General features: G+C 44.7%; 3 protein-coding genes and 1 non-coding gene across 4 annotated transcripts; 1 reads left to right on the top strand and 3 right to left on the bottom strand.

Annotated features, from left to right (window-relative positions):
* Positions 1–7034: 7034 nt before the first annotated feature.
* LOC119405130 (neprilysin-1) lies at positions 7035–56035 on the bottom strand. The gene is made up of 22 exons (XM_037671924.2): positions 55916–56035; positions 43442–43558; positions 38505–38543; positions 38197–38238; positions 37064–37225; positions 34175–34258; positions 31087–31295; positions 29607–29801; positions 28257–28343; positions 26227–26357; positions 25110–25335; positions 23552–23650; positions 20781–20858; positions 20128–20240; positions 19459–19517; positions 18105–18156; positions 17210–17277; positions 15494–15624; positions 13319–13384; positions 12377–12481; positions 10319–10395; positions 7035–7207 (listed from the first exon to the last, which is right to left on the bottom strand). Exons 2-22 carry the CDS (start codon positions 43515–43517, stop codon positions 7102–7104), a joined length of 2205 nt encoding a protein of 734 aa, XP_037527852.1. The 5' UTR covers positions 43518–43558; positions 55916–56035; the 3' UTR covers positions 7035–7101.
* Positions 56036–62477: 6442 nt separating this feature from the next.
* Positions 62478–62549, bottom strand: Trnat-ggu (transfer RNA threonine (anticodon GGU)). The gene has a single exon. It is a non-coding gene; the product is annotated as a tRNA-Thr (tRNA).
* A 7567-nt stretch (positions 62550–70116) lies between these two features.
* On the bottom strand, positions 70117–95999 carry LOC119405127 (cytochrome P450 3A19). The gene is made up of 11 exons (XM_037671923.2): positions 95902–95999; positions 89444–89569; positions 88345–88588; positions 87244–87371; positions 86217–86310; positions 81897–81969; positions 79621–79729; positions 79071–79159; positions 74354–74494; positions 70992–71157; positions 70117–70442 (listed from the first exon to the last, which is right to left on the bottom strand). The coding sequence occupies exons 4-10, from the start codon at positions 87301–87303 to the stop codon at positions 71004–71006; spliced, it is 720 nt and encodes a 239-aa protein (XP_037527851.1). The 5' UTR covers positions 87304–87371; positions 88345–88588; positions 89444–89569; positions 95902–95999; the 3' UTR covers positions 70117–70442; positions 70992–71003.
* A 7549-nt stretch (positions 96000–103548) lies between these two features.
* On the top strand, positions 103549–126399 carry LOC125756106 (solute carrier family 2, facilitated glucose transporter member 8-like). Its single transcript, XM_037672338.2, has 6 exons — positions 103549–103751; positions 105119–105377; positions 110518–110739; positions 117209–117436; positions 121205–121403; positions 126065–126399. The coding sequence occupies exons 1-6, from the start codon at positions 103549–103551 to the stop codon at positions 126397–126399; spliced, it is 1446 nt and encodes a 481-aa protein (XP_037528266.2).
* The last annotated feature ends 3641 nt before the right edge of the window (positions 126400–130040 follow it).

Raw genomic sequence — 130040 nt, 5'->3', positions numbered from 1 at the left:
TAGATAGATGAATAGATAGATAGAAACTGTCAAACGGTCTTTGGTTCGCTAAGAAATGCTTTTTATTTTGTACATGGAAAGACAGGGAAGTTGGCCACTTTTTGAACCAGCTGGCTATTCTAAAATAGGTTATAAAGTTTTATATCTATCCGCCCCCATCTTGGCGCTCTCATGGTCGTCTGCTTGACTTGGAATATACCAAAATAGGTATAGATGACATAAGCATATGATTAGCGATTAACATGATTCACAAGTCTTGACATGAATAACGTGGCATGCCTTTTGCGTACCTCGTGAAAGCGTTTCCCCGAGTCACGTGTGGCGCGTACAGGCATACCACGGCCCGTGCTATGCGGGTATGCGCCAACTGTGATCCACATTCTACGTCAACCCAGAATGGCGATAATAGATGCTGAAAATTTTTATAAGATTCTTTGCGGAGGCTGAGCAGGTACTGCACATGCCACAGATTAGTGAAGCATGACCTGTAATAGACAAGGTTATTTTACTCTCGCGCCGAAGCTAAGGAAGCACACATGTGTCACCTATCAGCGCTGCTGGCGCAGGTTCTGCGGGTTTGCGGATGGCAAGCGAACACTGTCGGTAAGCATGCAATAAAGACAGACCGGACGCGATCTTGTTCACCTCTCCCACCTGACCCGCAGCCTGGTTAAGGAGCGCTTCCCGCTACAAACAATGAAAATTTTGGTACATATGAATAACGAAATTAATCGGTGTGATGCTCCTGTTTCACGCAATTATTTTTTTACTGACAACATATTTAAGAGCGTAGAGATTTATCTTTCCTTTATGCTAAATATGCTGCAGGCTTTTGTGATAAATCGAGCATTTTTTCTGGGAATGTCGGTTTTAACTTGAAAATGAAATGCTGAAGTGCTAAAGAAACAGGACTAAACAAATAATTCGGTGTCCCTTTTAGGCCTTTGTCTTTGGCACTTTCATTCTTGTGGTTAATTTGAAGCACGTTCAGCTTTTTGTGCGGTTAGTCTGCATTCATAAAACTAAGGCTCTTATTCTTACTTCTCGCAATATATGCTGATTCATCTTCCTGATTTGTTTCTCTTGTTGTCGCCATGTTGCTGCGCCCTGATAGTTTCGCATTGACCCGGCCTTTTCTGTTACATCCGGCCGTATGTCATGAGCATATCACAGACAAGGTCCATAGAGTAACTCGCCAACTTGTCCTTATGACGATGTTGCTTCTGTTGGACAATTCGGTGCTAAAGGCCACTAGATTTGTCAACAATCAATCATTCATGGCCTTATATTCTTAAGATTATTCGATTGGGATTTTGCTTTTTTTCGCGATGTTCATTGCGGACTAACTATAGGCGTCCGCTGATGAGGTTTTGTTCATGAGTACCGAACATTGCACGGAGTCCAAGCAAATAAGAGCGGAATTTTTTTAATATCACCTGTTGCAGTGGTCTCAAACATGCTGCACGCAGCTTCACAAGAAATAAACTTTTATAAGTTTGCTAAATAGTATCTGCATTATTTTCTAGCCTATTGCTATTAATAACCATTTTTTCGGGTAAGCTACAGAGACGCGACTGGTCTCCAGCATTTTTTTTTTCGTGAGGCACCCGATGCAGTCATTGTGAATTGAAACATCGCCGTAGAACAGAAATACTTTATTACAAAATGTTATTCATTCTGGAGATCATTATCGGTATGTTTCTCGAAATTTGACGTCAAATCCCCTAAAATATTCCTTGTTGGGCTAAATGTCGTGACTTCGGCCCGCTAGCTGAGTTGAGGTGAGGTGAGACCCCTGACCTCTTGAACAACATCCTACCACAAAAAACTAGCATTCTAATTACAACCTGCCTATCATCATTCTGAAATACACTTATGCATAATTAATTTCCATTTTGCATGATAAAAAAGCTATCATCTTGAGTATACCGTGCAAAACATCCCGCTCGGCGGGACAACTATTACTGTGTTGCCCAGTTTTCGCATTTGTGTACGTGGAATAGAAAAAAAAGTAGTTTATTTTAATTTTTCAGTTATTCGTATCAATTGCAACAGTTAAATATAACGGTTTCATTATAGTGTGCGAACAACAGGTATCATAGAAAGTTACATATGGCGCCTGGTAGTGCATTTACATATTTGGGTTCATTTGCATGGGAACCGGTATCAGATGTTCTAGCCATCAAAAAAGCATGTGAAATATTGTTTATTACTAAAAACTTGCCTGCCACTAATCGGCAGACATGTTTTTCAGAAATGCACAATACGGTTGAATGCCTATACATTTGAAAATAAGTTATTATCCAGCAAGATGTGTGAAGAAGCTGCAAAAGGAACCCTCGCGTTTTTAACAAGAAGAAAACTTCGAAGATAAGCAAAATAATTATTCGTGGGTCCGTATTCACAAGAGCACCCTGCGATGAAATTTTTCGTAAGGAAACTTTAGCCCATCCCGCAGTTGGGTATTTGTTAGCTAACAATTGCAAAATGCTTGTAAAAAAAAAGGTTCACAGCATGTGAGATATTCATAGCCATAAAGGTTCAAAGCCATAAATATGTTGGAATTCGCAAACATGTCTGCAAGAATGATATCGAAGATTAAAACATTATTTGCAAAATCAATGTGATAGTTTACTTACAGCAACTGGCTGAGGGATTCACCTTTCCACGCTCAATTTGATCGTCTTCCGCAGCAGATATATATAGTTTTTTATGAAAGCTCCGGGGTTGATTGATGTTAATTTTATTATTCATCTTTGTATTTTTCAGCTTTTATTTCTTCGTCGTTGAGGGGCGTACGACACGCAAGAGCGCTAAAGGTGTCCTTTTACTGGAGTAGAAACAGCATGTCATAATGCCTGGAAATTGTTGACAGATGCGTGTTTCTCGCACTATCACCAAGCATCGTCATATTTTGTCCCGACAGAAAAGTAGCTCGGCACTAAAGCATGAATCGCTGACTTCGAGCTGATTACTCACGTTCTGTAAATCATTAAAGCATGTCGTATTGTTTGTAAATAAATTGCCGTAAGCTGGTGAACCACATCGTCCCATATGGCAGCTTCGTGCAGTCATGCTGTGAATTTCTTAACCTGATCCTTAAGCGTTGTGCAAAAACGTGTCATAAATGGACGAAGCTATTTGATTCGAGTGGAAAGTGTATACGGAAACGATGGAATGTCTCTACGGATCCAGCGATCGAAGTAGGGCGGTTTACAAGGCCTTCCTAAGGCCGGTTTCTTGGAGATGGTGAAGATGGCCTATATGCAGACCTACACAAGTTCAGAGTAGGCGTGTCTTTCTTTCATTGTGGATTGTGGCCTCGCAAAACACTCCCGACGTACATCAGAAGCCAAAGAGCGGTCGCAAAAGCGGCCATAGCGTAACCATGACAATGAAGCCTTGATATCATAAACTCTTCTGGACGGATTAATCCACCAGGAAGGTTTCACTCATACAGAGGATCAATGGGTCGTGTAGCATGCCGGATCTTATTTTTCCGGTGTCTGCTTCGACAAAACACCTGGGAAAGCTACTCGAGGCGAAATAAACACTTGGTAGGAAACGCTTGCGCAGTCTCCGTGCAAGCATTGAAAGTGGGTTAGTTAGTATTGGTGCATAGCTTGTGATAGCGCCAGGAAACGAGACACGAGATGATGGCGGTGGTGCTTATGGTGATGATGTTGCCGCAGGCGGGGTTAGCCTGACAAACCTGGCCGGCAATCGCTCCGGCTGAGCGACCCTTTCCATGCAGTATGTCTCCCCATGCATGACATAAACCTGCTCAGTTGAAAAGAGGGCATTTCTCGTGTACTTCGTTCCTTTCTCGTTTTGTTGGTATAGAGTCAGAAGCTATTGGCGCGGACACAACGACAGACAACGGAGAGCATTCACTACCGACGCGGGGCCATGGACAGTTAGAGCGCTATTCGTAAATAGTGTCTGCACATGTTGGGCCCCCTACCCATGGTACATAACGCCCTAAGGGTCGCCCCGTGCTAAAACAGAAAGACATTTACAGGGTGTTTTTAGGCAATAGGTTTTTATTACATTGCTATCAGAGTAAAGCAACTGTCGTCTTTGCATATAAACTCTGCGTCGAGGTAGAAATGCATTGCGGCTCCTAAAGTAAAATTAAAATGAATAATTACCGAAAGCACGCTAACACCATTTAATTACCATCTTTATGACGGTTGTTTATATGAAAGCGTTGCACACCATCACGATATCTAGTGCGTTCATTCTCTACAAATCCAGGAAATTGTACGTAATTCGAGTTGTTCATCATCAATTCAAAGCCCGATATCAAAACCAAGCGCGCCTCAAAGCAGTCCGCTTTGTTACGTCATACAGGAGCTCTGTCACAGAAAGGTGACGATATTTCAATGAAGGAGCGTCGTGGTAGAGTCTGGTCAGGAAAAAAACGGTATTCTCGCTCGCAGCGCAAAAGAAAGAGAAAAGCATGAAAGATCACATGCGAACCGCTGGTGAAAGTGAGATTTTTGCCCGCTTTCCACGACAACATACTGCTACGACGCGCCTTTATTCAAAGTTCGTCACTTGTTTTCCACTTTGCCTGCTGATCTTTCCATCACACCTTTCCGCCTTTCCTGCGAGCCCTCCACGCTCGGTTTCAATGTCGGGGCTTTGAATTGATTAGCATCTGGAGTTTCATGCGAGTTGTTGGACTTATAAAAAAGATGTGTACGGCACATTTTGTGAAGTCCTACAACATTTCGATATAAAGAACTTCCCTCAAGATGAAAGTTCGAATTCAGAGTTACTTTAGCCGTGGCACGATATTTCCGCCCCAGCGTATGGTGTAGGCCCTGTATATTGTCACGGGGCGTCTTCGTCACCGGAATCCATAGAAGACGAGAATGCGGCAGACAAGCGTTAATGTTAATGAGGCGAACGTGTGCCTCGCATAAGAAACACAAAGAAACTAGCCGAACCAGAGCGGCGTGTACCTGCACGGCTGCTGCCGAACACCAGAACAACCTACAGCTTATGTGCTGCCAGTATTTGAGCGCTGTAAAGAAACGCAAGACATGCGCATACGTGTCATCAGATATTGCCCTGCCTGATACGATGGACCCACAGGAAGTTTGAAGCTTATCTCAGTCGGCTCTAACCAATGTAACTGACGTAACAGCTGTAGCTCGACGGTTGCAGCTGTGAAGTCCGGCACGACACGTGGCAATATGCACAGTTGAAGTTACTATGGGCGTAATTGCCGCGCTGTTTACAAAAACCTCTAATGTCAATATCTGTCATTAAGTATGGCGGATCTTGCAAGACGTCAATACGAGTGCAGCACAGAAGCGTGTTAGAATGCAGAACTTCGTTTCATTCTTTTACCGTAAATGCTGATATTTTAAACGAGCCCCAGGAAACGTGAGCGACCATTATAATTTACAGGTATTAGTAATAGGAATGGTGTGTACGTGCTAGTTTCGGAGCTTCTCAGTTGCTACCTTCAATTTCTTCTGTGTTACCTTCCAAGCTTCTGAGTATTCTTCACAGTAAAACAAACGAATGCGCGGCAAAATCAGGGCATTTTTCATGGCCCCTTTCTGGACTTGGCTGGCTAGCAACAAGTCACAGCGAACATATCGGTCTATAAGTAATTTGTGACTGAGTAAAGTAGGTATTCGCACCATCAATATGCTAAACTATTTCTTTAAAGAGCTTGCGCCAGCTATGGACAGCTTCCATGCCTGTTGCTAGAGTCTGTATATTCTTTTTCGTTTGAAGACAACATTCTCCTCAAAGGAATGTTCTTTGATGCAAAATCACTAGCGGCGTTTTAATGTAATTTTTTAAGGACGAAAGCCTTAGATGCCTCATCAAACGAGAAAAGTGACCGTAGGCAGAGCCGGCATCGGCAGCGTCAACACGAGTGATGCAAAAAATAATCATAATGTGATGACGTCACCCAATGACGACGTCCCAGGTCGCCAGAATGTATGACCCCATCATGACCTCATCGTGACGACACTATGACGTCACATCACCCGACTTCACATGATTACGCCATCACATTACATCGCCACCTGCGCAATGGTGCGCCGATCACGGAGGCACTGAAAAACCACGTGAAGTGCTGAAAGCTTCCAATTCCTCCGATCCCGACAGCAGTGCAAAACCACGTTGGGTGCGGAATGCATACGGGCGGGATCAATAAAATCGACTGTGAAATAAAAGAAGATGGATTTCGCCTTTCAGAGGCAAATGCACAACGAGCTGGGTAACTTTTTTTTATTTAATATATTTGAGAAGAAGGGCCCTGCTTCGCGGTTCAGCATTGCCATTGCCTGCATGCGAATTGACGTCTGCAGTCATGATTCAACGGGAAGCAATGATTGCCTCTCTTAAGGCGAATTTATTATTGTGCAGCATAACGAGGCGCTATCGTAATCACTGATATTTCTTTTTTTTTTCTCAGAAAGAACATCGGCTTCTCAAGTACACCAATGTCTCAGTAGTTGTTACCCGTGATTTATTCTTAGACGCGCACGTAGGTGTTTTGATCATTGTGTTTTCTGAGACCCTCATGTGGGTGTTTTGATCACTATGTTATTTTCATTTGAAAAGATTTTGCCACTCTTCCCTGTATTCCAAAGTTCATAGCGCAGCTAGAGTGGGGGCGCTGGCAATTCGGGCGACTGCGAGGCGGACGACAACAAACAGCACGCTCGGGCCGGGCGCGCTCGGGGAACAGTGGGCAGTCGCGGCCAGGCCTTCGGACAGTAAAGACTTGTTGCTTGGTGTCTCCGCGTCGTCTCTGAGGGGCTCCGGGAGGCTGTCGGCCCTGAGCCGCCACAATAGTTATTTTCAACGTAGCTAGTAAAAATGTCATGCGGCGAGAGGCATGCAGGGAATGTAGTTTCCCTCGAGAAATTCATCCTGAAGATTAATTTTTTTCTTTGTGCGTTATTGCACATGCACACGTATCGTTCCTGCCTTCATTTCCAGCATCTCCGTGTGTTTAGATGAAATGTCACGAGCACTGAAATGTCTCCTATTTGGAAGCGTACAAATTTATTAACCCAATTTGCAGGCTGGTCTTTCCTCTGAAGACGTTCTCATCATTTTGTGTCACCATAACGTGCAGCGGTCCTCCTTCTGGCGATACATTTTGGATTTCTTTGAGCATTTAAATACTGCTGAGAATGCTTCCATGTTTCCCATTGGGACGTTGATCCTGAAAGAGAGAAAAGCTTCACACAATGCAACTGATCGCAAAAAACAATCCCATTGTAACGTTCACTATCCCACTCTGATAATTCCATGCATTTAATTTTGTAAGATTTTTGCAGAAATGCACGGCAAATATACGAAAAAGTATATACGAAATATACGGATTCTGAAAAGAAACATATGCACTCATTGTAATGACATACGTAACGTTCTAATAGGGAAAAGTTATTCAGTATCATGGTGGACATTATTGTTTTTCTTCACAAAAGTATACAGCATTCCTCACAAAGGTATACAGCATACGTTCTAGCGTAAAGGTTTAACGCCTCTTGGATACAACAAGTAGTCAGGGCCCGCCTTTTACAAGCCCCTTTTTTCGTTTTGTTCGGCTGCATTTCTCGCACCAGCCCAATCACAATGGCAATACTGCTCGTGTTTGGGAGCTAAGGCCACTATAGAATAACGAATTATTTGAATGTATATTTGAATATAACGTCATGAAGCACAGTGGCTTCATAACGCGTGCCCAGTTTCCTTGGTACTGAGCATATTCCTGCATACAGAAGACTCGTTACTCGAGGTCGAAAACGGTGCCCTTGTTATAGGAGTTTGCAAGTATGTTATAATGTCATACGGACATAACAAAAATTGAAGAACTAAGCATAATTTTACACATCAGTCTAAAATGAACTACTTTTTAAAACGATGGCCCCATCATACAGCATTAGCGTTTCTTCTGTCATGAGCACCGCATTCACATCAAAGCGAACGCGTCACCTTCTACGCATTTAGTTCTAAAAATTATACCCGCTCTAATGTTCGCCGTAGCACTCTGAATCTTCAGACTCAAAATTAAATGTTCTTAGTGCAAGCGCCATATGCCATCATTCGTTCAGTGAAATCTATCTCATTTATTCTATTTTTGCTGCGTGCCATGCAGGGCCTTGTTAAACGGTATGTGACAATTAGACCCGTCCGAGCGCTATTTATCAAGATTTGTGTGTAGTTTCTTACGTCTAAACACTGACATGACATATTGACGTGCACAATATAACAGTGAGAGTCGTACTTTTCCGCCTGCGTTCGTCATTCCGATATTTTCTGAAGTCAAGTAATTGCGTATGGGGCTTGAGCAGGCTTAGTGATACCGCAATCTTTATGTGTCAGCGCTTCGCAAGTGACGATACGTCCATCCAGCACGATAACTTTGCCATCACCTTAACTATCTACTTCTGAGTGTCTCATCACGATATTTTTTTATTTGAGCAGCAGAACGACATGCTTTAATTGATTAACAAGTTCAGGCAGTTGTTGGTAACAAATTAACATATAATAATATTATCTCGGGCTTCACGCGTCAAAACCGCGATGTGGTTCTATGCACGCCTTAGTGAAGGGCTCCGGAAATTTCGTCCACCTTGGATTCTTTAACGTGCATCTAAATCTAAGAACACGGGTCTCAAGCATTTCGTCTCCATCGAAATGCGACCGCCGCGGCAGGGTTCGAACCCGTGACTTTCGGGTCAGGAGCCAAGCACCGCAACTACTGTACCGTCGCGGCGGCCAAATATGTAAACATGTGGCCTGTCTATCAGAACATCAAAATCAATGTAAATACATTTGTTCCTCAAATCAGGACTTTTCGTTCTTAACGTCTGCAAGTACCTATGAGTTACTTCCAAGAAATGGTCACATAATTGTCGGTAGCATGCGCAAAGCTATTTACTTAGCATTCATTAATAGTTATAACCCTTTATGTACCCATTATTTTATAGCTGCCTGAGCTGTTAATATATGATGTATAGAGATGTCACAACTGCTTATGTCATCGAGTTGTTTGGCTGTGATCTGGTGCCACAACAAAAATGCGTTTTTTGAAACGCATCACCCCTGTACAGCCGTCCGTAGTACAATTTTTCCTAACGGTACGTCCATGAATATTTTTCTAGCTTCATTCATAGGTCTGCTGGCCCTACTGGCAAAATATATGAACGCCTCAACAAATAGAATTCATTATTTATTTTCGCATAATACAGACCAGTTGCAGGGCTATGAAAAGAGTGGGCACAAATACAAAAACAGCGAAGTTGCCAAAAATGATAAATTCAATGAGCGTAATCAAAAATCATATAAACATCATATAAAATACAGCAATAGTAATTCAAATATATGATAGACGATATAGTTTATATCTGATAGAACATTCAAAACCTCGTCTCTAGATAATGAGCGAATATGACCTGGTATACTGCTTCTGCTTCACACTTGTGTGGTCTGGGGGAAAAAACTATCTTTGGAAAAGTCCGTCCGCGAGTGAAACACAGAAACTTTAAGTGCATGACTGTTTCCGGTGGACGTTAATTAACAGGACATGTCACAGTTGTCATGTGAGGAATATCGCGATGAATTCAAGAGAGAGTGATGACGTTCCGGAGACTCAGTGTTGCGTCACTTTGAAGGTCAAGTCATACGAAAGTGAGTTGGTGGAATGATGCTGAGAAATTACAATGAAGTCGATGAAGCGAATGGCCTTTATTCTGAATTGATTCAATTCGTTTGATGTCGCCGTTTGACAAGCATCAAAGGGAGGTCCCTAAACTATCGCAAATATTTCTTGCTCTAATCACAATCCAGTCTTCTTCGCAGGTTGGTATATGCGAAATGATGTCAAGATCAGTCAAGTGCCTTATTCTTGCCATCGCTCATCCATGCAGCTGCCACGAGATCACTCAGGCGCATGATCTCATGCAGTTGCAGCGATCAGCCATGTTGTTTAATTTTTCGATTAGTTATATCATTACACCTACGCTTATAAAGTGACACGTCAATGAATCTTGTTCCGTCATGTCGTCGGGATAGTAATGAGAATACCGGTACGATACTGAGATGCGAACTTTGGGGTCACAATAAATACGACATGCATGCTAATCATAGTTCCTTGCTAATGTCCTTATCCGTGAGACATTTTTTGTTATTTTGAGAAAAACTATGCTCCAGTAATAATTCAATAACAAAGGTATCCACACACCGTTAATTCAATATAACGTTTGTTATGAAAGCATCGAAGTCTAATAGAAAAAGGGCATCACATAACTGCCCTTTGAGAACAACCCACCTGTAGCGGTTTGGAGTGTGCGGGTCGTATTGTATTAGTTCCCGCAGATATCCTTCGCGAGCCTTGTTGCACCACACCTGCAGGGAAGGCCAAAATCTCACACTTTAAGTATAGCATTCATTTGCACTTAGGTCAACCTTAATTCTGAGTCCGCCCCTGAAATCGGGGAGCTTCTCAGAAAACCGCCTTTTCATTCAACATAGCCAAAACAAGAAGACGTTAGATTGCAGAAAGTGCACACCCGAATGAAAAATGTATTTTCATGATTCACGCATGATCAGATCGGCCAGAATTTTATTCAATTCCGGAGCGATCCAATAGACTATTTCCATGTCTTAAACCACGGCTCTGAAACACGCGGCTCGCGGACCTTTCGCTAGCGGTCTGGCACGCACATGGCTGCCTTCGTCCCATATTTTTTTTTTTCAGCTTCTTAATGTGTACGCTCATGAGCTACACAGACGTGGGTGATCGTAAGTATGTTTTTTTCGCGAGGCACCTCATGCGCTCACCACGTGTTGAAATATAACTGTGGAACAAAAAAAACTGTGAATTCAGAATCGTCTCTTGTCCTTGTCTTTCTAGTCTTCGTGGTCCGTCTTCATTTGCGCTGAAGTTCTGTTTCTAAATGCTATGTACCAACTAGGCCCAACAAAAGTTTTACTTCAGAATCGTCGTCTGCATGTCAGTCATTCTCGAGATTGGTATCGATAGCTCTTCCGATTCCTGACCTCAAATACCATTCACGAATTACAAATATATGAGATATGAGAATTTTCTTCTTTCAAATGGCACCGTTAGCTGACATTGTTTTCAAGCCCCTCCCCTCCCCCCAACTCCACCCCCCACCTCCTACTACAATTTTCTTCACTGTCTTAGTAGGAGTTCAATTTGGTCACTGCGTTCCAATAGTTGAGGTGATTTTGAGACCCCTTACTTAAGCGAATAGAAAACGGCGAATAATGCGGAAGCAGGCAGAACTTTATTTATGTGACTCCCTAGTGAGTTGACGGCCATCTATGCCTGCATGATTTTCATTCTAATTGGCATGTAGGCGTCTTCGTTGTGTCATAATAAAGCGTGAAACATCTTCGTCTGCGTCGTGGCGTTCGGCTGTCAGTGGCAGAGAGCTGTTGTCATAAATGAAGCTGGCTCAAGAAGTTTTGTATTGTTATTTGAAGAACAAAAATCCGAAAATGTGCACAACCTTTAAAACAACAATTAATAATCTGAATCTCGACATCATATACGCCAGGGGTCAAACACGCGGCCCGCAGACGTTTCGCCAGCGGCCCGCGGCTTCACAAGGAATAAATTTTTTGTAACATTTCGAAAAGGTACTCGCATTATTTGCTTGCCTATTGAGATGAATAACGTTTTGTTCGAGTAAGCTACACATACGTGACTGGTGTCAAGCTTTTTTTTTTCGTGAGGCCTCTCATGGGGTCACCATATGTTGAAACGTAACAGTGGCAAAAAATCCCATAATTTATAATTGGCGTACAGATTTAAGTCATTCTGGAGATCAGAAGCCGTATATTTCTCGAATTCTGACGCCAAATTCCCTTCAGAATTTATCCATATATGACATATGGGAAATGCACTCTTTGAAATGGCGGCGTGAGGTGACGTGTTGTTCAAAACTGCGTGCCCTACCCCCCCCCCCCCCTCTTCCGCTTCAACCTTCTTCACTGTTTCGGCCCTTGTGGGACTAAATTTCGCGAGTGCGGCCCGCTAGCTGAGGTGACTTTGAGACCCCTCATATACGCGGTTAACATGTCGGGATATAGCCGAGCTAACATGTCCGGATATAGCCCAGCAGCTTCTAAGAGCTTAGATTTTTTTAACGCCCTTTTTCAATCGAACAGCATTTATCAGTTATTTAATACTGCCCCATCTACTAGAATAACTCGGTAAGATTGTTTATGCTTCAGTTATTGTTTTAGGCAAATCTATCAAGGAACCTATGTTTGGGTAAATGGGTATCGAATTATTTAAGTGGAACACGCGGAGAATCGTCAGTTGCCCTTGAGATAATTCGGTGATCCGTTCACGTACCATAGCGTTGGATATGAAGAACAACTGCTTCCCAGACACGTTTTCCAAGCCCTCTAGACGGGTATCCTCACGCTGCTGTCTCTCGAACAGCAGTTTATTGAATGCCTGTAAGGAATAGAACGGCATATTAGTGGCACAGGCAACGAGAGACACTCTCGTTTCTTTCCATGCACTTCCGGTTCAGCACTTATTTTCGGTTTTCAAAATATTCAGGAAAAAGGCTAAAAATAAAGCTGGTATGGTTCTGAATCAAGTTAAGAGTTACATTGTGTACACATGATATCGGAGCATAAATTTACTTTAGATGAGGGCCAAATAAATGTCAGGATAATTCAAGAAAATAATTGAATGAGTTCGTTGAAAGAGCGGACGGTTTTTATGTGAGCAGATGCGATCGTTGCGGCACCTCGCGAAGCAGATCTCAACCACGTGATTCTTTCTACTTGGCCTCCGAGATTCGCTTCTTCAGTGCGACGAAGCACAAAGTTAACTGAAGGAATATACCAGGGCATACGGATGCCGAGGTGCAAGTGCAACGACCAGATACCCAAGTCAAAGATTATGGTCGCCTCCAATTTTTTTTTGGGGGGGACAACAAAAATGCTTGCTTCATCGTGTCACTAAGACTTCTGACGCAATAAGCAGAATGGCACGGCACATTTTACCTTGAATCTAAGCGGCAGAGCGGTCAAGCATTGCTGCAGTTGGTTTCTATCTTTTGCTGCATTAGCCATTACCAAACATTTTGGTATACGTATTGTAGAACGCAGAAAATGATCAAAAGTTTCACTGCAGGCATTCTACCACTGGAAGCTAGGGTTCACAACCTAGTGCATCCTGCATCTTCTTTGCTTCCGTTTTCTCAAAAGCTAGTAGCTGAGTTAGTTTAGCCCTAAGCCTAAAAAGGAGAGTGACAAATAAAAACAAATTCACGAGACTCACCTTGAAGGCAGTCCTGATACCGCCATTGTCCGCTATATTCTCTCCTACAGTATTGTTCCCATTTAGCTGCATTTCGGAAAAGAAACAACGCATAATTGTCCGAGATGTCGCCGAACGTTATTAATTGCGGCAATTGTCATTCCAGGTTCCATAGTGCTGACTTTAATCACTGCCAATATTTAGCCTTGTGTGTTTGGTGTATAACATATACAAGCTTGAAGTGTATCCCGGACAGGGAAAAAAAAGAAACCAAGTAACGCAATAGCTGTTACCACCCGTGGTTTATTGAAATGGTAACAGTATGTAGAGATACAAAAAGAAAAGAAGCTTCGAGATATGCAGACAAAACGGATAATATAGTCGTCAATGTAATGAAAAAAAACTTTTACATGGTGCTATAGTTTTCCCCTTATTCGATAAAGACAAACACCGATACTTGGAAAACCTCCAGAGGAGTTGTCCAGGTATGCGTAAGTATCGGATCGCCGTTCCCATCCGACCATGTGGGCGATGACGTACATGGAGCCTTGTGTGGCACGACCGCACGTGGGTGCAGCGCCGGGCGATTGCGTGGCGTGTGCATCACGGGTCGTGCTACGTCACGTATACGATTTCGGGGTTTAAGTATTCTATGCATATAAAGCTTTTGTAATTGATAACCTTTAAGTACCCCTCTGGTAAATGTGATTCCTCGATGGTGCCTAAATACCCGTCTGGTAACTGATCCCTTGATCAAACCGCATCTGCCTCTTTTTAGGAATAGATTGAACACGATCGGACATACATCGAACATGAACAGACCCGATCCGAGCCCCATTGACCGTTACCGGAAGCATCCGACATTTATCGGTCCTTACCGAACTTGCTGCAGCTGTTATCGGACCTAATCAGCCTTACGGAACTCGATCCGACCACAGCAATTTTTCCAGTCATAATGACTGATGTTTTAATAGCGACTATTTAAGTAAATAGCTAATAATCGTAATTGTTATTGACCTTAATCATCTCTGAAATTCCATTTCGTTTCTTGTTATCTTCGTTACTGGCGAATTAGCGATTAATAATAATCACAAATTCCTCTTGATTAATATTTTATGAACCTTACCGAAATCGATGCGTCCTCATCATTATATCAGATTAGGTTAGTTACTGACAAATCACTGAATAATTAAGTGAGTATCTTGCTTATCTTTTTCCATTCTTCAAATTTATGTCGTAATTATTACTGACTAATTTGTGAATAACCTTCGAACTACTTATTGTGATTAATAGTTAGTTGCTTCAATTACGTTTTCTAGTTATCTTCATGACATCCTTACCACAAATGCCCATTTATTACCCTTATACAGAAGCGTAATATTACAGTCACGGTTTCGATCAGAATAGTAGTCAAGCAATGCTTACGCATTAAGCACTTATTCTCCTTCTTCATAATGCAAGACTGCTGCTTTTATAGTCTCTCGTGTGTACGTGCGTCGACAAATAACGGTGCGATTGCCGTAGTACCGTAATATCCCGCCTTTAAGTGCCTTTTTAAGCTTACTGTGGATTACCAAATCACTCAAGTTCACGCCTTGCAAAGCTATAGAATAGAATATATTTTTTAAAAATATTGTAGATAATAGCCTTCGACACAATTGTTGCCGGGATTTACAGTTTATTCGAAAATAAATATTTCACTCACAATGCCTGTCGCAAAAGGCAGCTTGCCATAGTTTATTTTTTGCGACAACCTCCTCCAACCCTTTGTCTACGGCTTTGGACAAAAGCTCACACGTATTTTTTTTTTATTATTGTTGAACCGAAATTAATCAGTAGACAATACTTTGGTGTAATGTGAGGCTATAGATGTATGCAGCTACTTTCCCACGCCTCTCGTGCCCTAATATAACAATAAATAAGGGGGTTTTACATTCCAAAATCACAATATGATTATGAGGGCGGCTGTAGTCGACCCCTCCGGAAATTTTGACTATTCGATGTTCTTTAACGTGCACCTAAATCTAAGTAAACAGGCCTCCAGCATTTCGCCTCCATCGAAGGTGGCTGCCACAGCTGAGATTTGATCCCGCGACCTTCGGGTCAGCAGTTGTGCACCATAACCACAGTGGTGGGTCCTCTCGTGCCTTAACCAGCAGTGCTAATCTGTTAGCCATAATCAGGAATTAACCTTACCGTCATGTTGAGACGCTTGACAGTGATGCTTCCATATTGATGCTTGAAGCACAGCGCCCTTTTGTCAAACTTTTTTCGAGTTTCGTTCGTCCACCACTGTTCCAACCTTCCGTTTGCATCAAACTGGCTTCCTTCAAACGAGAAAGGTCAGGGTGTTTGAGAAAGAGATTGGAATTCGGATTATACCTATAAACATTGCGAGGGATTACCCCTATAAATCTAATTCGATCTTTTTTTCCTGTGTTCGCGCGCTTCCCGCCGTAATGAACCAATAAAATCGCCCGCGCTTCTACTATTGTTGTGGGAGTCTTAACTTCACGTGCGATGAAAAATATGGGCAACAATCGAAGTGGTTTTTCATACCACTATCGCACCAAAAAAATACGTACCACTTCCTAGTTGAAAAAATATACATAACTTCACAGCTTATTCTGCTTTTACAGTAGCAGTTTATTATCTGCCATGAATTTGGTTGTTTTGTGGCAGGATATTTTTTAACCTCCTTGTTTTGTGGGGTAAAGAGAATAGCGTGCGATCAGGGCGCTGACGAGATTTTCTCCATTTAAAGAACATATTGTGCCCATATATGATTGCTGAGTATGCAGAGAACGGCCAGCTAACTATACCTAACTTAATGCTTTGAAAACAAACTTTGGAACCGTTCTAAGTTCAACGTCGTGCAAAGAGTGCGTCACACACGACGCGTTTGTTATGCTAACTTTCATGGGGCGTACAGTGTTCTCATTTGTTATTTTCCTTGAGCTTGGTCGATACCGGCCGTCGCGCATGACCTCACTCATAACGATGCTACCCGAAACACGTTGAGCTTGAGTTGCTGAATTGGCCAATAGGAAAACAGCTACTGTCTCATCTCGCTGTCATATACGAAAGTGAATTTTCTCACTCTGCGATGTGCTTCGTCATCGTCATCATCAGCAGCAGCGGCGTATCTTTACGTTCACTCAATGATAAAGTTCTCTAGCAATAATCTTCACGTTAATTTGTTAATGAGCACTAACAGACAATAATGCCAAGGAAAGTATAGGGGATGTTACTAGTAGTAAATATAAGGTAAATGTGAAGAAAGAAAAGTAGACGAAAAGATAGCTTGCCGCGGGCAGGGTCCCTGCCCGCGGCAAGCTATCTTTTAGTCCGCTTTCCTTTCTTCACATTTACCTTACATTTACTACTAATAACATCCCACATACTTTCCTTGGCATTATTGTCTGTTAATGCTCATTAATATTGTGTATCACAAAGAAAAACGAGCCCTTAAAATTAACACTTCTTTCCTTCTCATTAATTTGTGTTGCACACGCGTATTCGATCCTGTGAATTGTTCTCATTTGATCACCTCACCTATTTTTCTTTCGCCCTCGGCTATGCTTCCCGTGTAATGGCACCTATTCCGTCTCTTTAACTCGCCACCGATATTTTCCTGGGAATTACGTGGCCTGAACAGCTGTTTCCTTTTCTCTGAATGCCTATGAGAATATCGGCTCACTATGCTTTCTCTCGGAATGTTTCGTCTCTCATCCTATCCATTAATGCTACACCTATAATTTTTCGTCAAGCGACGTTGCATATTTCTTACCTTTCCAAGCCACTTCGCGCTTTTCCAGTGGTTTGCGTACAAGTTAACAAAAAGCTCATGTTATCTCCTTAAAGCAAGGAAAACATCTTGTAGCATTGCATTTTTCTAGTCATAGCACTCACCTGTGTCATCGAAGCCGTGAGTCATTTCGTGTCCGACCACTGTACCGATAGCCCCGAAATTGATAGACCTGTGTGAAAATGGGCTTGTGATGTCACTCTCAATATGTATCCACTATCATCATTATTCAACATTTGCTTGTCGCTGTTTATACTGACAAGTACTGCGCGACAAAATACTGCACTCACTTGACAAATACTGCGCGACAAATATTGCGCGGAGTATTTCTCAATTGAATAAACGCAGCTATTTGTTCATTTTATGACTGCGTCGTAATAAATTTGTGTGCTGTTATAGAAGCCGCTATCAGAGACGGCAAATCTGCGACGCGAAGTCCCCTATGCGTTCTTTGGGGTATGGAAATATGCAACGCTGCTCTGCAAACGTATTCTGCACAAACTCTGAAAGCGCTCCTAAGGTAACCAATCTGTGACTTAAAGGGAAAGCATACTGAGCGTACTTTACCATATTCATGTCTTTATGTAGTTAAATTTCTCACAGGAATGCTTTCCTATTACTTTCGCAAAATTAAGTGAAAATCATCGCAGTAGTTCTTCATATTACGAAGTCTCGGAAACTTATTTCCATTGCTGCTTCTACTCTTCATAAATAATGCTCCTCAAAACGTGAATGTTCTTTCCGCTCAAAGGGAGAAATTGAGACGGAAATTATTGAAAGATTTCTTTTATCGATCTAAATCCGGCTCTTACAATATCCCATCACAATTAAATCTCATCTACAGATAATCTACTTCTTAATGTCCCAAATCTTTCACATTTATCTTTGATGCGTTACAAAATTCTCTCTTCCCAATGGTGCTCAGGTCACGGCAATAGCTGGCACCAAATGTGACGTATGACTTTCTTCTAGCAAACTGGTTATATTTTGATATCTTACCGTGGAAGTCCGTACTGGTAGAATACACCTTGAAGTATTCCTGACGGGTACACTAGAGAAAAGGTGTTGTAAAGTTCATGAGCCGCAAGCTAAATTAGCGAAACATCATAAAAGATAACGTACTTGATCTGTGATTTGCGTCAAACACATGAAGCAAAGTTTTCATATTTTACAAAATACAACCATTTTTTTAGTGTACTTGTATTAAAGTTTTAACCTCGTTGTTACTAGTCTAGCACCACGGCAAATTATAAGGCAGTACTTATTTTACTTATCTTTCATTTCATAAATTTGGCATTTAAGATTCAGGCATTGCATAAAAGTACAATTTAGCATGTGTAGCAACTGCACCTAAACAGGGGCTACACATGTACCCGGTAACCCGGTATCTAAGATTCGTGATATGAACTAGACAACTGATCTGAAATCGTCAAACCACTGACTACGGGGTAACCTGTCTGCAACCCTTGTTATGTGAACAACGACGTTTATGCGGTTGTCTGCGATGTTTTATTCTTATTGGTTAGATCGGGTTACACAGCTTGAAGAAAGTGAGCAGCCGAGATATGCTTATTCAATTTTATATTCTTTTTAATTTCAAATGTAATATGCATCAGGCCGTTTTTTATGACCACGAGCATGTTATCGGAATGTTGAGCAACCGCGCTCAGTTCTTTAAAATATGAATCAAACCGCTACGCTACCAAAAACGTTTGACTTACATGATCGCGTATGAAATGTCGCACTAATCTCTCTAAATATGTTTCGCACTTCGTGTCCCGCGCATGTTGAGAGAAACCGGCCTTTCTTGTTGTGTAAACTCTGCGTTAACTGTCGTTCCTCTGCGCAATCCTCAATTGCTTGCTTCTGTAGCATGGTTTGCCATTTAACAAAGTAAGTCTCTCTCAAGGAGCGCGTGTTGGGACGGTACATGGTAAGACATTATTTAGAGAACTTAAACAGCGCTCAGAACGAGACACCAGAGCAGCAGTGGTCAGGAAAAACGCAGACTAACAGCCGATTTATTAAAATCACACAAGCTTCTCCTGCACCAACGCGCGGAACAGACATGACCGCGTGGCGACAGCACACTCTCCCTCCAACGCCCCTATCATACCCAAGAAAGTCAAGCTCTTCCTTGAAGAGCGACACAGATGGTTCGCTGACGCACCTATCTCGCCCATGTCTTGCTATCCATTACGTTCGTCCTGCCTTCTCCGACTATGGTGTCTCGTTCCGAGCACTGTGTAAGTTCTCAAAATAAAATATATCTCAGTGTATACTCCAAATGATTCCTATGTTTCAAAAAAATCAACCTCGTTCAGGAAACACAGTTGCAGTAGGGTAGACTTACCCATTTCATTCGTGGCCGGATCGTAGAAAGCGTTTACAACCGCTGCTCCAACAATCCACCTACGTTCGAAAGCAATTTAAATCAGTAACTGTGCACATGACAACGCCTTTACCACTGCGAACATTGCGCATAGGGTAATGTAACCTAACATATCGTATAACTCCACAAGAAAGCATTTTGGAGCGTGAAGAGCGCTGTGAGTGTCATGTACGCTTTGCAATCACTGTAGTGGTCAAATTCCGTACCTCTAGGCAAAAGCCCTGCGATTAAATACGTCTAAGAGCTTGTAATTAATTAAGTCAAAGCACTGGAAAGGAAATATAGAATTCAGAAGCACAGGCCCAAAATCTTATTTTTGTTTACGTGCAGAGACTACTCGCAGAAAAATTATTTATCAAATGTGCAAATAGGGCAGCTAGTTTCACTGTCGCAATCTATAATCATCTAATTTAGCTTGTGCTTACTTGTTTGTAAATAAATTACAAATGACATTTATAGGGGTCATCAGCTTTTTTTGAAAACGCTGCAATATTTGGTATGAGAGACGTTACAGGAACCAGAAAAATGCCATGCTTTGCAGCATGAACCTTCTGGTTGCTAATTTCGGTTATTTAGGATCTTGCATTTCTTAAACCCAATTTCTATAGCAGTATTATCATTTCAACCTACTCTAAATCCTTGTTGTAAGGCTCGCGCAATTTTTCTAGCTTTTTTCTTCCGTTGTTGGCTGCTATAAAGTGCCAGATTTTCAAGAATGCCTGGGTTGGATCCAGCTGGGGAACCTGCAAAATACGAAAATAATTCAGTCACCGCACAGCGGGCTTCCCTTAGAGTTACATTAGGTGACCAGTAACTGCCCCTTTTTGAGTCATTGCTATGTGGTTGCTAAGACCTATGAATAGCTTAGAGGAATAAAGCTGCTGCGCAATATAAGTTGATTAAATATTTTCGCTGTCCTACGAACTGAAACGTGATGCCGTTTCACGCTACCAGACGCTCATTTTCTCAGTCATTGATATGTTACGTGTATCGTAATGTTAATAGTGAACAGAATAATTGTGAACATCAACCTTTAATAAAACCTGCATGTGTACATTCCACCTCACGGCTTAGATGGGTTGGGTTGTTTGTGTTTATTTCTCTCTTTGTTTATGATGTTTATGCGTTTGGCGTATTGTGAGGAAATGGATAGTTAGAGCTTCTCAGATTTCTATTGGAATTCCTGGATCGGTACAATGTACCTTACGTTCTCATATGTCTGTTTTTATTAAGCAACAGTATCAGAATAGTCAAGTACGGGATTATGTACTTCAGTTACTTACGTAATGATACAGCTCTTCGAGGAACGTCATATTCAGGCCCCATTTCGGGTACGCAATTTTAGACTCCATTTGATTCAACTGAAAGCAAAATAGAACGCACGTTTTTAGACACAGATAATTGCTACTTGCGAATTAAGATTGCGCGACGGTTGTAGGTTCGGTCGCCTGCGGCAGCGAGTTGTTATTTTGTTCCTTTTAATTATATCTTCCTCAATCTCAAAATTAGTACGCTTCAAATAAAAAATACGAAGAACCGTATACTTGCCATGGCCTGATTTATATTTATAAATTGGCTCCTCGTTTCATTCGCCCACTTTCATGCATAATTATGGTATGTGGCTCAGAAACATGCCTCGTTCTTGTGTTTCCTTCAAGTGTGTCGTTTATCAAACTTTTTTTTTCTTGAAGTCGCCGTATAGCTTCATGTTTGCTTTCTTTCCGTCTCTTTTGTCTCATCCCTCTTTTTACAATAATATAGATTTCTGTGAGCAATTCATCTACTAGTCACTTAAAAGCCCATTAAGTCGTGCGGAATGTTTGTGTGTTTTTTGTAACCGTTAAGAGCACACCAAGAATTCCTTCAAATACGACTCACGTTTAGTCGCTTGATCAGCTTAGGACAAATGATCTTGTGCAGTTGCTTGAAGTAAATATGACAACACACTCGACGTTTGCTAATATGAGATTTTCTGGCTCGCTAATAGGTTCTTCTTAAAAATCTCTGACGCCAGACTCTACAGTGAAATCGCAAACATCCACACACTTGTGAAACAAGCTGGAGAGTCATCTTTCGCTTGGTGCTTACAAAAGCGCAATACAAAAGACTGCTAGGACAAGGGTCGTAACAAACGTCCGCAAAACCAAACGTCATTAAAGGACAAAGCCGCCCGTCAAGACGGTGGTTTTTGAGGCCGGATGGTATGTTGCCTACGTATAAGCTTACTTATTGTATAAATAATTGGATGAGATGTTGACGACAACATTTTCGTACAAGTCGACATAGTAGCCACGTGTTCGTAAAAAGCATTGGTACTGACTTAAACACAATGATGAATACATGACGACATCACATCACATGAGGAGCGATGAAATGATGGAGCTGGACTTTGAGTTGTCATGTCGCATCCCAGTATTTAATGCGCATTTTCTGGCAACACCATCTGAACGCGTTGGTACGTTTTCAAATGCCAACTGGACTCTGCCGAAGAGAGGCCACAATGCTACATCGGTTATGCATGGCTAATAGTGGCTTTCGCAAAGTCATGTTCTTTTCATATAGGAATGGGCACCAGCTGTGGCACCAGCTGCAGCCCACCGTGCGTCGAAAAATCTCGGAGGCGATGTACTGGGTTTCAAGCGCTAGCCTACAACCATCATAGTCGGACGTCGTCTCCTTGCGCCTGCAGTTACTTTTTAAGAAAACAGACGCGGCTGCTTAATGGAGATAAGTAGTTACTGGCACATTACTCGAATGTGCTGGCGTGTTACTATACTAGTAATATTCGTATATGCATTGTTCTATCTTGTGCACGTTTTCTTGGTGCTGTTCTTGTGCTCATCAATTTTTTTTCTTGTACAAGATATATTAATGAACAGATTGCTAACATACTCGTGTTTTGTAACCAATTTAGAGGAAGTGAACTTTCGTTGCAGGTGACTTTTAAACCGGAGACTTGCGCTCAAAAACAACAATTAGACGTGCATTGCTAAAGCTATGATGATTTATTTATGAGTGTTGAATATAACCAAACTTACGCTCAAAGCCACCTACGCAGCAGTTCCGTCCGGGCCGAAGTAAACAACTTTGAAAATTAGCGCGCTCAAGTTCCGTAATGGTTTCTCGCTAGCCGGAAAGTTTTACTTACTAAGAAAAGGAACTTGGGTGACCTTACACTTGAAACCATTTGTCTGCGAGTGGGATTCGCTTGAATTTATGTTGTATTCGACAGGATCCCAAGAATAGTTCTCGACTTCCTTGTCGCGATCAAATGATTATGGCGACCGGCTGCAGCGACGAGTTGTTTCGATGAGTTGTGTCTCAGAAGCTAAGCCACCGCGATGATGGAGGTGAAAATGCCAGTGACCCGTGTACTTGGGTTTAGGTGCATGTTAAAGATCCCCGTGTGGTCGAAATTTTTGGAGCCCCCCACTACGGCATGCCATTTAATCATATTGTGTTTTTTGGCACACAAAACCCCTGATATTATTAGGTTCAGTAGCAATCGGTGCCATCCGTATGGCTTACTTTCTCGCTTTTGCACGGTATCTTTCATTTTACCACTTCTCATTAGTCGTCACTCAGACCTCATTTAGAGCCTAATCCCACCCTTAATATTTTTCCGGTATAACGCATAATGGAACATGGAGAATGTGGAATACGTTAATGGCAATATAACCTGCCTGATGCGTGTATAAACATTCGAACTGCTCGCGAATTGTCATGTTCCTGATAAAAGGTTCACTATGCCATTCCAATAATTCCAAATGCCTCCTGTATATTTCTTAAAGAGAACATATGGATACCGCATATAGTCCTATATGCTTCCATGATAGTTGCACGAGAGATGCATACCGAAGACTTCAGTATTGGTACTGCTGTACTGCTGTAAGATGTACTGCGTCAGAAGACGTTCTATTTGTACAGTTATTGAAATTGCAAGGTGGCAGTGAAACATTTCGACAAATACACTGCGCAGGAAGATGAAACGATATCCCGTGAGAAGTAAATAACGCTCATAATAAAAAATTTCCGGGGGAATACAGAAACTCACCTTCAGCAAAGCTTTTTCTTTTGTCTCGTTATCCATCCATTGGTTCTGCTCAAGTGACGATTTGAAAATATCCTTCAGTCTGGAGACCAGATCTTCAACCTGATAGGGAAAGTATTGATGAGTAGAGAACCCACACCATGATTACACAAACAAATGGGACATCAGTCCGGATGAAAATTAAAGTATTCAAATAAATACGCAGCGGCGGTTTAACAATCGTAGCGTCCGCCTGTAGAGCTAACGTTTTCACAAAGAGTCTTGCCGAAATGGAAGCACCACGATGGTGCTTCCGTGTAATTAACAGAACGTTGGAATGAAATATTTTTTTTATCTTTAGAACACTTGACGCTACCATTTCTTTCGTTTGTCTCGATCAAATTCTCAGCGTCCTTCATTTTCTTTTTTTTATCTTGCCAATATGCGCATGTTTAGGACACTTGCTTGAGCAAAAGCTTTGGCGAAGGCAATTATTTACTCATCATGTAATGCGCGTAAAGGACGCCGAAATTTTTCGATCCAGGTAACGTTGATTCACGGCAGCACCTTAAGTACCTTCCCTATTTTCCATGCGTCTGGGGGCCTTAATTCTTGAATGGCGGCTCTTAATTGCTGTTTCCTATTGCCCTGCAAGCTTTCTACACCGCCAACATCTCTTCCATGTGTAAATAGTTCAGCAGTAAAGTAAAGTGGCTGCTCGGTATCAGTTTAAAGTGATGTGTTGTGGTACGATTAAGCTAAATAAGTTCCAACCGTGTTTCTTTTCACTAGGTGTTTTCCTCGGTTTCTTCTTGCAATTTACATCTATTCACAATATATAGGAAACTGTAGTTATTTCCACGACCTGACTCTCTACTGAACTCGCATATAATTTATGAGTTTAAGGTGACCGCTGCTGTGATTAGGTATCACTCTTACCATTATTTACTTCATGTTGAACAATCTTTACATACACACAACATACTTCCAATACACGTTATCTATTTTTTTTCGGAGACGTGCGAATGCGCCTTTTCCTCTGACAGTAGGGTGGACTCAATGGTATGCATCTTTCAAAGACCATTGACCATCATTATTTTGTCACAAGTAATCTAAGACCGGTGACGTAACGCTCAACTTCGTGCCCTCTTGGCAAGATTGACAATGATAATTCAATATCAAGTATCAAAACTGCACGTAATTTTTTGTTTCTGCCAGCTGATACGCGTTATGTCTTACACTATCAGCGATATTATGATAAAGCCTACTCCATTGTTTTGCAGTGTGTAACATGCAGCAAATGGTGGTTCTCTTTGATTTTTGAGGCACTTCTGCATTGTGTAATGCTACAAATGCGTAGCTGCGCTTCCAAAGATGCGCCAGTGGTGATGACCGCTTGTTATGAAATGGGTGATGGAATCTTCTGTGTCTCCGTATCTCTGAGGTTTTCCTCGACCTTCTCATCTTTCAGATTATTTTAACCTTCCTCATCGGTAGGTTGCCAGCAGGGCTCTGCTTAGATAACATCCATGCCTTTCTCATATGATTTATTTCTCTCTCTCTCTCGAGACTGACTCCTCACCTCACTCTTTGCTTCAGGACTGAACTTCTCTTTCACGTATAAATAACCAGTAACCTCCATCATTGCACTGTTGATCAGATTGGTGCATTCTTTCCACCTGGGAGGCATCTCCTGAATTCCCGATGTGGCTTTCTTCACACCGAATAGGGCATCCCGAATATCCCGGGAAGCGTGGGGAGCCCACAGGAACATGATACGAAGGCCTATGTAGTTGAATAGCAGTGCCCTGAAAAATTACAGTCGTGTCAGTGTTGCTAGCAGTTATAGCAGGCTCAAAATTCGTAACATAATATGTGTTTCGAATGCGTATTTATTTCTTTATACTGCATAAACACATCTTCAATCGTCCCATTGACTTAAGTCGGTCAAGCTCCCAGTTATAAGATATATCAAGTCTCTAATAGCCGCTTTCGCGTAGGTATGCTTGCACAATGATTTGGGCCATTCAAATTCATTTCCTCAAGGTAGCAGAAGAATATCGTTAGGTAACAATCATCTTTTTAGTAGCAGAGGTCGCTTTAGTTTAATAAGTATGTACTCTCAACATTGAACGATGCTAGTAACTGTTATAATATTCACAATACAAATGTTTGTTAAGATGCCTCCGTAGATAGAGCTTTGGAAATGTGAACCAGCCCTCAATTTCGGCCGCACAACAGTCCTGAAGTCTAGAATAAAATTCAAGAAAAACCCTTCCTGGCTACATTGACCATATAAGTTGGTGCACAACTTTTCAATGCAACAAATCGTCGTAGAGTACGTATTATTTTGTTATAAAGTCATAGTAAGGATCATTCGCACTCGAAAATGAAATGTCGCCAACTACGATGATTTCTTCGTTAGTTAATGAGCAGAACGTGAACGTTTACTCCCCACGACCTTTAATATTCCGCATTTATAATAGCAAAGGTCACTTTTGTAGCACTAATCTACGCAGATAACTCATGCATATATTTTTAAAAGAAGCGTTTGCACGTGTTGACTATTATAGTTTAAAAGTTTGATCTTAATGAATGTTGTTCCCCTTTGACAGAAGAACTTAATTTTAATTTCTGATGCTAGGAATTTTCAGATCCACAATGAGAATGCACATCACAGATTTCTGTCGTATTCTTACGGCTTCGTACTCTCCAGAAAGTCGACCAGCTTTTTGTAGTAGTCCATGGAGTACAGTTCGACTGTCTCGTCTTCAGTGAGCAATATATCAGCCTTGGAAAACTCCCAGTTGAGGAGATCTAAAAGGGGAAACTGATGAAAAATAATGTACCACAGACTGCATGCCAAAAGATTTTTGTTTTCTTTTCCTCCGTAGCAGATCTTCTTCGATGACCGGTACACGAAACACCAAAAGCTTAAAATTCCTGCTTCGTTTTATGGAAAGGTGAGGTTCACCTTTCTTTGGCTATTCAAAATACTGTGGAACTATTTAATGGACAAATTAACTTTAATTTCTCGAGACACATTGAAAATAGTACTGTCGGACCGATTCCTTAAAAATGTTGTTCGATACAAAATAAAGACTCGCGAAGAATTGATCATATGTTTGATAACTTACGTTCTACGTTTATTCGCTTCCTGAGAAGACGTCTATAAGCACGGGATACTTCCACGAAGTTTTATTTTGTTAAGGACTTGTAAATATTGGTTCTACAGTTGTGTAAATGAAACGCTAGATACTTTTAGCTCTGAGGTCTATTTCGCAACTTAAAGATTTCTACGAATTCGCAGAAGAAAGACGTAGAAGACCACATTGTTGATTTAGTGGATGTGGCATTAACCTTATGCGTCATTGAAGAACAAGCAAGCATACAATTATCCAGGATGACTAACGCGCGTGCTGATGAAGTAATGGCATGCGTCAGCAATTTTCTTCGTTGCTACACACGAGTACCTACAATTTGTAACTTCAGCATGATGCCAAAAAAATAATGTATATTCGCTGTGGTCAGTCTTTATACTTAATTACTGCGTATGGCTTGATAATCATTTCAAGACAACACGTCTCATTTCTTTCTTTACGTTAAATCTAGATAAACAGCACTGTGCTACATAAACCATACGTCCATTCTATCACGTTAGGAAGTTGCTAGCTTCAATTTGCTGTTAATTTATTAAAGTTTATGCTATTGTTGAAGAAGGGACACCGTGATAAATTCATCTTTTGGAGTTAATGTTCAACGAAGCTCAAGATTTCTAATTAAAATGAACATCATTTAGGGCTCTACAGAAGCATCCTAATGAAAATGTTGCATTGTGTGTTTTCAGTAACGAACATTCTTTTTTTTTATTTGCGACATAGACTAGCCCTTAAGGCGTAATATTTGTTGCGTATATTTGTGTTAAATGTGCGCCGTTAGGCCGGTGTTGTGTGTGAAGTGAAGAAGTGTCTTATGGAATGTGTTGTCATGTATCCGTCGGTCATAACTGTTTGTGTCACTGTAGCGAAGACCAGCTTGCAGGAGATGCCGGGTTCAAACAACCTCTTTTTAATCTGATTCAGTGCATCGCCTATTTTATTTTCCTTTAAAATTTTGATGTCATAGAGAACATTTTTCTATCTGATACCTAGCGCTCACTTTTTGAAGCGTCTTTTTATGTGAAAAGTTCCATTCGTCTTAAAGTCCTGTGTATGCGTAGGTTAGGAACATCGTCTGTTAGCATTCATTTGCCAGTTCCACCAGAAGCAAGGAGATTTTCCATTTTATGAGCTCCACGACCGACCATACACGATTCATGATTACAACTTCCGCCTACTTGTTTACGAACTGAGGGCTTCACCAGATGATTTTTTTTAATGAAACTGGCCAAGTATACCTTTTGCATTGTCACCGAGTGAATAATCAGCCGCAACCGTCAAAACTTAAAGTAAAAAAAAAATTAATATTTAATAATTCTTCATTCTCCCTATTAATGACATTTCTTATAACAACATCTCTGCTCACATTTTCCTCTAAATAGTAATAAAGCAATAGTAACTCTTCGTAATTTATTAATTGCAGTGAACGACTACGCGACGTGTCGTATTAGGCTTCGCCGCCACTATCCACGGAACATGCATAAAATATATCAATGCGAGGATATAATGCTATGCGGTTTAGTTTTAGCCCTTCAGGTCAAATCTCTCAACAGAAAAAAAAAAGCACTTACAGTCGAGAAGTTATGTTGGAGCGCAGTTATTGTAGTCCTGTGATACAGGGACAGGAAATCTCTTCTTTTCTCAGGTGGGTCTGTTAGCTGCAAGTAGAATTAATGCATTGAAAGACTTTGTAATGAGAGGGTACTACACGTAGCGAATTGTTCTGATACCACAAACGCATTATCAATGCTAACTGCAGATAACTGTTAGTGTCTGAAACTATTTTCTATATATTACCCTGAAAAAATTGCATAATACATATTGGTGATCTATTCAGCGTTGTTCTCCTTAAAATTTGAGAGGTGTCTTAGGAAAACATTAACGGATGTTCGATCTGCTTCATAGAGCATAACAGAAACACCCATCCCTTCCCCCTGTGCAGGGTAGCATACCGGTTATGCCAAACTGGTTAACATCCCTGTCTTTCCTCTCTCTCGTTTTCCTTCCTTCCTATTTTCATGGAGTACGCCTTCGGATTTCTGCTGTAGAATTGATGCTCAATATACTTACTGATCTGCCTTTCCAACGCAGTGTTTTGAACTAATGTAAATGTATCAAAATAAAAATATTGTAGCGTTTAAATATAAAACAATGTGACTAGCATAACATAACGGCGCCTTTTACACTACAGGACATTTTCGCGTTATAAAATGACGCAATGATGCCATTTTTAAGCATGGTGTTCTTTAAGCTAGAATTGAGCGCGCAAAAAGCAAGCCGCAAATAGCATCCCTGCCGACGTGCTTTGAAAAGTTTGTTATATGAAAGTGCACCACTTAAATTCTGGTCGTGAGATTTTCATGAAAATCTACAGAATTGATCATATAGAATCAAGTGTACATTTTTTTTTCTTCCGGTTTTCATGCAGTGAAGCAAGGTATCGGTACGGGCTAGTTGGTATTCCATATTAAACTTGCGTACAGCGCAGGAAAACACGAAGGGACACAGAACCAATAAAGACTGGAAGTCCGGATACTATCTCGTGTACATCGGTATTTATGCACTTTTTTTTCGAAATATAGAGCTGGTTGGAAGTCAGCGCTCGTCTTTGTCGGTTCTTTGTCCCTTCGTCTTTTCCTGCACTGTACGCAAATTTTTCATGTAGTAGCTCTTTGAGCATCTGGACGTTTTATGAGCAGCATGACTATTGTGTAAAGTGAAGCCATAATTTATATATTTATGTTACACAAAAATATTGTAGCTCATTTTGTTATGTACAAGGGTTTACGGTGCGGTATGCATTTGGACTTCAGGTGCTCTGTGTCCTCATGAACCCTTCTTGAAAAGGAATTAACTTCCATGAAACATTCTACCGTTTACCAATGCTGAACCAAAATGAAAGCAAAAGCATGCTCTCTTACGTTCGCGAGTTTTCCTTCGAAAGCGATCAGTTCGTCCGCAATTTTCGATTTTTCCGATGTACTAATGCTAAATGTCATGAATGCCAGGGTGGCTTCTACGAGACGCTTGTAAGCTTTCATGATTCGTTTGTTCTCCGTCTTGTTTGGATGGATGAGCTGATTTCGCCCCACCACTGGAAAAGTCATCTGGTCAATCTGAAAGAAACAAACAGTAACGTTTAATTAGTGTTACATCACTCGCAATGAGCACCCTCTTCTACTTATCCTCTCTAAAAGAGCAATCGTATCCGATATTGGCAATTTATTTGCTGTGTGCCCAGGGCATCCAGTTTACGACACAGAATGCCCGTTATGAGTGTGGCATAGTATTTTAGACAGGTAAATATTGAGCATTTGTGTAATGGTAAGGAAACCTAACCGGTACGAAACACAGAATTATCTATTGCGAATAAGATGCGCCCAAAGAGGTGTAAACTTATTTAGATTGCACTTTAACAAAAAATATCGCGACCCTTAAAGTTTACAGTGTCTGCAAACAGTAATCATCATATGTACTGCCTCATTTTCTTTTGATTGGCAAGTAATAGACAAAGAGGACCGGTAAACATTTGAGGTACGTTCTTTGACTATGCTATAGGCCGAAAAGTGGATCCCAGCGCTTCAAGACCACAAACGGAATTCGAATTATCAGCGCGGGGCTGGCATTGTTGAGGAAAAAGTAGCCGCCATATTAGGCTGTAACCTGTGAGTTTTGAGTGCTTAACAACTAAACGAACGGTACACGAAGTACGATCACACAGGGGCACCGACTCTGCTCGTCTGGACGCGACACATTCCGCAACTCTGGATCTTGCTTCACAAAGTGTTCGCCAGATGGCGCTACGAATGAAGAAAAACGGTGGAGGAGAGACGTCGTCCTCGAGCAGAGCTTTGCCGCGTTTCCCCTTCTGTTTGCCAGATGTCATCTGCACCGCGCACGCCGCTGCCCGTCGCCGCCAGCGAGCTCCGCCAGTAAGCCCATGCCTTCATGAGAGTATTTCTAGAATAATTTCCATCCGCCTTGAAAAATGGTGCTACGTGTTTTTACTAGTCGGCTGGGAGCGCAACGGGAGGAGGAAGCATGTGTGAAAGCGTGAAGAGGAGCGGAGGGAGAGAGCAAAGGAATCAACTAGACGCCCGCGTTGCACAGCTTGTCCCGAGCAAATGCGTTGAGCTGCGGCGGAGTGGGCGCTCCTCTCTTACTTTCCTCCATGGAACAGTGCTACGGTAGATGCATATGCACGAAAACGGTTGGGTTGGTGCATTCGACGTTTCAGGATCTTATTAATTTACGTCACGGTATACAAAAATAAGAAAACATTCGTTTAACAGCCCATAGTGGCGGGGCTCATGTGTCTTATGTAAAATCGTCGGTAGCTAAGTTTTGAGTTGCATCGGTTCTGCTACTTCGAAGACTTCGTATCCCAAAGGAAAGATTTACCTGAATCACATAATTCGTCAGGTTCTTGCTGTCTCGGCCAATGTCGTAACGCAGGATTGGACCGAATCCGGTCCTGAGCAAGAGATCCGAGCAGTTGGTCAGATTCTTTATGTCACTTATACTCGTCTTCGTTATGGGCCAGTCGCCGAGTGCAGAAGCGTTCATGATGTCGTACACAACGTCGATCCGGTCGCAGACTTTAGTGACAGCTGTAATGTAAATTGAAATATTACGCCTTCCTCAATATCATGAGAGTGCTTGTTTTGTTAGCAATTGAGCAAGTTCTTTTTCGTAGTGGTACGCCAATATTTGAAAACCTTGAATATTAAATCGGATAATACCTTATTTCATGTGCACTTGAAATCGAAAAACCTGTTCTGTTCTGTACTAAATGGTTTTATGTGAAGAGGTCGATAGGTCGAGGTTTATATTACCTCGGCTACCCAATTTCTATAAGTTTGGCAGCGCGCAAAAAAGTAACATGGCTGATCCAAAACAAAAAATGAACAACTAAAAATAAGCTTATATTACAGCAAGACGGCAGGTTGGGCCAGTTGGTTAGGATTCATCTTGAACTTCGTTACAGCGCAACACTAGACACGGACAAACACGGATTAGGAACTTCCTTTCGTGCGTGTCTATAGTGTTACGCTGTAAAGAAGTTCAAGATGAATCTTATAAATAACTGAAACAAATAAAGAAAATAACATTCCTAAATGCGAATATTTTCGAATAGCCTAAAAATGCTTAACACTGTAGATAGTGCCCAAAAAACATGAAATCGATGCGAAAGTGCAATACGTTTCACCACCATGGGCATAATATAGGCTCAACACATGAGAGGTAATTAGACTGCGTCTTCCTGGACGCCAGACTTTATCGACGAGATCGTAACTGTGCGCGATCTGAAGACTACCGTATAGGCGAATAATCTGCTTATTAGGCCTGATGCCCCATTCGCGGTTTTAACGCGAGAGAGCTCGTTTTGCTGAAATTACGGCGTCGGTGTTGTTGGTTTGAAAAATGAGCGTTGTCCGTGAACGAAAATTCGACATAGAGACAAATATAAAATAAAAAAAAACTTCGGTTCGAGTGGCAATCGAACCCAGGACTTCCTCGCGGCAAGCAGCCGTACCACCAAAGAGCCACACGCGGGCTTAGAACTGTCACGGAAAAAAAAAACGCTATACGAATGTCATGTAGTGCGCGGGGTCTCCCTAACTCATGTAATATTGCCTGGCAGAAGCGTAGAATCGCATCAGACGTGAAAACATGAGAATTGAGCAACGAATGGTTGCTTTAAAGAACAACCAATTACAAAGCGCACAGGCCTAATTAAGCATCATTATGAGCAACGGCAACAACATAGTGTGCAGGAGTGCAGGTGTGTTACGGACGCGTAGTGGGTGCGACTCCAATTCCCAATTCGATAAAGGAAGCATTATGGCATAGTGGGCACTTCGCAACTGTACTTGGAGTAGGCATTCTAGGATAGTTTGAAGCGGTCCATGTTACGTGCACAGACGTTCCTTTCCTTGCGCCATGGTTTAAGGTGCCCACCGAGAAGCGAATCGAGGCTAGCGATTGAGAAGGCGATGCGAACGGAGCACGATTACGCTGTCGCGTCCGACACTTGAAGACGAAGCTCAAGGGTCCTCTAAGCTTTTACCTCTCCGCCCACTTTTCATATTATGATAACCTCTACTAATCTCCCTAAAAGACATTCTGATTTCTTTTTTTTTTTACCGAACACGTGTGTTTTGAAGAAACAGTAGACGGAAGCTTTCGTTTCTTTTATTCCTTTCTGTTCATCTCTTTATATGCGCTTTTGTTTTTACCCACAAAACCCGACACAGATAACTACGCTATGCTCTGATTAGTGCGTTGTGATGGCGCGGTGACCTAGCGAGGGAAATTGCGCTAGAAAATCAAACTTAACATTGCGAGATACGCGATTTTTCGGAGATGCTCTTTCCGCGAAAGAATTGGTACACTCGCTTGGAAAATTATTGAGAGCACGGGAACGCCTGCCTAATTGTATCGTTGCGCCTTCTGGCGGCTTTCGCGAACTACACGAGTGCTTTCGCGTTTCGCTCCCGTCGAAATGCAGCCGCTGCGTGCGTGGTCGGGAATCCACGCCTTCGAACTAAGCAAAGCGACGCCTCTAAACACCTTCGCTACCCCGACTAGCGAGCGCGGCGATTACTAACGTTTCCACGATTTTGGTACCGTCGTTGACGATAAATGGATGCGACAGCCGCAGCCCGCGCCGCTGCGAAGCAAGGGCAGGCGATGGTCAGGCAGTTGATAAGCCGAAATAGTGAGCACAGTTGCCCGGGCAAGCGCGAAGTGTGAGCTGCGCTGTCGAGCAGCTACAGATTGTGGTCGACGCCTTACTGCCTATGCCGCGCTTACAAATAAGGTAAGCAAAGCCTAATTTTTTTAGCAGCAGAGAAACATCTGCTTTTGGTGGGTCGCCAGTCGAACCTTTTTTTCCTTAGCGCAGATGTATTGGTGAAAGCTGAGTACTTAGGACGTGTCACACGCGCACGAAATATTCGCGCGTAAGAAGCCGTCCTGCGCGGCAGCCACACGGCATTGATGATCTATATTTAGAGTTTCCTTCCGAACAGGTTACGGAAAGCGGGGTGCTAGCTTTCAAAGACCAGGGAAAATAAACTGTTGCATATTGGTATATGATGTAGAGACTTACTGAATTGCACTTTTTCTCAAATAAGTGTGTGTTCATAATAGCGTGCACTCCCGCCGTCGTAGCTCAGTAGTAAGGTATGGCGCTGCTAAGCCCGAGGTCGTGGGTTCGATTTCCTCTCACGGCGGCCGCATTTATATCAGGGCGAAATGCGACAACGCTGGAGAAGATGGCTTTCGCCCTTGAGGTCGTCTTAGGCAAATGCATTAAGGATGGTGTGACTTTTTTACGAGCTGACGTGCGTTCTCCCGCTGCGCTGATCACGTTTAAATGTAGCACAAGCTGCATTGCCCCCTGTGAATATTTAAAAAACGCGCCATAACATGGGTCAAACCTTGAGCGGTGTAAAGAACATGGAAGTATGGTAAGTGGACTTACACTTGCAGGCGTGGTAGGCGACGGCAGCCTTGTCCGTGACATTTTGGTGTTTGCCTTTGACAATGGGTATACCTTCAAGTATACCTGCGAGTATGACAAAAAGTATGATATGTCAGCAAGCACTCTACATGAATGAATCGTGTCTGACACGCTTGAGCGAAGACAGCTTTTGCTAACTTGCAATGTTTGACAATGTTTGACAACAGAGAACTGTTCGCTATTTTAGAGCCGACAACATCAGCCAGTGGTATGTTTCGCATACATTTCAATGAATCTATTTTACGACGGACAGGGAGCCGTGTTTAAATTAATGAAGACAGAGGGAAGAGCGGTAAGAAGTATATATTGTACCTGAGGCATCGGAAGCGTACTGCCTTTCGCTCTGCCGCTTCAAGTTCTTATGTGCATCGTGTGGATTCTAGACAAGTGCGGCACATTCTAGTATGCACTACATGTGTAATGTTGGAAATCTCCCATTAGAGGCACATGCGCCATTGCATGCTTCATTTAGCCTATATTGCCACCTTTCCATGTCATTTTTGTGTAGTGTAAATAAGTGTTGCACATATGGCGACGTCCTTGTGAGCTCGACCAGAAACAATGGCCCCCGTGTTTTAGGAGTAGAGCTCTTAAAGTTTTTCTTTGACTCGGGTAGTGCGAACAGGAATTATTATCATGAATCGGTACGCGCTCGCTTCTTGCTCTTCAACATCTGTTTCGCTCCCGCAGCACTAGCGCTGAATTGTCCGGCATGCATTGCAATAACTACGATGGGCGAGTGCTAAAAATCTCTTAATATCACAATATCACATAACAACTAGTCAAGGGGCCAAAATCACTTAACATCGCTTAACTAGTCAACGGACGAAATTCACGTAACAACTAGTCGCGTGACCAAAATCCCATAACATCACGTAACATCTGGTCACGAGAGAAAAATCACGTGACATCATGTAACAATAGTCACGGGACTAAAATCACGAAAGTTCCCATGACATCTAGTCGCGTGGCTAAAAATCACGTACAACTAGTCACCCGACTAAAATCACGTATCATCACGTAATAGCTAGTCAGGTGACGTGCTGCTGCTAAAACCATGTAACAGTGAGTCACGTGACATGTTACTGCCAAAAACCACGTAAGAGCTAAACACGTGACTGAAGTCACGTAACATCTAGTAACATCACTAAAATCACGTAACATCACGTAACGACTAATCACGTGACTGAGATCCCGTAACGTCAAGTAACAAGTAGTCACGTGACATGCTCCCGCCAAGAAAGACGTAACATCTCACCACTTCATTGAAATCACATCACGTAACAGCTAGTCGCATGATATGTTCTCCCCATAATCCACGTAGCACCTAGTCACGTGACTGAAATCATGTACCTCACGTAACAGCTGGTCACGTGACTAAAATTACATAACGAGTCACGTGACTAAAATCACGTCATATCAATTAACTACTCACGTGACATGTTCCCGCGGAAACTACGTAAAACCTAGTCACGTGAAATGCTCCCGCCAAAACCACGTGACACGTGCGTGGTGTGGCGAACCTACTGAAACCGGAGAGAAAGAGAGAGAAAGGTTTTAATGAAATGCTGGAGATGTTTGCCTGGCTATTCGCCTGACATGGTACTCCAGGTGCTGGGTGATATGATAAAAAATAGTGAAGTCTAGCCATAGTGCTACTAGCAAAAACTTAGCATCTCAAGCAAAAGCTTGGCAATACAAGCAAAACTTAGCTAGGTTGAACACTAGCTCCGCTGTTGGTTTCTGCCGTGCGCCACTCGTGCAAGCTGCGCACTTTTTTTTTCTCAGCGTCTGTTAAAGTTTACGATTACTAGTTTACTAGCCCGACTCACAACGTTGACGTTGATTTTGGACCGTCCATACTAGATGCCGTAATACGTTGTACCGCAGAGAGAGAGCGAGAGTGAAAGAGATAGAAACTGTATTCGTCGACGATCAACAAGGTCCTATCGTCTTCCATGCGTTCGTGGACATGACTTCTAAAGCAAAAAACTGCTCAGTGGTATTGAAAACTCGCGCCTATGTCAGCCAATGTCCTTTGCCTACACTCAGAGAGTGACCAGCAGAGGTCTAATTTGACGGCCAGTGTGCAAAAAAAAATGACTGTGAGCAGCTCGCGCAGCGCGTGGCTGTTTAGTCCTAACTACTTGAAGTTTTGTAATTAATATTTTTTTTCATACAAACTTGATGTGAACAAAAGCTATGCACTTGGTCTTTAGGAATCATTTAAGAATATTCAAAGCATTGAAAGCCAGAGTTTGCATTTATCGGGAAAGTTTTTGTCATTTTTGTAACTAGTGTCCCCGTTTGTAGACACCAGTTTCTACCCTTAAAAAAGGAAACTTTTGTTCCAATATATTTTTTTTACACTTTTGGAGCACTTTTTCTAGCGCTTTTTTTTTTGCAGTGAATAGCCTAACCTTCAGTTCTAAGCATCTTACTATGCCAGACGGGATAATGAAAGCAACTCGGTGATGTAGCGCTGTAAGATCCTTTCTTTTCCACATGCGTCGCTCTGTCAATTTGCCACGCCCTAAAAAGTATCAGCACAGCCTGCCCATCGATGGAATGGCGTCGTTTTGCAATTCTAGCTTGAGAGGCAGTGCTTGATTGCCACAAAACCATCGACCGTTGCAGTTCCCACACTTTAACAATGTGTCAGCACAACGGAAACGTAGCCAGAAATGTTTCCCGGTGGAGGGCGGGGGGAATTAACCGTCCTTTTTTATATTCGTGCGTGCGTTTGTACGTGTGCGTGTATATATACACATGCAAAATCAAATAATTTCGGGGGGGTTTCAACCCCCCAACACCCCCCCTTCCTGGCTACGCCCCTGCAGCACACCTCACCTTTCAACGTCTTTAGCAACTCGTCGTTGAGTGAGTTAAAGCTGCCGTAGGAGGACTTCGTCTTTGGTATCTTGGTCTTATTTAACCATCCGCCGCAGGCGAAAGAGTAAAAATCTTGGCACGGGTCGACTGTGGTGTCCAGAGAGTCCAAAATCATTTTTGCTGAAAAAAATCAAAGACGACGCAGCATTTGCGATTGTACGCTTTCTCTTAGGCTCAAGATGTGTAAGTACTGTATCACAGCTTTTGTTTGATGTATAGTGCTTCGACTTTTCATATATGACGGTGACAGAGAACATTCCCGTGTGCATTCCACAATCAGAGGCGGCGCCAAGGGGTCCCTCCCTCTTTCCCACGAAGAGAAAACATAGCCAAACGCGAGGCGTAAGTTCTCCGCCTCCCTGCCCCCCGACCCTTTATTTAAAAAAAACGGTACCACTTCTCTCCACAATCTCTAACTTTGTCAATACTGACTAAACAGTTTAAATAATTGTACCCGCGCTCTGCAGCTGTGCGCCTTTAAAGATTTAGGGGAATGTGTTGGAAGTGCAATTTCAACTGGCAGGATTATTTTGCACCGACGGAGTTATACTGCACAATACTCTGTACTTCCTGCTGCGTCGTATGAGCGTCTAGAAAATTTCATGAAGCAGACGAGCAATGGTCTCTGCAGAACGCCACACATTGGGTCTGAAACCTTCTACCAGAGCTTTTCTTGAGTTTATGTTACCATACTGTAAGAAAGCAACAAAGACTTAGCTTATATTGCATGCTAGAGGGGACTTTGGCTGCTCAGGTCTTTGTATTGTTTATTTTTGGATATTTTTAATCCTTAAGTAACCTAACAATCTTTTTGAATATTTTTGGATATTTTTAATCCTTAAGTAACCTAACAATCTTTCAATTAATGAGAACCATGAAGTAAGACTTTTTACAGTTATAAAGGCGCATAGATGCATGCCGCGGTGACGCCTAAATTATAATATTATCTCTTCTGAAAAGTACCATATTTCATTTTTCTAGATTCAATGGGACGAATTTCTTCCGAAAACAAATGCCATGGGTGACAATGACCACTTATAGTGTACTACATGAAAATTATATCGCGCAAATAAAAAGAAGGCAACTTTTACCTCGTTTCCGGCAAACCTCAGTGCGACAGATGTTATATCTTCCTGAAAAAAAATCAGAGCTATTTCACAAAGTTGTAGAGTACTAGTCGAGATCAATTTTTTTTTTACTTTAAAAGATATAAGTGCGCGCAGCTATTTTCTCTGCTGGATTATTGATTCAATATTTCGTTTAGTCTCGTCTCGCACTTTATATATCTCGAACTATCAAAACTCGAAACATCACAGACCACGCTATTGAGCAAAACGACTGACGACCAGAAGAAATTTGAGACCATCGTCACCTGGTTAGAAGCGCTTATGAAACTTACCATCGCCCCCTTCCCAAACCGGAGTATGTTGCTTGAAGTCTATAAAAAAAGAAACAAAGAAATTATATTATAAAAGAACCTTGCACATGAGTCAATTGTATCACGGAGCGAGAAGACAAGCTACAGCTCGACAGCTTCAAAAACAGTTTGGCCAAAGTCACGAAGTGGTCTACACCGATGCCGCCAAATTAAGCCAGGGCTGCGTCGTGGTAGCAGTTCAACCACTGCCACATACCGTTAAAACTGTCGCAGCGTCGGTGAACACGGCCTGTACCGCAACGGCGGAAGCAGCTGCTATTGCGCTAGCCATTAGAACTTAAGAGGCGGAGAAGGTCTCCGTGCTTGTCCTGCCTGATTCGCAGGAGGCTTGTACAATGTTTTTACGTGGAGGGCTACCGAATGTCGCCTTGAAAATTCTCGGCGACAAGCTGACACGGGACCATGCCATAATCTGGTGCCCAGGCCACGAGGGTATCTCGGGTAATGAGCTGGCGCGCACGTTAGCTCGTGAATTGACCAACCGAGCGAAGAAAGACGGCGATAAACGATACGAACCTCACACTGCTCGCGATATACTGGAGCATCAACGTGAGACAAGACAGCGGTATGCCCCACCGCACAAATCACTTAAAGTAGACGATGTTCGCAACCTTAGACGAATTCAGGTTAACACCTATCCACATTTGGAAAGGTTCCATCGTATAAGCCCCACTGTATATCCAAGCCAATTTCTGTGGTGCGAGTCGAGACCGACGCTGCAGCATGTCACACGGGAATGCCGGAACAAACCTATGGAGGCGCAGTGGCCTCTGATACGATGCTGGGGGAGCCTTGGGAGGCTGTCCGCGCCCGAACTGACCTGAAGCCCCAAAGGGGTCTCCTGGATCAAGCCGGGCGAGCAGCGGCGCCCACTGGTGTCCTGGAATGGGGAACCCACCCTTGAAATTTCCTCCTCCTATTTTTTTCTTTCTTCTTCTCATTATTAACGTTGTATCCTCCTATACCACCTATTTATTCGTACCGTTGGAAACATCGATGTTTTTGAAGGTACAACTTCTATTTTATTAAAATAAAAAACAAATGGAGTTCTTGTCGCCATTGAATGGCGACGGCTGCCCCTTTCCACTTTGTTGTTAAGATAGAAAAATAATATGAAGCAATATTAATATATGTATACATATATACAGTCCTACATTTGGTAAGTTCAAAAGTTCTCGTTTGAACAGAGCACACGTGCAATCGTACTGCACACTTTCAATGTAGTCCGCTCAATATTCATCACAAATATTAGTGTCTCGAAAGAAACGTTGAAGCATCACTTAGTAATTAATCCGAGATGGCCATGGTCCGAGTATATGTGACGTTCCCTCCGAGTCCAGCGAGTGGAGTTCCTGTCCAAGTCGCGGACTATATATAAAACTCACCACGTTTTTGCCTTTTAGGCGTTTCTCAAAATGGCTTCACCGCAATCAATGTAGCTTACGCCCTTGAGACATCAATGAGACTTTTTCCTGCTCGCTTAACTAGCAAATAACATTTCTTAAGAAAGGAAGGATGGAGCATAAAAGACAGCATACAAAGGACAAACGTGTCGTCGTCTTTGTCATTGGTGTGCTGTGTTTCTTGCGCAATCATTCCTTTATGAAACAATGCACCAACTAGCCCCTAAACACGTGCGACTAGAAGATCTCTTAAGGGGCACATCAAGGTCTTCGATACACAAGGCTTATTTTTTTTCCTAATCTCGACAATGAACGTTACCTCGATCATGTAGTCGAATTGACAAACGCGAACGTAAGTCATTGATCCGTTTCTGCAAAAAAAACACAGGGACAGTATATTGTTGCTAGTCATGTTATTGGCGTTTTACTGCGACTGTGCTCAGAATAATAGTTGGGGTTTGTGGGGGTCCGCCGTCTACTCCAAGGAATGGGCGCTCAGCGGGATTAACCAAAAACCATTTATTAGTAGAAACAACACTTTAAAGAAAACGTTACGGCGGCAAGGGCAAATATGGAACAAACTCACAGACAGTTTCTACGCACAACTTCCGTGCCGGTCCCGCTAACCTTCGCCCCGGCGGACCGCACGCCGCGCACACCAGCACACTCCACGAAAGTTCACCGAGCACTCCCCCTTGGCCGCTCGCTGCGTTCGGTTATGAATCTTTTGGGTATCGAGGGACATGCGCAGTGGGCTCCGTTGTCGCTTGGTGTCATCGCCGGTGTGGGCGAGGGTTATCAGTGATCCCCACACATTCCCCCCCTGAACAAAAAAAGTTCGCTGCAGGTCATCGGCAGCTACAAGCTTTGCTTTGGCGGCGGCCTCCTGGTCTCCCTTGAGGTCGGCCGCAGTCTGCGCGGCTGCCACCCCAATCGCTCCCAACGTTGCTTCGAACTTGCGCAGGGTGCCACCGGGCTCGTGCTCCGTGCGCTCGACCGATATCGTCTTTCCGTGTAGTTCGGTGGGGTGCCGGTTCTGGATGCACTTGTTCGTCTCCTCGGTGGTGCTCACCATGATGAAGCCGCAACGCTGCGCGCCAGGCGTCTTGCTCGCAGTGACGGCCTTTGCGAACACCCCCTCGCCGTGCTCGCTGAAGAGTGCCTCGAGGTTGCCCGTCCGAGTGGTTACGGCCACACCCTCGTTTTCTGCAGTCGCCTTAGCTGTCGTCTTTGTGGCCGTGCAGACTGCCTGCTTACTTCTCGTAACGGCCCTCTTGGTGGCATCCTCCCTGGCCTCCGTCGTCGTCGCTGCTTCAGGCCTTGTTGAGGAAGGTGTCTCGGCGCCGGCAGCCTCAGCAGCTTTCGGCGTCTCCGTAGGCCCACTCACTCTCGCCGCAATGGCCTGGTCCTCTTCCGCCGCGCCCGTGTTGGAGTCGTCGTTGTCGTTGGAATGCGCGACCAAGGCCGCCTCACCTTCGTTGGTGGCGTCTGTGTCGTCCTCGCCTGCATCCATTGCCGGGGCCTGGTCCACTCGTAGCTCCCCAACTGGAGCCTTCGAGTTGGCATTACCGCCGTCCGCGGTCTCGTCCTCTTGCGCCGGTGTGTAGTCTCGCCCAGCCGGGGCCGTCAGCCATTCGAAGTTCATCGTTGGGACCGCCACGCCCTTCGCCGCGCAATAGGCTGCCGATTCGGCGTGTCCCCGCGCCGCGCAGTACACTGCGGAGGCTACGTCGAGGCGCTCCATTGTCTCCAGCAGCATTTGAAGTGCGGCCTCCATTATTGCTGGCAGTAGACGGGGCCGATTTCACGTTGGGCGCCAGTTGTAGGGTCCGCCGTCTACTCCAAGGAATGGGCGCTCAGCGGGATTAACCAAAAACCATTTATTAGTAGAAACAACACTTTAAAGAAAACGTTACGGCGGCAAGGGCAAATATGGAACAAACTCACAGACAGTTTCTACGCACAACTTCCGTGCCGGTCCCGCTAACCTTCGCCCCGGCGGACCGCACGCCGCGCACATCAGCACACTCCACGAAAGTTCACCGAGCACTCCCCCTTGGCCGCTCGCTGCGTTCGGTTATGAATCTTTTGGGTATTGAGGGACATGCGCAGTGGGCTCCGTTGTCGCTTGGTGTCATCGCCGGTGTGGGCGAGGGTTATCAGTGATCCCCACAGGTTTAACGTCCCAAAACCACCATATGATTATGAGAGACGCCGTAGTGGAACCACTCTTTAGGTATGTTCCTGCGTGTGATTGTATGTGTGCGTGTATATGCGCACGTGCAATATTTAAATATTTTGGGTTTCAACCCCCAACCCCTCTACACCCTCCCCCCCCGGCTGCGCCAATGAAGCATTTCTATGTACCGACGACCGCTTCACACAATTTATTTTAACCTTCGAGTTGAATTCGGTTTTGTAAAGGCAGGCGTTACATTCAGCTTACAGGCGCGTTCTCAGCTTGTAGGCACGTTGTGACCATGACGGTGCTGTCGCGGAAAATAAGCAGCCTTTTATTTGCCGTGACATCGCACAGCTGGCGCATGCTATCACAACCGGGTTTTAGAATTATGTTCCAGCTTCATAAACAGTTTTTGTGTGTGTGTGTGAATTTCTTCATAAATCCTCTTCTTTTTTTATGAATGCTTTTCAAAAACAATATCTCATTTCCTGTTGTCTGCTTTCAACACTGACTTAGCGGAAGCGGAATTTAATGTGCACTTTTTCCCACCTGTGTATAGCAGGAGACAGAGAAAGAGAAAAAAAAACTCTTTAATAAAGAACAAAGAATTCTGCCGGCGTCTATAAAGGCACCTACGTGCTACTCTGCATAGGGGAGGGGGACTGGGGACAGAAAGGCCCTAGGAGGAGTAGGGCAGGAAGAGAAAAGCGAAAAGAAAAGAAAATGCCGTGATCGCGGTATGTGTACGCATGACAACGTAATGGTGGCGATAAAAGTCACTTTAGAGTTTACCAGGTAAGTTAAGGTCCTAGAGGAACTTGAAGAGGAATTTTAAAATTCGTCCTTGCTGAGACGGACAAGACATAGGCCCGAGTATTTTCTTGAGATCTTGCGGTGTTTGGGAATTCGAGCATATTCTACATTAGAGACAGGTTCTTCTCTGTATGTCTGGCGATCTAACAAAATGTGTTCCATTGTTCCTAGTGCACCACAGTTGTCACAGTATGGGTCAGTGGTCAAACGAAGGCGGCACATGTAGCCATTGGTGAATGCTGCCTTGAGGCGAAGTCTATCACAGTGTGTCAAGGTGACAAGGAACGTGATGCGGAAGTCTGGATTTTAAGTCAGGGTCTATGGAACGGAGAAAAGAGATCTTGGTGCGCAAGATTCCATAATAGTCGAATAATATTCCATAAATAGGAGGTTATGCTTCAAGCTCCGTTGAGTCGCCGTAACAATCTATTTCACCATAAATCAGCGATACTTCAGCACTCATCTGTTATTGTGTAAACAGAGAACTTGCGAGAACTCACCTTCATATTGTTCGATTCCCCACGAAGTCGTTAATCTCATCCATACTAATGCGCTGACCAGAATTAGAAGGTTCATACTTTAGATGTCACTCCAACGCCTCTTGAGCAGCAAGGACTCTGTCAGGTAAAATATTTCTATGAAGCCTCAAACATGCACTGCATTGTGTATTTCACTACGGATACGTACGCATGCAGCGTCGAAAAGTTAAATTCAGAGTTTATTGAAAGCGTGCATAAAGACTCGGCTGTCAGGAGAAGAGACAAAAGAAAGCCTGGCATAGATTTTACGCGGTTTGTATGCCTCCTCTAAAAATAAAATTCACATTGGCAACTTGAACGATAGCAGCATTTATACAACGAATACATAGCGCAATGAAAGTACTTGTTAACTGAAAAGGAAAAAAATGCGATGAAAAAGAAAGCACGAAGCAAGAGCAACATTTCGAAAAAGATGCACAGTTAGTGTACCTTGTAATAAAAAAAATTAAATTGTAGTTTTCGCTTGGGTAACATGGCAAATCTGGGGCAGATAATTTGTCACCGTATTGTGTTCGTGAGGCAGGAATGTTCAAGATTACTTGGTTGCGTCTATTGTACCTTGTATTCGCCATGCAACCGAATACCCGTTACACCTCTATCTGTATCTCTATCTATATCTAAGTAGCGTTATCCGTGGTCTTTTTTTGTGATTATATTATTTTACATTTTATGACAAACTGCCTTTCCTTTCTGGTAACAATGTAAGAGATTTATACATGCACTGTGGCTAAGCCAAGCCAATTAGTTTAATGCTATAGTTTTAAGAGATAATGTCAACAATATTCTTTCCTGTGTGCCCAAAAAATATCGTTTTTTTGCAATACATGTTTCATCCGACATGGCTTTTCATTATTTTCCCCAAACTTGTACAGGTATACTGAGTTGGGCTCATCAGGTCTTATCTTCACCCTTTTCAACCCATGTCCATTTGCCGAAACGTCTGTTTGCCAACGCACTGTTGCCGCAACTAACCGCGGAGTCCACGGCCGATAGCCTCAATATCACGGTGTGGCGGTAGGTGGCGCAACAATGCAGTTTTCCGCCACTCCGCCACGCGCTGCAGATCCCACAAACTTTTGCTGCCGACAATACATACGTGTATAACATAGAGGAGGAAAAGAAGAAAGAAGAAATAGGCGGAAGGGAGGTTAGCCATTGCTCAGACCGTATGGCTACCCTGTGCTGGAGAAAGGGGTAAGGGGAATAATTCAACAAGGTTGCAAGTTGGGCAAGTTCTGTTGCCTGTCCTGTGTCACGCGTGCGCGCTCAGCACCATTATGGAGGGGGATAAAATATTATAGGAAAGATATGTCACAAAAAAAAGAAAGAAGAGCAACAAAAACTACACACATGAAGGAAGTACGCGGATGACATGATTCCCGCACAATAGCGACAGTCAAAACCGGCTCATTGTCACAACGGTGACAAGTGCGGGTGGGACACACATGTTTGGACCAGAAGCACACATAAACACAAATAAAGGGCACGTAATTAAAAGCGATAGCAGTTGGTTGAACAGCTGCAGCCGGCGCCCACCTGTTACACATTATGTGTTGCTATGTGTGTTTTGTTTTTCAAACAAATGCTGAAGTGCATTGAGTGCTGTTAAATGTGCTACTTTTGAGGGACCAAAGCTACTGCGATTCGGCTTGTGTAAAGGTCGCTGGCTTTCTTTATTTCCTTCTTTGGGCTAAAAATACCTTGTATGACTCACTGCCAGCTCGGCCAACAGCAAGTGATAGTGATGTAAAAGGTCGGCGGGTTTTTTATTTCTTCAGCAATTGTCTATGGGTAGCGCGTCGCCGTGACCGGTTCGCCGATGTAATTCGCGCAGTGGCGCGTCGTTGTATTACGTCAATGCGATGCCGTTTCATTATATGCCTCAACAATGTATTTTAAAAAAGGCAGGAGTGAGGGGAAAATGGAAACTTGTGGTAAAAAATACTTAAACAGGGGGTGTGCTGGCGTCGACGTTTCGACAAGCGGACTTGTCTCCTTCAAGGCTCCAACTGCTTTGCAGCCTTGCAGCAGTAGTAGCCTTGAAGAAGACAAGTCCGCCTGTCGAAACGTCGACTCCAGCACACCCTCTGTTTACGAATATCTTTTTACAATGTATTGCGTCATCGAGGTCATTTCTCACTCGACCTTTCTGCCTTTTAATATAATCTATCTATCTATCTATCTATCTATCTATCTATCTATCTATCTATCTATCTATCTATCTATCTATCTATCTATCTATCTATCTATCTATCTATCTATCTATCTATCTATCTATCTATCTATCTATCTATCTATCTATCTATCTATCTATCTATCTATCTATCTATCTATCTATCTATCTATCTATACACCACTCCAGTAGTTTTGACATCTGAACGAATGACGACGATGTAGTTACGCTTTATTAGCTCTGACAGAACCGCGAACAGGACAAGAATGCATTCTAATAGGAAAAAGAGCCATTTGACTCTTTTTATGAGTGGTTACTCGCCGCATATATGACTGTGTGGCCATATCTTGGAAAGAGGCGACTAAAGACAGCGTCGCCATCTCTGCGCTGCTACAGAAAACATGAGCGAACCTTGCCAACAAATCTTGCTAAGCCTTCTGCAGCGCAAATCCACTTTTCATCTCAAAACGGAGCTATTTTATCGGCGGTACACGATTGGCGAAGCCTCATTACTCAAATTTAAATCAAATACGAACATTATTAGGGAATGAATAAGTTTAGTAATGCAGGACGACAGCTACAAAGATTCGAAGTGGACGGCTCTCGCTTCAACAGGCACCGCCATCTTGCCCTACGTACGGGATCTCTTGCGTGCGTTAGCGTTGAACGCTATATTCCAGAAATAGCGTTCGTACGTAAGAGCTCGGGCTACGTTTACGTTCTGCTCATGCGCAGTTAGGAGCACGCAACGCTAACGCTAACGCTAAATCCTTGCGTTTGCTGTTTTCCGCTATACTAAAACTCGCTACTGTCCTTAAGGAGACACGTGAACTATTTGGAGATCATCATGTTACTCCCTTCAGAGAGTCATGGAACCTAAAAAAGGCATAAAGTGTCTCCTTAAAGAGGGTCACATAGGCGGCAAGTCCAGACTCAACGAAAGAATTAACACACACTCCCCCTCTCTCTTTCTTAGATACGAAGCATCTTATGGCGGAGTTCAATCCGGTGGTTATGTGCTGCGTGACCACCCTTACTGCACATGCGCAACCCCTCTCCACACACCTCCTCTCCACTTCTACTCTCCCTCTCCACTTCTACTCTCCCTCTCCACTCCCCCTCTGAAACGCGGGCTCGACATGCCGAAACGCTGCTTTGCATGGCCTCATGGTCCTCTTTAGCGGGAGATGGTGTAATTTTTTTTCTGTTTTGAGCGAGAACGGTGTGCGTGACGTCACATTGTCGTCTTGCTCGCGGCTGTAGCTGAGCACAATATGGTTATGCACTGCGAAAACAGTGCGATGCCTTCGACGCCATGGGAGTACTCAGTACAGTAATCAGAACTTCGTTTATCTAAAAACCGTATCCCGCAGTAGTTAACTTTATCCTTCTAGACATTATCATTCGCGTCGATAGGGATCCACGCACCTAACCTATCGTTTTCCTCGTGACTCAATAATTACGGTTCCACATGCTTAAGAAAAGGTCACGGCCACTTTATATTATGTCATTGCCAAAAATACCTTCGCTTCCTGGCGCCAACTGTGCTGTAACATCCCAAGCAGGGACACTGTATCGGCCACTGCTGCTTTCGTGGGAACAATGTAAAATACTTCGCTGGACATTTTAGCGCCATTGTTACGCCTGCCCTGTAGGTGTACTTGAACAGCTGCATCCTGCGGAAACTAGCCGACTGTTATGCCAGTACGAGTTCAGCAATGCACAGATCGAGGTCGCAGAATTTTTCGTACGCGAGTTGAAAACTGAAATCATTTTACACCTTTCCACCGCAGAACCAATTAAACAATGCAAACGTGTCAGCCACTTCTTGTAATCGATTGTATACCAGTAGTAGGTGCACTTCTATGCGACAGCGGTTTTTAGACTGGTACAGGCAAGCTCGCTTCTAAACAGGATTCGATGCGTAGCACCGCGTTGCCGAAAAGCGACAGAAATGCAATGAATTATTGCCGACACCTGCCTCGCAGTCCCAACTTGGGTTTTACACATAGGGCGCCAGTATTTTTTCATCGTCATCATCATCAGCTCGCTCTTACGTCCCCTGCAGGACGAATGGTCGTCCCATTGATGTTCAGTTTACTTGTGCCTTACGCGAACTCAGTACATTCTATGCCTGCAATTTAAAGTGCGCAGCACTTCAAGGAGCCGGGCTGTTGTAGGCTGTGATCGTATGCTGTCGTCGTAGCTTGGGGTAACGCAGGCAAAGCATTGCCATCTGAGCGTGCGCTCGCGCCAAAGAGAAGTCTTCTTCATCTTGTTCTTCGAGCGCCTTGATGATGGTTTTTGAATAAAGGTATCTTCGCCGGTAGAGTGGAAAAGAGCAAAGGTTTAATGACGTCATTTACATTGATTTTTCGAAGGCATTTGATCGCGTGGCTCATTGTCGTCTCATGTAGTTTGCAAGGGTGGACGCTTGGGCAAGTTAGTGTGGATTCATTTCAAAAAAAGAAAAAAAGAGGGTGACATTATTTTTAGGTCTGGCGGTTGCATGCCGCCAATTTCCCACAGGGCGGGTGCCCTCCCAAACGACTTTGAACTTCGTTCTTCCGAGCAACAGGCCGGAACTGCGCTTTTCCCTATTTTACCGGTAGATACCCGGCGGCAGCAATTCTCTGCCTCCCACAGCAGAGGCGGATGCTGAACTATTTCACCAAGGCTGTGGTGGGTTAAGGTGCGCCCAGGAGTCTTTGCAGAACCTTATGGGGCCACCTTTCGAGATGAGTACCCATTAACAACCGAGCGCCAGGTAGGTGTACTCGTCTACCCCTTTAGAAAAACCGGTGGGTTCCCGGTCGGCACTGGAAATCGAACCCGGTACATCCCGCATTGGAAGCGGATGCTCAACCATGTAGCCACCGCTGCAGTGGCTACATGGTTGAGCAAAGAGTTTCAACTTTTTCAAATGAGTCGTCTCATGGCTAAGCTCGGTTCTCTAAATCTTGACCCGCTTACTTTATCATGGATCAAAAGTTTTCTAACAGCACGATCACAGTTCACATTCATCGGCGGTAATCTTTCTACCCTCACACACGTAATATCCGGTGTTCCTCAGGGATCAGTTCTTGGCCCGCTTCTCTTTCCTATCTTCATCAACGACTTGCCATCCGGAATAACGTCATCTATTCGCCTCTTTGCGGATCATTGCCTTGTCTACCGTCGAATCTCGAACAGTAATGACCAATCCTTACTACAACACGATTTAAACCTAATCGAATCATGGTGTTCGCGCTGGCTCATGGAACCTAATGTTTCAAAGTGCAAATGCATGGTTGTTTCACGCAAAAAAACTAACCTTGTATATCAATATACTCTTAATTCTACAGCTCTGACACATACTTCCTCTTACCGATACCTAGGCGTCCTCATTACCAGTAAGCTGTCGTGGTCGGAGCATATCTCAAATATTGTAACTGACACATCCAGGACCTTAGGCTATTTTGAAAAGAACCCTACATCTGTCCCCTCCAGAAATTAGGAAAATGGCATACGAAACTTTTGTTAGAAGAAAACTGGAATATGCTTCCGCTATATCGAGCCCCTACCAAGAATACTTAATCACCTCTCTTGAGGCGGTCCAAAATCGTGCTGCCCGATTTATTTCATCAAACTATAATTCACACACCAGCGTAACCCACATTAAATCATCTCTTGAACTTTTAACAGTAAGACGCAAAATTTTCCGACTCGCCCTGTTCCATAATCTATATCACAACTTTTCCCATCTGCATGGTACACTGTTACTTCCACCTGCTCGAACTTATCGCCGCCTGTTAAACTCTAACAGCGTCCAACGCCTTCACGGTTCGACCCTTACATTTAATAAATCATTTCTTCCCGCAGCCATCGAGGATTGGAATTGTCTTCCGGAATCTATTGCCATTGAAAAAAAATCAGAAAAATTCAAGGAATCCTTAAGTACGCTCTTTGTTAAATGACTTTAATTATGCATTTTTTGTATTCATGTAATTTTTTTTCACTATTTCGCCGTTGTATACTACAGATATTGTACTTAATATGTTTTGTGCCCACTAAGGCTTGTATCATGAAGTCCACTTGTTTTGACTTCTCTTCGTCTGTTGTGTTTTTGTTAATTCCAATTTTAGCTCCTTACCATCATTGCGTTGTACGCCTCTTTTTCAGTGAACACTGGCCAGGAAATAAGTTCTCTTGCGTGCCTTGTACTTTCTGTAGCGCTGTTGGTTTTTTTTTTTCCTAGGCATTTGCTGAACTATGCCTCATTTCAACCTTGTAACACCCCACCCTATGTAATGCCCTGTTTATGGTCCTTAAGGGTTAACAAATGATGATGATGATGATTATGCTGATGATGATGATGATAAAAAAACATGGATGATCCCTCCGTCATAGGAATCGGTATAACACGAAAGTGAAACGTGTCTTCACAGAAGTAGTGCTTATTGTGTAGTGATATATGAGAGCTTGTACAATGTTTATTCGTGTTTGGCAGCTCTAGCACCGTTTGACGTGGATGCACCCATGTTGACAGCATGTCTCTATCGCGACGACTAACGCCCATGATCATTATTAAACCGTTATGGTAGCTGACGGTGTGAACATATATTTGGACACAGCGAATCGTGAATCCCGCGTAAGGATGATATCAGCAAGCTCATAATCAACACTGGTACCCGGTATGCGCTTCTTCAAAGCGTATTCAATTAAGGAGAGAAACGGCACGGTGTGCGCTTTCTAGTAATGGGTAGCCGACGCTTGTGCTCATGCATACATAACACACACTGCGCTTCAGCAACACGGCCGGGAGGTAGAGGTTCGTAGCCTGAGCCGCAAACGCGTGCGTCCCGCTGGCCTCTGTCTCGCAGGCGCGGCACTCGCTCCACCAAGGCACGACATTCGCCCGTCGAAATCGCGTCCTTTCTGCAACGCATATTGCAGCAGTTTTGTTAGTCGGTGCTCTCGCAATTGAAGCAGTCGGCCGCGGAGAAATCCCGTTGGTGCACGTGGAAACTGCACTACTCCGATGAGCCGACGCACGCTAACACGAAGCCAAAGGCAAAGAACGTAACTGCGTCAAGGGCGCCTCGGCAACGCCAGCGCGGCCAGTCTACCCCTCTGGTATCGAGACGCTTTAACCATGACCTCCGATATCACGTGCAATCTCGGAGTAAGCGCTAGTAAGTGTCGATCTTCAAGCATTACTTCTGTTCACATCTCACAGACGGCAGCACCGCCCCGCTCCGCCCGCCGCGAAAGAGAGTGTGTGAAAGATATAAGGCGCGTTCGCGCCGTGTCTAGCATCTCCCGAGTTAGGTTACTCTTTATTACTTACTTTTGCACCTCATACAATAATATTACAGTGCATAAACAGTACATACAGAGGTAATTACCGGAATGGTTACATAGTGACTAGAATTCCTTTAGACGGATAAGTGGCTCAAGATGTTCGAGCCACTCTGGAATTGGGTCTTTAGTTTTACACTCTTCAATAAACTTCGTGATCATTTGGCGGAAATATTCACGAATGGGCAGTGTATTGATATCAGCATGGCGAACTGCCATGTACTTTTTCCAAATACTGTGAAGGCCGAGCAACATAACAGTATCATAAGGTGCTCCATCGTCTTCTTCATTAACTGGTAAAAACCTGATCCCGTAGGCATCAATCGGTAAATCTTTTTTTATAGTTCTCTGCAGGATGTCCCAGAAGAACACCCCTTCCCAACAATCCAGAAAGACATGTTCGATGGTTACTCGGTAGGGTGTCGGGCGCTTGCCGTCGCGGCCGCAACGTCGTGGGTTCGATTCCCAGCGGGGTATCTTTTTCTTGGTTTTTTTATTTCTCACCTGTTGGCGTCCATTTTATCAACGTCATATCCGTGACGGATGTACTTGGTGGACCCCGGCATAAAACACTTTCGTGTTAAAACGCATCCATGCTAGGCAAACGTTCGTTCTGGCACACCATGCGCAAGCTCTCCTCTCGTGCCCACACTTCGTTCTCTTCTTTCTACCGATACACATTGAACCAATATAACTCAGGCAAAACCACATAAAGCATAGCCAACTAGCAGTAGCATATTGAGCGCTCGCTCGCGCCTTCTCCCTCTTGTTCTTGGAGCGCCTTGATGATGATATAAACGCAGGCAAAACTACATATAGCATGCCTAGAGTGTACTAGTACACTGTAGCATAGCCAACTGTAGCATATTGAGCGCGCACTCGCGCCAATCAGGTCTCCTTCCTCTTCTTCTTCGAACGCAGGCAAAACCAAGTATAAAAATTGAAAAAAGGGAAGCAAGCGAGAAATAGAAAGAGAGAAAAAGAACTGAAAAAGTAGGGAGAAAAATAGAAATAAAGAGGACAAAAAAACACAGAAAAAACTGGAAAAGATAACAAGAAGGAAAGAGAGGAGGAAAGAAAGAGAAATGGGAAGAGAAACAAAGAAGGCAACCCAGCCCCGCACTTCCTTCAGGCTTGGCACCCCTAGGGAGAAGCTGTCTTAATATTTCTTTTTAATTTTATAACTTAAAGGGGCCCTGCAACACTTTTCGAGCATGCTCAAAAAGCGCTGCCGATCGGTAGTCGAGGCTCCCGAGAACACGCGAGCCAAATATTATAGCGATGCGCACGGCCTGGAATTTACAATAAATTCTCAAAGTCAGCTGAAAATCGCTCCCTCTTCTCTCGACAAATGATGTATTAGTCCGCAAAATATGACGCGATTGTCGGCAGTTCCACCATTGGCTGATGTTATAATCACGATAACACCCTCATTATTACTCTCGTTGTTAATTTTGAGTTCAATAAGTAGATAATATGTATGTTTATATTCTGTTATCGCGTTAAAAACACCGAACAAACATTAATATTAGCACTTCCGGTCTCACCGACAGCTCGTCTGCTCGTAGTTGCGTGGTTCCGTTTTCTTCGCCATGCGCAGTGCCGAAAACGTGAATATTTCTGTGCTTTTGACCATCGCCGGTTGCCGTTGAGAGTGGCAGCCGTTCGAGTGTTGCCTCGTCAGCTGGGAACTGCATCGTCGGCACGTTCTCACGACCGATCGAGGCAGCCGTGCAGCATGTCTCCGATAACAATGCTGGCGTCCGGTAATGGCGGCGCTTCGGGGTCGTCTGCCAGTGCCGTCTTACGAGGCGGTGTATCGGAGTATGCGCCGAAACCGATCTCAGTTGTCATCCGTTCCAAACGAGCGCGCAGGTTTGCTTCCATGGTTGGCAAAGCGATGAAAACACTACGGCGTTCGAGGTGCACACCCAACATTACCAAACCGACGCGCAGTTTTCAAGCACGCGCGATACACAGTACTATCGGCTCCGCTCGACGAGAACGACGCAAGCCGACCGGAAGTGGCGGCACAGACCACGTGGTTGCGCCCAGACGTCAGAGAGAAAAAAATGAAGAAAAAATTTCCGCTGGCGCTCTTGGGCGGAGCCTCGCTCGTCTGCGCTCCCTCCCTCGACTCGCTGCCTAGCTCTCCGCGCGCTAGCGGCGTTGAGTTGAGGGAGAAAGCTGTGGAACGTGATCTCTATAATTTGGTAACACCACTTAGACTTAACGGATTCGAAAAATTTTTGCGGCATATGACTCGTGAAGAGTCATACGTCAATAATGAGACTATTCCAATATAACTAAGAAAGGTGTTGCAGGGCCCCTTTAAACTAATACTCTGGGCCCTCGCTTAGCTTTACTCAAATTGCGATTTATTTTTTAGGAGGCAGCTTTTAACATATCTATGCTTTCTTCCGCGAAGAAAAGTCAGGTTTCTTTTTGCGCGCCCTTTTTTCAGCTGTAACACTCGCTAATCAGCGCAGCTGCAAAGTTACGGGTAGAAGCATAAATTGGACATCTAGTTCCATTAATTGTTTTGTTATTCTTGTGAAAATTCTGTGGTAGCATATACTAAGAATTGTTTTGTCATATGTGCTTAATTAATAATCAACCTCCATTATTGAAAGCAACGATGGGACGTAATTTTAGTAGTGAGAAATGCGGCGTGGGACACATGGACTCGACAGTTATGGTTGTAAGTTGCGAAATTTCAAACGTTCATGTAAATCGCAGAACGCTTGTATACTGTATGAGAGCCCTAAATAAACGTCACACATGTATAAATAGATTGCAGTTTTCATAGGTTGTGCTACGTCAAGTGCCATGGAACTTTACTACGTCATCTTTAATTGAATAATTAGCACGACCGTCCAGACATTTTTTTCTACATATGCTTCATTTCATAATTCTATTTCACTTGTGCTCTTGGGAGTTGGGTAGAACCTAAATCACCTTTTTTCTCGTAATACGACTTATATTTTGCTTCTATTTTTTTACATTTATATTTCGCTTCTCGGGGAAAGTCGCCGGCGCCATACTAGATGGTTTACTTCAATGCACAGTTGTCATTTTAGCATTTTAATTTTCGCACATATCCTGCAGGAGTAGTGAGGATAAAGACTTTAGAATTTAAAGTCCCTAAAAGCAACACTATTTCAGCAAAAAATTTGTTCCTCGAAGAGAAAAGAGATCTGTGTATTTGGTCACTTGACAAAGCGCCTCTGCATTTTGCATGGTACATAATGAGGGATTATGCATGCCTGCAAGAGGTATCTCAATGCAATTCTTGACCGCTATGTAACTATGCATTAACATACAGTGCGCAAATGCCATTATTCTGCGATGTGTTCAAGTGTACAAGTTGTAAAAATCTAGTCATTAATTTATTTAGTAATTGCATACCTGCTTCTCCTCGTGTGTGTATTACAGCAGGGGGGTCATAACATGAAGGAAGAAACAAGTGATCACATAACGCGTTCATTTGTGAGCTCCCTACTCATTTGTTCGTCGTGGAGTGATCTGCTAGTACATATTTAGAGTAACTTCGTCCCAGAGATTATTTACAGAAGAATAAAAGCACGTTCCAGTTTAATCTTATGTTTATAATCTCTATTTTCAGAATGGCTAAGCGGAATCTTCGTTTGATTATTTCATGTTGTAGGGAGGCGTGCTCTGCATATCAATAATATATTACACAATATTCGGTTGGTGTTGATATGCTGAAATGCAATGAAAACGTGGCAAAGATTTGGGGCACAATTTCAGACCAGGCACCACCTTAAAAATTGTTCTTACGGGCAGCGTTTATAATATCACTTAAATATTTGGTGCTTCTCTTACTGGCCCACCCATACACATCGGTAAAGAAGTAAGAGAACGTTCAAGGATTGTTGAGCCCAGTTCAGCTCGCCCGTAATGCGAACACGCCCGGTAATTTTTACCAAGCACAAAATGACAGTAAAGTGTACACACTGAAAACTGAAAAACGCCTACAGTTTAGTGCACTCTGCAAGATATATTCGTCTTTCAGCCTTAGGACTTCGTTCATTTCGTCGCGTTGAATAGGCTCAGAAAGATATCAAAAAATATTTTGTCCATCAGTCTGAGATATTTCGAGTAATGCTACCGTGTTCGGCCTATGTGGTTGACCCCATCCCGCAAATACATTTCTAGGCTTTCTTGCGTTTTTTTTTTCACTCCTGTACAGACATGGAAATGTTTCCCTCTCCGACTGGTATCAAGAAAAAAAATGAAAACCTTGGTACCTGGAGAAATATGCTCGAAACGTAGAGATAACTTACATTACCTTGTGGCTGCAAATAAGATTTCGAACATCCATATCGCTCCACTAACGCACACACCCAGACACGACGAGAGACTGCCGCCATAAACACACCTAAACAGTCGCGAACGTTCAGGAAATAGATTTTCTATCTGAAGTACGAAAAAATGAGACGGCTTTCCTGTGAAAATCTTCGAAGCAATTTTCCAAGTGGCGGACATTTTGCTGAATTTCGCATCTACGCTACTCTAGATGGCATTTATGTTTCCATGCTAGTTTGATATGGGCACTTTGATTGTGTATCTTTGTTAATTTTGTTTAATAAATCCCGGGAAATATACCATAAATATATATTCGCCTTTTTCCTCTCATATGTGCAGTATACAGCCTTCTTGAGCGGACTCTGAATCCTCAAGACACGACAAAAGATGGCTCCGATTTCATTCCGAATGTCTGTAAGAGCCAGTGCAAATACTGAGAAATAGACGTTTTTTCACGATTGGTAACTAGACATGTCAATAGGCATGTCAAAGCGAGAAGTCGAGACTTGTAGCCCATAAAGCACTCATTTTCGCACTCAAGTCCATTGAAACATAGCGGGAGAAACATATAGAAACGTATTGAAAGCACTCACGCCTTGGCGTCCCTTAACTGCTTGCGGTGAAATATAGCGGTCCGCTACGTAAAAGGGGAGCCTTTGAGACTGCGAGCTTCTCGCCTACTTTGGTCCGACATCGTGCCTCTTAGGTCTATTGTTACTCGTCTCAACAGAAGGCGCCGACTGGGCAAAGAAAGCACAACGATTCCTTTCAGCAAAATCGAACGCCTTTCAAGAGGCCACAATGAGAGTCTTGGAGTCATGCTAAGCCGGTCGTTCAATATGTATAGACTCGGTAAAGTTATGACTGCTTTTAAAACAGCGCTCCGCGGAAAATTTTGAGTTAGTGTACTTTATGTGCTGAGGGAACTCGCATTAGAGGAATATTGTCACATGTTCGTGACCGTGAAGGAGTAAGCGGGAAGAAGGAAGGAGGAAACTCTTTATTGGGCGAATTTGTGCCCAGGAAATGAAAAGTGAAAGTACAAGCAATACAAGCTGTACACTGATACCAGTAGTCAAAGTCGTCGGCTGTCGGTAATCTGCCCAAGAGTAAGGGGCGTTGCCATATACACGTGACAGCCAACATTCCAGCGTTATCGATGGTGTTCTCGTTAGTTCCAGAATGAACTCCAGTGTTCGCGTTGTGAGCGTAATTCAATCAGAAGAGTCCAAAATAATCGGGAACTTTCCCAGGCATTCTGGCTCAGCCTGCACAAGGCAGTAGTTGCACGTGTAACTGGTCGGTTACTTTTCAAAAAAGGGAAAAGAAGCGAGCGTGGCTCTATGTTCGTGTGATATTTTAGCGCATACAAGAATGTTCCCTAGATTTCGCCACTGTATTCTAGGTCACTGTTGCGCGGAAGTTATATTTTTTTCCTTTTTTTTCGCAGGGTCCGGAACAGCCTAAATTTTAGAAATATTGTAGAATGATCTCGTCATGCAGCATAATCTGCTGAAGATACAGACCTATAATATGCCGTGACTGTTCTTTGAAGTATGTAGTTAACTGTTGCAATCAACATTGCTAGCGCCAGCGAGAGAGCCAAGAAGACCACGAAGAGAATGTTAAATAAACCGACGCAGCACCATTGACTGCATGCAAATTTAACATTATTTATTCTGAAATTATTGTTGTAGCGTGTTGTCCATAAGCTCTGCTTTATTGCGGTCATACCTCTTAACTGTTTAATAAATTATTTTTGAAGAGACGTAGAAATTAACAACTATATTCACTAGCTATATTCCTCTTTTAAATCTCATGACAACGAGGTGGTTGCAACTCGGTAAGATATTGAATAAAGACGAGCATAAACGAAAAAGCAGAACACGGAGAACTTTAGTGTGTACATGTTTCAATTGTTGGCAGAAATTACGGACGCGTTAGGCCACTTGGCACAGTGGGCACATTGATGTACTTCTGTAGAGCAGTAACAATACTTAAAAGAAAGAAAGAACGTCACAGGATAGAAAAAAAAATCACGAACGTACGTAATGCTATATACCATGCCATTGCATGACGGCAAGCGGAATATGCAATGAAGACAAATTCTAAAGAAAGATTGCTTACGCAAAAAACACAGATGTGATAAGTATAAAAATTAAGTCATTGTGCATAGAGAATTTCAGATAAAAGTTTCTTTTTTTTTCTTTTTTTGAAGTGTTGCAGGCGCGTCTCATTTTGTTATGTGTACTTTTAAGCTTGGTTTCAATTATTGATTTGTTAACGCTAGCTTTGCAGCTCTAGTGCTGTCCGACCTTTCATTCTTCATACCTTTCATTCTTTTTTATTTCTTTATTTTTGCCTCCGTTTCTTTTTCCTGTATGCCGCATACGAGCACCCCATAATCAGCTGGTTGGCGTTATGAGCCACCCGCATAATTTCGAAAATGCAGTCCGAACGACCTACCAAGTCTAATAATAGCAAACTTACTCGGTCAATTGTTCCACATCTCTTTTTCCATAATATGTACATTCCCTGCGACATCATTGCTGTCAAACAAATTTTTTTGCTTTCTTGCGTCGAGTGCGTCTATGACAGTGTTGTTTCTATCGTTTAACCCAATAGTGTACGACCACGTAATAATATTATTAGCCCTACACAGAATGACCGTTTTCTTGTTTTAAAACTTCAGTCCTTATTTTATCTCACGTGCTAGTGTACCTCAATTTGATATAAAGACATGGAAATGCAGCGATAAGGAGGCCGTTTTATCTCTATATTCATAAGCTATGCGTTAAAGTGAATACGTCGACGGAGGATGTTTTTAGACCTTTCTCACGAAGTACGTAGCGTAATCAGTGGCAGAAAAGGTGCCTGTGAAAACATGTCCTTGTATTTGCTAAATAAATGAAAATATTTCCTTGCTTATCTAAGTAATGACAGTAAGCAACGCGTTCTGGTGTTGTCCCTGTAGGAATATATCAAATAATTTTGACAGTATTACCTGAAACGCCTTGTGTAGCATAGACAAAAATTGCAGGACATTCGCATAGTGAAGTTGCACATCTTTTACCAAACCAGGAGCTTGGTTCGCTTGGAGGCAGCTCATTCAGCGTGAGAAGCTTATGACATAATGAAACCGCCTTAACAGTTATCTCGGAGCGCTTATATAACATTGAAAATAAAATTTCACCCTCAGCATCTGCAAACCGTTGGGCAATGGCGAATAGAAGTTGCGCAACGAGCGATCCTCGCTGTTCGATTTATTATGTGTACTTTGTGTGAATGGAGGTTGTATAGACAATTTTACGGATGGGTTTTGGTGCCGCCATATCGGACTGTTGTCGCGTTGTATTTTTAACAGCTAAACGAACAGCGCTATGGTTGACGCATACGCATGAAAACGGTTGCATAGGGCGTATCGAGGTTTCGTGACCTTGTTAATGTCTCATCACGACAAACGAAATAAGAAAACGTTTGTTTAACCACCCAAGATGGCGGCGTCCATATGTCGAAAGTAATCTCGTCGCTAGAGGAGTAGTACGAATCGTGAAAAAGACGATGTTTGTGCGCTCACGTTCATCAAGGTCATGTTTGGTATATAATGATGGCCACTTTTAGATGCGAAGTATCTTAAGGCCGAGCTCAATCCGGTGGTGTGCAGGCGTGACCACCCTTACTGCGCATGCACATACCCTCTCCACACACCTCCTCTCCACTCACCCTCTTCACTTTCCCTCTCCCATTCCGCTCTCCACTTTCCCTCTCCCCTCTCCCTCTCCACTTTCCCTCTCCACTTTGCCACTCCCCTCCCCCTCTCCCCTTCCCCTTTCCACTCTTCCTCTGAAACGCGGGCTAGACATGCCGAAATTCTCTCCTGCGCAACGCCGCGATGAGCTCGAGCGCATGCGCGTCCCCTCCCCTTCTCTCTCCTCTCCTACGCTGCCCCCCTCTCGCCCGCCTGTCGACCGCGTTCCCCGCTCGCCCTGTGAGAATTAACGGCCAGGCTAGATGGAAGATACGACGCGCGTAGCGTCCCCCTTCGCGTTCCACGACGCGAGGTCGGCAGCATGCCCAACGAACGCCAACGGAACGCGATCGTGCAAGTGCTCCGGCTTCGCATCGCCTCTTGGTCCCCTTTAGCGGGAGATGGTGTAATTTTGCCTCTCCGCCTTAGAAATGCAACAGATGTGTCAGATTCGTTCCCACTGCCGATGAAAGCGTCAATAACCGCCGATAACTAAATAACGACAACATTAAGGCACCGCTTTTGACAACCTTATCCTAAGAAATCGTGTTCTCTTAAAGGGCCCCTCACCGGGCCACATAGTAAATTTTAGTTAGACGCTGGAAGTTGTTGTGTGCCGAATGAAGAGCAGCATGCCGCAAGAATTTTTCAAATCGGTTCATTACGAGCTGAGAAAAACAATAATTTGTAGCGGCGCGAAACCATGATGCGAGGAGGAAAATTTCAAACCCTTGCCACTCACCCAGTGTAGCCTTAGCAAGCCCTTCCCTTCCCTGCCCTCTTCACTTGACACATACGCATGAACACGTCATGCGCATGCATGGTCACGTGCGCATGACGTGCCCGAGCCAGCCCGAGCACGCGAGCGGCGTTGCACGGCCGCTACTTTTGTTTTTATGTAGCGGCCGTGGGCGTTTTGTCGGCGTTCTCTGTGGTGTACTGCCTCTTTCTGCGCGACGGGGCATGAAAGTTGAGACATTTGTACGGGAACGAGTGTGGCGGTATCATGAGCCAGTGCCGCATCAACGTTTACTTGGACGCGGTAGAATAAATGAGCATAATGAGTGCTCGAACGCACCAGAACATTACTTTCGTTTCCAGGGCTGGCGTCTGCTCGATGCGCTAACCGCGGGGACACGAACGCATGGGAAAGGGAGGCACATTAGCCCCGCATCTCGCTGCAATGCACGAAAAAAAAATGAAAAAGACGCACACATTCCCTTTGTGTGTCTAATTATTTCTCTCGAGTTTTATTAATCTATTCAAGCAACAAATTACACAAACTACATGTCGTGTCAAATAATTATCGCAGTGTCATGTGCTACTGTTGGCTACGTCAGAGCACAGTCATCTACGTAGAGGAGCAACATCACAGCACTACCATCTACGTAGGGCCATTTTCTCATGTACGTCATCCCCTCATTCTCTAAAGCGCGCGCCCGTGAGAGGAAGGGCAAGCAGCGTTCACCTTGAAATTTGACCCATTTCCGCGGCGCGTAGCGTTGCAAATTTTGGCAGACGTGTTCGTGAACGCCCAGTGTATGCATTGCGCTCGTTAGCTCAAAATTGTCAAACCTGGTGAGGGGCCCTTTAAATAAAATCTCTTTAAGGCGACATTTGGCGGGGATATACCTTGATTTCTATGCCCATGCTTTGGACGAATGCTAAGCAAACCATTTATACCCTTATATTAGCTCGTACCTGTTCGACGCGCCTCAACCACAGGCTTTGTGCAACGAGGGAGAAAATAAGAAACCAGCTTCATTGCACTATACCTGCTTTTATTTGGTGATGGGTGTGACGGTGATGAGGGTGTTGATAAAGGCTGGGCAACGTTTTTGCAGCGAAGCTGTTCACCTGTAGCCCATTGGTTCCCATTGGTTCCCAGCGCGTATCTTGCACGGCTCGTGTCGCGAGAGAGAGAATTTATTTACAGAAAGGCAGAGAGGTCGGCCTGAGCTATAGTTTGCTCTGGCCTGCTACTCTACACTGGGGAGGGGGGAAAGGGGAGCGAAAGAGTGATGAATGACGATGGTAAGGTAGGGAGATGAGAATATAGTTCATGACGCTGGGGCAAATGTAAAGACGTGCATCTAGTCCAGTGGCTTGTAAGAAGGCTACGACTGCTTCTATGACCACACTTGTGCTGCTGATGTCAGGCCAAGGACCTAACACAACCTCATCGGTTAAAGGCCTACTATGATATTGCCCAATCGATGAGATCAGTTTTTGTCGTTCTCGTGCGTACGCTGGACAGGCGCAAAATATATGTTCAAGTCGTATGTAGACAAAAGTATGTAAGCAAAAAAATATACATATAAACCATAAAATGAAGATGGCGCGCCTGTCTCGGCGTTGTGTGGTGGCGTTGCTGTAGTATCACGTAGAGCACTGCGAGAAACTAGAAAGGAGAGGCGCTGAGACGACGCAGCGTCTTTACGCCGGAGAAAAAGAAACGAAAAAGAGCTAAATGAGCGGAGAGGCGTTGACAGCAACAACGCGAATACAGACAACGAATGCGGCACCGTGCAAACGCGGAAAATGCACCGAAAGTCCATGAGCCAGAGGAAGAACGTCACCGTCTTCAGCCGCTTCACTGCAGGCCAGAGAAACAAGCGGAGAGGCCTCTACAGCAGAAATGCGAATATGGGTCCGCAAGTAATCCGCCACCATATGAGTGTTGCGGCTCAACGAAAAATCTTTTATTTGATGCAGAGTGTGTATTTAGATTGCGGCTGCGCTCTGCACACACACACACACACAAATATTCTTCGTTCGGAGTGCACTTGTTGGCAAACTGCTGTGGTTTTACGTGCCGAAACCACGCTTTGATTACGAGACATGCCGTAGTGGAGGGCTCCGAAAATTTTGACTACGTGAGGTTCTTTAACGCGCGCACAAATCTAAGCACGCGGGCCGCCAGCATTTCGCCTCAATCGAAGTGCGAGTGCTGTGGCTGGGGTTGAATCCGCGTCGTTCGGGCCAACAACCGAGCACCGTAACGACTGTGCCGTCGTGCAGGCTTGGTATACTAACGGCGACACCGTAATGTGGGAGCAAAATTATCGTATGTAATCGATGACGCCACCCGATTCGAACTGTTCTGAGGCACTGGCGGCAGTGTGGAGGGGTGAAACATTTTTTGCCTTGTGTCTTTTACAAGTCATATTGAATGATTACTCAAAGTATTGCTTAACTGATTACCTTAGTTTGTCTTTAATGTAGCAAACACCTTTGTTTTCAGAATTTACTCCGGAATGACCTCGCAGACGTAGTTTCTGCAAGTGCAACTATTGAGGATATTAATGAGAACTAACAGACAATAACGCCAAGGAAAGTATAGGGGGTGTTATCTGTAGTATTTAGAATATAAATGTGAAGAAAGTAAAGTGGACGAAAAGACAACTTGCCGCCGACAGGGACCGAGCCTGCGACCTTCGAATAACCCGTCCGATGCTCTACCACTGAGCTACGGCGGCGGTCATCCTCCCGTCCACTTTATGGGGTATATATGTGCATTTAAACCTTGGAGTGTTAGTCAGCGCCAATCGCAGCCATGGCGGCGAGTGTGGAACACTCTTTTTCTGCCTTTCTGGCGTCACGTAGCACGGTCCCTGCCGGCGGCAAGTTGTCTTTTCGTACACTTTACTTTCTTCACATTTGTATTCTAAATACTACAGATAACACCCCCTATACTTTCCTTGGCGTTATTGTCTGTTAGTTCTCATTAATATTGTGTCTAACAAAGAAAACGAGCCCTTAAGAGTCATCTTCTTTCCTTCATTTATTGAGGATATTCTGGTTTATTTAGTTAAACCTATGTCGCTCTGCACCTGCTTAGCGCAGAAATATTTGTGAATGTCACAGTTGCACCTGTGCGAACGCGATTCCGTTTGATAGACCCGCCACGGTTGTCTATAGTGGTTATGGCGCTCGAATGCTAACCCGCAGGTCGTGAGATCGAATTCTGACCACGGCGGCCGCATTTTCGATGAAGGCGAAAATGCTTGAGGCCCGTGTGCATCGATTTAGGTGCACGTTAAAAGGACCCCAGGTGGTCGAAATTTCCGGAGCCCTCCACTACGGCGTCCCCCATAATCATACGTCCCCCATAATCTGGGGCGCAAAACCCCAACAAATATTATTAAGTTTGATATTAACAGCCTCTTTCTGCGTTCGCAAATTCCGATTGGTTTCCCGCTTGTTGCAAATTGAGTGGTCGTAGAGGTGTTATTACACGTTTACCCATGCTTTGCAAGAGTGGCGTAATTGAGGCATCCCTAAGTGAGCAAGGCATAAAAGAGTGAATCACTCCTTCGCATACAGATACCACAGACGAGCAGTGTATGATGTGTAGTAATGTCTATGAATGAAATGTATACTTTGCATACTCTATTGCCCTGTGCGCATTCTTCTACAAGGTAAACCTTCCGTGCGAGTAGCTCGTTCTTTTGTTTTTGTTTTTCTCCACTTCCTGTTGGTTGAAACATGGAGATCTCCAGTTCAACGGTATCGATCATTTGCAACATTTTATTTTTATGGCTCTTGTGTAACTGTTAGTGCGATGTGTTTGAGCAAACTGCTTAAGTGTATTAGCTGTCGCCGCGAACAGTACAATGCAAATAATATTAAAAATGTGCAGTTCGAAGCCAGCATGGTCGCAGGTTCCATTGTCATTTCTAAATAGCGCTACGTATGCACGAATAGGCGCAGCTGTTCCGATTGTGTTCGCAACAAACTGCGGGCGGCCCACGCCCAATGCTGATAATAGCGCGCTTTTTGTGCCTTCACGCAGCACATGTGATGTGTGCCCAATAGGTTAAATGGAAACGAACAATAGTTTCGAAAGCGCATATTATACTTTTATTTTTCTCATTGTTCAGAACTGACTGCACCACATGCAGCCCGTAACATTTTCGTTGACAAAACTTCTTTTTTTGCTTTTAGCCATTTCTCTCGGCTAACGAAACAAAAACAGCTGATTCAACGTTCTCTCTTGGAATATACATCCACAGAAGCTTCGTTTCGTTGCGTGCAGCAGTCGTTCTTGGTCAGTGGGGTCGTTCTTTTAAAAGCGATGCTGTGCTAGCTCTGTGTAAATTGTGTGGCCGTGCCCGAAAGCTATCATCATCATGAACAGGTTTGCGCCGCAGAATTTAGGCAAATCCCACTACTCACCGCTACGGCGTGGCCTGTAATAACTCTGAGAAGGAGTACCGAGAGAAAGAAAAAAAGAAAGAAAGAAAGAAAGAAAGAAAGAAAGAAAGAAAGAAAGAAAGAAAAGAAAGATATCAAGAAAGAGAAAGAGTAAAATTCTTGCCGCTAAAAAAATTCTTTACGAGACGGGATTCGAACCCGCGTACCCTCGATCCAAAGGCGGGCGCCCTAACAACTCGGCTATCCAGGCACGCTAGCAGAGCATAGCATAGCCTTGTATACTATAACGTAGTAAGAGGGTGGGAAAGGGAATTGAGCATAATGAGGAGATATGTGATGGTGAGGAGTAGGGAAAGGAGGAGGGGAGAGAGTAAAGCGTAGCGCAGAGAGAAGTATGGAGAAAGAAATGCAGAAAGAAAAAGAAAGGGAGACAGAGAGAACGCCAAGGAAAGAGAGAGAAATAGGTCGAAAGAGAGAAAGTTACATACAAAGAAAGCAAGCATCGCGTCGTCTAGCGACCAGATACCGCACCACCTGGCCCAGCCGCGCATGCGCAGTAGCTAAGCCACGCCCACCGACGGAGACATCGCGCGCAACCTCCACCCTACAGTGTATAGCCTGGCTGCGTACTCCCGAGGAGAAAGCCGCGCATCTCGAAGCTAGACGTGTCGGTCGACGAGGAGTACGAGCGCGGACGGGCCTGCGCTTCGCTGTGCCAAGCTTCGCACGACTTAGTGCAAACTGCCCTCATTTTTTGCTCCTCTTCCTGTGACTGAATGGTTTCGTTTAGGTTCCACATTGGCGAGCACTGGGATGAAACTTTCGAAGCAACACCCGCCGCGGTGGTCAAATGGTTATATAGTGAACGACTGCTGACCCGAAGGTCGCTGCATTGAATCTCGGCCACGGTGGCCGCATGTCCATAGAGGCGAAATGCTGGAGCCCATGTACCGAGATTTAGGTGCACGTTTAGAACCCCCGGTGGTTGAAACTTTAATAGCCCTCCAATACTGGGACCGCCTTAATTATATCGTGGTTTTAGGGCCTACAACCCCAACAATTATTATTATTATTATTATTATTATTATTATTATTATTATTATTATTATTATTATTATTATTATTATTATTATTATTATTATTATTATTATTATTATTATTACCATTCGAAACCTTATAGGAGTTCGAAGATGCAAGATAGCTCTGCAACACTTTCTTTATGTAGCTATAGAATGGCTTCACTAAACGAACTTATTTCCTAACTAATCGACCACCGCAGCAATTTTTGGAACCCGTCCAGTACGAGCGGAGCGCGCTGTAATTGCTTTCTCTCATCTCTCGTCCTGACGAAAGCGCTGGATGCTAAGCAGGGAGGGATGGCACGGAGGAAGAGGGTACGTCACGCGCGTCTCGTGACCTTGCGAAGTTAACGAGCACAAAACACGAGACGAAACACGCATGTACAAACAGGACCAGTGCTGGTCCTGTTTGTGCATGACTTTCGTCTCGTCTTTCGGGCTCGTTAACTTCGCAAATGTCGCACCAACTTGCCCAAACAAAAGCACTCTCGTGACCTTGAGAACTTTTTTTTTTCTTTGAACGCGTGGCGTACTTTCAATGCGCGGGCAAGTGACGGCCTCCCGCGGCGGCCGCAGAAACTACCGAGCACGCCATGTTCAAACCAGCCAATGGCGTCGAACTTGTGTCAGTCACGCAGTGATTTCGAGTCAATAACACCATTTGTCGAGAGAAAAAGAAGTGATTTTTAGCTGACTTTGAGAATTTATTGTAAATCCCAGGCCGCGTGCTGCGCTATAATGTTTGGCTCGCGTGTTCTCGGGAGTCTCGACTACCGATCGGTGGCGTTTTCTGACCACGCTGAAAAGGTGTTGCAGGGCCCCTTTAAGGTTGTCTGCTGTGATGGCCTATTGGTTAGAGCATCGGGCCACTGTGTCCGTGGGTACAGGTTTACGAGGTTCGACTCATCTGCCGGTGATCGATCAAGGTCACAGCCACCGCGGCAACAATAGCAGCCACGGTTAGGGTTCAAAGTAGCTAGGATCCGCAGGAAAGCTTCGCCTTAATAAGAACAACGCAACGTCTGAATTGCGCCTTCCAGCAGGGACCTTTTATTCTTGTTCTGTGCGTTCTTCTACTCGAGCGTAGTAATCTGTGTTCATGCTTCTTTTTGGTTTTTTCTTATTCTTAACTTCAGTGTATTGTACTAAACCAAACGTTCCAGCTACCTCTTTTATAAAAGTTTAGAGGAATCTACGAGCCAAAACCACAATATGATTATGAGTAACGCCAGACCACCTGAGCTTCTTTAACAACTTAGGCCACCTTCCTTACCTTTCTGTGCCCCCTTACCCCTTCCCCAGTGCAGGGTAGTAAACCGGAAAAATTTCTTCTGGTTAACCTCCATGCATTTCACTTAATCTTTCTCTCTCCCTCTCTCTACGCCACCCTTGGCTCTTTAAAGGGTTCACGAAGCACCCCTTGGGCTTGTTGAAAAAACACATCCTGCGGAAAGCTGACACAGCTATGAACTGCTCTGCAAAAATATTACAGTCGTGCGCGCCGCGTAAAGGCCACAAGCGGAGCGCGAAGTTGCCGTTTCCTCAGGCGCCCTCTTTTCAAACAGAGGCCGGTTCTCACTCTCGTCGGTGGGCGGGGCGCCTGCACGTTGACATCGCGGAGGCATAGCATGCTTATTGGCCGATAGCCGGATGAGATGCGCTTCTTGCCACGGGGTGCCGCCACTTGCCCGCGCCGCACTCCTCAGTCTGCTAAATTTACACGGTAGCCGCACTCGCGCACGCGAATCACAGCGGGAGAGCGATCGCGTTTCATGACGCGCGCTGACGTAACTTCTTACCCCCGTGCCATCCCTCCCTGTCTAGCTTCCAGTGCGCTCATCGGCACGAGAAAAGAGTGAAAGCGCTGAGAGCGTTCGCCAAACCCCCGTAACTCAGCTCATTCTTGACGGATTCGAGAAGTTTTTGCGGCAATCGATTCGGGAGGCAGTAAACTCCGATACTGAGGTCATTAGATCATTTCTTGGAAAAGTGGTTCATGACCCCTTTAATGTGTGCCTATGTCTGTGCGCACGGGTTTTCTTTTCTTTTCGCCACCAACTAAATGCGGCCGCTATGGCAGAGAATTGAACCCACGCCCGACACCTTACGTGCTAAGATACCTCAGCGAGTCTCTCTCTTTCGTCGTCACTAGGCTAACGGAAAAATCCAAATCTGTCCCAAATATCAAATATGAGTTACAGTGAGGGAATAAGCGACAGCGTGTGGGAGCACCCGGCTCATCATCCATCGTGGGATACCCTGCATGGTTGGCAACACTGGCCAAAGTTACCTCTTCATGGGCAAACTTGTTTACTGCATACTCACAAAAGTGACATAGGGTCGATCCCCATCGTCGAGCGCATGTAGACCGGGACATGGGTTTTCTGAAATTAAATATTGGTTCTCTCTCTCTCTTATCCGGCCGTCACGGCTGCACTTGCTCCCCGCACCATAGGGTTTCCTGTAGTACTTACTAGAGTGAACTCTGGCGCCGCGATCGTTCAGCCATCGTCAGATTGATGGGTGGTACACGGATTTGCCTAATCTTCGTGCTTGCGGCTTCAAACGCACTTCTGGCTTTGTTTATTGTTGCGTTTTGGCTTTTGTTTACGCTAAAGGAATCGATGTGAACTGCGTGAGCCGATTTGAATTGTTGAGCCTAAAGTGGTCAAGGTGGTGAAGTGGAACTGGTGAACGTTTGCTGAACTTCGTCTTGCGACGAAGCGGTTGCAGGCCACACGAAACCAAAGGGAGCCGAAAGAACGAAGCTTATACAAATCCATGTACTACCCATAATTCCCATGATGGCAGAAGCGCCATGCATTGCAGCTCCCATAGACACTAGCGCCAGGTTTCCCTCGAGTGTATTATTACGAAACTCTAGGCTGCGCACAGCAGAGCATATTGGTGGTTCACGCGCCATGTGGTGTATGTAACCCGCTGCATGTGCACAGCCTGGGTCAATCTAGCCCAGCCAGCAAATGGATTCATGTGCACTGCCCTCTCTCTGCCTTTATATTCGAGTTCGCGTCGGCTCAAAACTTCTGAGAAGCGTTAAAGGGACACTAAAGGCAAATAACAATTTGTGTCAAAGTGAAAGCTCAGTGTATGACAACGTCTAAAACAGCAGTATTATCAACAGCAGTACCCTACTTACCGAGTAATTAAACTAAATATATGACATGATGAGCGCCACGAGTGGGACATTTTCGAAGTGATCCCGATGACGTATGAGAGTCTGCCTACAATAAATCACTCGTAATCAAACTAGCAGCAATAAAGAAAAGAACGTTCCTTGCATCAAAAGACGCAATAAAATGCTGTTTGTTCATTTCCGTTTGATTCACGGAAAAAAAAAAACCTCTGTGGCGTTGCCATGGGGAACGGCGCGCGTGGTTGAAAGTTTCCGTTTTCGCCGAACTGCGCTGCGCCCGGCGCCCTGCTTCGCTCACGCGGTCGCGTCTCAGTGGTAGTTTCGGGATCGCGTCCACATCCATTGCGGCGATGGCCGCAAGCTTCGATGGCTTCGATGGCCGTTGTTGCTGCTGTGGGTCCCGCTACTTTCGCTCTGCTGCTACTAGTGTCGGCGGCCGCGCAGTAAAGGCGGGCAACGTTGGACACGGCAGCAGTGACGTATGAAAGCCTGATTTCAGGCGGGTGATTTGAAGTGCGCTAACACGACGCGGACCACTAAAACGTGATTTTATTTCAAAATAAGCACTTCCTTGGCATAAAAGTAGCGCTACTATGTTTCTGGACCGCTATTTCAACAATCAACGTCGACTTAATATTTGCCTTTAGTGTCCCTTTAAAGCGAGAGACGGCGCAAAGCGTGTTTGTTAACTTTAAACTCTCTGCTCAGTTGGCCACACCACCGTTGTGAGAACGAACATTCACGCTGTTTCGGCAAGATGTGTTTATGCAGTGCTTGTGCATTTATATAAGTAAACTAACATTTACTTCAATGTACACGGTACAGAAAACTCGAATTATTTGTCTAATTATTTTCTATCTTTATCGATGCTCATCTTTTTGGCCGAAACTACCTCTTTGACTCTTGGTTGCCTCATGTCGCAAGCCTACTGCCGCGTCCTCGATTCTCGAAACCTGCGTACTTTGGCCATGCAACTTTTTCAAACCCTGTATGCATAAAAGTGTCACAGAATTACCTAGTGTTGTCCTGCATATATTTATGTTTACGGTATGCAACGTTTCGGGAGCAAGTAACTTCTTTGTTCTCGTGAACCACAGCGTCACCACTGTGGCTTCAAGCGGAGATGAGTTGTACAGACGAGCAGGTGAAGCGCATGAATATTGGTCGCAATTATAAATTCTCGAAATATCTCTCAAAATTGTGTAAGGCAATTCGAGAAAGAGAGTAGCCCGTTAGCTCGTTAAATTAAACGTAAATTATGGCTTGTGTTCACTATGGCACTTGTTGTTATTGCTTAGAACCTTTTGTTTTTAGCCAACCTAGGTGTAATGCATTTCACTTGCAGACGAGAAAATTGAGGAATGGAAGTCCGAACCTGTTTGTCCCAACCAGATGTCAAGTTCTTTCTTTGCATTTTGAATGAATAAAACTGGATTCAAGATTTACCATTATCATGTTTTGGTTGCTGAACTTCGTTGAGACAAACGCATGTGTGACAGCTAGTCTCACAAAATATTGTCTCGAAGAAAAAAAAAGGACACCACACACAAACTTTGAGTTAAGATAAAACCAAACCTGCGGCAAATAACCACAGATATAAAACTTCCTGCTTTATTTATCCGTGACAGAAGCACAAGCGTGAGCAGGTAGCTTGGCGCGTAACCTCCAAATGTAGTCAGCCTAGAGTGCATCGTTTGTTTTTAATTCTTGAAGCGCGTCAGCTACCTCAAATTTACAGGTGCGTGGAGGAAGCTTTTGATTTCGCTCCGCCCTTTCGCAGCTAGGATCACTGTACAAACGCTTCATTCTGTTGCGCTTAGCCAGCAGCGCATGCAAGTTATCCTCGTTATAATGTCCAGATTCGCAGAACGAAAGATGGCGTGTGATGGGCCGTCTCAGTGCGACCACAGTTTCTCCGTGCGCAGCCATATTCCTTTGTCGGGCACCAGGAGGATAAAACTCGCTCGGAAGCTTCCCGTTGTCTGTAAAAAGTGTTGCATTACTCATTTAGTGCTCAGAATTTCGCAGTTTATCATAATCTTACTATTATCAGCTTTGTTAACCCCAAAATGGGCTGGCACATAACACTTGGCGTAGGCAGGGAATTGTGGATTTTGCTTGAAATCTTAGGGGAGCAGTATTAACTTTATTTGAAGCCATCGGTGGAGGCACACTAGCCCCTTCTCCCTCCCTAAACGGCAGCCAGCAAACCATCTTGTTGAAAACGCTTCATTGTTGTTGCTCAGATTTCACAGAATTGCCTCATCATATCTCTGATTGTTTATTATAACACTTGATGCGGTTACCTTCCTGGATTATAGGTTAAAATAAAAAAGAACTAATTTCCTTAATGGGAGAACCAGCCGCCGCGAAAGCGGTGTTATCATAAACATATGTCACTGCCTGCACAAAAGGCAGTGTTTCTGGGAGAGTAGCTGAACAGTCAATTGAGCTGAACATAACTTCAAGCAAGGATATATGACTGCATTATGAGCTTATAGAAAATGCCAATGATTGGCGAAAGATATTACCTTCGGTTCACTTTAACTTGGCAGGAACTTGTGCGAGGAGACAAGCGTGGCCAGGGTCACCCTCATTAAGAGCTCCGAGTACCGTGATGCGACGCAGTTTCTGGGGCCGGCGCCGAAAGGCAAGTACGCCATTGGGTTTATCTTGGGCCTGTTTTCACTACTGAACCTGCGTTGAGAAATGACGTACGCCAAAAACTTGTATTAGTATGTTTACATCGTTAAATGAAATGTTAATGTGCTCTTAACGACAGTGCCATTTGACATTACGTTTGCGACTGGCCACGGTGGTCTGGTGGTGATGGTGCTCGTCTGGTGACCCGAAGGTCACGGGAACAAATCCCGACTGCGGCGGCCGCATTTCGATGGAGGCTAAATGCTAGAAGCCAGTGTGCTTAGACTGAAGTGCACGTTGACGAACCCCAGGTGGCCGAAATTTCCACAGCCCTCGACTACGGCGTCTCCCGTAATCATGTCGTGGTTTCGGGATGTAAAACCCGTAAAACTGTTATTATTACATTTGCGTGGCAACGGCGATTCCACTCATTACGTTTACGAAAATTTAGCAATGACTTCAGGATATCTTAAAGCAAAACGAAACAAGAAAAAGTCAGCAAAAGTGATACATACGGACAACATTGTCCAAATGAAATTTAAAAATCAAAGAAGCACTTCACGACTTTCCGTAAGTTGAAGGTGGCATCATCCTAGGCTACTGTTCACGCGTAATTGGTAATTTATACACATCGAAAGAAAAACGTCAGGTATTATCGGAGACAGAGATGATGATGAAATAAACTTTTCGTTTGCCGGAACAGTGTAAAAATAATAAACAGCAGCTGCGCAATCTTCGTCATGCATAACTCTAACATTTTTTAACACGAAAGTGTTTTATGCCGGGGTCCACCAAGTACATCCGTCACGGATATGACGTTGATAAAATGGATGCCAACGGGTGAGAAAGAAAAAAAACCAAGAAAAAGATACCCCGCTGGGAATCGAACCCACGACGTTGCGGCCGCGACGGCAAGCGCCCGACGCCCTACCGTAAGAGTAAGCTAACTCGGGAGATGCTAGACACGGCGCGAACGCGCCTTATATCTTTCACGCATTCTCTTTCGCGGCGGGCGGAGCGGGGCGGTGCCGCCATCTGTGAGGCGTGAAAAGAAGTAATGTTTCACGATCGACACTTACTAGCGCTTCCTCCGAGATTGCACGCGATATCGGAGGTAATGGTTAAAGCGTCTCGATACCAGAGAGGTGGACTGGCCGCGCTGGCGTCGCCGAGGCAGCCTTGACGCAGTTACGTTCTTTGCCTTTGGCTTCGTGTTAGCGTGCGTCGGCTCATCGGAGTAGTGCAGCTTCCACGTGCACCAACGGGATTTCTCCGCGGCCGACTGCTTCAATTGCGAGAGCACCGACTAACAAAAATGCTGCAATATGCGTTGCAGAAAGGACGCGATTTCGACGGGCGAATGTCGTGCCTCGGTGGAGCGAGAGCAGCGCCTGCGAGACAGAGGCCAGAGGGACGCACGCGTTTGCGGCTCAGGCTACGAACCTGTACCTCCCGTGTTGCTGAAGCGCAGTGTGTGTTATGTATGCATGAGCAAGGCGTCGGTTACCCATTACTAGAAAGCGCGCACCGTGCGTTTCTCTCATTAATTGACAACGCTTTGAAGAAGTGCATACCGGGTACCAATGTTGATTATGAGCTTGTTGATATCATCCTTACGCGGGATTCACGATTCGCTGTGTCCAAATATGTGTTCACCCCGTCAGCTACCACAACGGTTTAATCATGATCATGGGCGTTAGTAGTCGCGATAGAGACATGCTGTCAACATGGGTGCATCCACGTCAAACGGTGCTATAGCTGCCAAACACGAATAGACATTGTACAAGCTCTCATACATCACTGCACAATAAGCACTACTTCTGTGGAGACACGTTTCACTTTCGTGTTATACAGATTCCTATGACGGAGGGATCAGCCATGTTTTTTTACAATAGCTAGCAAAGGTTGGTGAGATAATTAGGTAGACATCAATGCATTCTCATCAGTTTCAAATGCCATCAGTTTCGAAAACAGAACACAATCACAGCATATAACGAGGACTTACTTATCTTACTGGATACGTTTCTTTCGGCGAGAAAAATAGGTTACCATCGAAAACGAGCGAATAGGGTTCCTGAATATCACTTGTAATCGGTATTACATAAAATACTGCATGTAAGTGCTTATCCACTTCTTTGCAGTTCGGCAAATAAGGCACAGTTATATGCTATCCCTCTTCACACGCCAAGAAACATTATAGCGTTCCGTTCGCAGTGTTGCTACAAAGCCCCGATAGTGCAATATTGGACAAACGTAAGTGATTCACATATATGTATTTTTCACGGCATTCGAGGAGGATTCGTTCCGATATACCGCAGCTTAGGTGACCGCACTGTTCACTTTAGGTTTCCTATACTTCATATTGGATTATACTTATGGATTTTTTTTTTGAATCTTGCAATACACGCTCGTGGGTTACGAGACGCTATAACCTGACAGCACGAGTGCACTGTATGCATTGTATGTATATACGGCACGTATTTATAGATAGATTTCCCATGACGTAGTGGGTTGAAATTCTCACCGTGCTAGTGTCCAAAGATGGCTGCCATGGTGAAGTCAGGACAATATATCACTGATCAAGCGTAGCCTCGCGTTGGTCGGTGGCAGTGTTTCAGCAGGCTATTGCTGTTATCTCTGTGATCTCGGCGCAAGACCCACCTTTCGTGCTGTCAGACTTCTAGCACACGCCGCTTTTTGACCTTAGATCCAGTATCTTAAAATGGCGGCCACGATGACGTCGATGGAAACTATCCGTGAATTTGTTCTGTGGGCTTTTCACAATGCTAGTAGCATACTTCAACGGTAAATTACAATAGTCACGACGTTCTATGAACACTTTATCGACGATGTCATTTTTACTGAGCTTTCTGTTGTTGCTTGGCATTATTAGCGCTGATATCATTACAGAAGCACCATCACTTCGTTCAAGTGAAGGGCTGTGTGATAATGGAGGAAATGACTATTAAAGCCAACTTCTACACTCTTAAAAAAGTTAGTAAAATGGTAATAACTGCATTCAAATACGTTGTAATGCAACGGTAATTGAATTTCTGAATTTCTTAGACCGTTACTAACCTTTTCCTAACCATTTACGACCTACATCACCTAACTGTTAAAAGCTGCAGCCGTTACTAACTTTTTGGTCCCTGTTTATTACCTACGTTAGTACGCAATAATTATCGTAAGTGTACTCGCGATAGTGCTACGAGAGATTCGGGTGGTCGCTGAGCGTCACGCGCCTCCGTACCTGTCGGGATCCAACTTTTCCGGCTCGTTCCAGAACCTCGGGTCGTAATGCATCCTCAGCACGGGCACTCCGATGACCGTGTCTTTAGGAAACACCGTGCCCTTGTATTCATATTCTTCGTCGCACGCCCTTTGCACGAACCTGCGATAAGGTATCGGAAGGTAAAAAGATGCAGATGTAGATCCTAAACTTCTGGCTCACACACGCCCTTGGGAATTGGCGAAGAATCTGGTAACTTAGGTAACACATTTATAAAATAAAGAAAAGAGAATAATTTGTCCTATTCTTTAATAAGAAGATTCACTATGGAATTTTCGTGACATCAAGTCTTTCTGTTTTTCTTCGTTAAGTGCGTTGTAAACTGTTTGCCCGCTTTCGCTGTCAAAAGTAGGCCGTAGAATTAAAACACGAACAAATAAGGCCTACCAGACGAAATTATTTGCTGTTGTACACTTCTAAGTTACGCATACACGCAGGATACATTAGAAATCCAGGAATCAATTTATTTTGTTTTGTTTTAATTCTGCCAATTGCGACCTCATTCTTTTCTAGTTTTCTGAAAAGAAACCAAGTTCAAGTGCCCGAATCTCGTTTATTAGTGTTTTAAATAATAAGCTAGTGAATGGTCATATCAGTGCCTTCTGATTAATGCCACATCAAGCTCTATTATGTGATCAGGGCTGCTCAAGACAACTCATGTGGGTGAAAAATTAGCTTTGTCTAAAAACTTTTATAAAGCCAGATATCATGTGCTGTTGTATAGATTTATCCGTGCTCGGGCACGGAGATTCAGAGTCCCACAAAGGACAAACGGTTAAGTGCTGCTAGTACACTATGATTATGGTTACGATTATGCTAACATCAGCTGCGCGTGATGTGGCGTTTCGGAGCAGATAATCATCTCGTTGCAGCTGCTCTATTATACCAACAGAGTCGCGCGGCAAAGATGTGAAAGAGCTCTGACGCTGCTAGACTTAGGTGAAATGAAATATATGATGGGAAGTGACATAGTGGTTGGAAAAAAAAAACCTGTTCCATTAGTTTACCTGTGTACGTGCGGGAAATGGGTAGCGTCATTCTCATTGCTCATTTCACGAATGATATATAGAGCATATTCGTAGATAACGAACTGAGAATGAAGTGAGGTTAACCACGAAAGAGTATGACGCCATCCTTATGATTTACGGCTTTGTGCAGTAAGCAGAGCTTCGCCGTGTCGGTTTAAAGGAGGAAATGTGGAAATTTGTGTGTAACGCTTGATCCTTTGTACTCGTTTGACAAGCTCGTTTTCTGTTTTGTTTATATTGCGATAGCAATTATATGGACAGTCTTCGGCTGGATTTTGGCCGTCGATGCCGTCGGCCGCCGTCATGCCACCGTTATTGTATAAGTATGTATATATCAAGGGCTGGGGCAGAAAGAATCTCAGAAAAGTATTCCGGAATACAGATATCGAAATACATGAACTGGAGGCCCTAAATACAGACTAGAGATACATTTGCCTTTAACGTAACGGGATATTCGGAGATACTTTTGCAATAAGACGAAAAATAGTACTTCCGGAATACAGTTTACAGCGATACAAGGATACGGGAAACTGGTCTTTTTTTGTATTTCATGATGCTCATACTACGCAAGGACACCTATTAGTGCAGCATAATGTTGTAATTAAAGTTACAGCGCATCGAAACGTTCAGTTTATTTATTTATTTATTACAGTACATTGAGCGCCATTAAAACATTGCAGGGGAGGGGGAACGGACAAAGTACATAATTAGTAATAATGACATATTTACAAGTATCATATGCAATAAAAATACACTATTTCACAGCAACAGTAACAAGGATTGGGCACCGAAATCGACATACTTGGCGAACAAACTAAGCTATGCTATAAATAGCACACTTTAAGCAAATCACTCCAATCACTAATGAACACCAGTGAATTGAGAAAAGGCACACATTTATTTTGAAAATCTGCATTGCTGAGAAGGTTTTTGTGTAGGCTTCTCAAATAGGCTGTCTTCTGACAGCGTCGGTTCACCCTCAGCACAAGGCTCACGAAAGAAAAAAGTCTGTCTACCTCTGAAGGCGAGCAAAAATTCGTGTTATAGTGAATAAATACCCCCTTCATAGCCGGATTGCCCTGCAGCGTGGCGATATCTCTTCTCGGGTTATCTAGATACCGAAACACTTCCGCCTTCACTTGGGTGGTTCTGACTGTTCAGAATCCGAAGTCGGTCCCCATCTTCGGAATCCTCAGCCGTCTGTCCCTGTCGGCTTCAATGAAGCTGTCAGCACCACCGACGCTACCAGCACCCATTTCAGAAAGCCGCAACAGGCGAAGTCGGCTCCGGCGGTGGGGGAGCCTGCTACCACAAAAGACCGTTTCACGCGTGTGATCAATTAGGAACGCACCCTGACATTGGAGAGGTGGCTGAAAGCGTGTCAAAGATAGCCATCTTCTAGTCACTTCCGCCGCGACAACGGGAACTGCCTTTGGAAGTGCCGCCGCTTTGAGAACTGAACGCACGCGAAGCATTGCAAAGCCTGTTCCAAGGCGGTATCTGCGCGGAGGGTCGCGATGTAATGGCTTGCCACCCGAAAAAAATTAGGCGTGCTGCAGTGACCTTGAGAGACAGCGACTTTCGTCGGCAGAGGCCGACAACACTGCCCCCGCGATTCTGCCGTCTGCGGCGTCGCGCGCTTTACCACATTACAACCACATGAACCATTCTGTGCTTGAGGGGAAACCATCGCCGCCCTATCTGTCGGCGACCGGCAGCGCGCCTTTACTTGTCTTGGCACAAAAAAGAAACAAAAACGTCATTCCCCCATTGGAAACACGCCTCAACTCATTTCCGACACAAAAAAGCAATGTAACGAGATACCCGTGCCCTGCATAGTATCGCGATACAGGCGATACATCGTAAATGTATTTCACTACCGAGATACAAATACATTTTCCAAATGTATCTCGATACAGAAATACAGATACTGAAGAGTATCTCTGAAATACTATCGCGATACTCTTGTATCGCGATACTGCCCAGCCCTGGTATATATATATAGAAGCCCCAAAGAAAAATAATTCAGAAAAATACTTCCGAAGCGCGGAATCGAACCAGGGACCTCTTGCTCCGCAGCGAGTGGCGCTATCCACTACGCCATAAAACGCAGATCCTCCACGTATCTAACGGCGAGCGTTATATACATACCCTTTACCGCTGGACAGACTCAGAGACGGCAGACGATCATAAGCGTTTCTTCATTACCAGCGAGATGGCGCTAGCAGCGCGACGGGCGTGACGGGCGCATTTAAAAGTCGTCGTCGAGCTCGCTCGCTTCTTATATTTGCGCAGCGAGAACCTTGCCCTTCCGTTGTCTGCTCGCGCGGTTTTCTCGCGGTGAGGGGAAGAGGAATGTTTCACGCTTTCACCGTGATGTCCGCGCTCATGTTACCGAGCGTACGAAAGTCACTCGAGCTGAAGGGACGCCGCTAAACGAACAAACAGAAGATGAGCGCGAACTATCAAGTGTCACAGCTCGACACTTGAAGCACGCTAGTTTCCTTCGCTGCTTCGGTCGCCTTTGCAACAGGAACGCTGTTCAAACTGAGAGTATCCATTGGCGAGCCTCACTTCGTATAGCATTAATTTCTTGCTATCGCATTCATTGCTTCGCCCTTGCGGCGAAACTGTGACTTTTTTCAAGTGCGTGTGCGTGTGTGTGTGTGTGCGTGCGTGTGGGGCAGGATGGGAATAATATATGCTGCAACATACCGGCGACGTTCTGTGTTAGAACCACCACCGTACACTGCAGCAAGCCTGAGAGCACTTAAAAATTCCAGCGCACCGACTACACACCCACGCAAGTGTTGCGTGTCACATCATTCTGCTGCTTCTCCTTGACCGCCCCTTTGCTCTGACTAGGCGAGCTTCCTGTCTGAGATAAACCAGCTTGTAGCGCCAAAGGCCAAGTTCTGTTGGGCTTAATGTCAGCGCATGAAAAACTTTTCAATATATCCGCAGACGAATTAAAGCTTTTCGAACACAATGGGCGCATGCCGCACATTTCGTATAATAATCAACCCACGCAAGCCATAACCCAAGGCAATGGCTTTGAGATCCGAGAATGTTGATTTGTGACTATACTGAGAATTATAATAAAACCCCCGTTATAAAACTCACTAGAACCGACGCTGATCGCCACGTAAAGACCACGAATAATGCCCCTGACATTCTTTTATCTTTTTGGCTGTAGGAAGGAAGGAACACAAAAAGGGAGAAGGCAGAGGAGGCTAACCAGACTGCAGTCCGGTTGGCTACCCTACGCCGGGGGAAAGGGAAGGGGAGTGGAAAGATGGGAGAGACAAAGAGAGAGAGGGGGAGCGAGAAAAAAAAGGAAAAGATCAATAAATGAGCTGACACGTATGAGGCGGTGGCACTGTACAACAGTAGATTACTGAACAAGGATGCGCTCTTACTCGCGAGAACTGTACCACGCCATCATTCAAGACCGGAGGAAAGCATAGCTCATGTCCCATAGGGAATGTTTGTTATACGGCGAACAACAGTGCATGTTTTCCTGTGGGTTATATTCCGGCATCCTGGTGTTGCCGCGATTGACACTGGCCGGAAATTCAATTTTTCGTTTTCACTACGACTTGAATTTATCTTACGTCAAAGTGCTCAAAAATGTCAGCCGCCATACTTACCCGTGAAGGGATGGATACATCCGGAGCGTTTCAGAAATCACCTGGCCCAGGTATTCCATGCCGCAGACATTTTCATACGTTATTTCGCCCTGTTAAGTAGACGCGTGGTGCTTCAGTTTATCGTTCAGAAAATGCAAGAGGCAAAGAAATTTCACTCCATTAACTTTTTTTTTCATTTAGGTACCACTAAAGCAAGCCGTATAAGCTTTATTATTCTAGAAGAAAGCAGAAAATCAATAATACGTGATTTTTATTTCATTAGAAAGTTACTAAGAAACTTATCCGCAGTGCGTGGGTCACATTTTATCTTCCAGGTTGTATACTATTGGTACTGAAACATTGCATTTGGTAGTATTGAAACATCTATGCATCTGCGCATTGCTGAATTTATTTGCTCGTCAAACATCGATGAACGCCCACTATTATTATTTCTAGCATGGCGAAAATGTCATTTGCAGCCACGGTGACAAGTAACAATAGCAGCTGCTATTACGGCTAGAAATTTAACCAAACCAGACAATACTATGCAAACTAGTTTATCAGTACTTACATCTTTCGCTATTGCTTTCTGAACTTCTTCCCTCAGTTTATCTTGTACGTCTTGGTGCATCGCCAGGAGATACGTCGCAAACGTAAGTGGTGTGGCAACAGCATCAATCCTGTGAGTAAGGAAAAAAACGGGCGCGGTTTTGACATCATAAAATCGCTTTCGGCGGTGTTAGCATCGATCGTTTCATATCTTTCTTGAACTCTATGAATATTGAGTAGCTGTTTATATAAATAACAAAGCACTGCAGGTAGAATTATGTTCATGGAGTCGCGACGGGTCTCTGGGTAGCAAACTATTAGTTTGTTTGAGGTTTGTTTTCCTGTAAACGGCCTGTCTTCAAAGAAGCCAGAAATAAGTTTGAGCTCGAAATTTTGTGATAACGGCAAGTCAAAATTCTTTTAGCCATGTTACACTTTATTCCATGCAGTTTCTTTAAAGATGTCTGGAGAAGAAAAAGGAAATACCACAACATACCGCCGCGTTGTAAAAAATATACTCTTTCCTCATATATGTCTGCATTTCTTATTGTATAATAGGAACCACTCGAATACATCACCGATCAGTGTTGCCACTACACTAACCAGTTCTCACTTTCGTTGGTACGCGTATGTGAATCAAGATGCCACTAACACTTTTTAAAATAATATTTGGAACAAGATAAAAGTATGAAAATGACAACACATTCCACAAGACACTTCTTCACTTCATACACAACACCGGCCTAACGGCGCACATTTAACACAAATATGCAAAACAAATATTATGCCTTAAGGGCAAGTCTATGTCGCAAATAAAAAAAAAAAAGATTGAGTGACGTCCACGATTTTCTGCGTTTACACAAAATTTGTAGGCAGCGTTATTTTAACCATTCATGTAAAGTTCGAAAGATTTACGGGTCGCTTGTTCGAAATGTGCAATGTATCGTATGCATCTTTACGACATACGCAGGCAATCGTCCTTGCCTGAAGCGCGTTGCACAAACTCGGTTCGGAGGCAGACTCGTTACGTATATTATTCGACACATTAGTATTCCGTTTTTTGTAGCATTGTTTTAGTAACCGATCAATGTGGTGTAACTGGAAGCTTTAGGTAAGTTTTATCGGTCACTCTTTGTTATGTTTTCTTTGTAACGTGCCATTGTAGATCTATACCAGACGACAATGTCATGAATAAACTGGCGAATCGTACGGACACACAATGAGCATTGAGCGTCGGTGCACTTGAACCGATGACCATTGTGGAGGGGTGTGACTAGACACTCGATAATGTGTTCCGTGGAAGTGCATGAAGAAATAAGAGCGAAAGAAAAAACGTTAGAATGTAGCAGAACATGATCGATCACGCATTCAAGGAAGTGTGAGGCACTTGTATAAGAAGTGGTGAACTAAGAACAAGCTCTACACGTCGCATAAATAAGCGAATAAGTAAGAACACAAAACTATTGCATGGGGGGAAACAGTAAATAATCCAAAATAAATTTCAGCGACTGCATAACATACGACGTTTGCGGTTATTGGTGTTTCTAGATCTCTGGAGGTCGCACTTACAAGACACTTCGGTGCAATTGCTCTAACCGAAGCCTTTATAGCTCAGAGATATTGGCGTCATACGCAAAAAAAAAACGGCACCCGCGAGCACAAAGGAATGCACCCGTCAAAGGTGCGCCGGTCCACCTCCGTATTTATGTGCGCCGTTTTGCTATAATTGATGCTCGACCGATCGAGGGCTTGCCAGCGATCAGTCGTTTCTAGTACGGTAACCTGATCTTTTATCGAGATCACTCGTCATTTCACGTTTCCACATTTCATTGTTGTCTGGATATGAACGCGTGACCGTCGTTGTTGCCTGTAGCAACTGCAGTGTTGCGCTGCTAAGTACGCACATGAAGGAACAATTCTCGGCATGGAGGAAGGAAACAGTTAGGAGGGAGCATTGCGCAATTCAGAAGAAAGAAGAAAGAAAGAAAGAAAGAAAGAAAGAAAGAAAGAAAGAAAGAAAGAAAGAAAGAAAGAAAGAAAGAAAGAAAGAAAGAAAGAAAGAAAGAAAGAAAGAAAGAAAGAAAGAAAGAAAGAAAGAAAGAAAGAAAGAAAGAAAAAATAGTAGTAGTCTAGGCACACCCACGCACAACTTCGCTTGCCCCTACTTTCCCGCGAGCGCTACGGTTCCTGAATTTTTTGCTTGCTGTAAAAGCTTGTGACATAGGCATTCACTACAGTTTCAATTAACGCAGTAATTTAGCCGAACAGATGTTACTAAGTAGAGCAGAGTGTACTTACGCAGCAATTATGAATAACGTGCCGTTAGCCAGTGTTCGTGTCCGACACGTGAGATGTGGCTTCTTTCGTCCGCCTGAAAAATAAAGGAATAGAGAAAGTTAGAACGCTGCTTATTTAATCTTATGTTTACGCTTCATTCACACACTTCTTACGCGTGTCACTATGGCGCGTGAAATAATGCGTGCCTAATTGTCTTCGTTATATAGGAATTAATCGCCGTATTACTCATGCACATTTTCGGCGTCCTCGGCCGAGGTGGTATTAGGATGTATGACGGCAATAAAATCACAAGCCGACTTCACACACATGAGAAACAGCGTAATTTAGTAATAGAGATGACTGGTCAAAGTTGTTATCATGGAAAAGAGAGGACACATGGAGCAATGTCGTTGCTTCCTACGACCGAATACATGTTTCATGTGTGAAGAGCGTTGCAGCATACCATGTACTGCCGTGAGCAAAAGTATACGGACCACGGGAGCGCGTGCCGAAGTTGCGCCCTGCGCCATCTAGTGGCCAACCGTCTGCAGTCGAGAGCATAGGTCTGGCCGCGCAATCGCCAGAGCAATGCTCTCGACAACAGACAGCTCGCCACTAGATGGCGCAAACCGCAAGCTTCGGCACGCGTTCCCGTGGTCCGTTGCTCACGGCACTACATATACCATCACCTCAGCCAATAACAGTAGCCGATGTCGATGCTAGTGAGGTATGAAAAATGTGCGCTGATCCCGAAGGCAATAAATGTCTACCATATATAGCGTCGAAAAGTGCCAGCTGTCCCGCGAGGACAATGCAAGAAATTACCTTATAAAGCACGCGTTCGAAGTTTACAAATAGCCAGTATAACACGAGTAAAAACGTGCTTTCGATCTTAGCCTAAAGGGTTCTTAAAAAACAGTTGACGTAAAGAACGAACGCGTCATTCGCTCCTGGCGTTTTCCGTCTTTCGTGACGCCGGCAGTCTGTTTACGTGACGTCATTAGGAATAAGCTTTCGATTGTTCTATGTACGAGGATTGCTCCATGCAGTCGCACGCCCGTTCTGCTTAGTCTCGCATGACTATCGTGCGCGACCAATTGATTTCACTTCGTTTTGTGCGTTTTTTTCGAATGCGAAAGCGGAAATAGCGCATAGCCGAAAGCACAAAATTTTGATAGGCTCAACGCTTTGTGCTGACATTGTCCACATGTTTTGTGAAGAAAAAATCACGCCATCTCCCACTAAAGGGGACCTTGAGGCGATGCGAAGCAGCGTTTCGGCATGTCGAGCCCGCGTTTTAGAGGGGGAGGTGAAAGAGTAAGTGGAGAGGGGGAAGAGGAGAGGGGAAGGGGAGATGGGAAAGGGGAGAGGGGAGGGGAGAAGGGGAAAGGGAGTGGAGAGGGGAGTGGAAGATGAGGTGTGTGGAGAGGGTTTGCGCATGCGCAGTAAGGGTGGTAACGCCGCACACCACCGGTTTGAACTCTGCCATAAGATGCTTCGCCTCTAATAAGTGGCGAGGAGGAGACAGCGCCTCTAGGAAGGACAGTGAAGGCGTGAAAGAAGCCGCTGTTTCGTCTTTGAACACGGAGTGGTTTGGGGGCCTTTTAATGGTTAGAGCAATCGGCTGCTGTAGCGGAACACAAACGTTCAGTCCCAGCATCCATGAATCCGCATTTCTTAGTGGCATTATAAGTAGACGTCACTCACTTTGCAGGCATCTATGATAAAACTCCATATGTGTTCCGCGTGCCAGTGTGCATGAAATTGATAGTTTGTGCAGGACACAATGGCGAGAATTATTCGATAAACTCGAACGTCAGTATTGCCCGTGAAGCATGCCGTCCGCGCAGTCATCAGCACATTGCTATCACATAGTTAGACCGTTAACAATGCTTAGCTCTGTCTTAAATTTCACTGCCATTGATACTTGCGGTCATTACAGTGTTCATCCTATCCATATAACAGTATTTATCCTCGTTGAATCACCGCCTACCTTGATTGAACCTTATGTATCCCTTTTCTATATGCGAGGATTTGTACAATTTATGTTATATGGGTGCATCTTAAATCGACGGAAAAGTCAATATTGTTTAAATAATGTTCATTGAGAGAAGCGACGCAGTAAACACTAATCATTGTAGTCTTTGGGAAATGCTAATGAGAAACAATTACAGCTGCAACGATATGTCAGGTGATTTCACCGCCTTTCGCTCAATGGTCAACGTAGCTCACTGTGTGTTCACATTATACTTTCAACGTAAAAGATGCGAACAAAAAGAAAACTAAATCACCAAATGAATATTTAGCTAAGACTCGTGGAGCGAACTACTGTTGCCGAGCACGTGCGAAAAGCGGCGCTATGAACAACCTTGACTTAGGAAGCTCTGAACAATATATGAGACACTGGAACACTATAGACAATGGGAACAATTTTTCATTCCTTGAATGTGGATATATTTGGTAATAGCTTAGGCCAGCATGGACTCGGACACTCTGAGCTACGGGGCCTGCTCTGATATTTCATTTTTTGATACCGCCAGGTTGCGCAAAGAGTAAGCTCCGTTTTCGCCTGCTACTTCGCGCTGTCCAAAGTATTATTTATGATTACTTGGTGTTTCTTCAAGATGTTTTAAAACACTTACATTTTTACCTAAAATTACATACAACGGAGCCACTCCATTGGCGGGCGCACGCGGGGGGGGGGGGGGGGGAGGCGCTCCGGTGAAACTTGGCTTTCTCTAATCAAGAATGCTGTACACGCCTGTGAGCTATTCTGCAATTGTCTTCTAATGATACCAAAGTACATTCTCTTTGTTCCTCTCCATGTGCGCATGTGAGGTTAACTTCGGTTTAACTCTAAGTTCTACTTTGATAAGCTAACTTCGTGGAAGACTTGCCGGTGGACTAACTGGTCACTCGCTCAATAAAAACAGTTCGTCATTTCTCGCAATGACGGGATCAAGTGCTGCTTTTGAAAGTATCGAAAATGCCGACTCCATTGCTGTCTGACGTTGCTAGGCCTGTGGTTCTTCGGCACCTTGCCTTCTCAGGCACTTGTAGAACCGGCGGCGAATTGGTAGCATAATCATACAGGTGGGATTTCCTTTTCTTCTTTTTCGTTACATCAACTGGTACCATGGTTCACTAAACGGCGCAGGGCACGGTGCTGGCTGCGTGCTTCCAAACCGTCCTCATAATAATGGACATATTTAGTTGAGCGTCCGCAACAACGTACGGACGCAGCCTGCCATAGGAAATGGCTGGCAGGCTGCGTCCGTACGTTGTTGCGGACGCCCAACTAAATCTGTCTAATATTCGTGGCACCAATCACCTGCAGGTTGTCACAGACTGTATGCACGGCTGAAATGAACACCGTTGTGATACTTGCTTATTCAAAGTTTCCTTGAGCGGACGCGTCATTGCTGCACATCAACAAGGTTCTTCTCCGGCAAGCAAGTCGACAAACCGTCACAGCCCCGTTCTGTCCAGCTGCTGGATTTGATCCTTGGAACAGGACTTTGACTATGATAGTCACAGCCTGTGCAGTGGAGTTCTGCAGCCTTAAAAGTACTTCATCAGCTTCAAGCAAAATTATAGCAGTCAGGTCGCAGCTCTCCGGAACCGCGATGCCAGCCACCGGCAGAAGAAGTCCACAGTCGCGATTGGAACGACATCTGTGAAGGTGTCTGCCGTTCTACAGTGGCTTCCTTTGGTCCAACTCCAGGATGCGAGACGTCAATGCTGGGGACAGATATTGGGGCTCTGTAAACGACATGTAATGGCTCCGTTCAGTTCGTTCATGAAATTTCATAAAGGTGTCGCTCACAGAGGGGTATACGATCGCTTCTCTACAGCTGCTTCCGCAGGCGAAGTGTGCTTGCCACTTGAAGGCCTTGAGAAATTATTCAATCAAAACAGCCGCGTAGACGCCGCCTTATACGCACTGGACTTTAATAAACAATCTCTTTGTCATTACACGCAGACTTGAGAAAGGCTAAGTCGTACGTGGCGTAATAATTTACCGTATTCGCACTTAACAAGGACGCAAACTTCGTAAGGACCCCTAGTATGCCTTCATCACACTTGCTCTGGGGCCTCCAAGTGCATCAAGCACTACCGATGGTCTGTTACAGTCTTTTGCTCATATTTGTCTTGGAAACCTCAAGTATACGGAATAGCGTAGTTTAGATATATATTGAACGCACATTTCCGTGTATTATTTGAGCATGCCTGTCTGTACAACTTTACTACAGATAGGCTGGCGCGTTCGGCCTATAGACGGCACGTTTAAATCATATCAGCACTATGATGGTGTCACAAAGATTAGTGATCAGCTCTTACAGTTATCGTTGTTCTCCACTGGTTGAAAATTTATCCTTGGGCTATCTTCGGATTCAGCGTTTAGGAGCGTCTGCAGAAGATCTGCCTTGTTTACCTGCGTTCGAAAAAGAGACCACCACTGAGTATCCACACCTCCACGTTCAGACGCTTCTCTATCAAGAAATTAGCGTTCTGGTGTTCATTCTTTATTTGGTTAAACATAACCAACTGTCCATACTCGTGATACCTTATTTGAACTACATTTTATTTTCCACGGCATGCCTGTCCCCTAACTCTGGCGGTGGCAATGTAGGTTTACTCAACAGAACTTAACGGTTTAGTTTGCTACACGCTGGGTAAACGAGCCCATTCCGCAGCGTGTGCCGTTATTATGTAATTCGTGATGCTTTACAGCAAAGAATAGAGTTGGTGCAATCAACAATTCTAGGAAGAAGCTGGAACAAATCAGCCCGTGAACTTTGGGAGGCGTATCATATAAGAAAAGGGTACTAAATGTATTAGCGACACATCTATCTGCTTGTATAGAAACGAGATTAGGTTTTTTGATGCCACATGCCTGTAGCCTCGTAAGTGGTGACGCCTTGTTACGCGCTCGTCACGTCTGCGCACCAGTGTGCTATTTATTCCATTGCAACCCTTGCAACAAACAAGTTGTTAGTAGCGCCTGTCCTGTCTCCCACATGTGTCTGTCTTTTTTAACGCTAAACTACGATGTTAAGTACTCACCAACTCGCCCAACAGCAAGTTCCTATTGCGATAAACTGTCACATAACTTACATCAGCACTGTTAGGCTGGGCATGTACATACCACGATCATAATATCTTCTTCACCTTTCCTACCCTTCTCCTACTTTCTGTCCTCATTCACCTCCCCTATACAGAGGAGCATGTCGGCGCCTTTATATAAGCCGGCAGAATTCTCTGTTTTTCATTAAAAAGCTTTCTCTCTTCCTCTAACGACGAACTAGCAGGAGCTAGCCCACCTTGTTATTCTACTTATACTTGCGAGTGTGAAGTGAATACTTACGCCATTCATTTGCCTCCTCTTTTCGAAAAGTGGCCCAAAGTAGGCAAGTACAGCGTCCATGGGAACACCTCCAGATAGGCCCTACTTCAGCAGCGGCTTGAAGAGAAATAGTAACTCTGAAATAGAATCTGCAGCAACAAAAAGAACAATCAGCTACTTGCACTCGCCCACGAAAAACATACGCTAGCTTGGCAAGCGCGGTGGCACATATCCTAAGGTATGTGCCATATATTTACGCGGCAGTTCCCGGAGGAATAGTTAGTTTCCCCCTGCCGACCATTTCACGGCACCAAGATATAGACGTTTACTTCTGCGGGCGAGTCTTTATTAGGAAATACTGTATAAATATGGAAAAACAAGAGCACCATATGCCTTTGCCGTGATTTTCTTTTTGCTTGTTTATTTTCTCGCATAGACTTCTTTTATCCGTAAGAACCTTCTCATTTGTTTTTGCTTAGTTTTTGTGTAACCCCGTCATTATTAGGAAGCGGCCAACGGTCGATGAAAATGAGCACTCAGATTTCGTGTTAAATACCACAGCGATTCTTTATATCGAAATCCGCTGATTATCATCCCTCTTTTTACCCACGTGTCGGAGTTAGATGTCATCCTTCGTGTAAACGTTCTCTTGAACGCATCTCCACTCAATACTCGACCGAGCAATGTTATAGGCAATGCTGCAGTTCCGCACAAATGAATAATCTGTTTCATTCACACTGTGCAGCATTTCTTTAGAACGCTAATGTCTTCTTCGGCGAGAGGATGTCACTGTGGTGAGCACGCGGAAATGGTCGAAGAACCTTGAATCTAGGATCGTTCGAGAGCCACGCAAGTTAACGGTGTCATGGTGTCACACGGTCCCTTTGGATCGCGATCAGGGCTTATCCGGATTTGTATTTCTTGATCGCTATCAACAATGATCGCTGCTACACGGTTCAAACTAATCCGGATCGAATTTAGGGCGTGTATAATTGTTATTCAATAGCAGCAACTGATCCGGATCGATCCTAGTCCGGATCGGCCTTGATCGGGACTGAAGGTGCCCGTGCTCTACTTGCATATATATTTGTGCTAAAAAATATAAGAATATTCGGTCCTTACTTATGAGCACCATTTTGCTTTCTTCAAACATTCCTGTGCACTGCCTGCACTTGTGCAATAGTTTACTGGCCGCCTCGTCTCCGCGCTGCACGTCTGTCCGATTGCCGTGAAAGACGCCCACGGCTACGTCCATGGCCAAACGCAGCACATGGTCGTGCATGTTCACCACTCCACCCTGCTTTTTGGAGGCCACCTCTATCATCTCCGCGAACAGCTTGGTGCGATCTTTCATTATCAGGACCGCCTGCAAGCAGAGACAAACCTCCGTTATACAATGCGCAGCAACCATCCAAAGCTTTGTTGCAATTTCTATGGTTACTATGACGCGGTACTGTGGTTCACATCTGTCATTTGCGTTGACTGATATGGCCGTTCTCTTCGCAAGTTTCGTTTCCTTTCGCATCTGTTTTAATACGTGCGTATTTTAGGGCTACATTTCTAGCGCCTGTCCCTCCTTCCGTGAGACAGTGCATTACAGTATATGCAAGAATACAAGGGGGTCTAACGTAAATACATATGACAATGCCGTAGTGCAGCAAAGTAGGACGGTTCAGTCGCCACAGCAAGTATCCATATTATACAGCCTAGCGCCGGGTAATGCTGCCAGAGCTTCTATAAATAACATTGCAAATGATGCTTATGAGCTATCTGACAGTTTCTACTGCATTATTTCTTCGGAACGATAAGGCAGGAGGTGATTGGATATGTTTCGGATAAAAACTAAGTTTTAGCCTAAGTGATCGTAAGACACGCGATCCAAGCACCATATTACAATGAAAACGTAGAGGCTGAGAATACAAGTAATATAATATTGTCGACTCATACTTTGTAATTCTTCGGCCCTTTGGCTTTTAATTTTCTTTGTTTTTTTTTCTTTCGCCCAGTGCCACAACGATAACTTTCTCCATACATTGATGCATTCAAGTGTTGATGCAGTGAATCACAGACACACCGAACAGCTATCGGCTACCGACATGAGTAGAAACACTTTTCTTTTCTTGGAGTACTAATAAGACATTCATTATTAATTTACTTCAAGTACTAATACTGTTAGATGGAGCTCAGACAGCGAGATAAAGCGAACCAATGACACACTAACCTGTTTCATGTAGGACCCTTTAAATGTTGGAGATACGAGGCCTGGAAGCTCCTTCCAGTCTTGACCGAACACCCTGGTGAGGCGTACCTGGTTGAGCAGCAGTGGCTTTGTGACGTACGTGAACACCTGTAACGACAATGCATCGATGTTACAGCGTTCATTTGCAAATATGTAGCCGGGTGCGTTAAATTCCTGACTTTCTAGTTTTTTTAATTCAGACCTATACCTGTCCTACGACATTCGTTAGTTGTAATTAGAGGCTTTTCCAAATGTGTGTGGCATGCCATTATCTTCAGACTAGCTTCTACTTAACAGTGTGTGGCGTGTCATTATGTTCAGACTAGTTCTTACTTAGGAGAAAACAAATCATTCTGTTTTATTAACGTATTGACACTGAAATATAGTTCTCATGAACACACATCCACCTGAAGATAATGCTAGTCAATGAGTGCATTGCAAATTTAGTAATATCATTATATATTAAACGTTATATGTCATTTCTTTGGTTTAACGGAAAGGAACACTCAGAAAACGGTCACACCTTTTCGGGACGTCTTTCGATCATGCAACAGTACTCGTCATCTTGTTTGTTACGTTTCGTTTTTTTAAAGATTCTGCGATTGCTACTCTTATTTCAAGAATGATATGTCAAACTGATAGCGTACACGCTATTCATGACCTGGAAATACAGGGCGATCGAATTTAAAAGAAAGAAATGCAAGCATGATAGATTATATATATCGTTGTCTGAAAGAAATAGGTCATAAAAATAGTGCAGCTGTTCCTAAAGTGAAGTGCACTTGTACTTCTACTTGGTACTTCTACTGAAAACCGGCTAATAATATTTCGCGTTCTGGCAAGGCCCGCAGCCGTAATTATTAGGGGCGAAGCTCCTTAAGGCGGCACCCGTTCGTCCCTCGTAGTCGTCGTCGTCGTATTAGTAGTAGCAGTAGCAGTAGTAGTCGTAGTCCGTAATAAGTCTTACACTTTGACCTCCAAGGTGGTGCCGGTGGGAGATTTTTCCTGTGCGTGGTTAACAATAAAAAATTCGCAGCGTGCGCGTTAACTAAAAGCCGAATTCTTCTGTCTCTCATTCCCCATTAGCAGCCATTGGCATGTTCCAGTAGGAAACGTTAGTAGAAGTAGAAGTGTAAGTGTTAGCTAAAAGCCGACTTCTTCTGTCTCTCATTCCCATTAGCAGCCATTGTTTACCTCCAAGGTAGTGCCTGGTGAGATTTCTCCTGTGCGTGATTAAACAATAAAAATTTTGTTCAAAACGCCGTTGATTGATGAAATAAACCAACGAAAGACGCCAGATGTTTTGTAAAAGCAAAACGAAAGAACGCCAGATGTTTCTAAAGCAAAACGAAAAGACGCCAGCTGCTTAACGAAAGACGCCAGATATTTCTAAAGCAATGGTTTTCTAAACAATGAAAATTCACAGCGTACATGTAAAATTAAAGCTGCAAGTCGTCATAACTCATCAAACCTTTAGTATAAACGCGCCCGATCTCACGTCGGTGATGATGTACTGGGCAGAATTCACGGAAGATTCACGGTTTACCGATGAACCTCCGCAGCTTCGCCCACTCATCATCATTCACTCCGTGGATATGCTGTTATTTTTTATTTATTTATGTACTTTTCTTTGTGTGCGTGTGTCTTTCTACAAAACTTGTAGGAAATCTCCGAAAACTGTGATAATAATATGAGATCACTAATACGAGTCACACAGGATCAGTGTGACCAAGCAAGACCTTCAAACAGGAACAATACTATTCACTTATAGATGTACTCGCTCCCTATATACACAGTTGTCTAAGTAAGTGCATCGACACCGTGTTAGTATATTTACCGCAAATTGTACAGAATGTGTGGTTGCTTTGCGTAATTGTTTTTATTGAAATTGTTGCGAGGAAATTACGGGAAAGAGTTTCGATCCCTTCAGGTCGCCTGATATGCAGATGTGTATCCTGTAGTTATATTCATAAGGGATAAAAAGGCATACACGTTCTTCAAAACGGCTTTTTTTTTTAATTTATTAAACCTCTTTGTAGACATTCATGCTTTTATTATGGTGACAGGGCTATTGAAAAGAAACGGAAGAACAGCGGCAAAACTAGAGGACAATGACCTCGTTGTTTTTTTTTTTTTTTTTATTGAAATAGAAAATAAATGAAGGAGTTGTTGTCACCATTGCTTGGTGACGGCTACCCCTTTCCACATAGTTGTTAACATAACAGAATAAATAAAAAAATATATATACATATGTACATATCTACAGTCGTATAAGTTCAAGAACTCAGTACCCATCGCAAATATTAGTGTCTTCAAAATAACGCTGGAGCACTTTCATTGCTTTACGGTTTATCCTAGTCGGCCATGGGCCTAGTATTTTCGCTAAGGAAAACGTTCGTTCAGAGTCCAGCGTGTGAAGTTCTTGTTCGAGTCGCTGTCTATGCGTGTCGTACTTCGGACAGTCGAGCAACAGATGATGCACATCCTCGTCGTCGTGGCCGCATGAACATGTTGACGATGATGCACGATGAATCCGAAATAAGAAGTGCTTTGTGTAAGCGGTTCCGAGTCTTAGGCGATGAATGAGTGTGTCGATACGTCTTGGAGCTGGGGGTCTAATTGGCACTCAAGGTTAGGGTCAACAGCGTACAGAATCGATTCCTTTGTGCTGTCTGGGAACCAGGTGGATAAACATAATTCACGTTTTGTTCTTCGTAAAATTCGGTTTATATCACATTGGGATACAGGAATGAGGTGGGTTTGTGTGTAATTATGAGCGGCTTTTGCAACTCATCTGCCATTTCATTTCCCTTGATTCCGCAGTGACTGGGAACCCACTGAAATGCCACGTGATGACCTGACTCCGTAGCTTCTGAAAGTTCTTTCAAGATTGCGTATACTATACGCATATCTATTTTTCCTGAAGTGGCATTTTCCACACACGCAAGAGCCGCCAGGGAGTCCGTGATTACCACCCACCTTCTGGGCCTCGTTGACAGTTTAATAAAGCCTATGGCTAGCAAAATAGCTACAAGCTCCGATGTTGTTGAAGAGGAAAGATGACTCAGCCGACATGCATGTTCCTCATGTAACTCTGGAATGATGAATGCTGATGTCGCAGTCTCTTTGTTGACGGAGCCATCAGTGTACACGTGAGTGTAGCCTTGGTATCTGTCAAACAGGTGATGTGAGGCCAACTGCAGAGCGGCAATGGCTGGTACGTCATGTTTACTATGCAGTCCTTCTATTGACGTTTCAATAGTTGGTAGCTCTAGCAACCAGGGCGGATAGTTCAAGTCCGGCGGCCAATGTGTCGACGCAGGAAGCCGTGAAATGTACTGTTGGTACACACGGTGTATTTGCGTGCCGGGACGCTTCTCAATTTGTGATATGAGTGGATGTGAAGGGTGTTGTGTGACTAGGCGAAAGAGGTGCCGACAGGTCTCCACATTTCGAATCACTATAAATTTGGGTTCCCGTGCCTCTGCTAATGTCAAAGAACTTGATGTTGCCTGTGGAACCCCCAGACATACGCGCAGGCTTCGTGCTTGTAGCAGTTGAAGTCGCTGTAGAGACGTCTGGGATATGTTGTGGAGAACTGGCGCGGAGTAGGCAATCTTCTGACGGATAAGAGCGCAATGGACGTGTAGTAGTGACGCCGATGTTCCGCCCCATTTTGTCCCCGCAATGCGACGAAGAACATTTATGGTGCCGTTCACTTGGTTTTCTAGATCGGCTATATGTTGACTCCATCTGAGTTGGCTGTCTAAAGTAACACCAAGGAATCGATGCTTTCGTGCGATTTCGATTCTGTGGCCGTCCACAAAAAGTTTCAAGTTCTTCACTTTCTTTCTCGTGAACGGTAGAACTACAGATTTGGCGTGAGAAATCTGCATGCCTCGCTCCTTGAGGTAATCGCTTGTTAGATTTAGTGCTTGTTGAAGTCGATGATGGATGATTTCCAGAGATTTGTGAGACGTCCATATGCATATGTCGTCTGCGTACATGGATATGTTCAAGGCTTCTGGCAGCACTTTTGGAAGACCTGCCATTGCAGCGTTGAAAAGAAGCGGACTGAGAACGCTTCCTTGGGGTACACCTCTGTTCACTTTGAACAGATCGCTTTCGCCATCATTGGTAGAAATGTATATCTGCCTGTCATACAGGAAGTTGGCGATCCATTTAAGAACACGGCCATGTACCCCAAGTGAGGTAAGCCCGTACAGCACAGATAGGTGGCTGACGGAGTCAAATGCTTTTCTTATATCTATGAACACCGCAACAGCGATGTTCCCACAGTTCATTTCGTGTTCCACAAATGTGACTAGGTCAAAGACGCAGTCCATAGTGCATCGTCGTCGTCTGAAGCCAGCCATCTGTTCTGGAAGAGTGTTGTTAGCTTCAATCCACCACTGCAACCTTATGTCAATCATTTTTTCCATGACTTTAGATATGCAGCTAGTGAGGCTGACTGGGCGAAATGAGTCAAGGGATAGCGGTGATTTACCGGGCTTTAACAGTGGCACAATTTTCGCGATCTTCCAACACGACGGAACGTGCGCCTCTGTCCACATGTTGTTATATATCCCTAGAAGAACTGTCGTGCCTTTGGGGCCAAGATTTTTCAGAACGCTGTACGGCACGTTGTCTGGACCAGCTGCTGTCCTTACACGGGTTAGTGATAAAGCAGTTCGTAGTTCTAGTAGAGAATACGGGTTATCCAGTTGGGCATGTGGTAATGCACAAGCATCTTCGATTTGCTTCTCTACAGAATTAGGCAGTGCAGTAATACTCTGAGCAAGTTGTCCACTTCCAGTAAGAATTGAACAAAACTCATTAGCAACATCACGTTCGGATAATCCGAGGGATATGGCCAATGCTCTGAATGGGCTCCGCTGGGATACTGGATGGCTGAAAGCAGTGACTATTTGCCAGATTTTCGGAAGCGGGGTAAATGGAGTCAATGAGGTGCAGAAATCACGCCATTTTTTTTTACCCAGTTTCTGCATGTGCCGGTTAGATTTGACGTGTGTGGCCTGACTCTCTTTGTAATCTTCCAGCCTTCCAGTGCGGCGATAACGACGTTCCGCTCGTCGTCTAATTGCTCGAAGGCGCTCATAGTCTGCATCTACACTGGAGTGACCCTCTGGGACGGCTGTAAACCTTGTCGCACGGGAGTAGCTGCTTCGAATGTAGGACATAAATGTGTCCAATTCATTAACTCCTTCCAAGTCACGTCCGACATATTCACGAAATAGTTGCCAGTTTGTTAGTTTTGAGGTAAATGTTTTTGTTGGCACTCGCATTCGTGGGTGTTGCATGAGAACTGGATAATGGTCGCTCCCTCGTGTTTCGAGGTCTGTACACCAGCTCATATCTCGTGCAATGTCAGGAGAGGCTATAGCTAAGTCTAGACAGCTGGCATAGTTATAACCCCTTAAAAACGTCACTGATCCATCATTCAGTACAACAAGACCACATCTATCAATTGCGTTTTCAAGTGACCGCCCACGGGAATCAGTGTGAGTGCTGCCCCATGTGGTATTGTGGGCATTAAAATCTCCACAGATGAGTACTGGCCCCTGGACTTGTCCTCTGGAAGACTATTGGAAGACCTCGTTGTTGCTTCTGCAGCTTCAACTCCTCCAGTCCTTGGCCGTCGAGTTGTCGAAAAAAATCTTTCTGTCCTAACTTTGATGAGCCAGACAGATGCAGAGAGTCCTGGGAGTCCTTGCTACTCAACGAAGAGGAAAATGCTCAACGGCAAGTCATCGGTCTCGCCCTAACCGCCGCCACGTCCCAAGGGATCCCGGTCGACGGTTAGGGAGGATGAGTGTGGGTTTAGGCTGACGCCTCTACCCCGTCATCTATTTGACGGGTGCCAATAAAGTTACTTCTCTCTCTCTCCGGCCTTGCAAGATTGGGGCGGATGGGCTGAGCTCCTAAAACTGTTTGTCCTCCGTCAAAATCTTCGCTTTAAATCGCTCACCTTACTTAAGGTAGTTGGCGCAACGGCGCGGTCCGTAACTGTGGTATAGCAATGTCCTACACTTAATTCTTTCGCAAGATTTTGACGGTTTCTGATATTTTTTTCGCACCCAACAATGCTAAGCAAGCCCGCATTCTTCACTGAGGAAGGCGTCCAGCCCTTTCGGGCATTTCAGTGATTAATAACAACAGGTATTTGTATATTTAACGTTCAGGTTTATTTATTTATTTCAAAGTACCTTACAGGCCCCATGGGGGGCATTGAGTAAGGGGGGCAATACGTATACACTACAAACTGGAAAAAAATACAAAAGAAACAGTTGGCTAAGGGGGGCAATAGATATATACACGTCAAACTGGAATAAAATGCAAAAGAAGCAATTGACTAAGTGAAGCCACTGATTAGTTCCTTAGTTACGGATACGTGAACAATAACTAAACTTATTGCTAACCTGTCTTCCCGTGATTGTCTTGTCATCTTTGACGAACACTTGTTTGATCATCTCGGGATCGCTCGTTAGCACCGCAGGAATGGACCCTTGAAAGTACCTGTAGTAAATCACGAAGCAATGAAAATGGTTCAAATTCTTTTTTTTAGAACTCTAATATTTTAGGTGTTTACTGAGTGAACTGCGTCGAAAGTGAACACCGTGCTTGTATGTGTGCTGTGTTAAAACGAGGACTTTTGAACTCACCAAATGCAGAACTGTAAATATGTATACATATATTTTTTTTCAATAAATTTTGTTTTCATACTGAAGTTTCGTGAATGTGTAATGTTCCCGCGACAGCTGGGCATATTTATTTTATATTCATTTAGTGCGCTAGAAGGTGTCCAAAAACGCCAGGTCTTCGCTCAACACGCAGCACAGTCACAGTGAAAGCTCCAAGAGCGGCCATTCTAGAGCCCGTTCCAAACTCTCTAGGGGCATCTAATACAAGTACACATGCAAGGTACCCACCACGCCATAAATCATATTTTTGTGAAGTAGGGAATCACCCAGGATGCCACTCTTCGTCTTTCTGTGGATAAGCGAGGTACCCGCTACACGTCTGTCAGGCATTATGTGCACTTTGTTGATGTTGCATGTGGCTGATGACGATGAAGAATTATGGTTGAGCACTTTGCAATGGGCGGGGAGCTTTAAACTACACTCTCGTCACGCACTTAGCATTGTGTGTCGCCTAGTCGTTATTTTACTCTTCTGCCACGCTATATTACATATGTTGACCCGATTCCTTGCCCGACATGACGCCTGTATAGGGTCTTTTTGCATACAAGTTTCAAGCACCAGCGTGGCTGTGTTCTAGATCAAGTCATTTCGCTTACTCAAGGCACGATTTTCTATTGAAAATTTAGGCACTGTTTCCCGTAAAAAGTTATATGAAGATTTATGTGATGTTGTTCTCCCCATTCCCTTGTACCGCTCTCAGTACTGTGGTGGAACATGGAGCAAAGTGCTAAAACGCGTAAAAGGCATGCCTGTGCGTCCGGGGGTTAAACCTTTCTTCTTTAAGCTTCATGCTAGTGTCTTGCCAGTTAAGACGTGGTTGTCTGAAAAGGGGTTGTTCGTTTCGTGGGGTGACCAGTGCTTTTTATGTCGCAAACCAGAAACCATTGAGCATGTCTTTCTGGAATGCTGGGACGGGGTGTTCTTCTGGGACGTCCTGCAAAGGACACTAAAGAAAGACTTCCCATTGGACGCACAGGGCATAAGGTATTTGATGATTGAAAATGATGATGGATTTCCCTATGATATCACAATGTTATTGGCGCTTTGCAGCATTTGGAGGTCCCAAATGGCTGTACGTAACGTTGATGTTGATGCTCGGCGAGCCATAGATAGCGGTATATCCAAGGGATCCCCGCCGACCTCATCTGTTCTCGCGATTCCTCGCAAGATATAAACTGTCAATCACCTGTGGCGCATACTCGCTTAACGTGGCCTGTGGTATACGGATATGTGCCACACGTGTCTGGAGGAAAGGGTTTGGCGACGTACGCGTCTGGATTTCACGTCATTCATGTCATGACCAGACAGTCACATTCGTCAAACCTCTTACTCTCCCATGCCAATTTTGGACTACACAACGCTAAGGATGCAATCACGAGCGCACCCAGACGTAGATAGATAGATAGATAGATAGATAGATAGATAGATAGATAGATAGATAGATAGATAGATAGATAGATAGATAGATAGATAGATAGATAGATAGATAGATAGATAGATAGATAGATAGATAGATAGATAGATAGATAGATAGATAGATAGATAGATAGATAGATAGATAGATAGATAGATAGATAGATAGATAGATAGATAGATAGATAGATAGATAGATAGATAGATAGACGGACGGACTGGCATGAAGAAGGAGAGGGCAAATGCTGCTCAACGGCGCCGAAGAGCGGATAAGCTTAACTCATCGGATCCCGAAGTATTTGCCTGGCAAATTAAATATACATGTGCCACATAATGCGTATACCGTGTGTGTGTCATTGGAGCAGCAGTAAGCATGATAATCAAGCTAATCCTAGACAACCAGGAAAGCTAAGAATAATCAGCTGAACCTTTGCTAACGCTATGTTATCTTGGCATAGCCGAGCGAAGCCACTGCAACACTTTTTTGTCCACACTATTGAAATATGGAACGCTTTACCCGGCCACATTAGATCTTTGCCGCTTGCTGAATTTGTTGTTTTTATACATTACTAACCATTGATCATCATGTTCAATATATTTTGCCTTGTTTTGAAAATTTTTGTATTTGCTACCTCCACTACTGCGAGAGCCTTTGAAGGCTGCATTATGTTGAAATAAATAACTAAATAAATAAAATAAAGTGCTCACGTAGGAATTCGCGCGTCAAAAATGCTTGCTGCCCTACTTAAAAAAATTACGAACGATCAACGATACTCCCTAATCATTTTTGTGTACTCTATACTTTTTAACGTGTTTAAGGGCATGAGAGAAACCAACGTACTACGACGCTGCTCCCTCCTCATGCTCAGTGTTCATGGTAGAATTCCCAGCATGCTCCTGTCTCATATATTTTTTTCTTTGTGGTGTTGGGGGTGGGGGCAGAGACTGGGTTTCAAGGTTGCCGCGTGCCGCTCCCTCCAAGTATTTCTTGTTTTTTTTATCCATGTTTAAGGCGCACATAACACACTGCGTGCGAGCGAAACACCAAAATTTTTGCAGAATTCAACGAGAGAGTATGAGGAGGCAGTCTGCCCACGTGGCGTGCGGTAGCGAATAAAAAAGTATATGAAGAAAAGTGAAGGAATGCTGTCGCACGTGGAGCGGAAACGCCACAAACGGTCGTCAGTGCGGTACAGAATTTGTGAAAAATGAAACATCATTCGAAACGACCTTGCGCCCAATCGACCAACTGTTGCGTTAGCAACAGGACCTAAAAAATTGTCCTAAGAGTTGATAAGAAGCCGGTGACGTACGCGCATCCGCTAAATTAGCCGGACTAAACCGGCTAGAATGACCGTACCGGCGGCGTGGCATGAACTTTGAAGCAAAGCAACGTTAATTACCTAATTATCTAATAATTACCTGACTAAAAACTCACAGGCTTGCTTATGCATTCGCCAGAGACGACTCCGAACCGATGGCCATCTTCTTTTTCTTCTCATTCGATATGATCCTCCTTCGTCCCGCTTCCGGAAGCTTTCTGCACTTAACGTGATTTTGCACTGCCCCCAGGAAAGCACTGCAAGCTTCCTGCATCTCACCTGGTTTCGCACTGCCTCTGTGATCGGTCCAGCTTTGACCAAGCGACGATCTCATGTGATGACGCTATTTTTTGACGTCAGGTCACGTGACGTCATAGTGACGCCATGATGACGTCAGACATTTTGGCTATCTGTGGCGTCATGATAACCTCGATAACCTCTATAAGAGATCAGACTGCCGCATTTCAAACGACCCATCGCCGATGAGCCCCACTTTCACGACAGCGATAGCTGAAGTAATTAGCTGCTTTTTTTTTATGCAGTGCTTGGGCCATTTGATTCCTTTTTTTTTACTCTCTTCATTGATTCATTTACTTATTTATCCGTAGCTCAAGGGTCCAAGAGGTGCATTACATAAGGAGTGCGCAAGAAAAAAGAACAAAAAAGAACTGCAGCAGTTCACAGTTAAAATGATGAGAAATAGTTATGGCCGATTTAAATTGAGCACAATTAGCCTGACAATGCGGGCGGGATGGTCGTTCCAATCTTGCGCCGTCTGAAGGAAGAACGATTTCCGGATGGTTTTAGGGGCGAAGCTCCTTAAGGCGGCACCCGTTCGTCCCTCGTAGTCGTAGTAGTGCGTAACCAGTCGTAACGCTAGTACTAGATCTTGACCTCCAAAGTGGTGCCGGTGGGAGATTTTTCCTGTGCGTTGTTGAACAATAAAAAATTCGCAGCGTGCGCGTTAACTAAAAGCCGAATTCTTCTGTCTCTCATTCCCCATTAGCAGCCATTGGCATGTTCCAGTAGGAAACGTTAGCAGAAGTAGAAGTGTAAGTGCTAGCTAAAAGCCGACTTCTTCTGTCTCTCATTCCCATTAGCAGCCATTGTTTACCTCCAAGGTAGTGCCTGGTGAGATTTCTCCTGTGCGTGATTAAACAATAAAAATTTTGTTCAAAACGCCGTTGATTGATGAAATAAACCAACGAAAGACGCCAGATGTTTTCTAAAAGCAAAACGAAAGAACGCCAGATGTTTCTAAAGCAAAACAAAAAGACGCCAGCTGCTTAACGAAAGACGCCAGATGTTTTCTAAAGCAATGGTTTTCTAAACAATGAAAATTCACAGCGTACATGTAAAATTAAATTGAGCTGCAAGTCGTCATAACTCATCAAACCTTTAGTATAAACGCGCCCGATCTCACGTCGGTGATGATGTACTGGGCAGAATTCACGGAAGATTCACGGTTTACCGATGAACCTCCGCAGCTTCGCCCACTCATCATCATTCACTCCGTGGGTATGCTGTGATTTTTTGTTCGGGTGCGTGCGTTATGCACGGCGTTCGGATGACAATGGCGCGAAGTCTGATGTGCTGGTCTGATGAAGGCATTGCCTGGTTGGAAGGATTGCAAGAGCTTATAAAAAAGGCACAGACGTGAAATTTTACGGCGAGCGGCAAAATGAGGAATGTAAAGCTGGGATTGTACTATAGTCACACTTATGTTAGTCGAGTAATTTGATATAATGAGTCATGAAGCACGGTTCTGGACGGATTGAAATATATTACTGAGGTTAGCTTGACGGGGATTAAAAATAGCATTAGCATACTCAAGTTTGGGCCTTACGAGCGTTTTATAAGCTATTAGTTTAGTAGCGGTAGGTGCCGAGGCAAGGCTGCGGCGAAGATAACCTAGCAGAATTAGTGATGTTAATAATATGTAGCGGCCATGTTAGATCACAGGAATTGTTAATATACCAAAGTATTCATTGGCGTTAGTAGCTGCTACGTAAGTGCGGACATATCTACTAGTGCGAAAAACAGACAAAGGACGACGTAAAGACGGCAGACAGGACGCAGTGCTAAGCTTCAACTAATCATTTACGTCCACAAGAAACAGGAATCACAATCCCAAAGCAAGTGTCTTTAAGGAGCCCCGCAACACTTTTTCGAAGTAATCGTCGAATGACCTCACAGTCGGAGTTTGTTCCCTTACGTATCGACTGCCGCATTTTTTTTTTAATCCGTCAAGTATGAGTGGAGTTACAGAAATTTCTCGCACGCTATTTGCGCTTTCTCTTTCTTTTCGTCCCAGTGAGCGCGCTGAAAGCTACACTTGGGGGAGGAGAATGACAAGGGGTCAAGAAGCTACGTCCGTACGTAAACTTGAGCACTTTCCTTAGTTGCTTTCTTTGAACGCGCGGCTCACTTTCGGTGCGATCACGAGCGCGCTGGTGCAATTTTATAGTGTAATTGTAGCTCTTTAGAGGGCGGCGTGGGCACGTCGCGGCACACAGCGGCGGCCGCGGCCGCTATGCAGGTCACAATGCTCAAATCAGCCAATGGCCATATCCGTATGCTTGTGGGTATACGGCGCAGTTGACTTTGGGTGTATGACATCAAATCGTCGAGAGAAGAGTGGACGATTTATAACTTACATTTACATTTGTTTATAAATTTCATGCCGCGTGCTGCAATATAGTGTTTGGCTCACATGTTCGCACGAGCCTCGACATTCTTTTTTTCAGACAATACAGATTTTAAAATAAAAATCCTGGGATAGTCAGGTTCTAATCCTGTTCGCGCACGAATTCTACCTTGAGGCGGAAATGCTTTGTAGCAGCTAAAACGACAGTGAACTGACTAATTAACAAAAACTCGCGAATTAACTCTGTAGCTATTGACTTGAGGGCAGTTCTTTATATGGGATAAGCTTTATATGGGATGTATACCAAGAGAGAACCGCGAGTACGCGGGCGACCACGCCCTGTAGGTCAAAGTCAGGGTTCATTGAAGCCATAGCGCCGATAAGACAGGGACCACAGAAAGAGGTCGGTCCCGTCCTCTTTCTGTGGTCCCTGCCTTATCGGCACTATGGCTTCAATGAACGTAACGAACCAACTAGCCCAAAAGTCTGTTCTCAATGTCAGGGGCGTGGGCAGATTTTTTTTTTCGGGGTGGGGGGGGGGGGCGCCTCCTTGGTCTTAAGGGGGGGCCGGGCAGACAGATGTGATAGATTGTCATTTTGGGCTCATGGCGAAAAAATTCGGAGGGCGGTGGGAGGCACGGGCCTGTTGTGCCACCCTCTGGCTACGCCAATGATCAAAGTGCAGGGCTGGAAATGTGCAGCCCCACTCCAGCGAAAGACACGCGGGGCTTTCAAGCGCGAATTTTGGCGCTTTGTTAAATTTCGCGGGTGATAGTGAACAAGCCTCTGCCACGCTGAAGCACCTCAGAGATCTGCGTACCACCAACGGTAAAAGGTTCATGCGTTCGTGGCCGAGCCGTTTAACGACGCGTCGCTCTGCGTAGTGAGGAATCGCAGGTCACGCGCTTCACAAAAAATTGTTTCTGGACTACTCATCTTTGTGGGTTATATATATATAGTTGAAGGAGTGGATGCCTTCGGTTGCCGTAGAAGTATAAGTATGAGATTAAGGTAGAGAGTATGAGAGATGGCACTACGAGAGGTAGCGTTCAAAGGATAACGCAAAAAGAAAATTTACAAGCGTTGTGCACTTGAGTGATCTAAACGCAAAATTTCTTCTTTACCTTCTTTTTCTTCTTCAGTGTGAAGCGTCCTCAATAATTATATACGCTAGTTACAAATCACATTTCAATTATTATATTTCTATATTGCTTTCATCTATTTTAAACAATTTAGATATCTTTGTTCTATCTTCCTTCTCTTCACAGGCATTTTGCCAACTGCAATGTCACATAGTGGGTAAATGTAGTTTATTTCAAGGAATTGATCAGAATCAATTCATCGGTAGTTCCAGAAACCACCAATATTTCAGCCGTGTATTAGGAGTTATTTTTATTCGTAAAAAATAATATTTTATTTATACGTTTATTGCGGGGCTCGTAGGCGAAAGAATGAAGGCGCACGGGCACTGTCTCTTGTAACTACATGTTTATTACCAACGTAACGGAAACTCTGCGCTCAAACAGGGCGACGCTCGCACAAGCACGCAACAACGAACACTTCACACTAGCAACTCGGGCTGTCCTTGGCTGTCTCCGCTGGCGTCTAAGGTCCCTTACTGGCGTCTGACACTGGGGGCCTCCTAGTGAGTCAAGGAGGAATCGCTAGACGGATCAGCTGAGTGCTGCCATCTGTCCGGAGACACGGGAGACGGGCACTGCGTGATGGCTGACACCTCACATTATTTCTCCCGTATTAATATAATTTCGATATTCTATTTCTAAAATGGTGAATTTTCCCCTTGCCGTGCCTTTCCTTTCATGTTTACATTTACCTTAACCGCCGGCTTCTTCGCCAACCCCACGTGGTGGGTAGGAGCCAGTATTAAGGAGCGAGCAAACGAGCAAGCTATGCAGCAAGGCCAGTGTCTCGTAGTGGGTAAGGGTAATTCATTGTTATCAAGGAGCAGCAAGCGAGCTTACAATGGCGTACCAGGTCAGCGATTCCCTGTACGAAAACCACAGACGCCACCTCCCAGGGCCTTTCCTGTTTACGCTAGCCAGTGCATGGTCCGGTTCACTGTGCATGGGAGCAACGCTGGGGTACACATCTCCAGTCGCCACGAACGACTGGATCGCGCCAGAGGAAGACGGCCCCGCTATACAGTCTGCAACTAGCTCAACCTGGTGAGCTGTCGCTGGCCCTGCTTATATTAGAAATGAAAAGTTGTGCTATACTTCACACATTCCAGACATCATACATATATACAATAATTAATCATTGTTGAAGTTTAACGTCCCAAAAGCCGCGATGTGTTCATCAAGGACGCCGTAGTGGAGGGCTCCGGAAAACTCGACCACCTGGGGCTCTTTGACGTGCACCTATATCTGAGTACACGGACCTCAAGCACTTTCGCCTCTATCGAAAATGCGTCCGTCGCGGCCGCGATTCGATCCCGCGATGTCCAGGTCAGCAGTTTAGCACCATAACTATACTAGACAACCGTGTCAGGTAGACATATATTCAGTATTCCAGACTTCAGACACTGGCGCAAACAAGGCGTCTACCGTGGCCAGAAGCACATGGCATTCGATAGTTTGTCCGGTGTGTTTTTTTGGTCTCGTTCTACATGTTTCTTGCGTTGGTTACACATATCCCATGTGTGGAACTTGTCTGTATAATAAAGCGAAGCTTTTGAAATTGTCTTGTTAGAATTGAAAGAGATGAAAGACAAATGGAACCTCATTGGTGCTGTTGACGCAGCACCATTGAACTTTTCGCTACGCTACTCTGAGTGGGGCATAACACGAACGCACGCATAAACGCTCGTTCGAAGCGAAATGACGCAAAACTTATACGCGCAGATATTTTGTCTTTGCTTAAAGGAGCACTGACACCATATTTTGAAGGTGCGTTTACTCTGCCATGCCTGTATACCCTGTATACAGAGACGGCTCTGAGCCAGTGTGAAGCTCAGCAAATGCTGATACAATATTTTATTTTGATATTAAACACAATTTTCTCATGGCGCACCTACCGACATCGACACTAGCTTGACGTCAGGCTACAGTACTAATTCTGGTGACTTCACGCAGTAGTCTGGCTAGTTGTAATGACGTCAGGTACCAAAATTTACAATATGGCCGCTTCCGCGTCACCATTTGAAGCATTCAAAATGGCCGCTTGTGCGTCACCGACGGAGCCCAGGCGCGGAGCGGCCGTGGAAACGTCACTATATCTTGCGCAAGCACGTGACGAGAATGTAATACCATGCTGTGACGTCAGGGTGCAGTAGAAACCAAACCTAGCCTTTAAAAATATACTGTAACGACTTTTTAAACGTGCACTAACGCTTACCAGTACATTTTCTAGGCTCTTGAGCGCTTGGTCTTTCATTTGACGCAAAAAAACGACAAATGAAACTTTTCGGATCAGTACCCCTTTAAGTATTTCATAGAAAAGTTTCAGCGCAGGCTTGCTTAAATTTTCAACTCTAAGAGCTTTCTGTGCGCCGTCATTGACATATGTTTCTCTCATGCGCGATGGTGGACAGGTTCAGCTTTCTGCTGCCGATTGGTGCTGTCTTCGGCAGTGGGCTGGGCGCTCTCACCAGTCAAGTCATGGGACGCCGCTTCGCGCTGTTTCTCAGCGCCCTGGTGTACATGGTGGGATACGCGACCATCTTTGCGAACACCGCCTTCTTCACGGTCCTGTTCGGTCGCTTCGTGACGGGAGTGGCTACGGGAATCGTCTCCCTCTGCGTGCCCACCTACATCGCGGAGGTCTCCTTGCCTGCTCAGCGAGGATCTATGGTACCTGATGCGCCTAGCGTGATAACAGAGATCCGCTGTAGAGGGAGGGGGGGAGTCAAGGAGGAAGCGCTATCGAATACTATATGTGGGACAAATGCAAAAAAAAAGTCACATGGTCCCTCATGCGGTTGCCTAAGACGACTCCAACGCGAAACCCATCATCTTCTTTTTCTTCTTCTTCTTCTTCTTCTTCTTCTTCTTCTTCTTCTTCTTCTCAGTCAATTATATTGTCTCCCCTCCCAAAAGCTTTCTGCACTCAACATAGCCCTACTGAAACGTTCCGTAAGCCATTCCAATAATTCCATATGTTTCCATACGGAATCCATATGTTTTCCGTATGTTTTCTATATGTTTTCCGTATATGTCCGTCAGATTCTTACGGAAGCATACAGAATTATTGGAATGGCATACGGAACGTTTCAGTAGGGAGTCTTGCGCTGCCTCCGGCATCGGAGACATTGGAAGCTTTTTCCACCTCACGTGGTTCTTCAGTGCTTCCAAGATCGGCCAAAACTTTGACCAGTCCACGATATCATGGGATGACGTCATGGGGACGTCATATGGGGACGACATCACATGATGATAATTGCTGGTATCAGCCGTCTTGGCGCTGCCGACGCAGGTGGTCACTTTCGCGTTTGATGAGGCGTCTAAGGCTTTCGCTTTCATAGAAATTTTGGACGATATTGTTCAATTGGGATTGCCAATTTCGGGACGCTCAATACGCAATCGCGCCGTAGGCGTCGCCGTGCTGTTTCCCTATTGGCTGCACATACGCGGCTTTCGCACCACGAGCGTGAAGGTCTCTAGAGACACGCATCGGAGGCGGTACACTGCGCACCATATGCACACCAGCATTCCCCTGGAGTGCCTGTGTTTTTACGCACTGGCTGAAAGGAACTCACGGAATGACACGCTAGAGTTATTAGGGCGAAAGCGTTAGATGCCTCATCGAACGCGAAAGTTGACCGTCGGCGTCCCACGTCGGCGGCGTCAACTAAAAAAATAATCGTGCGATAAAGTCATCATGACGTCACACTTCGCCAAAATGTGCGACATCATCATCATGACGACACTACGACGCCATCATGACGTCACCGTGTGACATTGTCGCTTTGTCAAAGGTGGGCCGATCACAGAGGCAATGCAAAACAACGTTAGCTGTAGAAAGCTTTCGAACGTGGTTGGGGGAGGATGAATACATCGAATGACAAGAAAAAGAAGAAAGACATGGCTTTTGCCTTCGAGTCGTCTTATGCGAATGCATAAGGGACCTGTCGGTTTCTTTAAATTTAATTGAGCGTTCTCTAACAAAGACTGTTTTCAGTCAATATCGGGTCGTACCTACCGAGCTGAGATGCCTGAGCACCACCGGCAGCGCTCGTCATCTCGCGAGCGTTCTGAGACGTCATGATGTATTCCAGCAAACTGCTTCTTCTACGCAGAAACGGCTAACTTGTGCGCTGCGTCTCGTTGACTCATGGTATCTGCCTAGAGGTGGCACAATGTTAGAGAAGTTCAAGTAAAACGCTAATTTCTGGGGCTGGAAAAGCGGTGGCCTGTGCTGAAATCTTAATAGCAACATCGTTCCATTACAACACAAATTTCGGGGACATATTTCTTGAAACTCGATTTAAGTGCATAATTTTTGCTACTTGTTTGTGACTTATTAGGCGGCAGTGACTTGAGATTTCGGATGTGCTCACTAAAACGAGAAAAAAAGAAAACTAACACACAAACCAGTAGAACTTTTTAAGTTACATAGCGCGGTACCGAAATTGGTCACGCAAGCTTCTAGCATCTTCAGTACCTGTCACAGAATTTTACTGCATTTCACAGAATATTTCCGTTAGGTGTGTTTAGATATGTCTATATCGCGGTCTTATAATAAACTAAGCCACTCTTTTCAGACAGTCCTTACCCGCCACGGTGGTCTAGTGTTTATAGTGCTCGATTGCTGACTCCAAGGTCGCGGGATCGAATCCAGGCCATGGCGGCTGTATTTCAATGGAGGCGAAATGCTAGAGGCCCATGCACATATGATTTAGGTGCACGTTGAAAAAAAAACCAAGGAAAATGAAATTTCCGGAGCCCTCCACTACGGCGTCCCTCATAATCATATCGTTGTTTAAGAACGTAAAACGACCAACTATTGTTGCGTATGCGGCAGTCTCGCTAAGCTGAAAGCCGTGATCTCTTTCATTCTTGCCGATTCTTTTTCACTCACGGTCTACAGACATCTGTGCAGCGTGTCTAGCCGAGGTATGCTCAAGTTTCAGACTAGCCGCTTGACGTCATTTCAGATCGCTGCGTCATGCATACATGCTACGAGGGTCGGATCATTGAGATGTAATAAAAAAGACCGCGCCCGTATGCTTTGGAGTGTGTGCCATTTCTGGTTCGTTTCCAGGCTCGTGGCAAAGTTTCGTACACGTTATTGCAGTAAAATTCCACGAATTCACAGATGGGACACGCAGGTAGCTGCAAGCATATATTCCGACTGCGCGATTGTTGTTCATTGTCTTCTCTGTTCTGTGCCGCGTAGTCACTTAATTGGCTTTTGCCAATTGCATCGTCAAAAGTTTTGCAAGCTTATTACGTATGAGTGTGTCTGCCGAATACTGGTTTCATAAGAATTAAGTGTGCTTCAAGGCCACCTGAGGGCAATAATTGCCGTAGTTATGCGGGAACAAGGCAACACCTTCCACGCTTTGTTGTACTGTGCGTGTATGTGTGTGTGTGTGTGTGTGTTTGTGCGGGTGTGTGTGTGTGCGCGCGTGCGTGCGTGCGTGTGTGTGTGTGTGTGTGTGTGTGTGTGTGTGTGTGTGTGTGTGTGTGTGTGTGTGTGTGTGTGTGTGTGTGTGTGTGTGTGTGTGTGTGTGTGTGCGCGCGTGCGCGTGCGCGTGCGTGCGTGCGTGCGTGTGTGTGTGTGTCTTGCCAGCTGTATCCGCTGTTCTGAATTGTACGAAGACGTCTTGTGACGCGCGAGGGACAGCCGCTATAGTGCACATAATTGGATATTGTGTGCTGTTCTCGATAAGCAAGCAGTGAGTTCGGTTCACGTACGGCGGGCGTGAAAATTACTGACACGAGGACGACACAAGCGGGGTCTATGACTATACCGCTAAACTATGCCTGGGAGTCCATAGTGCTGTGGTGTTTCCTCTTCTCTGCATCTGAATAATGCATGTCAGTTTTTTCTTTATTACCAACGAAGCCTAATATTATCACTATATCTTTCTTATTCTATGTTATAAAAGTTGAGCTTTGCGTTTTAAATCGTAGGTTACTACGACCGGATCGATCAATTGCTTCGAGTATTGTGTACCACCATGCGAGCTACTACATGGAATGTAATAATAAGGTAATGCCGGCGACGCATTTGCATAGCAATAAAGAGCGCCCAGATGGTCCTGGACCTCCCACATCGTTCCAACGTTTACTTCGCTGCAGACTTTTCCTCTTGGTCCAAAAAAGAAATCGCAGAACCAGCTTTCGTCTCGCGCTGCGGAGAAGTATTGGGGATAGCTTCTCAATTCTATTCAGATCACCTCTTTGTTTTGTCGTTCATACCAGGCAAAGAAGACGGAATGCCGGTCGATAATGAATATGTCAAAAGGTCTGACGTGTCGGCTGCCAGACACATGCTTTATTGTTAAGGAGTGTTATCACGTTGCTATGTCCTCATATAGAGCAAAGGCACCGAATCAGGAAAGTTATCCAGCTTAAACAGAAGATGGCGCAAAAGTATCAACGTGGGCGATGCGGAACTCTCCAGAAGCACTGTTCTTCAGCTGTGGCATTATCTTATTACTACATTCCATAACGCAACATTATTATGCATTGCCCATAGCGAAGCACCAGTGATAAGTTATAATGCACATTGGACTGCGCGTGTCACGCGTCACGGAGGACCATTGATTTCTTTCACGTGACGTCCCACGCAGCTTCTCAACGCACTGGTGCTACAACAATGCGGATACGGTGACGTCGACACAGCGCATTCACTGCTTCGTAACGTTAACGTATGTGCCAGGATAAGGGCACAAGCCCTGCGTGGTGTGTTGATAACATCCGTGTGGTGTAACCGAAGCACCTTCCCACCGTCCTTGTACTTGTAAGGCGGCTTCGTTGCTGTCCGATTAAGCCTTCTGTGATTGATTTATATCCTGTATGAAGAAAACAAAACAGGACGGAGCATCACGTGAACACTTTGAAGCCCAGTCAGAAAAAAACGCCAGGCCAGGTCATTTGTCTGACAAGGAGACGGTCATATTGAATGGCCTCTGAGATGTGCCGCGCAGGTCATAATGCTTCGGAGGTCACGTACCGCGAATGAACCCGTTCTTGTTAAGCCTAATGGGCCTAGAAACGAGAAAATGTCTTGGTGAAACTGCGTAGTAGTCGTTAATACTTCGCTGTGGATGCATCCACGCACGAACCTAAATCGAGCAGCACTATATTTATCGGGAACAAAGCCCCAAAATTGGCGCAGGACGACGACTTCATGGATGATCGTGGTTTTGGGGCGTTAAACCCCAACGATTATTATTATTACTTGATAGATGTAAAAAAGCTGGCTAGATCATGCCGCTGTTAGGCAGACCTCACTAAAGATTCCTATGAACCGAACAATCTGATAAAGTCATGGTCTACCGACATTCTAACCTGAATCCTACCCATGAGTCACCGCGCAGACAGCTCGCGAAAGCCTTATTTGCCTTTGTCTATGACCTTCATTCATTCTAAGAAAAAAAAAAGTCTTTGGACCCGTTTCGGAATATCATGACTTGCACGTATATGACTCTCTTTAAAGAGTCACGTCAACTCTATTTGGAGATAATTCTACTTTCTTCGGAGAGTCGTGTGACCCACATGAGAGTTAACGTGCCTCTTTAAACAGAGTCATATACGTGGCAAGTCAAGACTCCCTGAAAGGAGTCACTCATACTCTTTTTTTTATTCGAGTGTAAGGTGTATTCATACTGCACCACGGCACACCATATTGTTGTGCTGTACCCAGCTTCCAATGTGTATTGCACGTCAACAATTAGCGTTCACTGTACTGGCTGTATAACCAAATGGCTGCCTCGATGACGTCAGTGACTGCATATCCCCTCCATTCCTAATGGATGTGCAGGGTGGCGTGCTCCAGCTGGCCATCACCGTCGGTATCCTCTACTCTTACGTACTGGGGCGGTTCTTGGAGTGGCAGCTGCTCGCCGTAGCGGGCTTCGCCGGTGCCATCCTGTTGGCGGTTCTCAACCAGTACTCGGTGGAGTCTCCACGCTGGCTAATTCTCAGCGGCCGCAGGATGGACGCCGTGGAGGCGCTGTGGAAGTTGCGTGGCACCAGCGGCAAGGTACGGACCGGATCCATTTACCCCGGCACCCACGTTTCGAGTACAGCTGGCAACAAAATAATACGGGCCATACGAGCACGTGGCTCAATTGCTGTCTGCACCGTCTAGTCACGAGTCGCCTGCTGTCGAGAACATTGCTGTTTCGAATGCGCGTCCAGAGCTATGCCCTGGACAGCAGACGGCTCGCCACTAGGCGGCGCATGCGGCAATGACGCCAGGCGCTCGCCTGGTTCGTGTTATTTTGTGGCCGAGTGCACATGTTGTTGACACCTGTTATCTCCTGTACACACGGCCAGCACAGGCGACGCGGGTTTGGTTACGTCACAAGTGATTGCATGCGAATACTAGCGGTAAAAAGAAAAGGCCGCACATCGGGGTTATTAGTTCCATCTGGCCCGTTGCCGCTAGCGAAACACTGTTGCCCATGTAGTTTCCTAGAATATTTAATAGATGAAACTGGCGCTGCGATCGTTCAGCCGCTGTGGAATTGATGAGTAGTAAGTGAATTTGTGTAGCCTTCGTGCTTGCGGCTTCGAACGCACTTTGGCTTTCTTATTGGATTTCGTTTTGAATGAAACAAGCTCGTTGTGAACCTCCTGATCTTATTAGAATGGATAAGCCTAGAAGGATAAGTGGCGAAGTGGCACTTCTGAGCGCTTGCTGAACTTCGCCAAGTGACAAAGCGGTCGAGGGTCACACGGAGCCACACGGAGCCGAAAAAAGGAAGCTTAGGCAAATCCATGTACTACCCCTCATTCCATGCAATGCTGGCTGAAACGCCATGCGTTGCTGTTCGAAGAGACACCAGCACCAGATTTGCCTCTAGTGTGCTATTATCCAACTCTATATTGCTGACCGCATATAAAAGAAGAAAATTTTTTACGTGTGCGCTTTTCCTGCGCGGGCTTTGTTAATACCTCCAATTGACAGACAGTGCCCACGAGCAGCGTTGTCCGCGCAGCCGAGAATATAGGCCTGCTAGCGGCACGATCCGTTCGAGGCCACTCGGAAAGCTACGCGAACCTTTGCACTAAACGAAACGTGTGTTCAGTAAAATGAGAATTATTAAAAACAGACGCTGACAAGGTCGTCTCGAAAAGAGGAAGCGAAACTGAAACCGCCAGACCGAGGACGATTTCAGCCATGAGTGCAACTATTTTTCGTATTGCCCGCACTAATTGTGATGTGCAAAAAAACGTGCACATCCCGCAGCACTATTTAAAATCATAGCGCAGGATATGTAGCTTCGGATATAGGTCATGCATTATACAATATATATAGACATAATGAGAAGATACCTACTACGGCCGTCGACATCTGCGCGGTTACTTTCTTTTACGTTATTAGCCAGCACATAAAAAGACCCGTAAAACCCCTACTAAAGGGATGTTACTAGATCATGCCGTTAAGCGTGAAAGCTTAGCGGCACAAACGCCTGTCTATACAACAGGTGCATAGAGGGACGAGACATCACAGGAGGGTGCTGTGCCGAATAACAGAGCATACCAGTCCCTACAAAAGGGTTCCCGTTCGTTTAACAATGATTGCCTGCTCAGGTAAAAAGGAGGCGGTACTTAAAGTGACGCATGTACTTTACTGAGCTCTCAAATCTATGTCTCATATATGAATGTGTGGCAAATCTATGTCGCGCGTGCGCTTCAGAGCCGTTTTGAATAAGAAAACCGTAAACAATACATAATATTAAGGTGCATTAAGCAAAGTTCATAAAACAATCAAGACCAAATACGTAGATCATGTTTGTTTTTGATGCATAAAACAAACATGTCCGAGTAGCCCATGTGGTTTACTTTTAGAAAAACAATGCTGCCTTGACGAAGAAAAGTCCACTTGTCGAAACGTTGGCTCCGGTTTCATTTCCTTTTGAAGATTCTTTAACCCGAAGTGCTTTATGCGGGGTCCATCACGGATCCACTGACGTATTTCCGTCACGGATATAACGTTGTAAAATATACTCTAACCTATGGCAAAGAAAAAACCAGAAAATAAGAATTGGCCGCATATCCGCGTGCTTCGCTGCAAATGTCGTCGAAAGACGATAGGCCGTACTACATGAGTCTTGGTCTCATCCGCGGCCAGCCGTGATGCTGTTCCCAGGGCCACTGTCAGGTGGCGACACCATATCCTCCGAAGAGGGCTTTTTCGTGCATAGCGTCGCATTTTCAGCGCAGCCCAAGAAACACTAGGGTCTTAAACAAAGTGGTTGTTCTCTCTCATGTGCCGTATATTATTTTTCATTTTGTTTAATAGGAAAATGTATAACTTCAAAGATTGCTGTTTTCCGCTGCTGCCAGGCACTGCCGCTCAAGCCCTATGAGGCTTTGGCAGGCCTATATGTGTATTACTCTCTTATGAAATGTACAATAAAGATTTGATTTGATTTAGAATTACGCATATGTGTATTTTCTAGTAACGAAAGACACCGCCTAATACTTACGTATTGACGTTGCGCCTCAGATCTGCGTAACATTTGCTTCTTCAGCGACGATGTTCACAAGTATGACCGCAGCTACCAGTTCAAAATCGCTGGGCTTTCAGCAAGTGCTTAAACATTGGCCGGGTGGATGAATCGGGTGACAGACAGACAAAAATTTCTGCGTTGAAGTATCCCAAGAAAGACTATCGTCCTAGAAGTCCTGTCGCCGGGAGTCGAACCTACGACCTCTCGCTCCGCAGCGCGCGGTGCGAACCGACTCGGCTACAAACGGCACGTTCTTCAGCATGCTAACGGCGAGCTATTTATGTACACCGTTTACTGATGGCGGTACTCAGAGATCGGTGGCAGTCCAGCGTGCTTCCGTTATCACTAGCAAGATGGCGCGAAGGGTTCGAAGGGCGCGCTTTAAAGGTCGTCGCCCAGCGCGTTGCGATGCCCGCTTGCCTCCACAGGGCGGGGTCGCTCGTGCGCGTGCTCTTATTTCGTGATGGAGGGGGGGGGGGGGTGTACGTCTTGTGCTTTCACCTCAAGTTTGCGCTGAAGTTACAGAGAGCACGAAGGTCACTTCGCTCACTGCAGCGGCCGCTTTCGCGAAATGAGCGCGCAGCTCACACGCAAATAAGTTAACAGTTAGTTCGCGCTTATCCTGTGTATACTTGTGCGTTCGTTTCGTGCGCCCTCCTTTGTGTTTGAGCAGCGCGCTTTAACTGTCGAGTCGTAACCATAATTAGTTCGCACTCGTCCTGTGTATGTTCTTTCTGTGCGTCCTCTCTGCTCGAGCAGTGCGTAGCGAGTTTCGACCTGCTTGCCGTTCTTCGCGTGCCATTACAATTCTTTGCTATATAGCATTCATTCCTTAGCCCTTGTGCCGAAACAATGCACAACAAACGCTCAACTACGTCTGTGAAGACACGTTTCAGTTTGGTGTTATACCGATTCCTATGACAGAGTGATCATACATGTTTTTTTCATCTATGGACACGTCATTATCAGTATTGTCTTTTAAAGCGTCTTGCTTGCTTTGAACGAACAACTTCGGGACGCAATATTCGGGCCGAGCAAAAGGTCAAAATTTTAGTTCGGGAATTACTCAAACATAACGTTTACACAGAGCAATGACAGACCATATCTCTTATACAGAACCCTAGGCGTGCTCAGGGGAACCCTGCGTACGCCAATGGCTGTTGCCGGAACTCTTACTCATTCCAGAGACAGTGTCATTAAGGGTGTTCCAATCCCGAAATGGCCCATGAGACGTATGTGCCAGGCATATGTGACCGACTTACCCCGTCGCTCACATATTCAGGTCACACCATCTCCATGGGCCATTTCGGGATGCTTGCCCATACTGTGCAACTAAAGCGTCCGGGGCTACCACCAAGCACTTGTTATGGACATGCCCTGGCCTGAACCAGACACGATGGCGCTACCTGAGAACAGTGGGCCTTCATCCGACAAGACCATCGGACTATGATTTGTGGCTCTATTGGCCCCACCACAGAGCACTGTTGACGTATATAGCGGAAACCGGCCTCCATCTGTATATTTACCTCTGTATGCCGTTGGCTAAACTTTCGAAATTAAAAAAAAAACCGGAGACCATGTACTAATGTTTTACCCATTTTCAAGATTCCACGATCGGACAAGTCTTCGCGCCTCTGAAGAAGAGCTGAAAGAAATCTTTAAAAACGACTGTTTTCAGCAGACGCACGCAAACCAGTGATAGTGTTGGGGACATCGGAAACAAATATCAAGCTTCTTTAGTGCCGCAAACGTCTACGAATGCACTGATGCGAAGTATCGTAGCCAGGGGGTGGCTCACCGGGCGTGTGCCCCTCCCGAAATGTCCTACTGCCATGAAACACAGAACACAAGATGACACTCGACCACACTTGCTTGCCAGGCCCCCACTTCACATAAACGCGTCGTCCCCTCCCCTTCCCGCCACTCCGAAACAAATTTCGGCCTACACCACTGCTGATGCGTTAATCAAGTAACGTGGTAGCCATCGGAAAGATATCTTATGTTGGGTGATGTTTACATGAGATAGCAACATTAAAGAGGTACCTCGCATACTGCCGGACGATCATCCGCTCTATTAGAGTTAAGTGGCAATCCTCTTTTGAGCTATCGGAACAGGAGTGGTACTCTTGGTGGGGTAGTTGCGTAAGATTCCGCGTGATTTGGCACTGGACGCGTTGGCTACATCGTTTTAGGTCGCGTGGCACAGCAGTGTGCTCGGAACTTTGTGAGAAATTGATTAACCAGCAACAATTTCTTGGTTTGGGCGAGGCGGTTCATCTTGCGAATAATTTGAAGCAGCGCGAAAAAAAAACGAGAACAGAAATGAGGAACGAAACAAGTTGTGTGTGTCCTGTGGTGTTTGTTCCTCATCTTTATCCTCGGTTTTCCTTCCTTTTTTCTTGTGCTGCTCCAAGTTATTCGCATGAATGACCATAATGCGCACCGGCACCATAGCATCCCCTTCGTTTCCGAATGACGCTAACCATCACGAATGTGATGGTATTCGGTACGCGATCTACCGCAAGAACACGGCCCTGTATCTGTAAAAGGACCTCCTCCGTTTTCACACTGCCCAATCTTCATCGCTTCGGATACGTTCGCAGCTTCTTTGGAAAAGTTACGATTTCTTTAGTGGTACGAGAACTGAGCGACTCTTCTTTCTCTTCTAAGCTCTTTCTGTCGAGTACTTACTTTCGGTTTTCCGAATATTCAGACACAGTCTTGTTAAAACTAAACCTGGTGCGACATCTATGACTCTGGATCAAGTTAAGCCTCATATTAGATGCATTTATCGGAGCATACGTTTACTGAAGAAAAGGCCCAATTCAACTGTCAGTATAATTAAGGAAGGTTCACTGAATGAGTTCGTCGAAAGAGCGGACGATTTCCTTGTGAGCAGCTGTGCTCGTTGCGGTACCTGGTGGCGCAGGTCTCAATCACGTGCTTCTATCTACGTGGCTTCCGAGATCCGCTTCGGCAGCGCGACGAAACACAGAGTTAACCCAAGCAATGCACTAGGACCACGAAACGTTGACGTGTGAGTGCGCTACCAGGCATCTAAATCAAGCATTAGGGTGTCCTGTCATTTCCTTTTACGGCGCTTTGTCTTCTGTGCTTTCACCGGGCCTATGCCAAGCTGGATATGAAAATTCGCCTACATTCTGCCACGGTAACTCCAATTTGACCCCCACCAATCTCTGGATGTCTTCGTTTTCAGTACACTTGTAGTCATTTCGTAGGAGAGTCCGACCACAAAGACCACCTTGATGCGAAGAAGTATCATACTTGGGGGTCGTGACTACACTTCCCGGGTCGACTTATTGGCGCACTAGTCCCTACTGGTTACTTCAATTGGAGCTTTCTCTTGCAAGACTCATGGCCTGAAAAGATTCATTCTAAAAGACATAGCATGGCATACCCAATGTCTGCTACGTTCCTGCAAAGTTTCCTCTCCTTGCGGTTCTCATTATGCGTCTAGCGTTAGTTCCAATAGCAGTCACAAACCGTTGCACCTGGAGTGCGAATAAGCATGTTGCAGTGGACGCTGCCATGCTAGCCCGTAGCACGTGTTGCACTCAATTTTCCAATGTAGCTGTCGAACAGTACGCTACTAGTGAATAGTGTGTAGACTTAATGGTAGTTCATTAAGGAGCTGAGCTATTTTATCGTGAATTGAAGATGATTCTTATCTCAGTCAAGGTCAAACCCAATGTTTGAATTCTAAAAGCTCACGGTCCTTCCTTTGACTTCATTTCCGCTGTGTTTACGTTGTGTTGTTAAGAAATGCTTAAACCTCAAGTTTGCGACGCATTGCCCTAATGCCCTCGTAAAAGTACTGTAGAAGGCACCTGAGAAAAGTAGAGAATGGCGATTTGTAAGCAAGCAAGTAAAAGCATACCACTATAGTCCTTCTCACCGTTTATATTACCAGTTGGCCCCGTTCATGGCGCTTCACACGATCACTTGGAACTCCTGCTGTCTGCCTCGCAGGTGGACGAAGAGTGTCATGCCATTGAGCAGGTGTTCGCACGTGCTCCTACGCGCTTGTCCCACGTGCTGCTGGCCGCGCATGCGCACTTCATCCAGCAGTTCTCGGGCATCAACATGATCATCTTCTACGCGAGTTCTCTGTTCGCCGACAGCGGTATCTCCATCAGCGCCGCGGACTGCTCCATCATCGTCGCCAGCCTACAGGCACGCCACGTGCACACCTTGGCTGTTTGTTTTGCTCATAGATTGCTTGACTCATTCATTCATTTGCTTGTGCTTAAAGCTTTAAGGAAGCCTTAGACTATGATAAACGCAGTATTGGAGTGCTTCGGTATAATTCGCCTTTCTGCGGTTTCGTAACAAGCAGATATGAGGCCGCAGTGTACTTAAGGCAAGCGACGCAAGATCGTATAGTCAGATGCAACTTTAGAAGGGGTACATTTTAGCGCGATCTATCAAAGAAAGACGCGATAAAGAAGTACAAGGGCGCAGATAGGGCGACCTATCTGCTTGCTTCTACTTCTTTCTTGTGCCTCTTTCATAGTTTGCGCTAAAATGTACCTCTTCGATGTCAACCAACTCGCCCAGCAACAAGTCTTAACAGAATTTTAGAAGTCTACGGAATTTCCTCTTTTAAGGCGGACGCACACAAGCCTGCACCAATGGACACGGCTTGCAAGCTGACGTCATCAGCCGGAGAGCTATTGGCCCCGTCTTTGGATAATATGAGCGAGTGAATGAGCAGGACTATTTCTTTGGTCGCGGAGGCGATCGCCTGCCGCGCTTGTCATGCGCTCTCCGAACATTGAGTTGTATCCGACCACAGACAGACAGACAGACAGACAGACAGACAGACAGACAGACAGACAGACAGACAGACAGACAGACAGACTGACTGACTGACTGACTGACTGACTGACTGACTGACTGACTGACTGACTGACTGACTGACTGACTGACTCCACTCACTCACTCACTCACTCACTCACTGTGACTGATTGTGATTGATTGATGATTGATTGATTGATTGATTGATTGATTGATTGATTGATTGATTGATTGATTGATTGATTGATTGATTGATTGATTGATTGATTGATTGATTTCGGTCAGGAAAGGCAAGACCAAAGTTCGCTGTTGACACACTAAACTCTCATGTATCTTGAATATAAAAGCTCGTTAAGTTGCGCTGAAGTGCATCAGCATTATCGCACTTCACCGCCATCAGAGTGTGGCCACTGCAGCGGGAAATTAAACCGCGATCTCGTGTGAAGCCATAACCACTGCGCAAACTACGCGACGCACTTACTATTTTGTGAGTCAGCAATATTCAGTAGTATTTAGTAATAGTAATATTCGCAAATATTCAGTAATAATCTTACGTATTCGTTCATTGGTTGATTTCAAACGAAAGAATCAGCGTGTTCAGATGAGCGGAGTGCAGAGCCACTGAAGCCCAGGTCAAAATTTTGATTCTTGTCGAAAGTGTTATTACTGTGATAATTTATTACTGTCAAAATATGCCGAGAAACTCTTTCACCTGAAGATTTGCCATAAACCGAATACTTAAAATGCGTGTGCGTTACTCAGATATCTAACTCATTACTGGGCAATCACTTTTTTCCCCTTATGTAACAGCTGGCAGTTTTGAATTTCATGCTTTCGGTGAGTGAATTTAGTCACAGTATGGGCTTTGCTGTAAGAATAATTCAAGGCGCCTGAGACGAGGACGCGGTCGCTTAGACGAGGACGCTAGGTCTTCGTCTAAACGACATATGCAGCCTGTGCCACTGCGACTAAAATGTGTCTATTCACGTGGGAAAGTATGTGATTACAGATAATTACTGTGCGCAAACGCGTCCTTGTTTCACCTGGTCGCTTTCTGTCGAACCCACTCTGGTATGCGAGTCAGTTCATTAACCGAAAATAGTTAATTGTTCACAGAACTTCCTCGCTAGCATTTGCGCAGTAGAGTGTATTTTAGAGATGTAGATGTTTTATCTCGATAAAACATCTACATCCGTCGGTAAAAATTTCAGGTCCCCTTGACAGGCCTGCCCGAAGGCAGAGTTAGCGTTTCTGGTACGATGTTATGAATTTCCAACATGCCCCAAAAAACATAATTATTATAGACTACACTTCCCAGGAAATGTACCAAGGCCAAAACATTATTAGCGCTACCGAAAGTACACCACAACTCTAAAGCATTGCAGCCGTACCCACAAGAATGTTGTTTTCATGCCAAAACTTTCCTGCTTCGTTCGCATTGACAATAACAATCATCAGAGTTGTAGCATCTGCAGGCAGCTTCAACATACACAGGAACCAACTGCAAGAACACAACGTGAGGAGCGAAGCCGCAGCCTTCGATGGTTGTGAGTTCGGTTGTATGAAACTCTGACACCCCTAAAAAAAAAAAGGAGGAAACATGAGTAAAAGAGACTGCCGCTCCACGTACCAGGAAATGTTTTAAGGCCAAAATAAGCTAATCAGCGGTACCGAAAGCACAAATCAACTTATAGCGCTGCAGCTGCACTCGCTGAAACCTTGTTTTCATGTCAAAACTATCGTGCTTCGCTCGCGTGGACGGTTCTAGTCCTAAGCATTGTGGCGTCTGCTGGCAGCCTTAACACAAACGGACAGCTATTTCAAAAAACGTAATGTAAAGGAGAAAAACCGCAACCTTCAAAGGCTAAGGGTTCTGTCTACACGGGTGTCGAATTGTTTCAAGTGAAGCTTGTACAGACGGTCCTGTGATGCTGGTGATGTTCCAAAAAAACCCACTGCCTTGGGAAAAAAAACACGCTCTCCCAGAAACTCTCCTCACCCACAGCTGGCGTTCACCAAAGAAATATAAACAAAACTAAATGAACTTTGTTTCCGAGGAAGGCGTTTAGACCAAAGCCACCCCCCCCCCACCCTCCCGTCCGAAGGAGGGTGCCTCGACCACTAGGCCACGTTCCCACGCTTGCCCTGTGTGAGCTGAACGGAAGCGTACGAATGCATCTTGCCAACGATAAAAAAAGCAGTTGGGAAGCAGTACACTTGCTCTAGGTACTTTACTGAAATATTTCGTGTTGGTGGACTTAAAGCGATCTTTTTGCTGAAAAGCGCGCAAGGTCGATGTCAGGAACTGCACATTTCTGGAAAACTCTGACTTCGAGAAAATGAAGTTGCTGACCCGCGCTTCCATGATCGCGGGATTTTCCTTTCGTTTGGCCGTTCTAGAGGCTGGCGAACGCTAGAAAGAGCGCGAAAGAGGCCACGCCGATTCAGCCCGAAAACAGCGCTCCTGGGACGGCCGGTACCTATAACACAAGAGAACCCGTACGTTGGGAGGGAGCATTAGAAAATGAGAAAGAAGAAAAAGAAAGAAAGAAAGAAAGAAAAGAAGAAAGAAAGAAGAAAGAGAAAGAGAGAAAGAAGAAAGAAAGAAAGAAAGAAAGAAAGAAAGAAAGAAAGAAGAAGAAAGAAAGAAAGAAAGAAGAAGAAAGAAGAATAGAAAGAACGAATGAATGAATGAGGGATGAATGAATGAAAGAATGAGTGAAAGGAAAGAGAAAGAAAGAGAAGAAGAAAGAAAGAAAGAAAGAAAGAAGAAAGAAAGAAGAAAGAAAGGAAAGAAAGGAAAGAAGGAAAGAAAGAAAGAAGAAAGAAAGAAAGAAAGAAAGAAAGAAAGATAAGAAAGAAGAAGAAGAAAGAAAAAGCAGTAGGCTAGGCGCGCCCACGCCAAACATCGCTTGTCCTCGTTTCCCCGATTGGGGAATGGCTCTTGATTTTTTGGTATCTAATTTATTTTTCGTTTATCGCACAACTATTAGACTTCAACTAAAAACTACAAGTGACATCCCCCTGTGCTTTACCTGACTTCATTATGAGTTGGCTTCCTTTGTTTCTTCGACCACAGAGCGATAGCTCCGCTAGGGTAACGTGTAGTATGACGCCGCTTGTACAGCGTTCTGTTATTCATCGCACTCTATCCTATGTTCCGTAAAGGTGGCTGTCACCATGGTGGTGGTGTCACTCATGGACGTGGTGGGTCGGCGGCGTCTCCTGCTCTTCTCCTGCCTGACGTGCGTCTCGGCCATGGCCACCATCGCGGCGATCTATCCAGTGTCGGGCGGCGAAGCGCAGCCACCGGGCGCATCACTCGTCCAGCGCTTGCCCATTCTCTTATTGGGACTCTACATCATGGGTGCGCATTGAAGCATTCAGACTGACCAGTGCATAACGGGATATCGCGTGAAAGACAAGAGCGCAAATAGACAAGTACGTGCAATATTGTCAGCGAAAATAGACAAGCATGAACGAGATAAAGTATACTGGGGACGTCCTTCTTCATTCTTGCCTTTTTGCGCTGATTTCCCCATTAACCACGAACGTACTTGCCCAAATCGAAGTATTGCGTAAGTGCAGCAGCGTTATTATTGCAGCACTAAAGAACGTTAAGACGCAAAAAACCGCGTGAACGAAACAAGTTTTACATGCCCATAGCAAAACACCTTCCTTGAAGATGCACTTATTGTACTTTTTTTAGCGTTTTACACTTAAACAGCTTTTTTTTTTTTTAGCCTCACAAAACATCAAAACGTTCTTCGGCACTAAAAAAAAGAATGTGTGTATGAAATATGCATGTGATATAATACTAACTGTTGGGATGTTGCGTCTCAAAACCACGGTATGATTATGAGGGACGCCTTAGTGCAGGGCTCCAGAAATTGCGACCACCTGGGGTTCCTTAACGTTCACCTAAATCTAAGTACACGGGCCTCAGGCATTTTCGCCTCCATCTAAAATGAGGCCTCCGTGGCCGGAATGGGGTCCCGCAACCTTCATGTCAGCAGTCGAGCACCATAACCTACTAGACCGCCATAGCGGTTCGCGAGGAGACAAGGGCGAAGAAGACGCAGTACACTGGACGTCCCTCTTCGTCCTTGTCTCCTCCGTTAACCATGAACCAACACGTGCAAGTCAAAGTCTTGCTTAAGTGGAGCCGTGTTGTTAGGACATCACTCAAGAACGTTAATCACTGAACATCACTGAAGGTCGTGTCCCACGGGCGTTTGGAAGGTCTTCCAACGGATGGTCTGTTGACTCAATGGTCAGGCACGAGCTGCTACACGGGAAGTTTCGAAGGCCGTCGAATCGTTAATCGAGTCGACGGAGCATCCCACAGTTATCTCGAAACTTCGATAGGCATTGAGCAACGGAAGCAGAAACAGCGCGTACGGGCCCTCTCGTACACAGTGTGCTCGTACTAACGATTAGAGAAAAAAGAATCTAACCAGTATGCTTTAAAAGCAGTATATAAGGCATTTTTGCCACTTCAAAAGTGCAAACTAACGTGCTTGTCTTCATCGTGCCGTCTTGCCGTGTGTCGCTCGCCACAGTTTCGCTACTCAACAACTTAAAAAGCAAATATGGATGCATAACTGTGAACAAACAATTTATTAAAATGTTTACACAAAACAAACGGACATATTCGTGCTTTTAAGTTATTGTATGTTTCTTAACCTCGGGTGACATGGATACAAGAATAAACATTTAAACATTGTCAGCTCCAGCTATATATATATATATATATATAGATATATATACATCTGCGACCAAGTAGCATATGGTTTCCAGTTCTGTGCCATTTCCGACCGGATGCGCACCGGAATAGCTCAAACGAGCCTGTTGCAGTAAAAGGTGCGAAAGGTTGTCTCATGCAGTCTTGCATGCGGTCTCCTTAATAGCACTGTGAGTCACGTCCGCACGTCGAGAAAAAGAAAAGAAACGTGATTGGTCACATGAAAACCTTGATGTTACTTTAGCCTAAGGATTACTTTTTTCTAAGGTTGATCTTCATATAAATAAAGACAAAACCTTAGCTTGAACATGGGAAACTATTTACTGTGTTTCGTAGAAGTCTACTACGTGAGCCAAAATACTGACGGCAGTGGTCGTCACTGGCTGCCGCACGAAATCAATACGAATGACTGCGAAAGTTAATGACTGCAAAATCATATTCTTAGCTAATTAATTTAGGTCTCATCAGGCCCGTAACCAGGAGGGGGGCCCATGGGCCCGGGAACCCCCCCCCCCCCCGAAATTTTGGTGCAGTAGGTGTTTTACCATAAATGAATAATAAAAATAAGTGTTTTTCTTAAGTCAAGGTTTTCATGAAGTGCCCCCCCCCCCTCCCCGAAAGAAATACCTGGCTACAGGCCTGGGTCTCATATTGTGGTTCGCACCATACGGAGCAAGTGATATCACACTTGTCATACGTGGACACACAGTCAAGTACGAACAAGTTAGTACTAGCTTTAATCGCTCATTGATTTGTTTTTGTTACCCCCTGTTGTTATTTGCGGGAGATGTTCTGTATCGCAACTTCCTGTTGCTATTTCATATGCCCGCAGGTTGTGTACATATTATGCCACAGTTCTAGATAAAACCCCACGTAACACTAAATGTTCAAGCGGAAAAGGAGTACGCCACATTCATATCGGTACATTACAAGTAATTGTTGATTAATCAAGAAATTGGTGTTCCCTCTCGTAATGCTTACAAATGTACGTTGTGGTGCTTGAATGTTCACCACGTACCACCCTTAACGACAGAGGACTGTGGTCCTCAAATCTTAACGATGCGGGTTATCATTAGTAAGCGCGTGCTATATTTAGCCTCACTAATTGATACGAGGAAAATATGTCTCTCCGATGCGACGCCAAAGCTACAGTTCGAGCAAACCCTCGTTATTTACATTAAGGTCTTAGCTACCCGTTCAAAAATATATTAAGTGGAAAGCTCAACCAATGGTTTCCATGTGCACCTCAGTGACATTGAACTTCCACGTTCTATGTCTACACTTCGCAGGCAAAAATAATTTTTGCACTTTTCTTGAGTCTGCGTAAAGTCTTTCTTTTGTTATGTTTGGTTCTTCACTTCATGCACAACACCGGCCTAACGGCGTACATTTAGTACAAATATACAGACAAATAATATGTCTTAAGGGCAAGTCTACATCGCAAATAAAAAAAAATTTACTCCAATTGAAAGTGTAGAAAATATGCGAACTTCCGTTCCGACTAAGTATTGCCGCCCGCCGTTTTCACAGCTGCCTTCCAAATCGAACAGCTCACGTGAGTGAGCCGAACCGGAAGCGATCCAGGACGCTCGTATCAACAGCCTAATAATCTACGACAGCCACGCAGCGACCTATACCTGCGACCAATGTCGCCGCATACGCGCAGCTGACGAATATCCGGCCGCGAATCTCCGCGTGCGGTCGCAGTGTCAGGTCCTAAATTATATATTCCGTTGCTACAAGTTTGCTTTTTATGTTTCCTAATTGGCTTGAAACTCGCGGTAGCTGCCGCTCGCGCGGGCATTTTACTGCAAAAACATTTCCTTCTTGGGCGGCAAGTGGAAATGGATGCGCTGTGCAGCTGCACGGTCGGGTGGCACGTGCAAAGATAACTAAAGCTACTTGGAAAAGTTTCGTATGGAAATATTTCACTAGTGGAAATATATCATCGCCGCCACAGTTGTAAATTTTCTTTTATCTTGTGAATATAATTACATTGATCGTCGAGGCTCCCTTAAAGGGCACCTGTGTTTGTTATCAGCTACCTCTTCTGGCTCAAGACAGCTCTAACTGATGATAGTCGTATTAAGGCAGCAGAATTACTCGCCTACAGTACGCCTGCAGTGCGCACTTTAGCAAACGAAGAATGATTAGAGTAACATAAGTTTCAGCCTCGAAGAAGACAAGTCCACTTCTCGAAATGTCGGCTCGTGCACTCACCCCATCTTTACGGTTTTTTTTTTCATAACCAAAACAAGGTAGCATAGAGGAGATGTAAATATATCTCGTGATGAAATTAATGTGGGCTGTTGGGCAATGCAGTTACGGTACAAAAACGCATCAGATAAAAAGCCTACAGGGTGTCATTTTGTGTCACGGTGAGGTCACTTCGGGTTGCGGTGACAACTGTTAAGGACTCGCATGAACACACAACGACAGCTATGAACTGTCGCGCTAAAACTTGGGAAATATATCTCTTAGACCAAAAAGATTATTCCTATAACTTCCGCGTTAACAAGCGCAGCGTGTTAATTCCAGAACTGAAAACTCGGTGATTCGCCACCGGTCTCAGGCTGCTTTCGCGTCATCTGTGTCATTGCTATCGCCCATTCATTTGTCGCGCAATCCAAGGCTTCTCAGCTGTACTGTTTAACAACTTTACATTTTTAACAGTTTTAAAATATGACAAAGCCACACAGAGCCGAAAGAACGAAGCTTAGGCAAATCCATGTGCTACCCCTTATTCCCATGCTGTCCTAAGCGCCATGCGTTGCAGCTCCCATAGACACTATACTCGCGGACAACTTTTCTTGGTAATTAAGGGAAAGCTACGGGGGCGGAGCGTCTGCACATGTACTGCTACGCGAAGTAGTCCGGTTTGGCGCGCGTCTCGTAACGCCGTGGAAAGTGATGGCTAGCGTTGCATTTCGACGCAAACGCTGCTTAGCGTTTAAGGTACGGGTAAAAGGCGCGACTTTTTCACGCACGCAAAAACGCAAAGTGACAACGTATAAAGTAAAAGAAATAAAAATATTTCTCTTGCGTGCGCTGCGTTCCGTCTCAAAAAGCTACATGTAGAAAATGAAGGAGTATTTTATATATATCACGCAGAAAATACGGACGCAATTGTAGGAGTATACGTTCATTAGCGGTAGGCTACGTGCTTTGTGGCTCTGTAGCCTTCGCTTCATTGTCAAGAAAAGTTGTCCGCGAGTATAGCGCCAGGATTCCATCCAGCGTATACTGTTATAAAACCCCCATCTTCGACACCGCTTCCTTGGCAGGCTACTCGCTCGGGCTTGGTCCCGTGGTCTGGATACTCGGCGCCGAGCTCGTGTGCTGCCGGGACCGCGGCATGTACCTTGCCGGCGTGTGCGCTTTTAACTGGGCCTGCGTCCTCTTGGTCACGTGGTTCTTCACGAGCGTGCGAGACACCATCCAGCTGACCGGACTGGCCTCGTTCTTCTGCATGGTCACCATAGTGGGCGCCTTTCTCTTGATGCTGTTCATGCCCGAGACCCAAGGACAGAGTCTCGAGCAGATCCTTCTGGGCAATTTCAGACAGCCGGAGGCCGCCTCTGGACACTCGCCCAAGTATTTTCTTTGGAAGAGGATGTAGCGAGCACGGACCCCTGTTGCCTCATTATTCCCGGCCGCCGCCTTGGGCTATGCTTCGTTAACCATACATGGTTAACTATAGTTTCGTTATATATCGTTGTAACGTTTTAACGCTATATATCATTAACCATAGTTTCGAGTTTCTTTCTTTCTTTTATTTCTCCATTCTAAGCCTTTCAATGGCTGTATATATTGTAGCGTTAAGCACTATCGACACAATTACCCGTCAGAATTGACCATAACACCAACGTTTATCAGGTGCGTGTTATCAGTCGCAGCGCGTCATCTTTTGGAATCGAGGTGCCGAAAGGCCCCTGAGGGAGGGAGCGTGCATCTATGGTTAAACAAGCTCATTTTCAACGTTGTCACTCGTGCAAAGCAGTTCTGCATATCTACAAGGACGCGCATGCTCCTAGGCACACCACGTCAAAGCGAGAAACTGGCGCAAGGTGACGCCCCGCAGAGCAAGGACGGCTGCTCTCCCGCTGTACAGAGACGTGGACGCGCCTGTACGTTTACGATACAGGTGTTATGTCAGGTTAACATCTGTGGTTCCAGTGTTGGCTCTGATTTTATAGCAGTCGAATAAACATTATATTTGGGTTCCTATGATTTAGCAAGCTGTATTCAAGCGTTGCTCGATCCCGGAGGAATAGGCTAACGAAAGTTGCGTATGATATTCACATCCGCCGTAATGTGCACTTTGTTTCGATAAAACTGGCGTATGTGCTTTATGGATGGGGCGCATTCGGCAAGCATTATCAAATCATGAATGGTAGTCTACCATTATCCCTCAAGAGGAAGGTATATAACAGCTGCATCTTACCGGTACTTACCTACGGAGCAGAGACCTGGAGACTTACAAAGAGGGTTCAACTTTAATGGAGGACGACGCAGCAAGCGATGGAAAGGAAAATGATAGGTGTAACCTTAAGAGACAGGAAGAGAGCAGAGTGGGTCAGGGAACAAACAAAGGTTAATGATATCATAGTTGAAATCAAGAAGAAGAAATGGATATGGGCCGGGAACGTAGCACGTCGGCAGGATAACCGGTGGTCATTAAGGGTAACTGACTGGATTCCAAGAGATGGCAAACGCGTGAGGGGGAGACAGAAAGTTAGGTGGGTAGATGAGATTAAGAAGTTTGTGGATATAGCGTGGCAGCAGAAAGCACAGGACCGGGTTGATTGGCGGGACATGAGAGAGGCCTTTGCCCTGCAGTGGGCGTAGACAGGCTGATGATGATGATGATGATAATGATGTGCTCTAACGTGAGTGCCACGTTACGTCACGCCATAAGTTACCCTTTAAACCCCAGTGTTGTCGGCGTGCCTGGTAAGCCCATGATGTGCACAACACTACACTTACAAAAACACGTCGATTCACCTCATAACGCTTGGCTCAAAGCCAAAAAATGCAGCATAGAACTACTCACTGACTGGTTCGCATGAAACCGATTCTCACAAGGCTTGGGATCGGCGGATTCTCTCTTTTTTCAATTTTATTCTTATTTTTCTCACGCCTACAGCGCCAATTTGTGAGGCGATAGAAGCTTCGCTTGAAGACCAATCATGTACGCATATTTTAATGGTCAGTCGAATAGCGCAAACGTAGAGAAAGTGACACAGAAACCGAGACAACACAAGCGTTTGTGTTGTGTTGCCCTCTGTGTCCCTGTTGCAATCGTTTGCGCTATTCCACAGACCGCACACACCTGCTTTTTTTTAGTTTCCACGGGCTCAGTGTTAGCCACCCTCGCCACCCCAGCCGCCTGCGAAGATGTCGCGCCATTTCCGGTCAACCGGATGTTTATACAAGAGTCACTGCCGCATAGCGTTCTGATTGGCTGCAACACAGCGGAGACCATCGGCGGGCGGGAAAGATCCGTCCCCGAGCGATCCGGCTCGCAGCATCGTTTCCCGCCCGCTTTCGCCGCCGGAGTGGAGGTTTCCTCCGTTTTCCGCTCGCCGCTTTGGCCGATCCGCCTTTAGTGTGAACCAGCCTTTAGTCATAGGTTAACCGCCGCATAGCAGGCTCTCTGGACAGCCCATAGTTGATTGTCATACCCCCAGCTCTTGAGGGCTGAGCTCCCTTTGTGTTCTGGGATATTCTTGTCCCTGCATAACGAGGGGCACCGCCAGAGCATGAGTTCTAGGTTTTTGTTGTTTATGTTTATATATTTTACTTCAAAATAAATGGAATTTTATAAATATAAACAAAAAGTGGAAGACTAAAAATGCAACTACAATAAAAGAAGAAAGATAATGTAAAGCGTTCGATCTAACCGCAGTTGACGCCGCCTAAGCAGAAGGTGAAGAGGGAATGAAGAAAAACAAAGGGCAAAAGAAGAAAACAAAAGATAACAAGCATTGAAAGAAATACTTTTATAATAATAAAAACTGAAACGCAAGAGTCGTCACTAAGAGAACGTGGATACATGCCTCTCGAATTCCTTGCCCCTATATATCGCCAAGTGAAAACACGCGTACAGCTGCGCTCAAATTTTTAATTAGGGAGTATTGTACTCGTCGGTAATTTTTTACCTATACGTTTGATTTTTCATGACGGACGGCAGCTTATGCACTGGATGAGTCTGAAGCTAATCGGCGACGTGCATACAAAACAATATATGCCATGAACCAAGGAACTTCTGCTCCGAAGCAGCTTTGTGCCCAAAAGCAATAACGCGCACAAGGGGTCACGAACCACACCTCGTGCCGGATGAAAAAACGTATGCTGCGGAAACCAGACACTGTTATCAACAGCTCAGCCAAATCATGCAGTCAAGAGCGGCGAGGAGAGCTTAGCAGCGCAGCGTGAAGTTGCCATTTTAATGGGTGCCCTATTTTCGTATAGTCCAGTGCTCACTCCCTTCGGGGCGGTTGGTGCCTGCTGTTTGGCGTGGAACAACAGATGGCGTGCTATTGGGCAATGGCCAACGTAAATGGAGAGCGGCGCTTGGATTAGGTGCGCATCATGGTACAGGGCGCTGCCACGTTCCGGCGCCGCGCTCCATAGACAATAAATATCATGGTTTCTCCACGGTGATCAACTATTATTCCACAGAGCAACGCCAGTGTCTTAAATTGCTTTGCAAAAACAGGCTATACATTCGTCATGCAGGCAAGAAGTCGTGTTAACAGATGTAAAAAATTGGAGGAGGCTTCAGCTTCGCCTTCAATGGTAGAACGCCATAGTGGAATAGTACTTCGTGCGCATCGCCATCAACCGCACCGAGAGGAAAGGAGCGGTTGTGCGCGTAACATTGGCCATTTGAATCTATAGAATGTCTACTGCAAGTACAGTTGCGAAGTTCCCACTGCGTCATAAATATTCCTTTTGTAAAATGGCAAAATACCCACTTCGCGGCCGTAGGGTGCAACGGGCACCTTCGCAGCTGTACACTTTGTAACGTATGGGAAGCTTTCAACCATCCACTGGTTGCATAATTCGCACGTTTTGACGCCTGTAGCTTCCCAACTTCACAAAAACTGTGATTTATGGCGTAGTGGGTACCTTTCTAGTGTACTTGTATTGTAGCCCCAAGAGAGCTAGCTTACAACGGGCTCTAGAAACGCCGCTCTTCCAGCATTTCGCTGTGACTGTGCTGCGGTTTCATCGCAGGCCTGGCGTTTTTTTTTT

Source organism: Rhipicephalus sanguineus, chromosome 9, assembly GCF_013339695.2.
Source record: "Rhipicephalus sanguineus isolate Rsan-2018 chromosome 9, BIME_Rsan_1.4, whole genome shotgun sequence".
In the NCBI taxonomy this organism is placed as follows: domain Eukaryota; kingdom Metazoa; phylum Arthropoda; class Arachnida; order Ixodida; family Ixodidae; genus Rhipicephalus; species Rhipicephalus sanguineus.
Note: the sequence above shows the minus strand (reverse complement) of the source record. Positions and strands in the feature narration are given on the sequence as shown.

Excerpts from the sequence above, each read along its gene's own strand:
- LOC125756106 (XM_037672338.2), top strand. The coding sequence starts at position 103,549 with ATGGCGTACCAGGTCAGCGATTCCCTGTACGAAAACCACAGACGCCAC. Across the intron at positions 110,740-117,208 it reads TGCGTGGCACCAGCGGCAAG|GTGGACGAAGAGTGTCATGC; the intron begins GTACGGACCGGA and ends TCTGCCTCGCAG. Across the intron at positions 117,437-121,204 it reads GCCACGTGCACACCTTGGCT|GTGGCTGTCACCATGGTGGT; the intron begins GTTTGTTTTGCT and ends TGTTCCGTAAAG.
- LOC119405130 (XM_037671924.2), bottom strand. The coding sequence starts at position 43,517 with ATGAACCTTCTAATTCTGGTCAGCGCATTAGTATGGATGAGATTAACG. Across the intron at positions 18,157-19,458 it reads TCCGGCCACGAATGAAATGG|TGTACCCGTCAGGAATACTT; the intron begins GTAAGTCTACCC and ends CCTTTTCTCTAG. Across the intron at positions 17,278-18,104 it reads TACCAGTACGGACTTCCACG|GTCTATCAATTTCGGGGCTA; the intron begins GTAAGATATCAA and ends ATTTTCACACAG.
- LOC119405127 (XM_037671923.2), bottom strand. The coding sequence starts at position 87,303 with ATGGACGCTGTACTTGCCTACTTTGGGCCACTTTTCGAAAAGAGGAGG. Across the intron at positions 81,970-86,216 it reads AGTGGAGAACAACGATAACT|GCGGACGAAAGAAGCCACAT; the intron begins GTAAGAGCTGAT and ends TTTATTTTTCAG. Across the intron at positions 71,158-74,353 it reads GAAAAGTTGGATCCCGACAG|GTTCAGTAGTGAAAACAGGC; the intron begins GTACGGAGGCGC and ends TTCTCAACGCAG.